At 40.6% G+C, this 121896-nt stretch overlaps 3 protein-coding genes across 11 annotated transcripts; all 3 read left to right on the top strand.

The window, feature by feature from the left end:
• The first annotated feature begins 245 nt into the window (after positions 1–245).
• aktip (akt interacting protein) lies at positions 246–8615 on the top strand. Of its 2 annotated transcripts, none has more exons than XM_054614407.1 (10): positions 246–391; positions 1960–2089; positions 4162–4370; positions 4639–4703; positions 4922–5022; positions 5333–5421; positions 5877–5975; positions 6683–6790; positions 6879–6939; positions 7135–8615. In XM_054614407.1, exons 2-10 carry the CDS (start codon positions 2042–2044, stop codon positions 7240–7242), a joined length of 888 nt encoding a protein of 295 aa, XP_054470382.1. In that variant the 5' UTR covers positions 246–391; positions 1960–2041; the 3' UTR covers positions 7243–8615. The 2 variants fall into 2 exon arrangements, with proteins under 2 accessions (XP_054470382.1, XP_054470373.1); XM_054614398.1 differs by having other exon boundaries at positions 4159–4370.
• Positions 8616–9377: 762 nt separating this feature from the next.
• On the top strand, positions 9378–81183 carry chd9 (chromodomain helicase DNA binding protein 9). Of its 8 annotated transcripts, none has more exons than XM_054614344.1 (39): positions 9378–9673; positions 13868–15542; positions 34238–34644; positions 46601–46706; positions 49090–49236; positions 50110–50178; positions 50366–50421; positions 51107–51224; positions 51550–51636; positions 51920–52057; positions 52938–53059; positions 54953–55196; positions 57690–57866; positions 58094–58237; positions 59703–59958; positions 60142–60352; positions 62334–62529; positions 62846–63028; positions 64172–64360; positions 64542–64652; positions 64845–65044; positions 65364–65563; positions 65700–65859; positions 68792–68881; positions 69476–69579; positions 69987–70104; positions 70236–70293; positions 70465–70513; positions 70744–70999; positions 71136–71341; positions 71825–72691; positions 72961–73130; positions 73388–73618; positions 74501–74678; positions 75077–75213; positions 75423–75653; positions 75933–76082; positions 76400–76504; positions 76818–81183. In XM_054614344.1, exons 2-39 carry the CDS (start codon positions 13971–13973, stop codon positions 77787–77789), a joined length of 9015 nt encoding a protein of 3004 aa, XP_054470319.1. In that variant the 5' UTR covers positions 9378–9673; positions 13868–13970; the 3' UTR covers positions 77790–81183. The 8 variants fall into 8 exon arrangements, with proteins under 8 accessions (XP_054470319.1, XP_054470362.1, XP_054470342.1 ...); XM_054614367.1 differs by lacking the exon at positions 9378–9673 and adding an exon at positions 10358–10594 and having other exon boundaries at positions 73388–73567; positions 74504–74678; XM_054614359.1 differs by lacking the exon at positions 9378–9673 and adding an exon at positions 10358–10594 and having other exon boundaries at positions 73388–73567.
• A 382-nt stretch (positions 81184–81565) lies between these two features.
• On the top strand, positions 81566–93952 carry LOC129102460 (retinoblastoma-like protein 2). The gene is made up of 14 exons (XM_054612626.1): positions 81566–81736; positions 87412–87534; positions 88048–88154; positions 88575–88678; positions 88865–89002; positions 89361–89525; positions 89761–89824; positions 89958–90064; positions 90433–90609; positions 91312–91383; positions 91728–91788; positions 92179–92339; positions 92502–92666; positions 92883–93952. The coding sequence occupies exons 2-14, from the start codon at positions 87461–87463 to the stop codon at positions 93186–93188; spliced, it is 1701 nt and encodes a 566-aa protein (XP_054468601.1). The 5' UTR covers positions 81566–81736; positions 87412–87460; the 3' UTR covers positions 93189–93952.
• Positions 93953–121896: the final 27944 nt, after the last annotated feature.

Raw genomic sequence — 121896 nt, 5'->3', positions numbered from 1 at the left:
ACAAAAATAAAATCCTCGTATTTTTCTGTCTTCTTTCACAAAAGAAAAAAAGAGCAACCGTACTCACGGTTTGATTGACAGCAAACACTGGTTCCATCAGCTGCTTTTCCCCCTGTCACGTGATGCAAGCACCAGCAAATCAAATACGAGCATTCATCCCGGTAGACCAATAAGAACGCGTAGCCACACACCGAAACGCCCCCTCGCTAAAGTTAGAGTGAACTCTGTTTTCTGTGTCTGTCAAATGATTTAGCTAGCCAATGCTAGCTAGTTAGCCGGTATGACACTTAAAGGAATGACGAGCAGCTGAGCAGTTTCAGCGAAAACTACACCGGGACACACGTTAACACCTCTGTTAAAAGGGTCTTTTTACAGCTCTCTGGCAAATACGGTGAGTTGCAATAATGAGCTATGTTTTCTCAAGGGTTAAAATTAAAGGAATAACGTTAGAAAATGTGTAGGCAACGCCAAATGTAGCATTGAAAGCTAATGCGCTAGCACTGTTATGGTGAATGATGCCACAACTCGATATCCTGTCACAAATGCCTCGATATTAATAGCACATGTTGTAGAGATTTAAACACCCTACAGGAAGCATTAGTTCACCAGCCACACAGCTGACTGTTTAGACGTCGATAGCAATACAAATGCTAGCATAACTTCATGAAACCAGCCAAGCTAGCACACAGCTACCATGAAGTGACCATGAAAATATCAAGATGTCAGTGAAATCAACAGTGACCAAACAACAATTAGCCCGTCAAGCTCACACATCACATACGCAGTTTTCAATGATATCAATTGTAGACAATGTTTCCTTGATTTCAGACAGAGGTAGACAAAAGATTTGTTCTAAGTGAAGTTATCTCTATCTTTATTTTGTTGTATAGTATGTGTATTTATTGTCTGTGTAGTTGTATAGTATGTGTATTTATTGTCTGTGTAGTTGTCTGTGTAGTTGTGTAGTATGTGTATTTATTGTCTGTGTAGTTGTATAGTATGTGTATTTATTGTCTGTGTAGTTGTATAGTATGTGTATTTATTGTCTGTGTAGTTGTATAGTATGTGTATTTATTGTCTGTGTCTGTGTAGTTGAGCTGCTGCAACACTTGAATTTCCCCCATGGGGATCAATAAAGGAATATAATAATAATAAGTTGTGTAACCTGAAGAAATGTGGCACCAAGCAGCCAGCTCACTTAAAACATTTTTTTTTTTTAAGTCAACCTCATCAACAAAAACAAAGAAAAAGAAGTGAACACACATCTTATAATCATGGAAATGTTATGACCAAGGAACTGTTAATATCATAATACACAGTACAGCCATACACGCCTCAGGTATTTTCAATAGCTTGCAGTTTCAGCAGCCCCAAGAACTTATGAAATACTTTATAATTGAACATGCAATGTTAAAATGAAGTTATGAGTAAATATGAAACTCTGTCCTGTTATCTGTTGAAATGGATTTAAACAAAATGCAACTAATTGTTAAGTTTCTTTCAAAAAGGATCAAAATGCTACTTAAAATCAGATCAGCATCAGAGACAGGTCTGACAACTGGTATTTATTAAGCAGGTAGTGAGTGAGTGAGCAGAACAGGACCTTAAAAGGTTAAATATATTAAAATATTTTACACAGATTCTTCTAGCTCATCGGATCAATACATCGGGTTTTTTTGTGTTTTAACAGGCTTTATTGATAGTAAAAAAAACTCTCTCCGGCGTTCTGACATAAGTTCAGGTGAATTAACCCAAACAGTTCCTCACTTCCCATCATGTTGTTCTACATGAGCACTTAATGTGAAGACAGTTTGATATGAAGCATTGCTGTAGTGTAATCTATATGACATAAGAGCATCAGATGTGCATGTGTACCAGTTGTTTGTGTGCAGTATACCTGACCTGCAGCACCAGTCTCTTGTTTCAAGTTTCTTCTTCTTTTCTTTTTTTCCATCACAGTGTTGGATGGCCTGGACAGCCCTTGTCGTGGGACCTACATAGAGAGAGAAGAGGGACACCATTCTAAACCTCTGAATGAGGAATGAACTTAAACCCATTCTGGAGCATGTCTGCCAATACAAGCCGTAAGGTAAAGTTAAACACATTGAACTATAATGTGTTACACAATGTTCATATGACAGGCTAGACATTGAACTATAATATGAGCCTTACACTTAGCACTTATTGTATTCGTATTAGTTTGTTGCACTTATTGTATTCGTATTAGTTTGTTGCACTTATTGTATTCGTATTAGTTTGTTGCACTTATTGTATTCGTATTAGTTTGTTTCACTTATTGTATTCGTATTAGTTTGTTGCACTTATTGTATTGGTCTGTTTCACTTATTGTATTCTTATTAGTCTGTTGCACTTATTGTATTCATATTAGTTTGTTTCACTTATTGTATTCGTATTAGTTTGTTGCTCTTATTGTATTAGTTTGTTGCACTTATTGTATTCGTATTAGTTTGTTGCACTTATTGTATTCGTATTAGTTTGTTTCTGCACTGTACTTTTGCTCTGGTTTATGCTATTAGATGCTTGTTTAAAAAAGGAGATTCACTTATGACTTCTGGTGACTAGTAGTTCTCTTGAATACCTAGTAGTTCTCTTGAATACCTATGTTGAATACACTTATTGTAAGTCACTTTGGATAAAAGCATCTGCTAAATGACTGTAATGTAATGGAATATGTTGTACAATGTTCATATGACAGGCTAGACATTGAACTTATTTTCATTTTTAAGAACATGGTAGGTATGATGGTAGAATAATACTTTCACTATGCCAAAAACATTTTTTTTGTATTGATAACAACATGTTGCAAATGCAAACTACAGCATGATCATACATGGGCCTAAGAACAAAAACAATAAATGAGATTCATATACAGTATCTATATTATATACACACATTTGGACATTCTTCACAACTACTGAGAACCCTAAACTGTACAATATGTTAGTGGATCTTTCATGGTCGTAGGGCATCCTATGTAAATTGTATATGGTTGTTGAAAAACCAGGGGAGATTAAACTGACTTGTGTCATGAAGTTGTGACTTTATCTCCCAATTAAGCAGAATACTATCAGCGTCAACAACACTCAGCACATATGAAGATGATGTGTCTGTACTCAGCAGTTGCAGTTATGTTTAACATTTTAGACCACAATCATTTGATATTTGAGAAAGCTGGTTCATTTTCAGTTACTTTTGTTTTAACTAAAAAATGTTTGTTTTTTTAGCAGCCTTTTTATTTGTTCGAGGTCTTTGTCTGCACCTGTTTCAACTTGTTTTTATTTTCCTAGGATTCTCGGTGAACTGGAATTATTAATACTTTAGTTGAGGGTGTGGTCCTACTCATTCTTTGAAAGGAAATTTACTTTTTAAAATGGCTATTTTCTTTAAATCAAATGTAAATTATGACTGAAACTGTGTATTTTGTTGACTAGAACCCACCCTCTCTCAGATTAGGGGTAATCATTTCTAATGTCTGTGGTTAAGTACAGTTAGCTAGTGCTAGACTGAATTTCCGCAAACAAAGTGGACAGGATGTACATTTTGGCATGCTGGTGACACCCGGTAGAGGAATGGAGGAGGCAGACAGTGTACCTTGAGCATGGGTGTGACGTGAGTTAATTTTTTCCTGCTTAGTCAAAGGATCATTTCAAACATCATGTGGTCAAGTCTGGCTTCAGTGTAGTCTAAATCTAATGCATCAGCACACTATCCACTGCAAACATTCCTGGCATACTAGTTGTAATCATCATCATCAGCGTTCGTTGTGGCTTCCTGATGCTGTTTGCTCGATGTGTACCGTGACTGTACTGTAACTACTTGTATCGTTCTGAACAGCATCAGTAAGAAACATTGATAGCTGTACTTGGTAGTGCTTGCTCTCATTTAGACATTGCTTCCTGATAAGCTGCAAACTAGACTAGATGGGCAGTGTAACCTGAAATGTTGGTCACAGCACATGGTTAACTTACTAACCTGAGTCATTGGTCTACTTTTGAGTGTGCATAATGGCTCAAGCTATATCCTCCCTTATTCGGCTCTAAAGACCTTCCTTCTGCCTGCTTTTTCACATAGCTGGGTTTTTTTTCTTCATTACAGCTGATGTGTTGAGATTTCTGTTATATTTCTCCTACAAAACAGCAGAGGACTGACAGCGAGGAACAGAGTGGGCATGGTGAGCAGAGAGCCAGCCCAGCACGGTTGTCCTTTGGCAGAAAGCAGCTTCCACCCATTCCTAAAAATGCAACCCCCATTACCAAGCCTGCATCAACGGGCACCCCAGCCCAGTCAGCCAATGGCACACACGCTTCATATGGTCCCTTTTACTTGGAGTACTCTCTGCTGGCTGAGTTGTAAGTATTGGACCACTGTCCAAATTAAAAGTTCATTGTATTTGTTTTTATTCCCTTGGCTCTTATCACATTATGTTGTTATAATGTTAACATTTGGAGTTCCTTTTTAAAATATGTTGGTAGCACTTGCTTATAAAACACATGGGCATATTCTGTATAAAACTGGGTTAAAAAGATCCGTTCAATTTGCTACTAAAGAAGAAAATACATTCCATGCATGTGTCTCTTGCTTTTGTATTGATCTCATTTCTTGTCATGTGACCTACAGCACACTAGTGATTAAGCAGAAACTCCCTGGAATTTATGTCCAGCCGTCCTACAAATCAGCACTAAGTAAGGACCTCCTTTTTAAAGTTCATGCCTTTTTCATATTTACACTAATAACATGTTGCTTCTCATGGATTCTTTCTTAAATGCTCAACATACCTTGCAAATTATAACTAATTTAAAACTAAATGTTCTGTTTATTGACATTGGTTGATTTTTTGCATGATTCATGACTGTTGATGGAGGTAAAGATTCTGAAATACCCCGTGTCTCCCACTGTTTAGTGTGGTTTGGGGTCATATTCATCAGACACGGCTTGTACCAGGATGGAGTCTTCAAGTTCACCGTGTATATTCCAGATAACTATCCAGATGGAGAGTGTCCTGTAAGTATATTGTTCATATTTTTGTTGTTTACCTTTTTACAGAAAAAAAAATCAGGCATCGAGTCATAAAGCATTTGTGCGAATTTTGAAGATTTTTCCAGGTTGGCAGACGTTTAGAAAAATAAGATGAATCTTTTAAAATATCTAAAACTGTCATTTGGAAATGTGTTCAGTCATATTTAAACTGTTAAACTACATAAAACTAGAACTCTTGACAGACATAACAAATGATGGTTGACCAGTGATCTTGGAAACAACATTTTGTGTTAGAGAACATTCATAACCTTCTCATCCTTATGCTTTGTTTCAGAAATTAGTATTTGACATCCCAGTCTTCCATCCTCTTGTTGACCCTGTGTCTGGAGAGCTTGATGTCAGAAGAGCTTTCACCAAATGGAGGTATGCTCTCTGCTTTTACACATTTTCAATTTACTCTATATTAATTACTCTATTCTTTTTAAAACATGAATATTTAAGTGAAAACTAATTTATTAGTTTTGTGTACTAAATGCCGCCTGCCCCAACTCACCACCTCATCCCCGCTGAGCCAGTCCAGCTTGGTCAGTGCTTCTCTTGGATAGTTTACTCAGCTGAACATTGACTACAAAGTGAACTTTTGGACCAAACGGAATAACTGAAAGGAAAAAAATGTGAAAAATCTTGAAATAGTCCCCTTATCTCAAATTCTAACACAAGGTTATGAGTGTAACTTCAAATCTATGATGGTAGAGTTTACGTTTAGTGGTGGTCAAGTAAAAAGAGCATATCCTTTCTCGCATCATAAGAGGATCATCAAGTGATGTCATTCACTCATATTAATGATGTTGTCAACTCCTTGTATTTTGTTCTTGTAGACGGAATCACAACCACATCTGGCAAGTCTTGATGTACGCACGTACAATTTTCTACAAGATCAATACCACGGAACCACTCAACCCAGAAGCTGCTGTGCTGTGAGTGTCCGAGCCTCCTTTCACTTGTTTTTAGCCTCGTGCTTGTCCTAGCAGGAGGTGAATCAAATCGTATTAATGATTGCTCAGTTCCATCGAGTGTCCTAGTAAGCCATGCCAGTGAGCCAACACGCACAATACAAGGACATTCGTACTAGCTCACCTAAATGATGTCGTTGCTAATGTGCTCAATTTCACCTTTGCTTTTTCTGATGACATGCCAAAATGTCTGCTGTGAAATAAACTAACATACCAGTTTATTAGGTACACCTAGCTTACATGAATGCTGTCTAATACAACAGTCCTACAATAAGTCATACCTTAATGAAGGTTATAATCGTCAATTTTTGTTCAAACTGTTTTAGAGAATTTTTACTTCAACTGTACAGTCATTTTGAATACTATAGTTTGTGATGCTGTTGCATTGGGCAATATTTGTAATTTCTTTTTAACATAGAAAGTAAAAGAATCCAGTTATATCATGAATATTGTGTACAGGCATTTGGCATCAGATCAAAAAAAAATCACTACTCTAATAAATGAGTTACCAGGAGGTCCAGTCTGTGCCGCAGCTTTGTACATGTCGCTCTGTTTTTTCTTGGCTGTCCATATTGCAGAGCCACATGGCAACAAATCTGTTTGGATTTGTTTTAGGCTTAAGTTATAACCGATGTGTCATAAAGCATACTTTTTTTATTACTTTATTTCAGATATGAAAAGGATGTGCAGTTGTTCAAAAGCAAAGTGGTGGATAGTGTGACATTATGCAACAGTCATCTTTTTGACCAGCCCAAGATGGATGATCCGTACGCAATAAGGTTGGTTAAACTGTCCCCATTTTTAACATTCAGCAACAAGACAACAAACCCTGTAAGGCTCACATTGCCACTCTTGTCCATTTGACAGTTTTTCTCCATGGAACCCAGCTGTTCATGAGGAAGCAAAAGATCGAATGTTCACATACAAGGTACGTTATTTTATTTTTTGGAATCCACAAGAGTCAACTGTTTTTTGATTGTATAGGAGCAAGAAAGTGCAGCCTGCTGCAGTTCTGCTCCCAGAATAAAAACCTTAAGGTTTTGGGTTAAGCTGCAGTGTGAGTATTTTGATTGGTTAGAGCTGCTACAGTTGTGTAACTTCTAATTTCCCTCTGTTGCTCTAGAGACGACCTGAGGATCACCACAAGGGAACACAGGTGTCCGGGCTGTCTTGGGTGAAGCCTGGATCAACACAGCCCTTCAGCAAAGATGACACTCCTTCCCAGAGCTGAGCCTGCACTGTCAACGCAGCGGCCACTAGAGGGAGGCCCATGCATCGGATGCATCGGCCTGCCTCGGCTGTTTAAGTGAACTGGATCCTCGAAACAGTTGGGAGAACTTCATGTTAAATCTCCTCATTATTGCTCGGCTTTAAAAGCTTTGTAGGCATCTCCTCGAACAGCTTTAGAATAAGGATACAAAGTTTGTATTATATGTAAATCGACAAATGGATGTCCCAGCAACATCATTTAGGCTGCGATGCAATCAAAGAGCTTTTGTCATTTAGATTTTTCAGAACCATGCACATCTTGGGCTAGGTGATACAACATGCTGTCCCAAAAAGGAGCTGAAAAGTATGAGCAAAGCATTCATACGGTAAGTATAGTGGACTACATGATCTCTACCACTTATTGGAATTGGCTCAGGACTGTTTTATTTGTCAGACTTGGAATGTTGTCAGTCACAGATGTGTGAATGAAACTCCCCTCTCATTAACCAATTAGATTGACATGATATGTTTTATTGTTTCTTATTGGACAATGATTTCTTGTTAAACCCACTGTGTAAGCTATTGTCTTACATAGTTCCTAATAAAAAAAAATATATATATATATAAAGCAGAGCAGGCAAGTATGGTTTTAAAAGATAACTACATACATGTTTTTTATTTTGTCTGGTTTTAATGATTTTGAATGTTTTCTGTACCTTTGGGCTGTTGGTTATTAAAGGTCTGGGTTGTAAATAATGGATGCTGTGCTAAGCTGCTTTGACTTTAAGAGCTGTGTGCTTTGATGCTTGGATTTTCTAATTTGATTTCTTTGGTTTCCTTTGCAAATTTTACACAAGTTAAAGTTGAAGAAATTATGCAGAATTCCCACATAAGTCTGAAGGAAAATCAGAAATGTATTTGGATAAGGTTAAGTTATCAACTAGTTTTCTGAGTACCACAACATTTATTTTTGTCCAGTTACAAGAATACACCTTTTCCATTGTGCCAGATAAATGTTGTGTTGTATGTAATGTCTTCTTCTGTAAAGGGCTCTGGCTTAATTGTTAGTAATAATGCCCAGCCACTTTCAATATGCAAATATTGTAAAACTAAGGGTGTGGGAAGAGGATGGTATTTTTAAAAAATGTGTGGGAACCCCAGAAGGAAATGACTGTATCAGAATAGCAGATATGGTGCTGAAACCCTTTAGATCTATTTATAGCTGCTGTGAAAGGCAAGGACGTGACTTCACACATTGATCTTTGCGATTTTTGACCTCTTACAACTTGTGAGTTTCAATGTGTTGCATACGGACCCATTCCTGCTCCAGTTTGTGAAAGGCATTAATGCATAAATGACATGAGGTTTAAAGGCTTTTCTCTGAAATCAATAAACTGATCAAAAAATTGTAATTCTTTTGTTCTGGAAATTTTTTAGCATGAATGGGTTTTACTTACAGCATTCAACCTGAAATATCTGATGCAGTGCAAACATTACACACTGTTCAGACATTTTGGGATTTGGTAAAGATCATTTTCAAGCTACATTTGTATTTGATCTACACAAGAGTGATGTTTCACCTGTAAACATTTATACAATAGTAGTGGTCACTACTCACACCATGTTCACCAATATCCAATCCCACAGTTAGGCTACCAAAGACTACCGTATTTAGGACTTAGTATTATTGAATGATAGGCATGAGAGAATATTCTGTTCTGCTTCGACATTTTTTTTTTATGAATATATTAATATTTAATTGATATATTGAGGAAGCCTTGCATAATACCTGGGGTCACTGGCAAAATCAGGACATATTTCTATGAAAATGAAAGATGAAAAATGTCAATATGGGCATGCTATTTATTGAAGACAAGTAAAATAGTCCAAAGTGGAAAAGACTAGATTTTAGAGCAGTATGTTGCCCAATCAGCCAGCAGAGGTCAACATGTACCCACAGTGCAGAGCCGCGCACCCACCCATGTCCTCTTTGCATAGTGGAGAGACTCCGGTGCATGTGCGAAAAGTAAAACCTCTCCTGATTGGCTCTGGCTCGTACGCGGCCATCTTATGCACTCTGTCAACGCGGGGTAACTTTACGCACGAAACCGCGATTAAATCATCCGCTTTCCGGAGTTGTCCGGGTGCGACGCTGCACGGGAAGCACACGCGTCCTGGGAACCGGTTTTCAATTCCACGCGTAAAAGGCCAAATTGAGCCAAATTTCTCGGGCGCACCAATCAGGGAGGAGGTCACTAATATGCAAAGGAGGTGTTATCACTCCGTCACGTCAGCAGCAGCAGCAGCAGCAGTAGAGCCGCTGCGCCGCGGTCGCCAGCAGGAGTACAACTAACAACACAGTCACAAGTTCGCCCTTAAAAAAAACAAAAAAAACAACAACAACACTGCGTACACACACGACGTCTGGAGTTTAACTTTGGTGTTCGCCGCAGGTAAGGAATCACACTTTCCTTCGTGTGGTTTATTTGGGGAGATGTTTGGATCTGGAGTGGTAGCGTTTCATTCAGACTAGGAGCTGTCAAATTGCTGACACTCACGGCGAGGCTCGCCTCAGCTGTCTGATGACACACCGCCCCGCTGAGAGAGAGAGAGAGTGTCTATCTATCTATCTGTCTATCTATCTATCTATCTATCTATCTATCTATCTATCTATCTATCTGCCTGTCTATCTATCTATCTTTATTTCTTTCCTTCTTTCCTTCTTTCTTTCTTCCCGGTATGAATAAGAACAGGACTTGCCAAACTTGTTAAAAATAGGAAGCCGCGCGATACTTTGTAGCACTTTGCAAAAGGAAAAAAATGAAATTACGCGTGGATACAAAGTAGCGTCGGGTCCTTTTGGTCATCGGGGGTCCTGAACTGACAGCGACCAGCCGGGGGGCTTAGTCAGCACCGCACTTATATGTGGACCCCGGGAACTGGCAATTTTATTATTAAAAAAAAATAATAAAGAAAAGACTGTCGAGGAGGGGTAACACACTAGTTTTTTTTTTTTTTTTATCACGGACACCATCACTGTCGACCTCTTCATCCTCCTCCTCCTCTTCCTCCCGCTGCGTGTTGAAGCGTCACGACACCCTTTTTTTTTTTTTTTTTTTTTTTTGAATCCTGTGCTTTTCCAAAGTGGAGGTTTAGGAGCACGTGTGACCAACTCAACAGGCCTCGGACACCGGTGTAAAACGAAATGCCCCACGTGTAATTCATTTATGCTTCTCCTTCTTTTTATTTTTATTTGATTTTTTTTGTGCTTTACACATTGTCGCCTCGCTGGCTTATCAAACACCGCGACCACAGGGGCTGAAGCCATTGCTGAGGCTGAGGGTGAAGATGAAGAGGATGCTGGGACTTGAGAGGTGAGGGGTGTCTGTTTAATGAAAGCAACACTTCTTATCAAACTTACCACAGCTTTAAAAAAAAACAAGTGTTTCCTACTGTTAAATGTAAAGTTTTCTATTCTATTCTAGGCTTTTTATTCCTATTTTAAAACCTTTTAACGCGCGTTGAAATGAAACGCACGTTCGGTCACGGTAGACATTTGACGTCAGGCTACTTTGTTCCAAACGCAATTTTCTATTCTTCGGGTAATATTGTTGCGGTTTTTTTTTTTTTGTTTTTTTTTTTTTTTTTTTTTGCAACAAGTTGTTCGACTTGAGGTGCGCAGAAATGGCCATTTGGTTCCACCAGGATTCAATGGCGACGCTCCGGGGTTAAGTTATGAACACGGAGATGTTGTTGATATTAGGCAGGAGTCGCACGTGTATGGAAGGTGCTTACGACGTCATGATTAGGAAGGAAACAGCTGGAAGGTGATTTGGGTATAGGGGATTGGTTTCCCTCTCTTGGGGCGTTGATTGGCTGGCAGGCTCAGTAATATGATGCATGGTACATGAGAAAAGATGACATGAAGTGTATCATATTTTTTTTTTCAAACCCTTTCAGCTCAACATTCAGATTACTGTTGTAAATCCATCTGGAATGGTCTGCTTTCTTTGCCTCAGTTTTCAACTATTTTTTTGTGTCTCAGATTCACTTGTCTGTAAATATTATATTTCAGTTATTGTGTTTTTCTACTGTTTTTATTGCTTATTTATAATACTTGTTTTTTTTATTTTATTTTATTTTATTTTTTTCATTTTTTATTTTTTATCTTGTCTTTCTTTACTATGTCTCTTGTGTGCACTTTAACTCTATGCTGCTGTAAGCCTGCAAATTTCCCCGCTGCGGGACTAATAAAGGATTATCTTATCTTATCTTAACAACATAATAAATAGGCTGTGTAGAAAATCATTTCAAATAACACAAATTCGTTTCAACACATGTTTTTTTTTTGTTGTTGTGCTGATTTAAATGAAAGGACACAAGCACACTTCTACTACACTAAATGACCTTGTGTTTGGCACAGAATGATTAATTCATGTCTTCAATGAGTATCTTTTATCATCAGAAACCCAAGAACACATAGAAAAACCTGTCCATACTTTCAAACCTCTTTTACTAGACCTAGAGATGGAGTAATTATCACTTGAGTATGACTGGGATTTTTCTTTTTTTTATCTCAAACTGCTTAGATGTGGCAATTATAAATATTTTCCTTATTTAGTATTGTCTATATTCTCAGAGAGTGATTTACATGCCTCATGTTTTCCTAGATGACTGAATGTGAGACAATGAGTATGTTGACTATTTTTAAAGGGAAGCATCCAAAAAAAATTAACCAGTGGTAATGTCACATTTCAAGACCATCACAATGTTCCCCAATGAACAGGATAGTAAACCACAGGAGTACAGTTAAAGTTGGAGGCACAACCCTCATTGACAGGAATGGCTTCATGTTTGTGTGAGCAGATTGTTATTGGGACCTGTTGATGGTGGTTGGTGTTGGGGAGAGTGATGATGTACGTGCCTGGTGGTATGAAAGTGAGCCCCGGAAGGAACCTTTTAATATGATACTGGTAGAGCATTTTCCTACCTCTGATTCTTCAGTTTATGATTTAACTTTGGTTTAGGCTTCATGTTTTTAGTCATTTGATTAACGTGTCAGGTTTTACATTACACCTCAACAAAATAACTTTTTAACAACATAAAATAACCTAAATATTTCAATATTGCCAATTAGAATCACATTTAGTGTAAGCTCTCAGACAAGTATGAGAATCCTGACAATATTAGTGTTTTCAAATTATTTGCGCAGACTGTGGAATTACCTTTTTTAATATTGTCTGTTGCCCTGTGATGTGCTTTGGGATTGAAGAAAAGTTTAGCCACTTTTTTATGGATTTGCCACTGCAGGCACGATGTCCAGTGTAATTAAATACTCATTGCTTTCAGAGTGAGTCGCTGGCCTTCGATTACACGTCATGTGTGGTAGTTGAGCCTGTCACAGTTAATTATGTCTTATTAAATGCCCAGTGTATTTAAAATAGTGGTGTTGTGAAAACCGCTACATGTTTAACCACTTCTCAGCCTGTCATTTGATATATATGTTAGCTAATGAAACGATAAGTATCTCCACAAGTTAGACTAAGATACTGGAAAGATGGCTGTGCATGTTTGTGCTTTTGTGTGCCTGCCTGTGTGCATAGCAACTCAGCATATAATGACTGACCTGGGTAAGCTTCTGTCATCTTCCGCTGGTCTGTGGTTGCAGAACACTTACACAAACACACACACGCACACACACGCTCACACGCTTAAAGCACCTCATCTGTCTCTGTCCCTGGCTGTTGAAATTCTATCAGCTGTTTGCACCTCCCACACATTCTGCCGTAGCAGGGCAGGCGGCTTCAGTGGCTGTGGGGGTGGAGGGTTGAGGTGTGTTGGTGTATGCGTGTGTTAAATGGGGGGGGTGTAGGTACAGGAAGATGCACCTGCTGGTGGCTGGCGGTTGGTTTGCACCAGCTGCTTTGTTACACACATGAAAGCCGTCTCCCCCAGACCCCTTTGACCCAGCCATTACCTGAAGTTTGAAAGCTTTTTTTTAATTTTTTACACTGAGTGGGCATTCGTCCTATTCTACTAGCCTACAAGCATTTATTACAGATGATGAAATGGATGATAAACTTAGATCTGGTGGGGAGAAATACTTGATAAATTGTCATGTCATCTCAGCCTGAAAATGATTTGTGTGTGTGGGGAGCTTCTGCTGGATTATTTTAATGAGTAACTTGTAGTTTGTTTGCAAAATGTGATTTGTTTATCTAGACCAGGGGTTTCCAACAAGTAGCTCGTAGCTCGTAACCCGTTTCTGAGTGGCTTGCTAAAAAGTGGCTTTGAAATCACTTTGTACATCTGTTCAAATTTATATCCAATCAAATTCACAGACCCGACCCCTTCTGACACAAATTATTGTTTGCCAATCTGCTGTCAATTAAACAAGTTGCAGTTCTTAGAAGTTTGGCTAAATCAGTGACAACGTATGTTGATGTTAGCATACTAGCAAGTGCTTACCAGACAATTATTGTGAAATAAAAGTATTTTTTTTACAAATGTGAATGACAAATGTCTACAAAAACTTTTTAAGGGACCCCTGATCTAGACTATACCTTACTTAGTAGACACACACACAGTCTTCATCTGCTCATACTAATGTTTTAATTTATATTTTTCTCCCCTCTGTTGTTGAAAAGGGACACAATAGTGTGGACATGCTGTAGCTCACAGTGAGGCTCATTGGGACCAGCTTGGATCCAGTGGAGTTCCAAAGGTTCCAGTTACCCTCTGGGCTCGGCCATGGACTTCTTTAATGACCCCAACCTCTTTGTCGGAGGATTGGATGGGCTGGACGAGGATGGCTTCCCCCCGGCACCATCGCTTGTGGATGAGCTAAACCTCACTGCTGATTTTGAGCCCCTCCAAGTTGAGCCTCTAGACCCAGTGAAGCACCAAGACATGATGCCACCAGTTACTACCCAACGAGCCATGCCTTCTTACAGTCAGCAGATGGGTCACTACATTGGCATTAAGGCACAGACTCCTATGGTGCAGCCATTTTCGGGTCCTGGGGCCGCAGGTGTTGGAGGTGGTGGCATGATTGCAGACCAGCATGGCCAATACCATAATGCCGCCATGAGCCAAGTACCTCAATCCAATGGGCTGTTCTGTAACAGCAGCAGTCCAATGTGGGGCAACCAAGACCAGAATGGGAATATGTACCACCCCTTATCTCAACAACAACAACAGCTTTGTCATCAGCAACAACAGCAGCAACAACTGCACAACCAGCAACTGCATGTCAGACAACAGCAAACACAGCAGCAACAACACCACCACCCGTGTCAACAACAACAACAACAACAACAACAACAGGAGCAGCAGCACAGAATGCAGCAGCAGCTGCAGCAACAGCAAAGACATCAGCAACATCTGTTAAGCCAGCGGCAGCACCAACACATTAACACACAGACTATGCCCCTGCAGCAACAGCAGCATCACAATTTCTCCTTTCACCAGGGAGGGCAATCTCAGAGCCAACAACAAGTTCACCATACTCCGCAGCAGGTTCAGCACCAACTATCTGAACCAAGGTTCCATTCAAGGCCTTTGCCAAGTAAGGCTTATTTGGAAAGTCAAACTGCTACACTGAGTGGGCCTTGCTTGCAGCCTCAGCCGGGTAGCTACCAGTTGTCAAGGGGAGGTCAAGCCTTTCCTGGATCAGGATCCGAAGACCCGAACCTGCCCTTCCCCATGCATTCGTCATCTATGGTTCACTCCCTGCCCACATGCTCAGTCAGTGCTGCCACTGCTTACCAAGCTGCTCAGTACCCTGCCTATCCTGGAGAGCCAGAAATACCCAGTCTCAGTCAGCAGTCCACAGCCTCAGTGTCTATGCCCAACACCACCACTGCACCCCTCACTTCTACTGTGCCCGAGCTCCCAGGGACAGTATGTCAGTTTCCATCAGCAGCAGTTGTGAGGAACCCGTCGAACCAGGCAGATGAATGTGCTTTCCGGGCCCTACGTCGCTCCCGAGAAACCCAGGGAAACAAGTCATCTGAGATGTTTGGGGAGTCAATGAACTGCTTTCCCAGCATGGCCAGCCGGCTGCCCTCTGAGCAGCCCCAGAGCTGCGGGGCGACAAACACTAATGGATACCAAGCCTTGGGTGAGAATATCCTGCCATCAGAGGCTCAGGATGGAGACTTGGAGGGCCTGGAGCCTCCTGAACTACTGCCGGACCTCCTGCCCCAGCTGGAGGCTGCTCTCAGCCAACAGGATGAATCCAACTGTTCCTGGGTCGATTCCAGCCAGGCGAGGGGACATGAGCACAGAAAACCACCACCTGTTGAGTACAAGCAAGAAAAGGTAATACAATGTTACAAACTTAAGTATTTGCTTTTTCTATTTATTTTTTTTATATAAAAAAAGCATTACACATGACAGTATATTTTAGCCATAGTGTAGCAGAGCAACCCTCTGAACACAATATTGTAGTCTAATTTATATCCAAACTGCCTATGTGATCTGTCCTGTACCCATATCTATTGTCAGTATAGATTAATAAATGTGGTATTTGAGCAGGATCGAGGTTGATCATTTAAAATTAAATAGATATTATAATTGCACATATATCTGCTTTACTAATGGAGAACCTTTCATTGCTGACATACAAACAATTTATTCTTCCCAGAGTAGCATGGCACAGATCCAACCACTTATGTAATGTTTAACTAACTATCCCAGTTAGAGCATGTGCCTGTCCAGTAGGAAACCTGCAATCAGAGGTGGAGAGGGGGGAAGGTGGAGCGGCGGTACCTAGGGCCTTCTGAAAGCCTTCTGAAAATGATAATGGTCTGTCCGGCATGGACTGTCTATCGGCCCAGTGCGCCGACAGCAGGTCAGGCCTGATTAGGCTAAGAGTGGCAGGAGTGTCTTCAGGACTTAGCTGTAAGCATACTTAGGGCTATATCAAGATATGGGTCAGGGCAAGCCAGAGGCACTAGCACACTGCCTCCATGGAGTGTGGGGGAGGTTGCACCCTGTTGTGGTGGCTGCCACGGTCTGTGTGTGAGTACATGTGCACATGTGAGAGAGCGAGCGGCAAAGGAAGAAAAAAAAGAAGTGTGGTGGAGGAGAGTGGTTAGCACTTGAGGGAGGGGGAGGGGGTTCAGGAGATGGAGAGAGCACTAGCTCATGGAAAAAGGAGAGCGTAGGAAAGAAAGAAAAAGGAAAGAGACAGAGAGGAAGAGCACAAGAGGGAGAAGAGAAGCAGAGGGGGAGGCTGGGAGAATGCATTAGCTGGCTGTAACAGGCTTCAGGCGGTTCCTGGACCTCAGTTGGCTAGTAACTTAGCAGCATCCCCACTGCCTCTTGGCCAGCGTGTGACACATGACCAGCAGCAAAAGCAACAGATGTTTCATAATGGTGTGTGCACTAAAAAAATGAATTTCAGGACATCCATGTATTCCTAGTGACCATATTTTTGTAGATTTCTGCAGTGTTATTACATAAACAACATCTGGTGCACTAACAATTAAACAGCGTTTGCAGAGTGCAGCAGAAACAGATTGTCTCAAACTAGCACCACGCACATGTGGAAAATTCACACATTTTTCATTGGATCACTTGTGGGGTTTTTTTTTTTTTTTTTCATGGCCCACCCCCGACAGTGCTGAGTCTTTCTCATTGCCACTGAGAACACACACAAAATGTTGTTCGCCATTTATCTTACCAACCCTACCCTTTTCTGTATCTGCTCTTCCTCTCGTGTAGTAAACTCATGAATGAGTACTATTGTACAGGGACAATAGTACTCATTTGAGTGACTCATTTTAAATTTCTCCAAACAGTGTCCTGTTACTGACACAGACCCATTATGCCCCCCCCCCCCCCGAGACTCCTGAAACCAAACCTATGCCCATGAGCCAAAACCCCACCTGTGTGTTGAGTACTGCCTCTGCTATCCCCCAGCAGGCAGCAGGTGACAATAGAACGGGTGGCCTGTGTGAGTAAGCCCTGGTTAGGCCGACCATTTGCCCATCTGCAAAGGTCCTTGATTGAAATGAGGCCATGAACCACAGCCACACGAACGAGCCTCTCCCTGTCTGTGTCAACATTCAGCCCCGTGTTGATGCTTACGGGCTGACTGTGCTATTCATGTGCACCGATGTGTGAAGAGCCCGCTGATAGTGTGTTTGCTGAACAGGCAAGGCATCAGGGGCGAGCTGCCCACTCTTCACTCCCCCGCGGTGAATAGGGGCTAATTAGGATTTTCCAATGGTTGTAATGGTCAGCTGCAGCTGTGATTAGCACCTGGGTTTCAAGATTGAAAAGTTGTCCCTGGATGCCGAATTCTCAAGTTAAATTGAGTTTGGGAAAAAAATGCTTTAGGCCCTGTTGAAATGGATCAAAATTGAAATGAACAGATGTGTGCAGTGTGTCCCATTAATCATTTCAACCACATTCATGGACTGCAAGGGGCTTTGCCTCAGGAGGTACTTCAAGCTTCGCTTATACTTCCAAATAGATTCGTACACGGATAGCTGCGGACACCACAGACGCATAGTAGTTCTGTTTATACTGTTCACTTTGTTGGATGCGTTCCACACATTAACAGTATATCGCTCCACTACCACTTGTAGCGTATTGGTCCCACAATCTTTGTTTGCCCGGTCACAACAAATTAGCAGCATGTGGACATCTGCAGAGAGCCTACACGTACACCCTCTGATTACAAAATTGACTCACATGGACCCTAGCCCACCCTTGCAGATGCAGAAAGTATAATATCTGCTTTACAGGCATCAACACTCTAGTGCGACTCATCTGAGCTGGATGCTGGTTTCTAATGCTTCTGTGTACTCTTGTGAGTCATCAGTCTTTATGCTGTGTGTAGTCAGGAACTCAAGACTGCCGTCTGTGAGCTCTCTGTCTGTGTGTACAACTGTAAAACTAATTGTATAGGTTGAAATAGACCATTGTGGTTAATGTCACAAATCAGTGACTTGGAGTGCTTTGTGGCAGTATTTGATAAACAGGGTTTTCACCTGATCAAGTATCTTGATTAGTCTAGTCACTGGATAGTTATTCAGTTATTAACTTCTGTATGGATTAGTCAAAAAACAATATTTCTTTCTGGTAATTTCTAGCAGCTACAGTCAACAGAAAATAGTCTGGATTTAGTTGTACTAAGAAACCTAGATATTTATATAATTCTGGATTTATACATCCATCCATTCCATCCATCCATTTTCCGTAATAACATTTTTTGGTTGCTATTGTTTTTCTTCATTATTGTCCAGTTTAATGTGCCCAGAGTTTAGGAAAATAACAATGCGGATGCCAAAAGTCTTTGGCGATAAAAGCAGATGACAAAAATGTTATGCCATGTGGGGCTGATTGATTGTTGCCCAACTGAAATTTAATTGACTATTTGCCATGTACTGTACGTAATTCGCAGAAGTTATTATTATTATTTTTTTTTTAAGAAAATATCAACTGTGCTCACTGCGGCCTAAATTTGAAAGCCTGCCTTTTGAAGAAAAACTTGAGATTAAACACCAAAGTTCCCACAAGCCGTTGAATATTGATTATAAACCAAAATGCTGCTGGAGAACCTCTAACTGCTAGCTTGTCATTTTTGCCTCCTGTGTGTGTAATTTCGAGGGAATGGTAGCTGCTCAAGAACAAGATTTCAGTATCTCAAGCATCTTTCTGAGAGGATAACCAAACATGAAAGCAGCAGGACAACGTCGTAGAATTGGGCTTGCTCAGCATAACAAACATATCTAACTCAATTGACAAACAGAGAATTGGGCAGTAAATTATGCTCAGTCAGATTATCACCTGTTTTAAACTGTGCGGCAATTTTTTCTTTTTTTCTGGTTTTGAATCTGGGCAAAGTAGTTTCCCAAAAACACTGATGAGATGATTTAAAAAAAACGCCACTGGTCATTTCATCTCTACAGCAATGTGTTCCAGTTGACACTTGGCCAAGCCCCACCCCCACTGCTACTCCGTCAAGCTGTTAGAGATAACATGGAGCCAACAGTAACTGCACTTCCTACATAAATGTGATAAATAATTTTGGGGAAAAAAGCGATTTCCTAGAGAAACGGACTGCAGGGTCTACAATATGCATTTGAAGGCTATATACAGGATGTCAAACGAATTTAGCAGCGACAGCAGGTTAGAAATATATGGATAAAAGCTAAGGCCTACAGGTCACAGTGTAAAAGTCAACCGCCACAACACCTTGTAGGTTCAATGGAACCTTGGAGGTTCTATTGAACCTACATTATGATGTGTTCGAGGTCCATTGTTACATTATGATGTGTTCGAGGTCCATTGAGTAAATGAGTTTTAGGCAAAGGGTAAATTATAATGTTATTGTGATGTGTTTGAATGTAATATTATAAAATGTAGTTTATGGCTAGAAACTAAAATACAGTTGTTTGAAAGAGATGTTTTTACAGTAGTATAACAGGTATTAGAGAGGGATTCATGACCTGTTTTGTTGTTGGTTTTTATGCACTGGTATCTGATCGATAAAGTGGATACGCAAGTCCAGCTATTGGAAAAGCATCAAAGCCAGCCTGAAATAGAAAAAATCTGAGACATTGCATGAGAATCTTTGGAGCGCACCAGTAGAGTTTTCAGACCCTGGATGGAGCTGGCTGATGCTACGCTATGGTTGACCAGTCTGCGTTTGAGAGGCGGGACTAAGCAAAGGGTCAAATGGAGATACAGATTTAATGTATCCTACTACAGTATTACATATTGCATTTTTCTTTCCATATCACCCTACCCTAACATTAAAGGATACACTGGTAAATTGCACAGCACAGTAGTCTGAAAATTGTTAGAGAGCTTGATCATTGTCTTGATTTGTTGTTTGATTTGGTTCGTGTTAGATGTCTAAATTTGTGCATTTCTGATGGGGATTTTAACTTTGGACAGTCAGTTGTGGTTGAATTTCAAAGAGATATTTGTGTCTTACTTATTTTGTGTTCCTGATCACAATCCAAATGTGTCTTAATTTTTGATTTGATGGAGCTATAAATGGCTACGAATTAAAATAATCCCCAAAGGCAGTAAATAAACTGGTTTTGAAGATTTATGGGGCAACCGTAGCACGTTCAAATCACCCCTTCCAGGCGTACTCAAACTAAAGGGGGGATGTTATCCACCCTGGTATCAGTCACGCTTTTTGGTACCTAAGGAGCCATTGTATTATGTCCAAACTGACATAGGCCACTATGGTTCTTGTGCACACAAGAAGCCGTGTTTCTGGGAGACATAAGTTCGCACAGGAAACCAGATAATGTTTATATGAACTATTACTTTAAAATCAGTGTAATATGCAGCTGGCCTACAGTTAAATTAAATGACTGCCTCCTACAATATTTCTGAAACATTATATTGGCATATTCTAAGTGAATTGATGATTTGATGCTCAATAGATAGATAAATAGAAAAACAGACTAGACCTGGAAAAATCAACAGCATTCAGTTGTTTCCTATGTGATGTTATCACATGCATCTAAATCTGCTCAGGTACATTTTAACCCCTATTCTCTTTTCATGATACATGTTCTCTTAATTATTGACTTTGTAATTTTTTCCCCTGCTATTCCACTCTGCTGTTTTGTCATTTTGAATCAGACCCAAGGCTTCCTATATAGGGGTGCAAAAGACTGCCTTGCTGAATAGAAAATAAACTGAGTGGAGACTGATGGATACTGATGGCCGGGGCTGCTGTAGCCACCACAGGCCCCCGGCAGTGACACTCAGCAGGTGCCTTCTCCCTGCCTGCCTGTATTGCTGATTTAGATTTATTATCTCACTGGTTATCGCTGCTCTACCCCACTCTACCCTGCCTTGGCCCCCTGAGCTGTACCGCGAGTAAGCAGCAACGTAAGATATCTGTGTGTGTGCTCTTTCAAGTAGGGTTAGCACATTTATCTGTGCAACGCTAGCTCTGTTGCTTACTGACCCCTCTGAGGTTTATATAACTCTGAGCCAACCAGGCGACCAGACTGGACGGGCAATGCCATAATCAGCCCTGAGACTTGACACCGTGCGTCACCCCGGCCCTCACCCCACACGCTCCACACAGGAACATTTTGCACACACACACACACACACACACACACACACACACACACACACACACACACACACACACACACACACACACACACACACACACGCCACTGGGAAACTGCTGCTTCTGTGGCCACATGGTGATAGGCTGTGTCATTCACACACTTTCCCTGAAATCCTCCCCCAACATCCATCCATACACATCTCTCTCTCTCTCTCTCTCTCTCTCTCTCTCTCGCTTGCCCCCTCTCACACCAGCATCCGGCCCCATCAGCCTGTCTGTTTGGAGGCCTGCCAGATGAGGGCGGGGGATAAATAAGGGTCAAAGGTAAAGAGGAAGTCAGGCGGTCTTTGCTGCAGGCGGAAGGGGAGGGCTCAGTGGAGGAGGCGGGGGAGGAGCTGGGTGAGGAGAGGGAGGAGGGAGTTGTACTTGGATTGATTGTGTCAGGAGCATGTGGGAACGTTGCCAGTCCAAACTGTCAGTAGGTGTGAATTTAAAGTATGCTCTTTTATTCTGCTTTTTCTATCCTTCCCTCTCTCTTGCCACTTTCCTTTGGGATTAAACGTCTTTGAATATTTTTCTCGGGGTGAAGGGTTGGTGAGCTGTTCCTTGCGGTCAAATGTGAAGTTCTTGTTTTTTTTCACTAGAATGCAAGGCTTTTTTTTGACATGAGCCAACCTCCTTGAACTCCTGTTAACCTTTGACTAGCAGAGAGGGGAAAGATCGCTGGTTGGACTACCACAGTGTCTCTAGGAATCTTTTTAGGTATAAAAAGATTATGACGGCGTGAAAATCACTTGTAATTCAACCTCAGTGTAATGTGCAACAGAGAAAATTTGAAAATGCATGAAGGGTTAATGTTCCCTTTGCCCTTGTGTTTATAACTGACACAGCGGTTGTCGTCTTGTGGTAAGAAGAAGGGATTGTCTGAGGAAATATTGCTATAAAACATCTTAAAAGTAAAATAAAGCTTGAATAAAGCTGGCTTAAGTAGAGACAGTTGAAATCAGTGGGCTTCAATAAGTTTGTCCTGCTGTTCCACTTGATTCGTGGTTTTCATTCAAACAATTTGACTTCCAGAACGTAATGTCGGTCACATAGTCCACGGAGACGTCAGTTGGCTCACTGGTTACTGATTTGTAAGTTAAGCAAACATGTTTGTGTCAGGAAGTAATTTGCTAGTTGCCATGGATGCCTATGTTGCAAGTCCAGTCTTTCGTTTATTGACACACTGAAACACACTGAAAGAAAGTTCACTGCTTAAACTGGTATGTCATAATCTGTCATCACTCACTGTGTTGTGAGTCAAGCTACAGTACCGTCATACAGGCTCTTAAAAAGCTTGAATGGCCTCTAAGAAAATGTTTCCCATTTCATCAAACGTGTTTTTATTAATCTTTCTTCTTGTTTGCTTAATAGCACGTTGCTAAATAATGTTTTTTTTATTTTTTATTGTGAGAAATAAATAAGCACCGTATAGCAGTCATATGAGTGTAGAGCCATTCTTTGTATTCATCATGTTAATGTGCAGGTCTCCTTGTTTAAGTGGAGAAAATGTTGCTATACGTAGCATTAATGTTTCCACTCACCAGCATCTAGTAAAACCAGCGTGTTGCTGCTACCTTAATGCAGCCTTTTATTGAGCAAGCATGTCTGTAGTTCTAATAGCCTTCACTTTGCTAAGTAGGAGGAACACAATTTGTAACTGCCAGAAAAAAATACTTCTACACTTATTTAATGTACAACTAAATCTTTGACATTTCGCTTTATCAAATCAGAGTTTAATTGAAATAAACACTTTTATTGTATTTGTTTGTTGAATCAAAAAATAATTATTTAACCGTTGTGTATTTTTGGCTTGTATTTGGCGACCATGTACTGCATGTGCACCCCTCTGTCTCACAATCTCTTTTTTTTTTTTTTATATTATTATTTTATTTAATTTTTTTTTGACATATTGACTGATGTAATTTTCCTACTTGTTACCTGGCTCTCCTTTTCAAACCTCTACCATTCCAGTGGAGATTCTCTCCATGGACACTGGCCTCACACTGAGCGGGAGGTAGAAATCAGAGCAGGAAAAAAAAATCCAAAAAAAAATCCTTACTTCATCATATCCTGAAGTGTGTGTGTGTGTGTGTGCGTGTGTGTGTGTTCCTTTTTGTGCAGGCAGTGGCCCTGCTCTCCCTTTGCACTGCTTCAATAATGAAGGAGTTGTAAAGGTCTTGGCAGTAAGCCCCTTGCTGGATTCCCCTCCACCTCATCCCTCCCTCTTTCCTCCCCTCGCTCTCGGCCTCTCTGTCTCTCTGTCTCTCTCTTTCGCATCCTAAGGGACCTCCTCTCAGCTCCTCTCCTCAGTTTGCACCGATGTTCCCATTAATGAATGGCATCATCCGGCTTGCTTGTTTTGCACAGTTCAGCTTCCCTTCACTGCCTGGTGTGTCTGACCCGCTGTGCCGTCTCTGATTCAGAGAGCACCGCGTCATTAGTCGGAACAATTACGGTTGAAAAACAGGCTTTAAGAAGACGGTTCTCGGTTGGTGACGCATCATGTAAAGTTCACAAAAACCATGAAGTGTTCAATATGCAAAATACATTGAATTCCTCTGGGGTAGATGAATCATGAAGCATCTGCAAATTAGTCACTACTTTGGAGGGCTGCTTTCAAATCCATGTTATTCGTTATTGGGAGAAGAATGTCATTTCAAAGGAACAATCAAATACTTTTAAATAAGTCATCTTTTCATTATTTTAGATTTCCGATTGAGGAGACCCTATATGTAGTTCAAAGCCTTTTTCCGGTTTCTTACAACATCAATCTTAATTCCATTGGTTTGACTAATGTTTCTATTGTTTTGATAACATTGTTTGCAGCAAAGTCATTTCTGCGATCTGGGAACCAGGCGCCATAAATCAATTAATAGGCCTGATTTCCTGGTTCAACTTTGACCCTCTGTATGTGCTGTAGTTTTGTACTGACAGTTTTCCTTTTACAATGAGGGTCTTTTGCTGACATTAAGGTTGCTGTCTCTTTAGGTTTTACCTTCATATTAGGCGGTTTAGTTAATCAAGCTGAACTGTTGGCTTTTTTACAACCTGACCATCTGACCGATACTGTTTCGTGCTCTTTTTGCCTTCGATGTCGCTCCATTGTGTAAGTTGTAATAAGCTAATTGACTAGGGATGCACCGATCAGACTTCTTCAGTCATGATACCTGGACTTGGTATCGTCTGATACAGAGTATTGATCTGACACCAGTGTTCAAATAATAAACTGAAGGCCTCACTGTGAAAAAGTGACTAGGATCATTATGTTATGTGTAAGGGAATATATCAGGTTTGACTTAAATATTGCTTTGTGAACTTTGTAAAACATAAATATATCAAATGAAGACATGCATATAAATGTACTAAATTGTTAGTTATTAAATAATGGTTTCTGATACCAGAACGGCCCATTGTCACCTACACCTGATCCTGCTATTTGAGTCAGTATTGCACTGGTATCCGTTTTGGTATCGGTGCCTCTCTAGAATTAACATTGTTTGCGAGACCTTTTTCTAAAAGGCGTGAGAGACGGCACTCGGGAGTCTGCTAGCTCGCTGCTCTTGCCACCGTTATTAGATGGTCTGATTAAACAATGTCGGGCTGAAAAAAAATGTGAATGCAGGTTGAAATTCGACTGTCAGGAGATGTAGTCACTAAATCAAGTAGGAATAGAAGAGCTATGTGTAGGGAAAAATCTGCGAGCCGTCTCAGAGATGATGCATGAAAAGCGTATTTTTATAGATCACAACACACTTGTAATGCGCTGCAAAAGAGTTTATCCTTTGTTTTTGTAAAGTTTATATACCGAAATGTGTCGGACAGATACTGGCATATAAAAGTTGCAGATCTTGATATTATTATAGACTGTTGTAGCCTTTTCTTTTTTAAAGCACTTTCTAAATAAAAAGGGGGTTCAGAATTATCTCACTGCTTATATAAATTCTTGAAACAGTAGTCATGTGCAGTATTATAGAAATTGAGGATGCGATGCATTGAGATTCATAAAGTATCATTCGAATCATTGGCCGGAGAATCTTAATCGACACACCTCTAATGTGATGGCTAAACAGGTTACCTCTCCGCAACTTTAACTTCTTCTAAAAAGTGCATTCGGAGTTCATTCATGTTTTATTTAACACAAAAGAGACTTGCATTTAGAGCGGTGTCCTTTTGAACAGGAAAAGATCCACAATTGCACTGCTGGCATTAAAAAAAAAAGCTAGTCAGCTAGTATTTGTGAAGGGCATCCCTCTGTGGATGGGTGACTTCTTGCTTTCACTTTGGCTCATGCTAGGTAGTGTGTGCCCAAAGTGCTCTCCCTTAAAATATCATCCTAAATCTTGCTGAGCGACTGCCCTCTGCTCTTACATTAGGGCAGATACCCTAATTAGAATCACAGCCTGCTCTTCTCAGTCACTGGGCCTGGTAGAACAGAGTCAGGCCTAGGCTATTCTCTGTATCCTGCGTGACCCTCAAACCCAAGTCAAAGCTGTTTTTGACATGAGTTAGTAAGACATTGAGCATCACCATGAAGCTTAACTAAACCAAGACACAAAACCGTGGTCAGGCTACATAGATAATCATATCAAAAACTTGTTTCTTACTTTTCTAACTTCCTTTTTGTATTTTTTCTAATGCAGGAAAAACATTCAGGTATTTTCACTAGACTTATTCAGGTATGACATACACTGAAAGGTGACAGCAGACGTCTTCTCTCTTTGCCGTGCATTACTAGAACATTCTCCCTCCAGTCACCCCCTAGTGTTTAACTCTGTCCTAGCAAGATAATTAGAGAAAAACATGCTGCATTTGTTACACTTCACATGGATCTGTCTGTGATCATAAATGTCTTTATTAGCTATAGGAACAGCTGTCCGTGCTGAAATTGATTTTAAAAAAGGGAGTCAATTAGTGGACTGCTTAATAGCGAGCTAATAGGTCGTCTTTGTTAAAGCCTGCTGGATTGGAGTTGATTGGGAGTGTAGCAGGGCTGTAGCGGTGAGACAAGTCGCTGGAACGGTTGGTTAATTGTATCTAGTGCGCTAATTGCTGTATTTGCACAGTATTAACTTGGTGTAGAGATTATGTGATTGTGTGAGTAAGAGAGTGAATGTGTGTGTGTGAAAGGGAAGGACGAGGAAAGGAAACTGGATGTTGGCATCGCATCTGTTTATCTTGGTACATAATGCTGCCTTTGAAGTGTGTGTGTGTGTGTGTGTGTGTGTGTGTGTGTGTGTGTGTGTGTGTGTGTGTGTGTGTGTGTGTGTGTGTGTGTGTGTGTGTGTGTGTGTGTGTGTGTGTGTGTGTGTGTGTGTGTGTGTGAGATAATATAAACATCTCAGTCAGACACACAATGCTAGCAGTGTTGTATACTCTAAGATTGTTGCAGTTGTCAGACTTGAGCTTTGCTTCCTTCTTCTTTTTACATTGTTGGCTTATTGCATGGTTATGTATGCTGCTGTATGTCTTAAGTTGAAATAGGCTGACAATTCCTATATGAAGTCACTGATATCATGCAACTGTTAGGTGCCAAACGAATCAAGTAACTGATCCAGATAAATACATTTGAAGAAGTATCATAATATGATTTGGTTTTCTTACAATGATATTGCTAGTGAAATTTTAGTTTTGTTAGTTTGTACTTTATTATTTCTCCCTGGGTAGTTCTTCTATCCGGGCTTTCTGGTCACAGTGGAGCAAACCAGACCGTCGTAATGATGCTCTGTTAGACTTTCAGCAGCTTCTCTAGAGGACACATCGCTGGGCCCAGCTACTGTTACTCTTGGCCCTGAATAAAGGGTCATTAATGCACGGTGCTGTATTTAATTGGTTGAGGAAGCATTGCTGTGCATCATGTCTCCTTTCATTTATCAACGCCTGCCGCTGCTTCAACACTTGAGCGTGGCTGCAAACTGGCCTGTAGCCGCATGCCTAATTAGCAGGGCATAATCTTTTTTGCGCCTAGACATAACAGTGCCATCTATTTATTATTAACAAAGCCATAGGTATGAGATCTGGTGACTGGTGAGATGAGGCGAGGCTTTCTAAACAGGCAACAGCACTGAGGAATGTGTTCAAGGAAGGGTGAAAAAGTCAGGCAATCAGGCGTTGTTTGTTTATGTAATTTATGGTATTTAGCCGAGACTTGTGGAAGATGGTGCTGTTGTTTTGTTTGTTTGACATCCAACACCTAAGAGTCTGCTGAAACACAGTGCAGCATTCACTAATTAACAGCTGATTAGCTAAATCTTTTTTTTTTTTTATCTGTAAAACTGTCCATGAATGCTGCATTCTGGGAGCCAAAAATATATACTATAATAAAAAAAAGCACTATAGATACAAAACACACACACACACACACACACACACACACACACACACACACACACACACACACACACACACACACATACATACCTTTCAGGAGTCTGCACTCTTTTGTCTTCAAGACTGATCAAAATGGCGCCCAGAAAGAAGCGTTCATGCGCAATCTTACAGATAAGAAAATATATTTTCTAATCGGTTGTTACTTTGTGAATGCCAAACCACCACAAATCAGTTCTGAACCGGTCAGAAACGCTGGTTGATGTCTGATGAATGTGAGAGAGACAATGGCAAGAGCTGATTTTTATTTCAGTTTTTGATTTATTGATTGATTAATTGGTGGTGGTTTTGATGATCAATTATGAACATTTGGATTTTCATGCATCCTTTTTTATATCATTTTCTTCCTAGACAAAGTCTTGCTCAAGGACACCACGGCAGGATTATTCACCAGTGCATACAGCATTAGGTAGCCCGAACCAAGATGTGTTTCACAAACTCCTTTATGCCAATATTTGAAACTGAAACAAGCACTAACCAGACATGTGAGTTGTCTACAGCAGTATAAGTGCATAATGGATCAAAAGGCCTTTTTCTGTCATTCAATGGCCCATGGGTAATGTTGCTATTACCATTGAGTGACATTACATTCCAGTTGGCGATGGTTTTCATCTCTGTGTATGGGAGGAGCAGCTAGCTGTAGCCTCTGAAGCACCGGTGGGTGCTAGCCATCTTGTCATTTTCAGTTCATTGCTAGCTCTCAGCCCCTCATTTCCCGAATGTGGAGTTCGGTTAGTGGAGACTCTCACGGCGGCACAGGAGAGAAATGTGAGCGGTGGCGCTCTAATACAGGCCCTTTGATGAGGAAGTAATGGAGTGTTCAGAGACAGACACCTGTGCCTCTGCAGCCACCCTCCTCTCTCTCTCTCTCTCTCTCTCTCTCTCTCTCTCTCTCTCTCTCTCTCTCTCTCTCTCTCTCATACACACACACACACACACTTTTTTTTTTTTTTTTTTTCCACTCTCGCTTCCTTTCACCAGCTCCCGCCCTTCCTCTACTCCCCTCCCCTCTGCTTCCCTCCCTCCTCTGTGCTAAAGGAAGCCACTCCCCCTCACACAGAGCTGCCTGCCTTGTTTGCATATTAACTGTTTAGTGGCCAAGGAGCAGTGGCTTCATGCCATGTGACCGTTGAGGCATGTGCTGTTATTTCTCTCTTGTCTTTCTTTGCTTTTCTTTTGACACAATGTTCCCAAGCAAACATTTTCAGTCAATGACAAATTTGTGTCATCACTAACACCAACATATATATATTTTTTTTTTTTTTTAAGTGATCTGTGATTCAGACTCCATGTCCATGTTTAACTCATTAAATAGTCTTGTAGCTGTTGCAGTGATGTGATGTTCATTTAAGCGTAAATCAATTTTCCACCTTTTTATAGTGGAAAAGCCATTCTGCGTTGTGCAATAGGTTGTATAATGACGTAGGCAGATTCAATAATGCTGGACTCAGTTTTGTCGTTTGTTTGTGTCTGTTTAGATATATATATTTTTTTAATTTGTGCTTATCGGTATTTGAGTTAACACTCATTGCACTCTCAGATGTGTTCGTAGTCAAAGCGGACCCCCCAGGTGCTGTACCCTGGTGGGCATTATCTTACAGTGGATTTGTTTGGCCTGGATAGGACACTATGGCTCAGCTTCAGTAAGTGTGCGGTCTGATTTTAAAAAGTCCAAACTCCAAGGCCCGGCATGGCAGCTGGATTTGATGCCTGGTGCTGCTGCTGCTCTGCTGCTGCTGCAAAAACGCTTGGAAATGACACTCGTTGTTACGCACACACGGCAGTCATCTCTGTCTCTGTAGGAGATATAAAGCTGTCAAATGTAAAACACAAACCACAGAGATATAGTAAGATAATTCCACTGCCACGGTTATACCAGTGTGTCATCTCACTCATCTTATAACCTCCCACTCCTCTCTACTTGCACACACATTGACTCACACATTTTGAATAAGGCTTTCCACACCATTCCATTTGGTCAGTCGTATATAACTTTATTTAGGTTATCAGTTCGACATGCGACGTAAAGCCATATTGTGTTGTAGCAATATACACGCGCTCGCCCACATATTTCACACCACACTTGAATAAACTCACAACAATGTAGTGTAGTTTGCTGTGGACTGAGAGGGGTCAGAATGGAACAATATGAACAGTCATAGAAAAATAATACAAAATAATGTTTTTATTGGACAGAAAAAAGAATTCACATATTAGTTCCTACCTGGAAGACATATTTGTGTTTTTGAGATACTGTGGCCCTTTTGAGTCACTAGCCTAGTAACCTTAACCTGTTGGGTGACTTGTAAATGGTGTTTCAAAGATGTGGTGTCAAAAGGCAGATCCCCTTCCTAGCTGCAGGTATGGGGGGGGGGTAGTCCTGGTGGCACTGGGCTGCTCACATGTCAATGCGTGCAGCTGCATGAAAAATGAACAGGGTGTTGGCTTGGAAAGAGGCCTCATCAGCTGACTATGCACAGTAAATAAAGCTATAAAAGCTGACAGGGAATCTGTCATAAACTCAGGCCTGACCCAGTAGTGCTATGTGCACTGTACCTGGGCTTAAGGCCAGACGTGTGTCTTTGCATAATTCCCGATACCATGTGCCTGCCGGTGCACATGGCCCATGCATCAGGCTGTCAGGAGTCCCATGAAAGGCTGGCTTGCTCCTCCCTAGATCTGTTCTGGCGCTCAGGAAGAGCTTGCATGTCTTGGACACATCCCAGTTTCCCCTCTTGGATTTTTTTTTTTATTCCCCCCAAGAGTCATAGCAGGGTGGCCAGGCCTTGACCTCACACGTGCTCGGACTCACCACTGGAGAGTGCAGTTTTAGTCTGCATGTTCCTGGTTTGGCTGGGTGGTATTGGGTCTGCTTTATTCTGTGGCCATTTCCTAATTGGTTCCTTCTGTTTGTTCATCTAGATTTTCTGTATGCTGGTCCATAAATAAATCGGCGTGTCATTGGCAGTAACTTGCATGGGGACAATAAAAAGCGACAATGTTGACAATCTGTGGTGTGGGCGAAATCCAGTACTTTGGGGGTTAAGTTGTGAAAGTTAATGTAATAACTGCTAGCACCATCTGCTGGCCTACTTCCTTACAAAGAGAGAGAGAGAGAGAGAGAGGGGGAGCGTGAGAGTGAGTGAGCGAGAGAAAGAGAGAGAGAGAGAAAGAGAGAGAGAGCAAAAAACGAGTCTGGGTTTTTAACGACATCTCTAATATTCATGCTGATGCATTTCGCTGCTTTGTGCTTTCATTTTCCGCCGCTCTGCCTGACAAGAGTCTCGAGTCCGCCATACGCGCCCCAGCCAGGGAGAGGTGAGGGGCAGCGAGGGAGAACGAGGAAAAAGACAAGTGGAGGGGGGGGAAGAAAGGAGGAAAAAAAAACAACAACCGGCCAAACAAGCAAGCAAGCAAGCTAACACAAAAGCCCTTTTGTGTGTAATAAAAGGAGAAACCTACCTTTTATCCTGGCTGCTGAAGAACACGGGAGGCGCAAAAAGGGAAACGGCAAAGCGGAAAGAGCAAGAGAGTGCGAGAAATAAGAAGGAGAGGGCTCAGAGAGGCATAGAGAGCGCATACGAAAGGCAGGCGGAAAGAGGAATCAATGAGAGGGGAGGAGAGAGGAGCCAGGGGAAGGCAACTCTGACACACACGCACAGAGAGAGAGAGAGAGAGAGAGAGTGTGTGTGAGGGAGACACGGGTGAAGCCGGACGACAGCGAAAGCAGCACGCAGCAGCAGAATGAGAGCTTCCTGGACTGCCACGCACCTCCTCTACCGCCCACAGCGCTGCTCCCTCATCACCCTGTGAAGAGACAAACGAGGGTGACAGAGAGAGAGAGAGAGTGTGTGAGAGAGAGAGAGAGAGAGCTCCCATGCGCTCCTCTTGAGCCCTGCCCGCTGGGGGAGGAGGAGGAGACGGAACAGGTCCGGCGCTCTCGCAACTGCCTGAGGAGAAGAGCTGACCGGGAGGAGGAGGAGGAGGAGGAGGAGGGGAGGCAAGGCAAACCAGAAGAGAGAGAGGGAGGGGAGGAGGAGGAGGAGGAGGAGGGGGGGGGGGACACGCACAGCTCAAGGAAGAGTGAGAGAAAACGACTGTTGAAAGGGGAAGAGTGTGTGTTTTTTGTAAAAGAGAAAAGCGTGAGCGAGCAACGGAGAGAGTAAAAAAACCCGGCGAAAGGGCAAGGCTTTTGTTAGCCGGTTGGAGAGGGGGAGGAAAGAGGAAGAAAAAAACCAACCATGTCTACAGTGAAGAGGCCAAGAGGAAGGGTAAGTGAACTGCTCTCAGAGCTGGGAGGGGAGGAGGGACGGGGGGGGGGGGGGGGGAGGAGGAGGAGGGGGCCGGCAGGAACTGAACAACCTACTCTGCTACTGGCTCATGCTGCACTGCCGCCATCTTGAACTCATTGCTGCTTTATTTTCATCACCCTCCATACTCATTTGCTTTACTGTGCTAGACCTTATCAAGGCACACTACATGTACAGTGTTGTGTGTTCCCCACCCCCACTCTCTATTCATTCCAAACATCTCCCCCCCCCCCCCCCCCTTTCTCCAATCTGCCCGGCGCTGTAGTCTGTGTACAGTGTATGATGATGTGTGTGTGTGTGTGAGTGTGTGTGTGTGTGTCCTCCATGAGTTGAACCTGTCACTCACCAGAGAACACACACTCACTACATGTGGAAATGAGGGAGTGAGAGCGAGGTAGAAAGCTGGCCGGCCCAAATGGAGCTTACTCTACCTTTTTTTCTTTTTCTTTTTTTCTTTTTTTTCTCTTTTCTCTTCATAGGGCTGTAATAGTCCCCACCGATTTCATGGGACTACGTGCTGCTAGAGAGATTGAAATCACTGCAGTGCTGGCAGGCTGTAATTTCAGTTATTTATAGATGTATTACACAGCTGCAGTGCTCCCAGTATTGGTGCATTTTTATCTTTTCTCTCTCTCTCTCTCTCTCTCTCTCCATCTCTCTCTCTCTCCGTCTCTCTGATGGAAGCCCTGTTTTCCTATATTTTCTTCCTCTTGCTGCTTCTTTCATGTGCCCTCATGTTCTTCCGCTCTTGAGCATTACTTTCAACCCCTCCCCCCCTCTTTCTTTTTTCTTTTACCATTAACTTGAATGAGAACATTCCAGCATGATCCAGTAAATGTCTTCCCTAATAGCCTCAGCAGCGTTGCACACGTGAAAATCATAATGCAGCTCTTGTATGTATGTATGTGTGTGTGTGTGTGTGTGTGTGTGTGTGTGTGTGTGTGTGTGTTTCCCCCCCCCTTCTTCCATAAACGAGACGCCAGTTATTCAACTCCCTCCCCCCACTTTGTTGGCGAGGTTCAAGCTAATTCTCTTTATTTAGCTAGCAGTGAGAAAGAAGAAAAAAAAAAAAAAAAAAAAAAAAAAAAAACCGGGCCGCGCCTGGGCCATGTAGACATACGCAACACATTTTTAGATTAGGTCATCCATTTATGGGTTTCCTCTCCGCTGGGCTCAAGGCCTACTACTAGACGCTTGTGTAGGCATAACCGCAGTCACACCATCTATTATTCACATATTATCATGTATCAGCCATGATGGATAATTTATGTCTGAGAGGATCAGTGTAACCTGCAACACACAGACAGTGTTCACTCCACCTTCTTGAATCGCGTACTCCACCCTAAAACTATTTAATTTGTACAGGGCTACAGGACAGTTTTCATGTCACATGTTTTTCCTCCTCCACCTGATTTTGAATGAATTCTTGGGGGGGGGGGGAAGCACGGGCCCATCTCGTGCCGAAGCTGTGCTGGTAGAGTAACATGGGAGGCTGAGAGGTTGAAGTGAGCATCGTGTAGAGCGAGAGCGGTCCAGCCCCCCCCCCCCCCGCTCATGAGATGAGGCCAGCAACAAGCTCTGCTGTCTGAGAAGTTCACACAGACTCCAGAAGGTTGTTTTTTTTTATCAATGAGTGATAGTTGCATTTCCTGTTTGCTTGTATTACTCATCTATTAGCCGAGCTGTACGACTCCATAATGGCCTCATACGTTCATACACATCAGCCATAAATAACAACCTCTTTATTTCTGGCTTCTATTCTAATATCATTGCTGGTTTTATGTCACAAAACATTAAGACGTGTTTACGTTATGAGGCATTTTGTTATTTGTGATATTGGGCTATATACCTTCAAATTGAATTGACTTATTTGTGACCTCTCTATATGTGGAGAAATGCATATTGATTAGGTGGTTGAAGACTTGTACCTGCTCATGTAGCAACTGATTTGGTCTTTTTTTGGGAGAGTGTTTTTACTAAACCTTGTCTTGGTGCAACAGCAGCTTCAGTCACTCTGCCCTGCTTCAAAGGTCAGGTGTCAACTTTATAGGTCTTTGTGTCACTTGGTCCTTCTATAGCACACAGCTCGCCATCTGAGTTTGGGTTTGTGTCATCTGCAAAAGGTGACATCATGCCTGTAATATTTGCCTCGAAGACGATCATAATTCTAAAAACCTTTTTTTTTAATTTTATTTCTCTCCCTCTTTCCTCAGCCTCGAAAGAACGCTAATGGTCCTGGCAGCCAGCAACGGGTCCTCAGTCCCCCAGTGAAGAGCAGCTCGTCGTCGTCCTCCTCGTCCTCGTCGTCCTCATCCTCATCCAGCTCCTCGTCGGAGAAGAGGACGCCACGGAGGACGCATCTTCAGATGGAGTCAGCTACACTGGACAAGCAGGAGAAGGCCAATAGGATAATATCAGAGGCTATCGCTAAGGCCCGGCAGCGCGGGGAGAAGAACATCCCCAGAGTTATGAGTCCGGAGAGTTTCCCCAGCTCGTCCTCGCAGTACAGGCACCGTAAACGCGAGCACAAAGGAAACGGCAAGGCACGGCTCAAAGAGAAGGCCTGCAGGAAGGCCTGCATCGTGCCCTCCTCCAAGCCCAAGCAGAAGGCAAAGATCGGGTACGTAGCCACAGCCGTTGATACGCTGAAATGCACCATCGCTTGTTAGAATATTCGGTAGAGAATAATCTCGTCGGTAGAGATTTAATCAGGTCCTACCCAAAGAATTAGAATTCCCTTTAACACAGCACAAACCACTGCAGCAATCGATGAGCCCGAATGAACAAGTGACAAATTCCACAGCAGCAGTGTGTCAGGGTGTTTACATACCTAATGAGACCTCCTGCATATTTGACCCAGAAGTAGAATGTGCTATTTGTCGTAATCAATGAATGTGTCGAACATTTTCTTCATTTACATTTTCTTTTTCAATATTATGGTTAAATCATCATCGAATGAACAAATGGACAATAAATTCCAGGTATACAATTTACAGTGATGTATTCATATCCTTGTGATATTCGATATTCGTATCAATGTGAACGGATGTAAAAAAAAACAGCTGATTCATTTTCTCACCCTCAAATAATCAATAACGAGTAGAAGTCTGCTTCTCCACTGCAGAACCCTTCCCTTCTGTAAGAAATTCAGATTCTTTCAGATCCTTTAACCCTCGGGCAAACTGATTGTTACGAAGTACAGACAAGAGCAGATATGCAATGTGACACAATGCTGTCACTTGCTCTGATTTAGGGGGGGAAATACTCACAAAACAGAACCTGATTCTAAAAGCCGAAGGGGACATTTGAGATTTTTGGTGACATCAGATGGTATGACGTTTGCGTTTTTAAATGTTTATCTAAAGAGGACACATTTGCTGCTGTTTATTTCTAACTGGCAAGCTGCTGAATCACTAGGCCATCTCTCTCCACATGATCTATTGATAGCACCATAAATCAAATCTGTACTATACTATTAATAGGAAATCAATCTCTTTTAAGAGTACAATGTGGAGTCTGTTGGGTTTGAGCTGAGAATCTAAGCAATGTTACCTAGTAATTAAATGATACTGTCAGGAGGATGCTCATTTTAAACAATGCATACATTTCAATATGTTTGGATTGATCACTAACACCTGCTGCTTGTGCTGTTTTTGCCTAATTTTACTGATTCAACCTGCTTGTGTACCGGCTGATTTTTTTTTTTTTTTGCTGGTACATTGTTTTTACTAGCGTACATTTTCTGCCTTTGGCTGCCAAGATGGAAGCTCAAAGTTCAACAGAATTTACAGCACGCCATAACAATAAACCAGGCTCAGTCATCAGCATAGACATGGGAGGAGCAAACAAAGGCCGCATTTACATGTGAGACAGTGCTGCCGAGTATATTCAGGAACGCAGCGCTGATGTATAGATACCGTGGTCTGCCTCCCATCCCCCTGTTTAACTGCTATAAGCAGTGTGTAGTTATAAGCCACACCCAACACAAGCTATTGGAATATCATCTGGTGCAGATGTGAGGCGAGGCAGGGAGCTGAAGTAAAAAGGGGGAATGTTTGGATACGGCAATGTCAGATTGTGCTGCTGGAAGTGACTGACAATGGTCAACTATGATATCTGGCTGGCAGCTATGTTGATTAATAATCAGATGAGCTAGGCGGAGGGAGTAAAGCTGTTGCAGACAATGGGTTTTGCTTGTCGCGTGTGTGTGTGATAATGACAAAGTTGTGGCAGTGCTGATGCTGAGATGATGGAGGAATCCGTCATAGTGATACGGTTCCACCATCTTTTTCAGCTTCAGTTGGCTGTACATGCCTAATGATGCTGACAGTAACTGGGACCTCTTAGCTGTTTGGTTAACCAAAGGGTTGTTGATCTGGTGGCATCAATGACCACGCTCAGTTTTGATCATAGAATAAAAGCTCAGTTTGATCAAGTAATTAAACTTTGAGACGAAACACTCCAGTTCAGGTAGCTTAACTCTGCACACTCAAATCCTTTTGTCCCTAACTAACCACCTCGCAGTCATGGAGACAAAGCTCAGCTTTTAATCAAATGCAATCCAAGACTTATTAGTCTTGAAGGGCAGCTTACATATGCATACTGTCATTTAAATGCATTACCAATAACGGACGATATTGTTACAAGGTAATAAGCTGTGTAACCCATTTTTATTCAGTCTAACCATACTTGGCCTACATGCATTAAAAGCATCAGATTAGGGTGCATGCAACATAAACTGCTAATGGAGCCAAATATTGTCTGAACCTTTTTTATATAGCCTTCATTACGTCATGTGTTCCAGGCTTTTTTTTTTTACATGGAATCCCTATTCTTCTTATTTCTTTTTCTGCTTATTCAGTCTGGTCAGATGACGGACAAACTTAAAATTGTACAGCTACTTTTAAAACGCATGACCTTTTCTACACGTTTGATAGCTTTGTTTCTGAATTTGAATAGTCTCCCAACACAGCCAAATGTTTTCTGTCAGTGGTGTTAGTATGAATGCTGCTATGTTGCATTCTATTAACCTCTTTTGAGGATAATAACAGCTAAAGGATGCATTTGAACTTTGAACACATTTGTCATTTATGCTGTACTTTCAGTGTGTTTATTATTTACTCACAGTTGTAGATACTCCTCCTTGAAACAATGGAGAATAGGTCTTGCATGTAGAGAAATTGGTTAAGACCACTTTACAAAGGCTTTTAAAGTTACCTCCTATTTTGCCATGGTGACTTATATTTCGTGATCATGAGGTCTCTGCACTATTCTGCAGAAAACAGGGCAGGTATGCACATTATCTTGTCTGAGCCTCAGAACAGTTCTATTAAATACGCTTGAGTTTGACTAAATGAATAAGGACACTGTCGTTTGTCCTGCTTATCCTGTCCTGCTTGTGACTTGATATTCAGTGGTTCCATATGTGTGATGCAGAATCTTCTCTCAGTCCTTTAGGATGCGTCTGCAGTGATCGTTTACGGTTGTAGCACCGACTCTCCGTCTCTCTCTCCCTTTTTGTTTCAATTGAGAAAACTAGTTCAGATGTATGCGTCCTTGGTGCCAATGCGGCACTGACGTATAACTGTATATGAGAAGAGGCTTGTGGGAGTGTGTGAATATTTCGTCCGAGGTGTAAAGATTCATAGCTGGCAAATGCTCGTAGTAGAGCTTTTACTTAAACTAACGAGAAACCGCACAAGAAAGACAAAACAACAGAATGTTCTAAAGAGCTGTGCTTAATGATGAAGCGTGAGGTCTCAATAATCAACATAGGTTTGACTCTTGATGTGGAAAAATTACACTCAACAAAACTGTAATGTTCATTTCCCCTATTACTAGAAATACTTGTATTTTGTTCCTTTTTAAAGTAGGTTTTTCTAAAAAACCAATGTATGGACTCGTACGACAAAAGAATCCCTCTCAATCATCATCTATGAGCCGATAAAAGTGTGCAGCGGTTCATGTATCTGCAGACAGCCTTTCCCCTTCGCCTGCGTTTTCTCTCTTCTTATAAGTTTTGCTATTTGCGACGTTTCTGTGTGCCAGCCTCTATGAAAACGTATCTACCAGGTGCCAGATCGTAAGCACCCATCCAAGATGAACCCCTTCAGAAATCAAGGCCACAGCGCAGACAAATCGCAAACAGAGGAAGGCGAACCACAAAGCTGATGAAGCTTGTTCCAAAACCAGAGTGAATCTTGGGTTGGCTTTCAGCCGCTGGCGAGCACCTCAACCCTCGTTGAGACGGGGAGGAGGTGCCAACTTTGAATGTCGTGTTTACAAACCACAACCCAGAAATCCTACTCATTCTGCCTTTAAAGGACAACGCAAGGAATAACGCACCCAGCAAATCCAGTTTTGCCGAGGCAGGCAGGTCTCCTTGAATCATGAGAAGACGGCGAGTGATCAGTCACAGGCTCATGCCACTGTAATGTAAACAAGAGATCTAAAACATAAATACTTCCATATCGGCCTGAAACGGCAGATGACTTGATTTTTACTTCTTCGTTTTCAACACTAGCTTTTGGACTTTAGTCAAACAAAGTGGGCAGATGTAATGTTTATAACATCAGTAAAATGTGTTGTCGCTTTTTAAATGAATAAAGAGAACAGAAATGAGACACAAGGCAGGAGGGAGCTTGCAAACCTAGCGGGACAAACAATGAAGCCATAATATAACACCAGTTGTAACAGGTGTAACAAGCAACAGTGTTGCGGTAGCTCACTCGCGTCAAAAGGGAAGCTGTACTGTGATTTTTGTAAAGATGTTTATAAAACAATAATTTAATGTCCATACAGATTTGAGCCAATGTTTTAACAAGGCTAAGAGTTTGCTGCAATGTTCTGTGTTTCAAACTCTACCTGGGACTTCACCTTCATGTTCTCTGTACCGGTCAAAGCCCTCTCATCATTAACTTCAGCACTGACGTCTAAGAGTGTGATGGAGTGTTGGCAGTGCACACTCTCTTTTGGGCCTGGCTATATTTAGTTTGAACCCACAAATATAGTGAGTGTATACTGGTGCTTGCTTGTCTTCAGAGGTGAAGTTTGGGTTTGTGTCCATACAGTGACATCGGAGGACTGTTGTGTTGTTACTAATGTGGCGCGATGGAGACAGCTTGCGTGCATGATGTCAACAAGCTCTGAGGAGAGATTCATACTGGAGGAGAGTATGAAACGGCCGGGATCTCCCCATAAAATATGAATGCATCATGGCTGCAGAAGGTACTAACCTCCTGCTAAAGTCACTACTCCGCTCTGTTGAGTGTGCGTGAAGGCCTGTGTTCAGAAAGCTTCAGGTAACAGGTTGTGTGTGTGTGTGTGTGTGTGTGTGTGTGTAGTTGGTGTTCAGTGTACGCTACCTCATCCATTGCATCAGGGAGTGTGGACTGATATAAGACTCTCACCCTCATTGTAAGGGTCTGTTTCTCTTTGACCACTATGCTGTCATTCCTCCCTGACTTTCTGCTAGAATCATCAATACCATTCAAATGCTAATAAGCGCCTTCTGGATTACTTTGCTAGTTTGCCGTACCAGACGCTTGGCAAGCAGGTTGGGGGGGGGGGGGTCATATCATCACATGGAAAAATCTGTCTGACTGATGAGAAACATAAATGAAAGCAGCTGATTGAAAAATATGGATGCACCAGCCGCTACGGCAGGTGGACTAGCAACATGACACGTATCAAAGAAAAAATGTGGCTATTTAAGTTCTTTAATATCAAAAAAGGGCTCCTGATCTGAGGGTGTCTGAGGAAAATATAACCACAAAAGAAAAATCTACATTACTAAAGTTTCAAAGGATAATAAATTAAAGTCAGCTCTTGTGGAATTGAAACTGCTCTAAATTAGATTTTTTTTTTTTTTGTTTTGTTAATAACATTCTTTATCATTAAATCGGCCCTGGACCTTTTCATCAAAGCTTCAACATAGACTATAAGATCAAAAAGCCTAAAAACAAATCAACAAAGACGTCCCTGTTCATTGCTCTCACATGGGGACAAAACCCTTTTTAGAATCACAAATCATGTGGAAGAAACGTTCACTCACAGTATTTGTTTCCGAGTGGCTCGTGCAAGCTTTATATATTCTTTTATACATAAAAGCATACATTTTGCCTTGACATAATTGAAGAAGCACAGGTGTTATGGTGGCTCCTTTTTTATATTCCATCTTAAGAATAAGAGCTAAGTGGGTTTTCCATGTGTCATTTGACTCTCCCGTTTTAAATTGAAAGGTCTCTTTTCATTGAAAGAGAAACTGAAATCCATCATGTTGTGCATGTATCTATGGTACTAAATACATAATACAAATGTCACCCGCAGCTTTTTGTGCCACAGGTCCTGCATCACTGAATCTAATGCATATACTGAGAGGAGATATTCATTTTTTTAGTAGAGATATTGCTGTAATATTTGTATCTGTAGTATTTTAGCATTTCTGAATCTTTTCTTTTTTCTATTAAACAAAGGCACTGGTAGATTTTAGATTTGGACTCTTCTAATAGGTACATGTGTGTATCAAAACCCTTTGCAAAATCTACCCTTGGGTGAGGCAATGGTTATTTAACAGGCCAGGCTTGACTGATCACAGCTCTGTCCCTGCTGGAATTTGCTTTTCTAGGCAACCTACCTGCTGAAAAATAAGCTCCTATAATCATCAGATGAAAGCACTTTGCCGCTCATTCCCTTTTTTTTTTTGTTTCTCCCTCCCCCTCCTCCTTTGCATTTTTTTCCCCTTATATAAATTCAGTTTTTTTCCTTTCTTCCAGCGTGCTCAAAACCGTGCATCCAACGTTTCCTGTGAGCAGGCATGTTCTAAATATGCTGATACAACAAAGCAGCAGGATAGCAGGGAAATATCAAACAAAATGGTGCTTGTGAGATCAATTACATGTTAGAAAATGGAGGTTTAAATCTAGCGTATATGCAGCAGCGTATAGCCGTTCATATTTCAGGGCTTGCCTGCTAGCCGTCTAATCTGTTTTCCCCTCACTTTTTCATTAGGAAGAGCTAGAGCTGTTTTTTCTAATTGAGTGTTTTCCTGGTTAATCCCTTGCATGGTGCATATGTGTGCATGTTCATGTGTGCTTGTGTGTGACATAGAAACATGTTTGTGGGTCTGTGTGGTTAGTCTTTGTGTTGAACGTCATTATAAGTGTACACATTCTTGTTTATAGTGTGTGTGAGCGTTGCGCATTTTTTTAAATGTTTGCTGATTAAAGCAGAAATCCCCTGTGTGGCCATGTGCACTGTGCTGATACAGTATTTGTCTTTGGAGAGGCTTGATGGTGCTTGTTACTACTGTTTCCAGTCATGTGCTGTGCTGCACTGAGATTATAGCCCTCCATTCATAAGAAGGGGGGATTTCCTGTTGAGGACCAGCACTACTGTCTCAATAAGCCCCTCATGGATGAGATACAGACATACACACACACACACACACACACACACACACACACACACACACACACACACACACACACACCTAACAGCAGTTTTAGAGAATTCTCTGTCACACACAATCAGAATTTCTGAGGTAGTCACACTTCCACACGAGGAAGATCTCTGAGACGCTGAAGCACCACATTGCAGTCTCGGTCCACAAAGCACTATCATATCTTGATTCCATTAACATCAAATCCTCACACATACACTCCCAGTGGCGGCACGCCAAGTAGGGCAGGACAACACTGGGGGGACAAGGCATGGAGGTTATTTGGCACAATAGGAGGATGGGAGCAGAGCAAGGCCTCCAACAGCAACTAGACTATCACTCTGAGGAAAAAAAGCTGGTGGTAGCCTATCATCAGGGATCGCGCTGTAATGTCAGATCGGGGGCAGCTGCAGTCTAATTAGAGATGCAAGATTATGTCTGGAGGATGGCCTCTTTAATTCCTGGTGGGGAGGCAAAAAAAAATCCCTTTCCTCTCCCATCAGTAACAAACATTAAGGCCAGCACCACGCAGGTGGAGACGCATGTTAATGAAACAAGGTGGTGTAGAATTGTTAGCAGTTGTGGAATTAGAGAAGAAGGGTCTCTCATGGACTAAATACATCTGGAGGAGTGAGAACTGAATTCTTATATTTTTACATTGAAAATGAATATCAGATTTTGTTTTGGGTCTGTGTCAGGACAGATTTACTGAAAAAAACAATTAAAATGCATGTAAAATATTGTACAGAAAATGAACATACAAAAAGGATTTCAGAGTGAAATGTTTGTTTCATTTTTGGTTTCAAAATGATTAAACATAAATCAAGGGCAGCTTCCCACACATGCTGGAGTGCTGTCACCACCTCCTTGTGTCGCTTACTGTTTTAATTATAGAGGAAAAAAAATAAAAAAATCATTGCTTCCTAAAGTCAGAAAAAAACAAATTAATTATCACAAAAGAAAAACTATGGACAGCCTTGGACATAAAGATTTGCATTTTCAATGTCCAAATACTAAGCAAAGATAATCCAGTTAACTAAACCGTATATGTCATACCTTTACATTTTCTAATGAAGGTTTTTATGCCATGTTTATTCTAACACTGTCTCTGCATTGCTGTGTCTAACCACAAATGCTCGGCTGCTAATCTCAATTCTATTCTTTTTGTATTGTTATTCGTTTACAAATGAAACAAGGCAGTTGTTGCAAAGCTCCCGGCCAAATGCTTCGGCATTTACTAATGTGCCTTGATGTACCGGAACCAGTTTATAAAGCAGGCTTGCATAAAATATCCAGCCTGATGAGAAGTGGAATATACTCCATGATGTTGTGCAGGGCCGACCACACTGGGTCAAATGTTGAGTAACGTTAAAATGAATGTATTTCTTTGTCGAGGTATGCTGCAAATCATTTGAGGCCTTGAATGTGTTAATCCAGATCAGCCTTTGGTTTATACTGTACTCAAATATTTGAACATAGTTTTTAAATTGACTCTGACAGTTACAGTTAGAGTGAGATAGTCCGACATTGAAGATGTGTCCCTTTGGTTGACCACATATCCTGTCTTAACTACATGGTTAGGACAGAGCAGGTTTTCTGCTTCTTTGTCAGAGGTTAGGACTTTAAGAGGAGACACATTATGCAAATACACTTTCACTAAATAAAACAGACCTCTTGAAATCACGCTAAAGCTTGTTTGATTTCATTTCAGTTTGTAAACCTCTTGTAAAGCAAACGGTGGTTATTATGTCAAGCCGTCACTTTTATATCTTGTGCTTGTCAGAGTGTTATCCTTCTAACCTTCACTTGGCAATCCTGCTCTTATAATTCAAGGTCGGCAGATAGGGTTTCTATGGAATTTGAACTGCCTCTGCAAAAGCTCCATAGCCAGTCATTCAAATCAAGGAGACTTGACTCTGACCCTGAGGAATAGAACTGACTGCTTTCAGACCTCTTTTTCTCAGTGAGAGGTTAATGTAAAAGTCTTTCCTGTCATTTGAGAAAATATATTTCACCTCGTGGGGAGGCTATCGAGGCAAAGTGGAGCGTGTGCATTAGCATTGTCGCTAGTAAAACCCTGGGTGGTCCTGTGTATCAGCCACAGCAGGGTTGAACAGGTTATAACCATTACTAAGATGTGACTTATGCTTTGTGTGTTCTGTCTGTCTCTGTGTGTTTTGTGTGGAGTATATACTTCTCGTCACATTAAGCTCTGCCATGCTTACGTTAGAGCTGCAATGATTAATCGATTACTTGTTAAATGTTAAATAATCAGCAACTATTTTGATAATGGATTAATCGTTTTGAGTAAAGTTTCAAGAGAAGTCAAAATTCTCCTTCTCCAGCTCCTTAAATGTGATTATTTTCTTGATTTCTTCACGATTTGAGAGTAAACTGAATATTTTTTAATTGTGGACGAAGAAAGACAAATAATCGTCAGATTAATCTTAAAATGGATCTAAACGATAATTGCAGCCGTCGCTTACATACTATACAGTATATGGCAGCATCCACTAGCCACCTCCCCATCAACATTCTCTGTCTGTACTGGCTCAAACGATGCTTTCACAGCCCTCAAGTATCTCGTTTCACAGTTCAGGTTTTCCATATGGTGATCAGAGAGATGCTTAAGCTCCGTTATATTTGTTTGCCTGCTGAGCTGCTGCCGGGTGATGTGACACTGGTATTCTGCTGGGCCAGTATCCCAGTCTGCTTTTACGGGGCAGAGGGATAACAACGGCCTTTTTTTTTTTCTTCCAATTCTTCAAGGTGGCACAGCTGGTTCTTTTTTCTCATTGTGTCACTCTGACTTGGCACATTTGTTAACCATTCATAGTGTCAGTGGACATGTGCTGGTGTTGTTTTTCACAGGAAGTGACATCACCATGAACATTGCCGCCCACATTGCCAAATGCACTTCCAAGGGCATGTTGCATGGCAACCATAAAGTGTCATTGTCAAGAGGATTTGTGAAATGTAATATTATCTACAGGGGGGCAGGGACGGCTCCTCAGCAGAACGCTGCTGGAACAATCTGCTGTTTTCTACTTCACACATATTGGAATAATGTTTGAGCGTTTGCCTCTGTTCTACTTATTAAAATACTATAGTAGTAAGTATACTACTATACTTAGATCATGCAGTACATAGATTAGGTTTAGATACTGCAAACTTAAACTGCCTTAAAGTCTTCACCTATTAATGGATGGAAGGAGCCAATTGACACAGTGCTGGATTTAAAAAATGACTTTCTTTTTGTTTTGTTTACAGCTCATTGTTCTGTATTACTCAAAATGCAGTTTGTTGTGTTATTGTGGTGATTACTTTGTTGTATTGCCACACAGTATGAAGACATGTCACAGAAAAATACAAAGGAACTAAAAGAACATATTAGTCAAATTTTTTGTTTGACATCTGCAGATGTCAACAGATTGTGCCAGTCTATGATGGAGGTAAACCACGGTGCTACTGCTAGGAGTGCTATCAGAAACAGCATTAGGAAGTCTGCCAGTACAACTAAATACATGAAATGGTTTAAAAACTAGGCAGTGTTTCTTTTAAATGGTTGACTTGTTGAACAAGCTAATATGATGTCTTAACAGGTGGCTTGCTGTTCCTTACAGGACCTCCTCCTGTCTAGTGGACCCACTTGGTGTCTAAAGAACATACTAGCTGTCCAACAGAATGAATGTTTGCTAACAATAGAAGATATTGGCAAGGGTCCCTAATGTAATCTCATATGAACAAGGCCTTCTGGGACGTCCTTCTCACTACAGACATACCTGCTCATGCAACAGATTTAGAGTGTGTGGAGTGGAGAGCATGTTTGCCTTTGCAGGAAGGCTTTGTGGCTTTGTAGTGTTTATGAAAACGCGCTTTGAGAGCGAGAGAGTGAAGATGCCGCAGTGTTTTTATTCCTCCCCCCCCGCATTAACATCACACCAAGCCCGAGTTTTGGCACCTGTGGCTTCCAAGAGATATTACATGTGGAGAAACGCAAGATAGGAAGTGTGTGCATATGTGGTGGGAAAAAAAATGTATGGGGAAAGGTCACAGAAATAATATGTGACTGTGTGTGAAAGAGAGAGTTCAGGCAAGAGCAAAAAAGTAGAAGCTTGAGTCTATTCATTGTGCAATCTGCTGCTATCTGGGCTCTTGATATCATCACATCCCAGCAGTCTGTTTTGGTACTACAATAGTACATTAGGTCAAGGTGAGAATTTCAACACTCACAAACTAGCAATGGTGGCTTACAGTGAAACATATTTGGCTAATTATGATCAAATGATATTGTTCTGAATCAGTAGACATTAATACATGTACGCATTTCCTTCCAAACTTCAGCTGGTCCAGCACATAAGAGAAGTTTTCCTTTCTGCCAGAAATCTTCTTATGTTAATGCAACAAACCTACTTGGCAAGGTTTCGGAAAAGATCATGTTTATGGTTAAAATAAACCCTTTCTCGCAGAAAGCCCTGAAGGCAAAGTTCTCCTTTGTGCGTTTTTCCCGTAGCCGTTATTGTATGTATGTCAGGGTCAGAAATTGCATGCTGACAGCTGAACAGTGAGATATTCTTTAAGAATATAGGCTACTGCTGCATTTGTTGTTTACGGACTGCAGTGCTGCAGATGCAAAACTATGGATTCTTTTCTTTCACTTCATGGTGCATACTGGTGCAAACCTGCAGGGGGTTATGCACGTGCAGCATCAATTTAATGAAAACATTTTTTTTCAATATCAAGAGTGCTGCCTATTAGTTTGTCTCTCATGGTGCAAGTCTCTTTTTTAATATCTGCATGATGATGCTTATTACTCTTATAATCCATTAAAGACAGTCCCTCACCCAAGCAGCTGAAGATTTTTTAAATTATTGTCAGAACACTGCCGCCATTTGCGAGATTCATACACATTGTTTAAATGTACCTAGATTTTGATTATACATGCAAATTGATTTTAATACACAGATCAAATACCTAAAGACTGATAGAGATGATCTCGAGTCACCTCTGGGCACAGTCGAGACATAATACTCCTATGATGCATTTACATTTAACCTGGAACATGTTTGATTACCTCAGCAATCGTCTCAGCAGTCGTATTTATGGTGTGCCTCCTTTTTTTTTTTTCTTCCCACAGGAAAATAGTCATCAAGATCGGGAAGAAGAAGAAGCGAAAGCCGGAGTCTTCAGAGGAGTCCGACGATGACCCTCCCCCTCGACACGCTGCTAAAGATGACGACTCCGTAAGATCCAGCGTTTACACACACTCACAAACTGACATATAAACCTACAAAACAAGTCGCTATTATTGTAACTGGGGCTGTATTGTTTGGGAATACTTTGAGTTTATTTCATCCGACCTAATCATATTAGAAAATGTGTTCTAAACCGTGAGACAACACCCTTCAGTGAATTGCCTTCATTTGACTGCTTTACTTGTAATGTTAGTACATGTGGTGTCACACCTCTGCTAAAAGCAAACCTATGGAAATTCTTCATCTTTTTCCTTTGCCACTCCGGTACAAGACTCTGAGTGAAGCGGTGTCCTCGGTGTGAGTGTTGACACTGCTGCTGAGCCTGGAGGAAGGCTTCAAAGATTTAGCTTGAGCCTTGGTGGTTCACGTGGGGGTCATGGAGTGGGTGGCTATCTCAAGTTCACATGTTTATCTGTCTTGATGATGGAGATATGATAGAGACATCATCAACTCAGCATTATCTAGGTCAAAGCACCCTCAATAGCACCCTCACATGCACACAGTTAAATTGAACAGTTTTTCATTTAAAAAGGAAACGTTAGTTGCCACGGCAGCCAGTGAAATTAAAGTCCTCCAGGGATATCATGTTTGTTTGATAACATATCACTTAGCTAAATTAAGTGATCACAGTTTTTATTTAAAATCCAGATTCTATTTTCCATTAAACAAAAGGTACCGCTGTGGAAAATAAGTAATTGCTCACCTCAGGTTGAGATTTTTCAATGTACAAACAAAGTACCAGGGGGGAGGGGGACCAATACATCCTCATGACATTCTATGATGTACGCTGGATATTTTCTATGTTATCTTATTAATATAGCCATTTAAGTAGGTATTTTATTTTTTTTCATTCATCAATTATCTGTTCAGTGTCAACGGGGCGAAGGCAGGGTTCACCCCGGACGGGTCACAAGACTATCGCAGGGCTGACACATAGAGACAGACAACCATTCATGCTCACATTCACACCTGCGGGGGCAATTTAGAGTCATCAATTAACCTAACGTCTTGGGAGGAAGCTGGAGAACCCAGAGAGAACCCACGCTGCTATAGGGAGAACATGCAAACCCCGCACAGAAGGGCCTCCTAGCCCGGGATCGAACCCCGGCCACTCTTGCTATGAGGCGACAGTGCTTGCCACCATGCAGCTCTGAGTTTATATTTTTTTTAACCTTTAGTCACTGTTAAATCACAAATTACACATCTGCCATGTGAAGATTGACATGTCTGAATGAGTGGGGATGACAACAGGTGACTTTGTATCTCCCCCCCTCCTCCTTCTTTTTTTGCCTCCTATCCGGACTATTGCCTATGGTATAATAACACTCATTAAATGCCGCCCATGGCCTCGATGAATTCAGTCTGTTGATGACTCATTAAGGACGATCCTGTGGAAGAAGTCAAAGTAGCACGGCTGACGGCTAGAAAAAAAAACCATGGCCACCTCGGGGTTCAGCACTATAGCCGTGGCATGTGGCAGGTTTGACTCTGCAGCTTCTGGTCAGCTTGGGTTCGGGGATGTGAGGGTAGATCTCCACGGGGATATTATACTCCACATTTAATTAACTTTGGCTCAGTGGCATTTATTCCTAATTAACTACATATTACCATCAGGAGGGGCTCGTGTATTGATGCAGGAAACAGCAGCCCACGCATATGATAATTATAAAGGCTTGACAGGAAGAATTAAAAGGAGCTGGATTTTAAAGCACTCTTGTTCTGTGTGGGGAGTTCTCAGTGCAAAATGTTTTTCAGAATTTCCTTGTTTTATTGAAATTTAAAATTTGTATAAATATATAGAGTTATCTGTTGAATCAAAATAATAGATTGCATCAACAATGTGACTTAAAATGTGATTTAAAAACGTGTGAGTTAATAACCACAATGTCGGGGCATTGTTGCAAACTCAGAGCCTTGATAATAAATAAGTCATGACTTCTGATTGAGTTAATAGCATACTACTGTGTGGTTTTACAGTGTGGTTTACTGCAGAACACCTCCATGACTTCATTGATGTACACATGTAAAATAGTGATATTGATGCTTTTTCTGATATACAGTAAGACCATACTAGTTAACAAGCACACATGGAGAATATCTGCCCATATACTGTGGCCAGTAGTGTACTGTACATGTGCAAGATGATCATTTGTTCTAGCAGCGTTAACATCTGCTCAGTCTAGATCAAACCTCAAACCTCAGATGTATTAACTAGAGTAATTTAAGACTCGTCAGATTACTGAAAAAAGATACAGTTTTCATTTTTCTTTTGCAGTGGAGATATTGATGTATGAAGTAGATGATCAAGATCAGATGAATATATTGTAAATGTGTTTTGTTTTTTTTCCCACCTTGTCCTTGGCTTTCCTAGAAGAGGCGATCCAATCGCCAGGTGAAGAGAAAGAAATACGCCGAAGAGCTGGAGGCCAAGATATCTGATGATGAGGTCAAGGTTATTGTTAAAGCCAAGAAAGGCAACACTGCAGCATCCAAACAGCCTTCTGTTCAACTCTTTGTAGTAAGTAGTTTTACCTACAACTCTCCGGTTACTATGAAGTTGATGTAGAGTTTAAATGTATTCGTATTTGAGAAAACATGAAAAATGAGAGCAGAGAGAGACACACATTACTTACGGATTGCTGATGAATCATAGAATTATTTAAAGTGTTTGCTGCAAAGAATATGTGTTCGTGGCAATGCTGAACATGAATATTGTTGAAAAGAAAATTGACTTGTATACCGGGGAAAAACTAGAACTCATTTGGTGGAAGAGCAACAGCACAACATGCTCAGTGAAGTGCAGCACAGCTTGTTCTTTTCACCAACACATTGTGACGTACAAACCAGGACCCCTGCAGTATGCCTGTACAAACAGGGAAGACGCATATTTAGTGCCCGTTTAAAAAATGTAGAGAATAACAGAGAAATCAGGATGGGATTAATGTGACGATGGCTCTGCTTAAAAACATTTTTCTACAAATATATTGTCCAAAAGTCTCTCACTGCTTTTCGTCGTCTAAATCAGTCATACTTTTTGAATTGCTCTCCACGGGTGGAGGCAGTGCTGGAGTAGCAAACTCTAGCCCCTTCAGTCAGTTTTATTTATGTGCAAGAAAATCACAAATATGCCAAAGGGCTTCATAATACGTTCAATTTTTGACAGGCTCGAACCATAGTGCCTCTATTCAGATAAGGAACAGAAATAACAGGTGGAAAAAGAGTAGACACCTCAAGAAGAGCACAGCCGTGTTCAGTCTGTGCAGTTTTCTATTTCCATTTTTATTATTGCACACTGTGGTGTGTGTCCTGAGGCTCATGCAAATAATTTCTGCTCGGGGGAACTATGAGGTAAAGCTTGACATTGAATGTTTCGTGTCCGCTGCATTTGTAGGAGAATCCCAGTGAAGAGGATGCTGCTGTCGTTGACAAAATCATGTCTTCTCGTATCGTCAAGAAGGAGGTAGTGATTTCTGATTTTCTCTCTACCTGCTTTTTAGTGATTTTGCTGGATATTGAAATCTGAATTATTGCATTTATATTTTTGTTATCATAATGTAAATTTACGGTTTGATATGGCATAATACAGCTATAAGCCGAGTGAAAGAAGAGCTGGGAGTGAGTAATTGTATATTGTTCTCTTTCCACAGGTCTCTCCAGGGGTGGTGGTCGAAGGAGAGGAGTTTTTTGTAAAATACAAAAACTAGTAAGTTCACTTGCAATTTCTTGAAATATCAACTGTTATTATGATTAACACTATGAACCATAACAGAAATATCTAAATATAATATAGCGCGATTGTTTGTGTGTATTATACCTGTATAATCATCCCTGTATAAGTAAGCGTGTGATCTGTTCATAGATACCATTCCAGATATTACTGATGCATTTCCTAAATTATAACACACATTTTTAAAACTAAACTAAACTGAAGGCTTTGCGAAGGGATGCTGAATAAGAACCTCCTTGGGGCAGCTTTCTGTACTGCAACGTAAATGTTGCAACAATGATTACATTTCTCTTCAGTGACCTCAGAGGCATTATCAAAACGTCTATCGAACATTAGGTTTACCACCACATCCTCAAGTTTTCAGCCAAATGTTCAGCCAAATGATGAAAAGGACTGAAAAATGAATGTCACACGAGAAATTTGATAAACCAAATATAATAGAGGACATCAGCGACTTTCTAAACAGCATGTCAGTAAAAAAAAAACTCTGACCACATCTGCAGTCTGTGATCACACCTGCAGGCCTCAGCGGTTGCCCCAGATGCTGTTTAGAAGGTGTTTTTCAGGGTTTCTCACCTTAGTCTGTGTGTGCGTGTGTGTGTGTTCGTGTGTGTGTGTGTGTGTGTGTGTGTGTGTGCGTGTGTGTGCGTGCGGGTATCAGCTCCTACCTACACTGTGAGTGGGCCACGGAGCAGCAGCTGGTGAAGGACAAGAGGATTCAGCAGAAGATCAAACGTTTCAAGATGAAACAAGCACAGAGGGCACTCTTCTTTGCAGATGTAAGGCTGTGTGGCTGTGTTTTGTCTGAGGACATTCTGGATATTGTGTACTGTCTTTATTCCGTGCACAAGCATATTTTGGCATTTGTTATGAGCAGGCGTGTTTTTTACGATACATGCATATGAATGATGTGTGTGTGGATGTTTCATTTACTTTTTGTGTTTTGTCTGTGTGGGCAGACACATCTGTGTGCATTGATTTGAATCTCTTTGCTCGATCACTCGATGCAGTAGTGATAATTGTCTCAGATTCCAGATGGTGAGTGGGCATTTAGGTTTATTCTCTCCCTTTCTCTCCCTCTTGTCTTTCTTTGTGCCCTCTCAGATGGAAGAGGACCCTTTTAACCCGGACTATGTAGAGGTAGACAGAGTGCTGGAGGTGTCGTATTGTGAGGACAAAGACACTGGAGAGGTAAAGTGAATCCTCTTCTCGTTTGTTAATCATATCTGTGAGTAGCATGTGTGTTTTTATTCGTGTCTACATGGCTTCACACGCTTTACTCTTTTTAGGTTTTGTGGGGTTTTTTTTTTCTTTTGCCTTTCATTATATTCTCCACTCTAGTGATGTCTTTGTATCTCAGAAGGGCCCAAGGCCATCCTAACGGGCTTCCTCGCAGCCTTTGTTAATATTATAAAAGCAGAGCTTGGCCTCGTTCTAGTCTTTTGCAGCGCTAATTCTCCTCCGGCTGCTGCAGGAGGTGGTGTACTACCTGGTGAAGTGGTGCTCTCTGCCTTATGAAGACAGCACCTGGGAGCTGAAGGACGACGTCGATCAGACCAAGATTGAAGAGTTTGAGCAGCTGCAGGCAGTCAAGTCAGACTCGCGCAGGATGGTAAGCTATGTCCCCCGACATTCCTCACACATCACTGTATTTCCCATTTACCTCTATCGCTCTCATACTGTATGAATATATATATTTTTATTGAGTTGCTAGTATTTTAAAGTGCTAATATGGGAATTTTTTAAAATCGATTTCCATTTATTTATTTATTTTTTAATGATGCAGATTTCTTGTAGTGGAATCATTGAGAATGTGTTTCCACTGCACCGACCAAACATATACATTGTGAGATTAATGTGCATCATTAGCCAAAGACCACACTCACACAGAGAGGTAAACAAACTGAGGAGACTCGGAAGCACCTGTTGCCAGTCACCTCAAGAGGAGTGAATTATGTTTCTGCTGTTAAAATAAAAATGACATCTGTTTTCTATCAGAAGATATTCACATGTTAAGATTAGAACTAAAACTTGAAGGGGGAGAAAAAAAAAACAAAGCTGCAAACCATAGATTCTGCTCCATGAATCAAAAAACATGGTTGTATTTATAGAATTGTATTGTAACCAGACTTCCCACAGATTCACCATGGGCTTTGTACTGTCTTGGATAAACTCTAATTCAACAGTCCCTTCAGGATGTTTTTCAGATTATATACTACCTTGTCATAGTCACCTCCTTGTCCACTAGGAAAGGTCACACTGTTTCCAGTATTGATACAAATGCTTGCGGCCATGCACATACAATATGACAGCAGTCACTACCTCTTTGCATTACCTTTAAAACACATCAGCACTCGCTGGGTTGGTCTGCTGCGTCACTTCTCCTAAGATTTTCCCCTCGTCTATCATTGCGATAAGTTGACATCTAAAATATAAATGTGAAATTGATTTCAACACTAATTTTTACTCTCCATTTAAAATGTGTCACTCAGGACCGGCCCCCAGCCAATCTGTGGAAGAAGAGGGATCAGTCGAGGGAATACATGAATGGCAACAGTCTCAGGGACTACCAGCTAGAAGGGGTCAACTGGCTCCTCTTCAACTGGTACAACAGGTCAGCTTCTTGTATATGCATACATGCACACCTACAGCCTGTTAGCACTGCACGGAATTGATGGGAATTAACAGGAATAAAATGGAAATATAGGGTTTATCTGCTCAGGCTGCATTTACAATGTCATATGCAGGTAGAACCCTTTACTATATCGTAAAGAGACATAATCCATTCATTTGGCAGATGATTCCTTTCATTTGTCAAATACATGTCAAATGTGCCGTGTGGTGAGTTATTTAGCTATCACAAAAGGGGAAGGGTACTTTGAAATTCGACCCGACAGCGTGGGCTCTGTGCAAACTTAGAAATTTAAGTGAAAAGCTAAATTATAATAAAAAAAATTACAATAAAGAATGAATGGGGGGAAAAAACTAAATACAACTCCTCAATTAGAGCTCAATCAATGGTAACAGCTAGCTAGCAAAAACTAGCTTAAGTTGTTAACAAGTTATAAACAGTGAACTTTGCTTTCGGCTGCTGGCTGCTGCTTAACTGAAATATCATAAAACAATATATGAAAAATATTCACCTCAGTAATCTAATCAAAACTTCTCTGAAAGCTTGTAGTGCTCTTGTAGTGGGAGAGTACACTGTGCATGCAGAGGGTTGTAATTTTACTGAATTGCTATTTTATGGAATTCCATGCACTGCTGAACAAAGTGCATGGTTACAACTCAGTTAAATATAGTTTTTAACCATAACATACCATTTGACCTGGTATCTCACAAAAGTCCCGAGCTTAACTTCACGTGGAAATTCTTTCGACCCTTTGCAACTCTAGACATGCTGCCACTTTGCATAGTAAGCTAGCTTTAGTAGCTGCCGCACACTTCTCAAAATGGAAAAACAAATAGTGGATTTAGGACAGACCTCACACCTCAAGCAAAATGGCGACTCTTAACATACCTTATTTGCTTGTAAACTTTCAGTAATCCTATACCGAAAGAAAACTACACTATATTTATTGATTGTGAGGTTTTTACAGAGACGTTGTGTATTTCAAGACGAATCCTCTGGGTGCTTTTGCACTGCGGATAATGAATAATGAATCATTTTTCCTGTTGTGTGTCTCTATCATGCTGTGATTTGGCCGTATTCCCATTATTTGGTTGGACCTGCAAGGAGAGTCAGATTTCCTGTCAATATGCACACCGCTGCAACAACAACTGCTTTTCTTCGCCCTAGATCACAAAAGAAATGCTGCACATTACATCTGGAGTATGAAGTGTCCGTGTGCTTGCATTAACCCTGGGAATAGGCTTTATGTGTGAGCATGCAGGAGTTCGTGTATGCCTACGCAGAGAGATTCATCAAAAGTAGAGAGCTGCTTAAGAGGCCAGTGGGAATATCTGCACGTTGCAATTAGCATCAAGACATAATACCCCCACCCACTGGACAGCTGAATAAATGGTTTTCTGGAGTACACCACGCAGCAGAGGCAGTTGCATTTGCCATTATATTGTATCTCATGTTTTCGGGGCTGTTATTACTGCTGATGATGTCGTTTTCTCCTCCATTGTTTGCTGTTTTATTCTTTTTGTATCATGGGATTTTTGCATTTTCCTTGTTTTTCTTCATCTTTGCCACCCACTGTTTATCCCACTACACATTTCTTTTGTTTACTTTGAAACGATACAAGAGTTGCATGCATCAGAAATGCTCACGCTGAATAGACTCTATGGAGTAATAACATCTCATTCAGCGACATGGTCAGACTTTAATAATCCACATCCCCACACAAACTGGATGGTGTACACACCAGGGATATAATATAGTTTTCACGCAGGTGTCATTGATTTGTAAACAGTTCATCATCTTTTGTTACACTACTACCTTCCAATCTTCTGCGGTTTTTATTTTCCTCTTCTAACCCTTGTTATTTCCACCTGTCAGACGGAACTGCATCCTGGCAGACGAGATGGGCCTCGGAAAGACCATCCAGTCCATCACATTCCTAGAGGAGATGTACCGTGTGGGCATTAAAGGGCCATTCCTCATCATTGCTCCGCTTTCCACTATCGCTAACTGGGAGCGGGAGTTCCGTACCTGGACCCATCTCAATGTCATCGTCTACCATGGAAGCATGGTCAGCAGGCAGATGCTCCAGCAATATGAGATGTATTTCAGGGATGCACAGGTAAATGGACAGAGATCTTTTTGCCTTTTATTTTTACAGTTCATTTTTTATGTTTTGGGTGTTAATACTTGTATTACATAAGTAAAACATACAAGTTAGAAATAGATTCAATAAAATACATTGGTGTCATAAATACATTTATTGTGGGCCCACAAAAAACTCTTCCAGGACCTTCAACATATAACACAGCTGTAGTGCATTAGAAACACTATATCTAGAGATCATTCTATTCCTATTCATTATATCAATTTCAAGTAGATGTAAAAAGGTGACAAGATTATAACTCTAAAGCCCTTTTAGAAGACCCACTTCTTATAATGGATTATATATTTCTTGTTGGATGCGATCTTCATATAACACAATATATACATTTTAGGTATGTTTTAAGATTTCCTCCATGTTGCTTGTTTTGTCACCACAGTAATTGTTTTCGTCTTAGAGGAGCCTTGAGGAGCAGGGCAAGAATCAGTCACAGATACACAGCCGGGCATTCGGCTTGCCTCATATACCTAACACAATTGGAATTGTGAGGGTTGAGAGGCCCTTTTAGGTCATCCTGACATACCTGATGGTCCTCCTTTTTAAAAACAGATGAGCAGAAAGCAGCATCGCTGTGCTTACCTTCAGACTGGAAAGCAGTGATTTAGTTTGATTAAAATAATCACAGTGCTGCTTTTCAGAGAACAGCAGCACTGTGTCAGCAATGTGAAGTCCTGAGAGTAATCTAATGATATGTTTGAAAACAGGAAGCCTGATCTGTATACAACGATAGGAGTTGTGCATTTAAAAGACAGGCTGAACGTGATTGCCATGTTTAACACAAAGGCCAGATACACCAAAAGAAGGAAAGGAAAGAGGAAAAAGGAAAGCAGGCAGCAAGAAACGTTAGGGAACATCTCGGGAAAATGTTTCTGTAAGGGAGAAGGCCTGTGTCGAACAAATGGCTGAAATGACATTGTTGATTTTGTCATTCAGTCGTATCAAAATGTTGCAAATCTACAAAATCTCTACACTTAAATAGCGCAACAGATTTGACATAATTTTCATGAAGCCCTTAATTTCTTACAGTGTTGGCTAAAATATATTTTTTATGAACAAGGGGTACAGTTTGACTAACGTAGCATATAACAGGACTCAAAGAAGGGCACGTGCCCAACAGTAAGTAGGCTGCTAGGTAGTTAGTGAGCCTTGGGAAGAGGCTTCCTGTGGTTGGCAGGCCATGTGATGTGTCACAATAGGCAGTTAGAAGCTTTTAGTATTCAGACGAACCGTAGGAGGAAATTAAAGCGAAACAAGAGAAGAACAGAGCGAAGCCGCCACCAGGCTGTCTCCCAGGCAGCCTGTGATGTCATAGCAGCCTCCAAGGGGAGCTTTCTGTCAGTGCTGCTCAGGCATATCAGAGAGAGAGAGAGGCTCCTCTACAGCAGTCTGCTGGCTGGCTGGCTGGCTGTGGGGAGAGTGGGAGAGTGGGGGGAGGGGGGTTATCGGATAACCGAGTATCCCTCGAGGACTGTTGTCAAGGCAATAGATACAAATGGAGGGGCGGGGTGAAGTAAAGCCTCCCCAGACAGAAAAACAAACAAATAAACAAACAGCATAAACACTCACTTGCAGGTGTGCCTATGAGGAAAATCTGCTATTTGCAATAACATTATACAATATTGTAAAGTGCATAAGACTTGCGATAAATAAACAGCTAGCATTATAGCTACACATTTCTTATAACAACCTTGTGAGGATTTAATGTATTGTATGTAACTAGGCTATGATGTTTCTAGAGCAGCAACAGTAATATCTACAGCAAGGTGACAATATAAATGTCTCATTGGAAACAAATCTAAAGTGTCAATGGAATAAATAACATCCCATATTGGAGTTTACAAAGAGTGAAGGACAGACATCAGGCAATATCAGTCATTCCTCCTGTCCTCTGTCCTCCTCCCTTTTGCTTCTTCTAGTAACGCTGGTAGAGGGAGGGTTTATTTTTTTTTCAGTCAGCAGCCAAGTGTACAAGACTTTGGCAGATGTTAAGATGCATGGCAAACTAAGCTAAACAATAAGACAACATAGCGACAGCTTTTGTTTTAGCTTGTGTAGCAGAGGGTTACGTTGCGCCTAAACATTATGAAGGTAATGAAATAAAGACACGGCCCCGAAACATAGGGAAGAGACTTCAGTGTGATGATGAATAAAATGTTTTTCTTATTTATTGTCTTTTGCGATGTGTTTGCTGTCAACAGCATAAGGCTGCAGATTGGTAGTTTTCTAATGTTAACAATTACATACTCATTATATTCTCTCAGGAAACAGCTTTTTTTATTGACGGTACACATGGGCATCATTAACATTCATAGCACAACTCAAATGAAAAAAATGTTTACACACTTTCAAACACAATGTATTGTTTTATAAATGATGAATATTTGTTTTATAAATGCTTCATAAACCAATATGACAGTTTGTCTAACATCTCCTCACCTTCTTTGTCTTCAGGGCCGTGTGATACGAGGTGCCTACAGGTTTCAGGCTCTTATCACCACGTTTGAGATGATCCTGGGAGGCTGTCCCGAACTCAACGCCATCGAGTGGCGCTGTGTTATCATCGATGAGGCCCACCGCCTCAAGAACAAGAACTGCAAGCTGCTAGAGGGCTTCAAGCTCATGAACCTGGTACATAAACCACCAACTTTCAGCGCAATACAAATCTTAAAACTCATTTTAAACGTCTGCATTGTTAAACCTGAATTTTCTAGTTTAAAAACCAATTCCACCTATTTTGATTTAAGTGTAACAACTCAAAACTTTGTGTATATTTCCTGTCATTCTCTACAGCGTGTTGTCTCATGATCAAATGAGACTGAAAAAGTTATCTTGTTGTGCGTGTTGTTCACTTTCAGGAGCACAAGGTCCTGCTGACGGGTACTCCTCTCCAGAACACAGTGGAGGAGCTCTTTAGTCTGCTCCACTTCCTGGAGCCAACTCGCTTCCCTTCAGAACACACCTTCATGCAGGAGTTTGGAGACCTCAAGACGGAGGAGCAGGTGAGAAGGCCGATGCATAGAAAATATGTCCTGATATTTATAGTTTTTTGTGAATTTTCAGAATTAATGGTCAGAAATCCACATGTCACCCAATCAGGTCAGACAATGTTTTCTGAACTTTGGTGCTGTTTTTGTTTTGTTAATGCATAATAACATTAACATTTTCTTTTTTAATTTTACCAAAGAACAACAAAATTACTGTTTTGTTCTTTTCAGAGCTCCACAAAACACATCGTTGCTCAGATACAGTATAAAGATCCTATTGGTACAGATGGAACCCTTGACGTGGGGCTTTTTCTAACTAGGCCACAGTGACATTTTGGATAACACACACACACACAAACAAAAACACAACATATGGTGGATAACGATAACAGATAATGGGGTATTACGCTACTCATCGTTGGACTGTGTATCGACAGTTGCTCACAAGAAAAGGGCTTTTTATCCTTCAGTTTACATATTGCTGGCTGGCATTTCATTTTTAGGCAAAAGCACTGAAGAGATGCTTGAGGAAGGACCATTAAAACATGTTTTGAAAAGTGGTACTCATGCTGAAAGTTAAAATATTGGGAACAGCTAGTACTCAACACAGAGCACTAAATCTAGAAGCTCTTTGTGTCAGTGGGAATGTGATATCCTTTTCATAGTAATAGTTGCTGGTGCTGTTAAGAGGTACATTTTCAACACGTCATAACTGATATCAGACAAAGGGCTTTATGTGTAATAAGAAAAACAAAAAACTGGTCGTTGTAAAAGCTGTATTGCTTTATTGTTGACATAAATTATGGTTTGGGAAATATGTTTCTGCATCATTTGAAAAAGACTAAATTGAAACACTGGTTTTAAAACTTAATATATTAATATAAAATTAACACATTCTACATAACAACACATTCTACATTCTACATAACAACACATTCTACATAACAACAATTAATAATGTACAGAGTATGACATAAAAAATAGTATAGATGGTTTTAGTTTGATGGTTGGTGACTCCTACTTTGATGGACAGCCATATGTAATGTTCAAGTTGATATTGTGTTGTTGAAGTTGGCTCTAAATAGAAATAATAACCGGGAAACTACTGTTAAGTTAAACTTGGTGCTAGCTAACGTTAGTACAGTCATTATCAATGAATTATATTTAATGCTTCTTTGCATCTGCTTCATAAACAATCCATGAAGTGAAAATGAAAATACCAGAGGAAATGTAAATGCTTTGTCTGATGCATTCAAATACATATTATTAAAAACAATAAATTATTCTCAACTTGGGAATAGAAAACTCACTGAAGCATTCAAACATGTTCTGTAGTGATGTGTACGGCTCTGCTGTTTTGGTTTAAATCCCAACCAACACAAACGCAGCATGTGTAACCCCATACATGTGTAGCATACAACATCCCACAGTCACTGGCGGTGATAACCATAACTCTCTTTTCTCATCTTTCGGCCCACAGGTACAGAAGCTCCAGGCTATCCTGAAGCCCATGATGCTGCGTCGGCTGAAGGAGGACGTGGAGAAGAAGTTGGCTCCTAAAGAAGAAACCATCATCGAGGTTGAGCTAACCAACATTCAAAAGAAATACTACCGCGCCATCCTAGAGAGGAACTTCTCTTTCCTGGCTAAAGGAGCTGGCCAGGCAAATATGCCCAACCTGGTCAACACCATGATGGAACTGAGAAAGTGCTGCAACCACCCCTACCTCATCAAAGGTAAGCTGGAGCCTTTTTTAAAGGTTTATTATATAGGTGCTCACTAAAATTTGATACCTCGAATGATTCGTCAGAGATCAAACAAAGAGTGGACATTGCACATTAAGGGAAATGAGATCTGGTTTAAAAAAAAAAAGAAATCATGAAAAACTTGCTGATTAAGCTTTGTCTTTGCCATGTCAGGAGCAGAGGAGAAGATCCTAGAGGACTTCAGGGAGGTGTATAGCCCCACCGCAATGGACTTTCACCTGCAAGCTATGGTGCAGTCCGCCGGGAAGCTGGTGCTTATTGACAAACTGCTGCCCAAGATGAAGGCCGGAGGGCACCGGGTGCTTATCTTCTCCCAGATGGTGCGCTGCCTTGACATCTTGGAAGACTACCTCATTCAGAGAAGGTAATAGTAACAGATGATGATGTGTTTGTTGTCAATTGAAAAAGACTTGTGCATAAGATTCGTCACATACGTTTTTGTCCTTCACCATATGACTCTTTTAATTGTTAACAAAAGTCAATCGTATTCTCTGGCTTTATTAGATCTGTTATGATTCAAAGGAAAGCACCAAATTAGTGGTACAGTTCACTGGGAACACTCATTAGCTGCTACACATGTTGTAAAGGATGATCAGACTCCATATCGCTGCAAATGGTTAGGATCAATATGTCTATAGTGGTGTGTCCTAGCATGCAATACATGACAGTCAATTGCCAGTGAAAGTAGTTTGCAGCAGAGGCATTAGTGATTAGAGAGATGGAGCCTTGTGTTTCATCACATCAAATGAGTCAAAACAACACATCCATCCATTCATCCATTTATTTCTGCATCCATATATCCTTTCTTAGGCCAAAAGGTGCTGTAACATATTATAGCATGCATTAGATAATAGGCAGTGTACCCACATGCAACATGCAAACACACAGGTATGATAGTGTTACAGTCTCCAGTTCACCTAACCTGTTTGTCTAGCCTAACTAGTTGGAATTAGTATCTCTCTGTCTTTCTGTGAAAAATGTATGATGTGTAGGTCTGTAAAGTAGAGTGAAAGAAAAGAGAGAAAAGCAAGTTTCCCCATCGCAGAGAACAGGAGTTACTGATAGAGATGATGGACAATGATATTGACTTATATTACGGCCATAAAGCTTCTAAACACAACCAAGGCTCTGCCAAAGTGCTATGAGAATCACTATGCTTCCCTCTGTGTGTGTCTGGTTCTGTCTGTGTCACCAGCTGTGTTAAGTAATGCCCAAAAGTCCCATAAGAAGAGATGGAGTGATTTGGTCAGGAACCTTTAGCAAGACTTACATGGGGAAAGATTAACAACAAGCCATAAGGGTTTAAATTTAATGGCATTTAGGATTTTGATTCTAACATATAAGAGTTTTCTTTATTTTATTATATTCTCCCAACTTTTACTTTAGGACTTTTTGGGGTTTCCATAGATGCTTTTGTTGCTCTCATGTTTTTTTTTCTCTCTCTCTCTCTCTCTCTCTCTCTCTCTCTCTCAATTTCTTTCTCCCCCACCCACAACACCAGCAGCTGGAGCAAACCTAAACTATTGTAAACATGTGTGGTGCTGTGCAGTACAGACCTACAGACCTCAGACAGGGATCAGCAGCAGGTTATAGAAGCCCTCAGGGCTCCGCTACATTTAGACAAGAAGGGTTTTCAGTGAGGTTTCCCTGACTGGAAGTGGATTACCCTGGGGTGGTCAGGGGGTCGGATGTGGGAGGGGTTGAGATTGGACACAAAGATGAAAGAGCATATAACCACTCCTGGAAGAAACAGTTTTATCGATCGATTTAGGATACCGTTTCCAGGTGAAGAAGAGAAGCAAAATGAAAGTTAGGTTTTGGGTAAATATGAAACCCAGTTCATAAGTACTTTAGTAAAAATGTGTTATTTTAAAGCCATCACTAAATCAAACTCTACAGGAAAACACAAACATGATCAAAATATTGATGTTTGATGTTTGCTTACACTTTCACCTAAAACTCAATTTCACAATCAGAACAGAGTTATTGCCAAGTAGGTTAGTCACATACAAGGAATCTGCCTTGGTGTTTGGTGCATACAAGAAACAATTTAAGAAAATTAAAATACAGGCAAAGTACTGCAGGAGTCCGGAACAAATGTATAAAATAGAAAAATTCCAATAAAATTTTAAAAAGACTACTACTACTATAGTTACTATATGCTATAACAAATATAAACATAACTATTTTGGATTGAGAGAGCTGTACAGTTTTGTGAAGATAATAGTGTAGTGCATGTGCAGAAGTGTGTATGTGCAGAAGGTCAATGTGAAGAAATGCAGAGTAAGCCATGTATTCAATCAGTAATTGCAATATACATCATGGTTCACTTTTTTGTGTTTCAGGTACTTGTATGAGCGAATAGACGGACGTGTTCGTGGAAACCTGCGGCAGGCAGCTATCGACCGCTTCAGTAAGCCGGACTCGGAACGCTTTGTTTTCCTTCTGTGCACAAGAGCTGGTGGGCTGGGAATCAATCTCACAGCCGCAGACACCTGCATCATCTTTGACTCAGACTGGAACCCGCAGAACGACTTGCAGGTACGACACAACCGCACACAGAGACTCACTCAGCAGTAGGTGCAACATAGTGCTGTAGTAGATTAGTCCCATTAATGTGCAGACATTAGAGATTTTTGACACTCTAAAACATCTGTTCATGTAAACACCTACCAACAAGACTCATCACCACAAAAAGTGCCTTATACTGTGTCCAATCAAGACCACATGCAAATTTCCCTCAATAATTTACATTATTTAGGATCAGAAGACATTTATGGCAAACCAAAGATACCAACAGAAAATCTTTATGTGCAGTACATTTTACTCACTTACATTGTTTTTCTTCCCTTCACAGGCCCAGGCGCGCTGCCATCGGATCGGTCAGAACAAGGCAGTGAAGGTGTACCGTTTGATCACCAGGAACTCGTACGAGCGAGAAATGTTTGATCGAGCCAGCCTCAAGCTGGGCCTGGACAAAGCAGTGTTGCAGAGCATGAGTGGCCGAGATAACAGCCTGGGTGGAGGTGCCGGGGGAGGGGTACGTTTTGAGAATCGTCCAAATGGTCTAGAATCAACATGGGGAATTTAATCATTTAGTAATGTAAATTATGTTCAGTTCATTTTCAGAGAGGTGCTTGTTTTCAGACAGTGCTTGTGATGAAAGCCGTTCATTTCACAAGATGATCTTGGCGAGACATTAATTTGATTTCAGTTCAACTATCTCGTCATCAAATTAATACAAAAACGAGCAGGAAACGGAAAAAGTCTGGTGCGGCACTGTGCTAATCATAGAGCTTGTTTGCATATTTTTTTATTGCCATTCTTTTTGTTATCGATGTTATCTACTCAATACCTCTACCATACCCACTAAACTTATGTATCGATATTTTTCATTCATTGTTTGTTTACTATTCCCGGCTTATTCTCCTGCTACTCAGTTTAGTGTCACATTAATTAACTTAATTCTTAAAAAAGTGGGTAGAGCGGGTTATCCTTTAAGTATTTTATTTTCACCAACTCAGACTTTCCTGTAACCATTTGTGTGAGAATAAGTGCTGTTATAGAAATGAAGGACAATTTTCTTTTTCCAATAGTCTCTCCAACAATAACAAAGTCAACAATTTCTGATATCAGTCCTCAATGATATCAGAGGAACACTGTAAGAGATGGCGCACAACAACAAGATGCCAAGCAAAGAAAATAGAACCGTTCACAAACCCCTAAAACTTGGAGCTCACTCTTAAAATGTAGTGAAATTTAGTGAGTGTAACCGATCCTATTAGAGTCTAATCTCGTTGTGAGGGAGTGTGTCAACAGTGTTTGAAGTGTGTAGGTGGATGTTTTGCTACAGTTGGTGTCCTCTGAGAATTAGCAGAAGTATGAGGAGGTTGAGCTATTAGCAGGTCTCCACATCTGGTCTGCCTGAACATATTTGCATAAAAAACATCTGGAGGGGTTAGATATAGGGCTACAGATATTATGATTATAATAATCCAACATGTTTGTTGTCTTTAACCTAATTTTGGGTTTTGCAGGTATTGTGTTCTAGTATATTCCATTCTGTTTCCATTTGCACATCAAGTCCTTTTTATAGTCCGTTTGGCCTTAATCGTTTATTTGTATTTGTTGCATATATGGTTTCTTGACCCTAAATGTCTGTCTCCTTCTCCGTACCTCTCAGGCAGCGCAGCAGCAGCAGCTGTCTAAGAAGGAGATTGAGGATCTGCTGCGTCGTGGTGCTTACGGGGCCATCATGGATGAGGAGGATGAAGGGGCCAAATTCTGTGAGGAAGATATCGATCAGATCCTCCAGCGCAGGACAAAGACCATCACCATCGAGTCTGAGGGACGAGGATCCACTTTTGCTAAGGTGAGTGAAATGGATAATATGGCTGCTCTAACACTAAATTATGTAAATTGAAACTTAATCAATTAGGGACGGCTTCATTTAACATTTTACGGGTCACTGGTTGTTGTTTATTTTGGACCAAGAGCAGCTTTTTTGACATGATATGATTATGTTTTGATATGATATTCACGTCTGCTTTCAGGCCAGTTTTGTGGCGTCCGGAAACCGCACAGACATCTCCCTGGATGACCCAAACTTCTGGGACAAATGGGCCCAAAAGGCTGACATTGATGCGGATATGGCAAACGGCAGAGTATGTACTTCACCACAAATAATCCATTATACAGAGGATGATGTTAATAAGAACTTTTCTCACAAAGATGTGTTGCATCTAGTAAAGACATAATGGCTGGACCTCCAGTGGGGCTGCAGCCTTCCTTTATCTGTCATAAACCTTGAAAGCCCTTTGCTGAAATTTTGTCTCCCCTCCATTCCCTCGCTACAGAACAGCTTGGTGATCGACACTCCTCGTGTCAGAAAGCAGACAAGGCCGTTCAGTGCCACCAAGGACGAGTTGGCAGAGCTTTCAGAGGGCAACAGCGACAGTGACGACACCAAGCCCAAGCTCAGGCGAAACCACGACCGCCTCAACAACTATGGACGCACAGAGTGCTTCAGAGTAGAGAAGAACCTACTTGTTTATGGGTAAGACTATGGAAATTGTTTAAGCCATTTATAGCAACTGTACTGATCTTGTTCATAGATACGACTGAACTGGTGATTTTAAACAGAATTCTGACAATGTGTAATTGAATTATGTTTCCTGTATCAGTCAATTGTTGGATTTCCAAGATGGCTTTACTAATATAGTAATGATATTGAAAATAATCAAATCAATACTATAATAGTAACGCCAATTACATGTTGAATTTCACAATAGTGTCATCAAAGTCTTATAGCTTGTCAAGTGATTTTAATCTGAGCCTGCTTTTCTTAAATTTCGCTTGTCCCTCTCGTTTTCCAGGTGGGGTCGTTGGAAGGATATTCTCAATCATGGGCGTTTTAAGAAGCAGCTGACAGAGAGGGATGTGGAGTCCATATGCAGGGCTCTGCTGTCTTACTGCCTGGTCCATTACCGTGGAGATGACAAAATCAAAAGCTTCATGTGGGACCTGATAGCCCCTACTGAGGACGGACAAACCAAGGAGCTGCAGAATCACCTGGGTGAGTCATCCAACCTACATTTAGCTGGCCTTATCACAACAGACAGCAGCGCATGATATTGGACTGAGTGGGATTTGGGAAACTTGTTTCATAACCTATACTGCATGTATGACTCAACCTCCTCTTGTTCCGATAGGTTTGTCCGCTCCAGTCCCTCGTGGCAGAAAGGGTAAGAAGATGAAAACCCAGTCCAGCTCCTTTGACATCCACAAAGCTGAGTGGCTCAGGAAACACAACCCAGAGCACATGCTTCAGGACGACGGCTACAAGAAACACCTCAAACACCACTGCAACAAGTAGGTGTTCCCTTATTCATCCTTACGTTGTAAATTCAACTTAGAATTAAAATTGCTGTTACTTAAATCCACCTCAGTTTTCATTGAGGGAGACAATAAATTAGATTGTGGTCCGACATCTTAAACTGTTTAAGAAAGCAGCTGTTTATAAGAAAGCAGAAGTAGTAACAGCAATATCATATCAATCATATATTTTTTTGACTATCTAAAATGGTGTCACTAGATGGGAGAGATAGTTGTAATATCGTATAGTCGTGCATTTAACTTGATAACAGTGCACAGGGTGACTAAAAGTCTATGGTTGGTTTATTGTATGTCTTGTGGGTTGAGGGTGTGTGTGTGTTCTTGTGTCCGTGTTTAAACTTTCATGGCAGGTGGTCATTATTCTCTTCTAGCACAGATTGTATCGGATTATTTTTAATGGAATGAATTCAAAGTGTTTGAATATACAGTTTGCACATGGCTCAAATTTTAACTGGGGCACCTCAAAGCCACAGTAATTAGGAGGCACTAAAAAATGTCCGTTGGAGCCGACAGTAGACTGATTCATTAACGGACGTGATCTCATCGAGACCAGCTGACTGATACGATTCTTAATGAGACTTCAGCCCAGCTAATGGCCGTCGTAGATCTCTCTTATTTACAGACAGAGGGGAAAAAAAGATGGCTGCTATCAAAACATGGGCCGCTGCGATATAAAGCCAAAATAGATGGCTGCTCCGTTTTAAAAAGGGGGCTTGTGTCTGTGGGGGCTTTGGACGCAGAGCGCTGCAGCTTCCATAGAAAGTTCTCCATTGTGTCCCGGGTCCAGTTGTGCTGAATCCAGGGATTGTCTGATATGTGACACGCCAGGCAAATGGGGACACGCAGTCAGCAGGGTTTGCTGACTTGTGCGTTTTCCCTTCGAGGACCTGGAATGTGACTGGTGGGGGTGGGGTGGGGTGGGGGGGTTCACTGCCTTCCTGAACAGGACTGTAAATGTAAGAATTTTACGCAGGAATGGAAATTATAAGAAGTAGTGAGAAATGATTCTGACAGTTTTCAAAAGTTTTGATAAGTGTGAAGGATCAACATCTGGTGACCAAGGCTCATCTTGTTGTGAATTTCTTGTTTCTCAAGCATTGTGTGTGCTTGTTACTGTATATTTACTGTAAGAATATAAAAATATTCTTTGCTGCATACTGTAGTAAAGATGTGAAACAGAGTATTAAATCGGCTTTGACATGGAGGACACAGTTTTGAGAAGGCACATCAAAATTTCATGGTTTATGTGTGTTTTGAATCAGAATTGTGTCTGTGACTCAGTATCTTCCCGTCACGCTGGTTTTTGAGGGATTGTTTTCTGTGAACAGACCATGAGGGATTCTTTTCATGCCACTCATGTCATGCATACTTGGCTTATTTGCTTCTGAAAGACTTTGTATGACTGTGCTGAGATCCTCTGCTGCCTCTCTGAGTGAACCACATCACACAAACACACAACCACACTCACAGACTAACAAAGGCTTGGAAGGGGAGTGATGAAGGGCTATGCTGACAGGCAGGGGAAGCAGCAGCTGCTTCTGGGCGCGTCCAGTCACACAGGAGAGTGGAGGGTGGAGGAGGGAAAGGGAGGAAGTTCAAGACTTTGATTTACCAGAGCCACAAGTCCAGACCAGTCACCACAGACATCCATCACTCCGGCAGACGGACAGACCTGGGAGCCCTGCAGTTTTTCCTTGTCCTGTCAGTGCATCAGGGAAGGATTTGTAGCTAATTTATAACAATATTTAGCTGAATTACATCATAAAAAAAGATGGAATGCCTGGCATGCTATATCTCAGAGCAGCAGTCTACAACTCTCACAGTGTTCTTGAAAAAAGTGCAGCGCTGTAGAGAAACCTTGGTAGGAGAAGAGGCCACAGGTTTACAGAATGTGATAGTGATTTTTCTTTTTTTTTGTGGCTGCAAATACAGAGTAGAAGAAAAAAATCTGTTTAAAGGGGTTACTTCACTCTCCATATTCTTAGTCTTATTTATGAAATGTCAGTGTTCAGACACAACAGGTTTAAGGGCTTCTTTCAGAAAAGCTGGATATGCCAATTTCCATTTTTCCCAAATTTCTCTGCTCATTTGGCAATGTCAGTGGAGAATACTGTATCCTCTGAGATGTAACCACTCTGTAAAGAGTAATTATAGGACCGCTAATAACTCCACAATAATAGCGATGCCCCACGGAGAATTTTACCCTCATGCCAGAAATCCACATTTTTCCAACAGCTGAATTTACAAGATGGGATATCAAATAATTTTGTGTTTGGACGAAAGCATTACACAGAATGAGCTTTCTACTTTAAGCAAAAATCTCAAGGCATACTAGACGTTAGAGCCTGGCACACCAGCGCACCACAGCTCCCACCACTTCACTGCGTCTTCACTCAAAGCCCGCTGGCTCTTATGTGTGATCATGCATCACAGAGCTAATGTCTCCCCTGTGAGTCAGCCTCTCGCTACCTTGTCAGCCTCCACTTCCCAGCCTTCATCTACTGCCAGAGCACGACCACATGACGACTGGAGAGAGACGGTTGTCTGTTCATTCAGTCCTCGGGGCTTGGAGCTGCCCATGACTCCCTATGTGGTCAATACACTAATGTCAACTTCAGTGGAACTATAATTCACCAACTTAATTCATAAGGCCGATTTATTTATTGATTAATGGCTGTAAAAAAAATCCTACAATACCGATATATTAAACATAAAGTCAGTAGAGTGTATGCTGTTTGTGTGAAATGATAGGACAAGGGCTATTCAGGGCAATTTTAGGATGAAATTCTCACTCATTTCACTCATTGGCATTGTGTTCAACAAGTTGCAGCGCGTGTGTTGGTTCTGCTCGCTCAGCGTTTGTGCGTGGACAGGGCTTTGTTGTGACCAGTGGGTTTTCTCTATGCAGGGTGCTGCTCAGGGTCAGAATGCTCTACTACCTGAAACAAGAGGTGATAGGAAGCCAGGCCCAGAGCGTGCTAGACGGCGTGGACTCCAGGTGAGCGGACTTTACCTTACCTTACATACTCTTACTCTTGCCTTGTTTTTATCATTGTTTCCTTTTTTTTTTTTTTTTAAAGCTCTTAAAACACAATCACTTTATTTAACCAATGTAAAACAGTAGATGTTACCCAACGCTGCCTAGTGTGGTTGTAGAATTCCAGACCTGCTCAGATAATGGAATAGTTTGAGCAGATGGATTCATGGTCATTAGCATATGGTATCAACCTGTTGAAGGAAGAACTGATCAGCTAAATGAATAAGAAGGTTGCAGAGCTCCACCTGCTGGTGAAAGAGAGGGAGGTTTTATCTTCTGAATGCTTTTAAACAGCGATGTTGAAAATGGTTTATAAAAACAGCTGTTAACAAGAAAATCACCATTAAAAAAAAAAGTTAAAGGAGGCTTTTATTGTTTCACAATTCAGTTTTGTTGTTTCATAATAAAAGCACTTCAGGGGGAGCTATGTGTTGGTGTTCCAACCCCAAATTAATACAGCCAATGGTAGCAGATAAAAAATGTAAATAAATGGTTCTCATCAATAAATATTCTCCATCATGATATCTTTCTCAATGTCCTCCTCCTTCTCTTCAGTGAGATAAAGATCTGGGTGCCAGACCCTGACCATTCGGAGCTGCCAGCCTTGTGGTGGGATGCCATCTGTGACAAGTGTCTGCTGCTGGGTGTCTATAAGCATGGTGAGAAACCGCAGCTCCTACTGTGACTTGTTTTTTTAATAGGGTACTCCAATAAGAAATGTGTGCCCTAGAGTTGAAATTAAACTCAACTAGTCTCGACTATACTCTAAAAGCATTTGTGGTCACTTTACAGAATGGGGGAACGTCAATACCTGCTATTAAACAAGTAACTATATATATATATAACAGTATTTAAGTTTTTCTAAGACCAATTGCTTTAAAAAGGCAAAAAAAGAATTAACTTATCATTTTTGCTTCACTATTTTCAGTGTCTGTAAGTTAACCTTTGATACCAGGTGATTGTGGGAAATGACCCAGGTTGTGTATATTTCCTGGTCCCTATCTAAGAGTTTCCATGCGTTATGCTAACTTTTTTCGTATTTGCTTTACCTCCTGTGCACTCCAAGGTTATGAGAAGTACAACACGCTCCGTGCAGACCCTACCCTGTGCTTCCTAGAGCGTGTGGGGCGACCGGATGAGAAGGCCATCGCTGCAGAACAGAGAGGCAACGATTTCATGGATGGGTCAGTACAAACATTTTGTGACTTTTTTTTTGTTTTAATATGCTTTGCTTAAGTTTAGATATTTCAAAACATTATGTGTCACATAAGTTGTCAACTGTCAAAACTGACACAAACGTCATCTGTGTGTTCAGTGATGTGGATGACCCAGAGTACAAGCCTGCTCCAGCTCTGCTGAAGGACGATATGGAGGTAAGTCCACGTGAACCAATGGTGCATGTTGATCCTGTCATTAAGCACATAAATCTGACTAGTATATGGAATTATCCCCCCTGTGTATTTAAGCTCATTTTGTGATATATAATGAAATAATGAAAGAGTACGTTTTGTCCTGCCATAAACACACACTGTCTTCTCATGCAGGATGACGCCTCTTCTCCTGGAGACTTGGTTGTCACTGACAACGCCGGAGGTGAGGATTAGATGTTTGTAATCCACAGTGGATTATCATTACTATGATGGTTTTAAATACAGGCTTCCCACAGACGGCAGAAATCTGAAAAGTTGAGAATTTTGAAGTTAGGATGAAAATGACCCATGCACGACATGCTTCCTAGAAAAATTTAAAACAAACATAGAAATAATGGCATGCAGATTTGGGGGTTTTGACTGTTCTTTTAACTGTATGTTATTCTGATCCAGACGCAGTTCCAGTGACGGGAGGTGGATCTTCCTACTGGCCCTCACCCTCGGTGCTAACAGCCAGACTGAGGCGACTGATCACAGCCTCTCAGCGCTACACCAAGAGCCGGCAGATTCTCCAGATCCACCAGGTCCACCAGACTCAATCTCAGTCTCCGTCGACCATGATGATAACTGCTCCACTCTGTCCGCTGCCGCCCTCATTTAACGACACCCTCAACCCCAAGATGGTAGCTAAGCTTGAACGGCAACAAAGGTCAGAACATAGAGCGGGTCAACGTTTGGCTAAGAGATAAAAATGCATCTTGGGAGTTTTGATCACTGAGAAGAAATATCAAAGATTACAGTGTATGGAAATTGTTACTTCAAGGTGCATTTCTCACTTTCCCCAGATGGACCAGGCGAGAAGAAGCTGACTTCTACCGCGTGGTCTCCACTTTTGGGGTTGTTTTCGACCCAAACCTCGGCCGGTTCGACTGGACCAAGTTCAGGGCCATGGCTCGGCTGCACAAGAAGACTGACGAGAGCCTGCAGAAATACCTGTGTGCTTTTACCGCCATGTGCCGAAGGGTGTGTCGCCTGCCACCCAAAGAGGGAGGTCAGAAATCTACTTGCTTATTACCACACGTAGACACACACACACACACAAGTCGTTAGCTGTACACCTTACACTAAGTGAGGAAGTGTGGAAACTCAGAAGACCAAATCTCTATGTTGTTTTTGACTCCAAGCAGTCCTATTAAAATGTAATGTGTATTTATATTTCATTGTATAATGCCCTAATGAGACATCTACAAGAGAATGTCAGTAGAAGGGCTTCAGGTTATTGCAGTATGACCTACACTAATTCATGTCTGTAAATAGTTTGATTTTGGAGAGAGGTCAGCAGCACCTTAATAAACAAGCTGGCTCAGCAATGCTGAGGTGGAGAGGCTGATAAGGTTAATCATTTGTAGAAAGACAAACAGTGTGCTGTTTTCACTCCAGACAGGAACAGGCCTTTGGGTTGTTTCTGTAAAAAAACGTTTATTTACTCTTGCGCACTCTCTCTCTCACACCTCCTTCTCTGTCTTTGTCCCAGACTCTGCGGTGGATACGTCTCTGACCATCCAGCCCATCACGGAGGAGCGAGCGTCTCGTACACTGTACAGAGTAGAGTTGCTTCGCCAGGTGAGGGAACAGGTTCTGTGCCATCAGTTATTCTACGAGCGCCTGCCGTTGTGCCAGATGAGCTCTGACTTGCCCGTCTGGTGGGAGACTGGTTCCCATGACCGTGACCTGCTAGTGGGAGCTGCCAAACATGGCGTCAGCCGCACAGATTACCACATTCTGAGAGACCCCGAGCTCAGCTTCATGGCTGCACAACGCAACTACAGCCAAACAAAAACTGCACAGCAGCAATCACGCACACCCACCCCACTCCTACACCCTCAGTGCCAGGCCACCAGCTCAGTGTTGACAGCTTCTCCGCTGCCTCCGCCTGCCCAGAGAGACATGGAGCCCGTTGGGGTTGTACCCAAAGTGGAACCAGCCTCAGAGGGGGAGGAGGGCCGGGAGAAGCAGGGGGAGAGTTGGAGCCCTCCTCCAGCACCTGCTACTCCCACAGGTCTGGAGCCGTTGTCTGAAGCGAATGAAAAAGAGAAGCTGATGGTGGCGGCACGAACCAAACCGCTCACACCCAACTCCTCCGAGAGTAAACCTAAGAAGGCCAGCAAGAGGAGTCGCAGAGAGGCCAGGCACGGCTCAGAGTCCGACTCAGGTGGCTCCTCCTCAAGCTCTTCATCGCGCTCCTCTTCCACCTCATCATCCTCCTCTTCTTCCTCGTCCCATTCCGGGTCCAGCTCCTCCTCCTCTTCATCATCCTGCTCCTCTGGCTCTTCATCATCATCGTCCTCCTCCTCATCTTCTGATGACAGTGAAAGTGAAGGAGAGGAAGGGAAGAAGAAAGGTGAGTACCTCAAACCCAAACTCTTTCTGATAAAATATTTCATATTTTGTTTGACGCAAAGACATATATTTCACTAAATTACTGACCATTTAGATGGTGTAAATAAAATATACAATGTGTATAGTTACATTTTTTGTCTCTGGAGGGGCAATACATCAATATATTACACAATACGTAAAATGGTTCGCAAGAAGTAGCAGACTTCACTTTCTCTCTTTAGGTTTAAGTGTGTCACTAATGTCCGTCTCTGTGTCCTGTGATGTTATCAGATCCTGCAGCAACAAGTGTGAAGGGCTTTGATGAGGACAGTGTGGCGTCTCTGAGCACGACGCAGGACGAAACCCAAGACACGCATGCAGCCGAGAACGGCATCACCAACAACTCCTCACATCCTTTCCATGGAGGAGGATACATGCTCGCTGCATCCTACTGGCCAAAGGTGAACTGCTGGTCATATTTTAAATCCAGTCACTGTCCAGTCCAGTCACTGATACATAACAAGACATCAAATCAAGTATTCAACTAAAGGGGAATATTGAATTAAATATGAAAAGTATTTGTCTCTGATTTTTTTAAATGATCATAAGTCATGAAAAAACCCCAATACAAAAGCCTGGAACATATATGTGGTAATAAGGGAAATCAAACTGATTTCACAGAGTTCCAGTGTGCTGATTGTCTCTGCTGTTCATTTAGGATCGCGTGATCATCAACCGCCTGGACAGCATCTGCCAGGCGGTGCTAAAGGGCAAGTGGCCCGGAACACGTCGGGTCTACGAGCCTGGAGGTGCAGTGGCCTCCTTCTACACCACCAAGCTGCTGGACAACGCCAACAGCCTGTGCGAGGACCCCTCTGCCTCACCACAGGGGTCAAAGGTGACCAAGCATGTTGCAGAAAACAAGGAGTTCTCAGTAAAACTCAACGATGTATGTTGATTTCTCCCCTTCCTCCCCTCCTCCCTCCGCTTCGCCCTAATCGTAGGACCCTGCCACTTCCGCTGCCATGACCGGTGCTAGCTGCCTTGTTCAGCATGTTTCACTGGTTTTTCTTCCTTCTTTCCTTTGGGGATGATTAGTGGTTTTCACTGCCTGGCAGGAGGAGAGATTAATTTAATAGCAGCCTTCCTCTCATTTCCCACACACTCAGTTTGAATTGGGCTTTGAGGCTGTGATTACATGAGCACAAATCACTCAGTCATGAGAATATAATAAGGTTCGGTTTGAAGCCTCTCTAGACTGAAGGGGGCTCGCTTCTAATCTGATTGAAATGGAGACCTTGGCTGTGGGTGTTCTCTAATATGCTTCAAGGCGACGTGGCTATTAACTTGGCAGGCCTTTGGCTTTTCTTCCATTAATTCTTTGCTTTTGTGCTGGATTCTTTCCCAAAACTGTATGGTTTTTACCATCGCAAACCCTCAGACACCTGCTGTTTGTTACCTATTCAATCTTCATATGCTGACAGCATCTCTTTGGCATGGCTTCCCACTTCAGTTCAAACTGTGGATAGACTTCACCCACTGCACTACTGGCCTCTACCCTCTGTGTTTTCATGTGTCCAAATGCTACTAACAAGGAAGTACCCAAAAATATTTGCTTTTATTGTAAGAAATTCTTATAAATGAAATGATCATTTATTACTCAATTGTAAAAAAAAAAAAACATACCCACGAGTATATAGCATTAGATATATGAAAAATCCTTAAAACACTGGATTAGACAAACAGGCAGAGACAACTCTCAAAACAGAAGACGACTGTGACCATAAATCTTCCGAGATGCATCCAACACCTTGTTTTTCTGTGTGTAAAGCAGGAGGGAGGTCTGAAGTTGACCTTCCAGAAACAAGGTGTACCTCTGAAGAGGCCCCTGGAGTCGGAGGAGGGCCCCCAGGCCCAGCAGCAGTACCTGGCGCGGCTTCATGAGCTGCAGAGCGCCTCGGACACAGGCCTGGCTGACATCACCAAGCCTCAGTGCAGCTTCCAGACTGGTGTGTTTATTTGAAATGCAGCAAATACCATAAGACCTGTGCATGCAGAATGTGTTGAGAGAGATGGTCCATCCTGTTTAGCTCTACCACCACTAGATGGCAGCAAAGTATTGTTTTTGTGACTTTGAATACTGCAGAGACACTAGCCGTCTTCTTAAGCCCTACTGGCTTTGATTACACAGACATGTACATAGTAGAAAAATGTACGTGGTCAGTTGGAAATATATCATCTAACCTTTTCATAAAATAACTTACTGTAGTCTTAAAGAGCTAATTTAATCAAAAAGAGAACGTGCCCAATATTTAAGACGTGTGTATCTCAAGGCTTCATCGTTTCACTTTTAGTTAGGCTAAACTTGACACAGTGGTTCACAGCTAACAGGGTGCTTCCTCTGCAGTGCCTCCAGGTCATACTGGTCAGATGAGGCTGAACGGTCAGCCAATGGTGAAGAGGCGGAGGGGAAGGAGGAAGAACGTGGAGGGGATGGACCTGCTCTTCATGAACAGGGGCCGAGTCCCTCCTGTTCCTGATCCGGTAAGCAGTTCTTCTTCATCTTAGGAGCTGGTGTGCCATAATACCAGTTCATGGTACCACAGAGCTTTAAATAGGAAATGATGGTGATTTGTACACATTACAATGCATGAATAATAAGAAAGTAATTGTTTGCCCCAGTGTGCTGTATACAAAGTACTGCAGTGTAAAAAAAAAAAATAAAACACTGTTTTGTGCTCATGTGTCTCCAGGTGCCTCCAGGATGGGGCGGTATTGGCCAGGTGGGCATGGCTGTGGCCCCTGTGGCGGGCTTCAGCCAGAGCTCCAGTCAGGTCCCCTCGGACACCGACAGCAGGGTCCCTGTCATCAACCTCAAAGATGGCACCCGGCTTGCTGGGGATGATGCTCCCAGGAGGAATGATCTTGAACAGTGGCTATTAGAGCACCCTGGCTTTGTGGCGGACACAGGAGCTTTTATCCCTGTGAGTCCATTATTTATTTGTTTTCTATAGCATCCAAGGTTTGTGTGGCGTTACAGGAAAGTTAACCAAAAAATACTTTTTTGTTAATTAAAGATATAGTTATGTTAAAGGTAAATGCCCATGATCGGATGACACGCAGTTGTAGGATATAAAAAGATGTCAAATATGTTCACAGATGGTTGAAATTAAGATTTCATGGAATAAATATGCTGTACTGAACATTGCTGTCAGTTTGACATTTTTCTGTCAACATGACTATTTTTCCATTTTTATGTCCAGGGTGTGAATAAGATGCAAATGCAGTTCCACTTCCAGGACGGGCGGCCCAAGCAGAAGAGGCACCGCTGCAGGAACCCCAACAAGATTGATGTGAACAGTCTGACAGGAGAGGAGAGGGTTCAGATCATCAACAGGAGAAATGCCCGCAAGGTGTGTTTCTGTGGTTATTGTAGAGAACATACTCAAATACACCAAAAATGTGATACGACAATCACAAACTATGTAATTAATGGCCAGCAATGTCACACACAAAAAAAATGGACACGTCTTACTATCGTGAAAATCAGAAACTCCTTTCGCCTTTTAAACTGGGCTGCAAAGGAAAGCGATATTTATTGATTTGTTATTTAGGTTGACAGTCAGAGTGCCATTCCCCATCTTAGATAACAGTATATTTCCTAAATGTAAAATATGTATCCGTCCTGTTGTCCACTTTGGTTTCATGTTGTCTGTAATCTTGCTTGTAGGTTGGTGGCGCCTTTGCTCCTCCTCTGAAGGAACTGTGTCGGTTCCTTCAGGAGAACCCCGAGTACGGAGTCCCACCTGAATGGGCTGACGTGGTCAAACAGTCGGTGAGTCACAAAGTAACACATTCATCAGATCAGAACTTTGACCAGAACTGTTACATCAATAAAGGCCATTTAACAGTGTTGATATACAGCCATTTGCCCGTTTATTAGTTACTCCCAGCCAAAACTCAAACAGCTGCCCAGCAACAAATCCTTTCACGACGGCCATAACCTGTTTTAGGGAGGTGATTTTTATTGAAGGCTGTAGGTTGTGGTGCTGTTGAATTGTTGCAGGGCTGTTTTATTGGACTTCATTAGTGTTAGCTAGGTGTACCTATTAAACTTACCATGCATATATCTTCCATGTCCTCTCCAGGGTTACCTCCCAGAGAGCATGTTTGACAGAATCCTGACGGGACCCATCGTTCCTGAGGAGGTGAGCCGGCGTGGGCGACGACCCAAGAATCCTCTGGCCAAGGCAGCTGCAGCAGCGGCAGCCACAGCAGCGCCCAACCCAGCAGCCTCCACCCTGGGTCTGAACCCCCTGCTGGCCAACGGCCTCCTCTCTGGGATGGACCTGACCAGCCTGCAGGCCTTCCAGCAAAACCTCCAGAGCTTACAGTCCCTGCAGCTCACCGCGGGCTTGATGGGGCTGCCGTCCGACGCCAGCAACCTGGCTGCAAGTAACCTGGCGGCCATGTTTCCCATGATGCTGTCTGGGATGGCTGGATTGCCAAACCTGATTAGCATGAGTAGCTTGCTTGGGAAGCCCCCTCAGGAGGGCGCAGGAAGCTCTGAGGAGAAGACAAAGGGAACCGCCAGCGGTGTAACAGCAGAGCCGTCTGCCTCTAAAGCCCCTCACACCTCAGACACCAAAGGAGAAAGGACAGAGGGGTCGAACACGACTCCTTCCTCCACTTCCAGCTCCTCTTCCTCTGCCACCGCCCCACAAAGTGCTTCAGCTGCCTCTGCAGCCTCCGGTCACCCACTGTCTCTTAACCCCTTGTTACTCTCCAGTATGCTTTACCCAGGGATGCTTCTCACTCCAGGCCTTAACCTTCCTGCGTCTACCACACAGCCGCAGAGCTCAAACAGTGACCCCACCCTTCCTCCCGCTCGTCCTCCTCCGCCTGCAGTCTCCCAGGATTCGGCACAGGAGATAGCGCGGCTAGTGGCAGAGAGGGACGGAGAAGAGGATGACGAGGCATTAGAAGACGAAGAAGACGACGAGGAGGACTCAGCAGAACAAAAGGAGAACAGTGGTCCTGAGGGTTCGGGGAAAGCTGAGTCATCTTCATCAGATACTGGGAGCTCTTCTTCATCAGATGATTCAGACTCTAGTGATTAGGACTGAACCCATGAATATATAATTATAAATTTATTTATGTATCGCCTAGAAATGTATACATATATTCACATATATATGGATTTTCCAGCACTTATGTTACGATTTCTTTACATGTAAATACAAGAACTAACTAAAATGTTGTGTAATAAAGACTACAAAAACCTTACAAAAACAGGAAAAACTGACTTAAAAAGAACTGAAATAAAATTTCAGTGTTTTGTTCACAAGGTACACTCTTGTTTTGAGACATTTTGCATGTCAGACTTTAGTAGATTTCTGAACTCTGTGAACCACAATTATGTACAATTGCAACAAAAAAACGGCATTATTGTAATTATGTCAGGATTTAATTTTATTAAAAAAGTGAAACTACATCAACATGCTCGTTGAGCTGTACTATTAATATATTTTGATTGTCGGGGGCCGGGGGAATGACTCTTGACGGACTCTTTGGTTTCTCTTGTAAATAGTCGGTACTTTTACAGGTTCGTTGACACTTATGCTTTGCAGATCATACGTTGGATATGTCAGCAATAACTTGGGCAGCTAATGAATGTCACTGAAGCTGTAGATTCACTGTCTGCCACGTTCCACGCCAGTGCACAAGTCACGCAGCCTCACTTACCTTCATATCACGTTGGGTTCGTTTCTGCATCAGTTCACGTCGTTTTTGAAAACTGAATTACCCGAAGCTCCTGCTTTATTATCGCTTTGAATTGTGGGAAAATGTGAAAGCATTACTTATTCAATCAAACACACACACTTAACTCTGTCAAAATGGATCATAGTTAATTTCTCTGCTGTTATTTCTTTTCTAAAAGTTTCATTTCTCACATTGATATCTAATTTGAGAATCTCCTCATTTTCACCATCACCTTACAAACATGTCACAACATGTCCAAGGCGCACTTTAGCTACTCTCACTTGGCGTACACGTTCACTTGCACATCTGTTGGTTTGGACTACAGCGTCGGAGTCTAATAAACGCCTCGAGCTGTGGGCAAAGAAAACAACCTTTTACTGTGTGCCAAAAAACTGCCCTTTGACCCTTTGAGGTCGTGACTTAGTTTCGTGGTCTCTATGTGGAAGTAATTCAGGATTGTTGATGACGTGGATATTATTACTACAACCCCGGCATATTAAACTGCATCTTACCTCAGCTATGCTAGATGGATTGGCTTCATTGTGCAGATGTACACGTGCATGGGTGTCTTTTTTTTTTTTTTTTTTTTTTTTGGCTGTCCATGTACATAATGTCCTTGTCTCTGCTGGAATGTGTGTGTCAGAGGCCTTTTTTTTCTTTTTACTGAGAGCTTCCACTGTGGTTTTTCTCTGGTTGGACTCCTCTCACCGGGTATCTCCTGCCTCCATAACATTCCAGTCTGAATGTTGTTTATTTAGGAGGGCGCCTTGCAAACCTGTGACCAGTAGTCAAAAACAACTACTAACACAAGCGTTTTAGACCTTCAAACATCTCATTAGACATTTAGGTGAAATTACAGTTCTTTGGATTCTGTGTCGCATGACCACCTGTCTACCAAAGTTCTCACAACGTACGCAGCACAAGCACAAAAATAGTTCAAAACCTTAGAAGCTAAGATTGTAGTAATTGTCATCGTCGTTCATTGAGTATTACGTTTTACACAGTGCCAGACAGGTTCGCTTCAGGAAGGGCTAAATAATAGCAGCTTGTGTTGCTGGGAGTCTGCAGCTCGGTTGTGTGTGTTTCACTTTGTCCTGACTCCATTCTGCTGATGAATGGAGCTTCAGCTAGATGTAGAAGTGCCCTTATCCTGTACCTCACGCTCTCATTCAACTACTGTGTGTCTGACAGCTCAGATTTGTCCGCAGTGTCCACGCTTGTGCATTTTGTTCATCGTCCCTGCACATGTTCATGTCCAGCTGTAACCAGGATACACACAAACACTGGAGTTCGCTCAAACTGAAGTACCTTTTGTAATTTTCTCTAGCACAACAGTGCTTGCTTTAGGACTGCTGTTACACAGTGGACTGTTAGATACAAGTTTAAAAAAAGAATAGATTTATTTTGTTTGGACTGGGTACAACAGAGATCCCGCTGAATGAACTCAGTCTATTTAGTCCTTAAGTATTGTTGTAGCATTGTTCTGTAGTGGCTGAAACCATGAGCAGCCTCGCAGTCTGAACACAAAGACTGAAGACCCGCATTGATTTCTAATTTTGCTTTAAAGTGATTTCCTTTTATGCCTGTTATATATACATATAGACCTCGTCATGGGTTTTGCTTGCAAATGCATCACATTTTTTTATATATATTATTACTAACGGTACAAGTATTTTTCTATGTCTGAGCATTGAACTTAAACATGCCACTGTCATTTTGTATATCTGCACCTCTGCTGACTTTTAACTCGTAGTGCCCTTATGCAAACACCCAGCCATTGCTACTTCTGCTGTAGGTGATTGATCTGATGACTTTTGCTACTTTTTGTTGCTGTGCAGCGATGGGTTTTAGGGGTTGAAGACCGTGCTGAGCCTATTTATTTAGGACACAAATGGGGGGGGGGGAAGAAAATTGTAGACGTAAGATTGGACTTTTTGCTTTCATTTTGCTTGTCTTTTAATTTTTGTTACTAGGTTGTACTGTACAAAGACTCCCAAAGCTCTGCCAGTGCTAGAGAGACGGTGTTGAATCTGCGTTAAACACAAGTAAACAATGACCAATATGCAAGAGGAATGACAAAACACACTACTGCTGTACAGGGAGGTTTTTTTTTTCCGTGTAATCACTGAGATGACAAAACTAGCATCATTGGTTTTGTATTTTGATTTCAAGCTTGATAATATCCTAATATCCTGGTCAGTTGTTGTCTGTTTTTTTTTTTTCATTGGACAGTTGTAATATTTGAAGTTGTGGTCTGTGTAGTCAAAATAATTCTTTATGTAGTGCAGGAAAATGCGTCTTAAAAGTCATTTGTAATTTATTGGATTACTTTCTATGAAGTTCTATAGAGGAAATTTGAGGTTTAATTATTTTTATTAAACATATTCTTCTGACTATCAATTGAGTGTGCCTTTGCCTGTTGCTTTGTCTGGGGCCTCGTTCAAAAAAATCATCAGTGCCGGGAACTTCATGGCACTTGTGTTATTACTCTTTTGCTCCGATTTGTTTTCCACACTGGCACTCGGAATGGATTCAGTGGCTGTGTTCAGGAAAAGGCACAGAAACACATTTTCTTGTGAGCCTGGATTAAAGCAGTATTTCTAAGCGTACAACTCTCCACTGATAGAAAACAAACTGTACTTGCTTATGTTGATGTAACTAAACACTAATGTAGATTTTTTCTGTCCTACTTCTTGAAGTTGAAATTGATCCTCTTTTAATCAAAGTGTTAGTTACAAATATCGCAAAAAGGAGCCCCATTAGAGTTATATTGGTGCTAAATGTAACTATTGTAATGCAACATTCAGTATACAAGTACTGCATTAAAGTTTAAAAAAAACGGTTGGAGTTTTGCTGATCCCCTGTTCCCAACAGTCTTTGCACATTATATTGTTAGGTTTTATCATTCATAACATACTGCTGTTGAAAGACCGGTGCGTCAAACGTTTTCAAAAATCCTCTTAACCAACACCACATGCTTAAAAATATTTGTTACAGGAAAGGTTTGACAGGTTTTCCACTCCACCTCTTGGTGGCGCTCAGTGCCCTGTGTAGATCCCTTCCACAACAGTCCATTGCTTCTCATAGCAACCAGACCCAGATGACATGTCGGGGCTTGTCTAAGAGAGGCCTATGATCTGAACTTCCTCAATCTGCCTACCAGCAGCAGGTTGACTGCTCTGAGCCATGCTGCACCACTGCTCTGCCAGCATTCGGACATGAGAGACATACAGAGGATCTTTAGATCAGAAGACCCTCAAACTGGCTAAACCGAAACAAAAACTCACAAAAGGGAGAGACACTGGTAAGTGACTTTGACCCTCTTTATGACTTTAGTCAAAAGTTCAACTTAGCTGTCATGTTGCATGAAAAATCAGCTGACAAGCAAAATGTTACACTGTCATCATCCACTCCTGTAAGAGTTATTAGTAAATGCTGCAGCACAGACTGACCATCTACAGTTAGCCCATTAATGACTATTTAAAATGTTTCGACTGCAGCCAGGACTTAATGCACTAACAATAAAGTTGTAATGATAATAATAAAACATTAATTCAGTTCTAGAGTATCATTTAAATGCCTAACACGTGTCTAAAGTGAAAGTATGGCCTATTTCGATGTAGCTTCTATCAGTGAAGAAAACAGGAAATGGGTGTAACCCATAAAATATGGCAACAGATCATGCCTCTCTGAGTGTAGATTGATTTCTAATGTATTACTGAGTTTCCAGAGAAAGAAAAACACCAAACAGCCATTTAGTGTCGATATGATAAGGAAAGCTAATTTCCTTCCTAATGATGCAAGTTGTTCTACTTATTACACTACATATCGTAACTGTGGTTGAAATAAAAGAGTTCCGACAAGGAAATGCTCAAAACAATGTGTGTGTGTGTGTGTGTGGATTATCTTGAGTAACCAGGTTATGATTTCTTGAAAGAGACATTTCTGTTGAGTTTTCAAATGTATATTTTAGGCACTTTGTGCTACACAAGCCGAGTGCCATAAAGTCTTATTATATTGGAGAGAAGGCAACATCTCTAACAATCCAACGCCAAAACAATCTAGATGAATAAATAGCATTACAAGTAAGATGAAACAAGTCTTTTTTTTAGAACAAAAGACAGAATAAGTAAGATAATGAAGTAAGTACAAATAGTTTGTGTGAGTCTTGTCCGAGTTTAAAACTAGCTATTTTATGTGTTTATTTCAGTCCAGTTTATCCCTTTTCTAATTTTCTGTTGACTGATTACGTTTTTTTGGGGGGGGTTTCTGGGACTCATGGAACACATTTGCCCATCTGTTGTCAAAGAAGGATAGCCAAATATTTATTTACAAATCAGGGCATTTTTAATCAGATAGCTAGGCCGGCAGAGTTTCTGTCATGATGCATTAGTCATAATGACAGAAACTCTGCTAGAGATATACGTCTGGTCTTAAACGTGTCGCTGTGTAAAGCAGTCACTACACGTGACCGAGATGACTTGGTATTATATTGTCTACTCTCGTAATTTCAGTATTTGAAGTGAGGTGTTGCGTCTGCAAATAAAGGAAATTAAGTGAAAAAAATATATAATCCATTAATCTGGAGTTCTGTGAAGATTGAATGCTCATTCGGAGGAAAACAAGTTTTAGGCCTCTGCTCCCTCCACACAGAATAACATACACTGCAGGCAGACCGGACACTGGTCCTTTAGGAGGAAAGCAGCTGTTTACCTGGAGATGTAAGCCTGCTGTAAGCCTGCAAATTTCCCCGCTGCGGGACTAATAAAGGATTATCTTATCTTATCTTATCTCTTATCTTATGAATCAGTTACAGATAGGTGATACTTTGGTGAATACATATCTTTTACATAAGTGCCAGTGTTTCTTAGCTCTGTGTCTTCTACTGATTATTAATGTTGTCTCTGTAAATTTACACTCACAGAGACCAACCTGGCCTTGGAACAATGGTAAAAAATACACCCCAGTCAAAAGTTTGGACACACCATCTAAAATATAAAACATATTCTGGTTTGTTGAGCATTTGTTTGTTTACCACATAATTCCATATGTGTTCCTTCATAGTTTGGATGTCTTCAATATTAATCTACAATGTAGAAAAAAAAAAAAAACATTTTTTAAAAATAAAAATAAAGAAAAACCATTGAATGAGAAGGTGTGTCCAAACTTTTGACTGGTACTGTATATAACTTTATTTGCCCCTAAATGAATAAAATACTAAAATAGAATGGAGTGGGAAGATGTAGGGCTTTTTTTTCTCTCTCTGTGGGCCTAATAAGGATAAACCAAGCATGCTCTCTCTCAATATGTGTAACCTAATCAAATGTTCACTACACAACTATGGAACCAATGTTTCACTTTGGATGTCTTACAATATTAATCTGGATGTTCTCTAATATTAATCAATATTAATCTACAATGTAGAAAAAAAATAAAAATAAAGAAAAAACATTGAATGAGAAGGTGTGTCCAAACGTTTGACTGGTACTGTATATAACTTTATTTGCCCCTAAATGAATAAAATACTAAAATAGAATGGAGTGGGAAGATGTAGGGCTTTTTTCTCTCTCTCTGTGGGCCTAATAAGGATATTACTGTGAGGACACCACGAGCCATTACACTGTTACTGTCTCGCTAGAAATATGAACAGCACGTGTCAACTGTTCAAATGCGCGAGCGAGAGGCTTTCCTTGTATATATACTGCAGACTTATTCCAGACACCTTCTTGGCACACTGAACATCTGGACCTGCCAGGGAGCGACAGCCAATGAGAGGGCAAGACACAGGCTGGGTCGCAGGTACCGGTAGGAACTTTTTGTGCGTGTTGAATTTGCAACACGGACCAAAGTTCTCGTTGCACTGAACAACATCAACAAGCGTGGGATCACATAATGCTTGCGCCAAAGCAAAGGAGAACTTACTTCAGCTTTGTCAGGAGCACCAATGCATTTTAAATGTACAATTATCATAATATAGCATGCCATAAACATGCACAACCAACTCTGCTCCCAGCAGACCACATGACAATAATAACATGACAATAAAAACCTGTGCAATACATTACACATTACACTGTGCAATACTAGTTAAAAATAGTTAAAATAGTTTTGTTTTTTTCTCTGTCTGTAAATATAATATTTCAGTTATTGTTTTTTCTACTGTTTTTTTTATTGCTTATTTATAATACTTGTTTTATTTTTATTTTTCATTTTTTTTATTTTTTATCTTGTCTTCTACTATGTCTCTTGTGTGCACTTTACTCTGCGCTGTTGTAAGCCTGCAAATTTCCCCGCTGCGGGACTAATAAAGGATTATCTTATCTTATCTTATCTTATCTTATCTTATCTTATCTTAAAAAGTAATTGTAAAGTATGTCATACAATGTCATAGTATTTAGCATGGCATAACAATGTGGTAAAAATGTCATAGTAAGAAATGTGTTATAAAAAGTCAGAATGGCATGCCATAAAAAAAATTATTATAGTATAGTGTGCCATAAAATGCCATAAAAGGTCATGGTATAGTATGGAATAAAAATGTCACAAAAAAATGCATATGCAAGTATAGTTATGACATAAAAAAAAGTCTTAGTGTAGTAAAATCATGACATTTTATGTCTTAAAAAGTGACATAGTCATGAAAATATCATAGTATATTATCCCACAAAATGTAACAAATATAATGTAGCAACCATAAAAAATGCCATAGTATAGTATGTCTTAAAAATACAGTAAAAAGTATCATAGTATAGTAGGCCATTAAAACGTCACCAAGAGATTGTCATAAAAATATCATAGTGTAGTATGCCATTAAAACTATCTTAACTTAAAACTATCCTGGTATAGTATATGGTATAGACAAAGAGCACATATTCAAAAAATATTTTATTGAAATGATACTTGTGAGGCATCAGAATACTTTCATTAAGTAGAAGAAGAGTTAGATGTGAAGAATATTGGTTGAGAACTCTGCAATCAGCTGGTGGAAAAAAGGAAGGCATAAGAATTTGCATCACATTCACATACTGTACATCTGTTACTACGACTGTTACCACCACATCAAATACAATTACTAAAACAACTACAATACCTACTACTTTCTCAATGACTTTTTCATGCCATACTAGACGATCACTTTTTTATGACTCCTATTCTGACATTGTTATGAAATACTGTACAACGACATTTTTAAAAACATTTTACCACCTAATAATACATTTTATATGTGATTAATTGACTGATTTTTTTAATGACAAACTTTTATTTATTTTTATGGCATACTATACTGCAACCTTTTAAAAAACTTTTTTATGACATAGTATACTATGCCTTTTTAATGATATATTATATTATGACGTTTTTATGACTTTCTATGATATACTAAATTATGACTTGTTTGACTTTTTATGACATTTTGTTTTATGACAATTTAATGTTAATTAGCAAGTATTTGTGCATACTATGGCATTTGTCATGGTATTTTCATGACATACTATACTTTGACATTTTTTTAATTTTAATAATATACTATTACTTTTTTATGACATCCTATAATTAAACATGTTTAATAACATACTATGGTTGGACATTTTCACAAAATGTTCATGGTATACTGTGCAATGACCTTTTTATGACTTTTTAGTACACAATACTATGACATTTTCTGACATTTTTTAGTAGCATTCCATAATATCACTTATAATGATAAACTATACTATATATTTTTTCTTTTGAGATTTTTACGGCATACTGTTCTATGACATTTTTAGAAGTTTTTTATGGCATAGTATCCCATGACTTTTTATGACATAATTAGCTATTTCATTTTTAATACATTTTTATGACCACTAAACTATATATATATTTTTTTTTCATTTGCATGGCATACTATACTATGTTAATTTTTGGTGGCATACTATAATATGACGTCTTTTTGGCATACTATACTACGATCATTTTCATGGCATTTCAATGAAATACTATACTATGACATTTCTAAAAACATATAATAATATTATTTTTTATGACATACTATACTATGGTATTTTAATAACATGCTAGTATGCTAGTATGACTTTTTTTTAGAACATTTTAATGTTATACTATACAATGACATTTTTTAAAACCTTTAATGAACGTAATATGGTAAAGTGGTGGATTGACTGTGCTCGCTTGAAATTAAATGTTGACTTAAAAAATAAAAGCAATTCAACAATACTATTTTTTATGGCTAGATTACTTGAAGACGTTTGACATGTGCCCCCACTCGTTAATTATGCCCTTGTGTATTGCGACATGTTGTCTGCAGACACAGTAAACTTAGGTCTGTCTGACTCATTTGGGAGTGACCCAGACTTATAAACAGCATTTGTGGGAATGATAATAGGACAGAGTCTCGGCTGGACAGAGGAGGGGAACAAACACACACAACTTAACTGATATGGGTGAGGTAAAACGAGGCTCTACCAGAGAAGGAAGGAATATTCAAAGTAAAAGTTGAAGGGTGGTGTTGGAGATGGCACATGGCCTCTAATCACTTTGATACTTTTTTACATCATACAGCCTGGGACAAAATCTCCTTTAATGGAAGCTGACAAAGAACACAATGGTCAGTTAAGCCTAAAATAATCTTGTTTCTAAGCTCTCTTACAGACACAAGTCTGGCATCTAAAATATATATAATTTCACAATAAACTCGTCATCTTACATCAAACTTGCCTGTTGCAAAAATGGAGCAGTAGTCTATGTTTTACTATACGAGATGAACAGTACCCCACCTACCAGCACCACTAAAATGTACTCATTGCAATATTAGTTTATTCATACACAAACAGAAATTTAAAAACCCCAAGATGTTTGTTCATATGTGCCTCGACAGACTTTTGGTCATGTTTATCATTGATTGTACGGCACTGCAAGCTTATGTTTATGTTCCCTGATTATCTCTCTGTGTTTCTAAATCTTATTTTCTTTGTTAAGGTGCCCATTCCTGTTCTGACTCTCATCCTGTGTGAGTGTGAAGGTCACCATGGCAACTGGGCCTCAGGGTAACCACGGACAGCCAAGGTTTGGCCCCAGGGACCATCTGATTGCTATGTTCAGGTTTGCACTACAGTTTCACATCATTACATATACAGTGGTCTAGCTAGTACTAGGATTACAATGTCTATATATCTGTGTCATTTATGTTAGTATAAAGAAAATATTAAACAAACAAACTCTATAAATGATTTGATCTGATCTGAGCTACAATTAACCACACCAGACCTTAAATAATTCATCAGTTTGACAGAGAGAATCTGTGTAATAGTGCTGCAATATCTCTCCACATATCTCTTGCATGCATGTTAAGTTTTAAAAATTACCATGAATATAACAAGGGAATACTTACTGTATTTGACATGTGGTGTATTGGTAAAAAAAACCCACAGGTTTGCATTGAGACAAAGGACTGTTTCACTATGTGTAAACATTATGTTAAGTTGAGGAGGTTTCTGTATACTATTCTGCAGTGAGGAAAACACCTTGGGTGGCCTTTGATTTACTTTACAGATATTTTCCAACAAACAATTCCACGTTCAGTTAACCACTATGTTACTATACTAACTGATTTAGGGCCTGCTCCAGAGATCCAACCGAGGCGATCAAAACAAGACTGAGATGTTTGCTGCACACCTTTCTGCAACACCACAGGGGCAATGCAGACAATGAGAACACCAACGGTACACTAACATCTTTAAGGATCCTAAAATAATTCAACTAGGGAATGTGATAATTTGAATGTTGGGGATAAATTCAAGATGAAGGCTTTAATTTGAATTTAAAGGAACACTGTTACCTTACGTTCAATATTTCTGAAGGACAGATGATTAGGGCCGTTGCAGTGTCACTGGTCTATAGCCTGGAATTTTCTGACTGGCAACGGCAACAGTTCATAAAACAAACAGACCATAATTTGAATATTATTTGGTTTCATCAGAAGCAATGTCTCTTTCAGCAAACCACTGTCTGCTCACACATAGTATTTTAAATCCCTACATGATGAGAGAGCTGGCTGTGTTTAAATGAGAGGTATCATACTTTGGAAGTAAGCTCTTGTTGTTGATCCATGTCACATATAATAAATGTGGTATTGTTAACAGATTTGGCAGCAAAGTGCTGCTGTGAAGCCATGGTCTGGTATTACAGGATCCTGGAGATCCTCATCAGTCAAGAAAGGAATAGGCTGGGAGTCAGCGACATCTCAGTGAGTCTACTGCCCCCTTGTGGCCACAAGTGACACAAATCCTTTTCTGCACACTAGGGCCACAGTGTGAACTGTCAAAGAATTTATTTTGCAAAGTTTATGTCCATGTATTTTTTTACATTTTCTTTTTCAAGTTAAGCACTTGTGTTTGTGATGTGTGAAGTGTTTGTCGTGGTCATCTTGCAGGCCATATTGGAGACGGAGCTTTTGCAGTGCTGTCTGGTGGCCTGTTGTCTGGAGATTACCATATCCTCAAACTGCCTTCCATATGACTTCCCTCTGCTCCTTCAGATCTTGAAAGTGGCACCATACAACTTCCTGAAGGTGTGTTTCCAATGTTCCCCGACAGGATTATGCAAAAAGCTGTTGTCATGGGTTGCATTAGCAATTAGTAGCATTAGTTGCTATACTTCAAGCATTAGTTTGCATTGCATATAGATGTCAAATCAGTATTTGTTACATTAATACAGACGACTCTAAGAATTATTTTATAAGACAGGCTCCACAGCAGAAAATCTGTTTACATCCTTTCCTCATAGGAATCTTAACAGTGGTTTTCATAGGGAATGGAGAAAGACAGTAAATCGCTTCCTAGATACATCTCATCTGGTTTGAAACAAAGAAACATCTCCTCCACCTCTAACAGTGTGGATACATCCGTTTGGTTTTCCTATTCTGTCAGGTGATTGAGGTGGTGTTGCGGGCTGAAGTGGGATTGCCTCGCCCTGTGGTCAGACACCTCGCTCAAGTGGAAGAGAAAGTTCTGGAGAGCTTGGCCTGGACCAGCGACTCACCGTTGTGGGAAGAAATCAGAGCCAACGAGGGCCATCTGCCTACCTGCCAACAGGTTGGTAATAACACACCAAAACACTTTACCTGGCTCCAGGAGTTATCCAGGATTTAATACTAGTGGTTCTACCAAGATGATGCTAGTAACAATTTCTGAGTAGGATTAAATAAAAGACATGATTAAAATGTTTCTTTTTTCTGCTCGAAATGATGGACCTTTATCAAAACATCATAAGCACTACAGTGTTTTTTTACACATACATGGCTTTAATGAGGGCTTTGTGTTATCGCAGGTGATGCTTCCTACACAACTTGAAGATCCCAATAGAACTCACTCTGACAGAAACCAACCACGAGGTATAGTAAATGCAGTGTATTAAAGCTCCCCTTTGATCACATTATTGTATTTCAGTTGCATTTAATGCATTCCTCAATTTAATACACTTCTCAATTGCAATCTTGCTATATTGTTATTATTATCTTTTGTAAGTTTTGCCAGTGGATCTCAGTTTTGGAGCTGAACCGGCAGCCAGCACTAACCAACAGCATGTAAACAGGCCTCGGAGAAGCAACTCCCTCCATCTGTTTGCTCGCGAGGTCAGTTTATCTACCACACCATAACATAATCCAAGTGTGCGATTATAATTGGGGGCCACAATTCCAATCACAAATTTCTAGCAAGAGAAAAAAGGCCAGCTAATCCTTGTATTTAGTATTTTTTTACATTTAAAATGATGAAGTGACATACTACATAATTTCCTCTGCTCTGTTTAGCTCATGTCGACATGATCAAATGGCCAAACTATACTTTTCCAATCTATTATAGCCCATATACTATATTATATTAATCTACAATAACACTGTCACAATGTTATGTGGGAATGTAATCATTTCTCAGGGGAGGTTTTTTGGAATGATTGGAGATGATGATGTTGAGTGTGGTCATGCTTTCTTCTTTGGCTTAGGTTTACAGCTTGATGGCCAGGCGTCTGAGGGAGATGTGTTCCCCACTGGGCATTTCTGATGAGCTGCGGCTGAAGATCTGGACCTGTTTTGAGCACTCTCTGGTCCACTGTACTGTACTCATGGTAGACCGTCACCTGGACCATCAGTTTTTGTGTGCCATCTACATCATGGCTAAGGTGGGCTTTGATGGATCAGAGAGTTGTCTCAGCACTTTTTACAGTCATTTGTTGATTTGGTAAACATGCTGGCCTGGTATATATATATATATATATATATATATATATATATATATGCAAAGAGGTATTTGTCTAGGGGATATTATAACTGTGGGCTGCACGGTGGTGTAGTGGTTAGCACTGTCGCCTCACAGCAAGAGGGGCCCGGGTTCATTTCCTGGGCTGGACAACCTTCTGTGTGGAGTTTGCATGTTCTCCCTGTGTCAGCGTGGGTTCTCTCCGGGTTCTCCGGCTTCCTCCCACAGTCCAAAGACATGCAGCTTAGGTGCATTGAAGACTCTAAAATTGCCCGTAGGTGTGGATGTGAGTGTGAATGGTTGTTTGTCTCTATATGTCAGCCCTGCGACAGACTGGCGACCTGTCCAGGGTGTACCCTGCCTTCGCCCATTGACAGCTGAGATCGGCTCCAGCACCCCTGCGACCCTTAACTGGATAAGCAGGTTACGGAAAATGGATGGATGGATATTATAACTGTAGGTAAAGAACTGAAAAGCACTAAATTAACTTTAAATGAAATTGTTCTGTCTATTGTAGTTTGTTTTTCTGAGCCAGTTAATAAAACCTGCATGTTTATTTTTTTCCAAGAAAGGAGCTTGTTAAAAGTACATAATCAGTTATTAAGTTATGTCATTGCTTTTACAGATTAGTAAGGTGGAAATATCCTTCAAGCGCATTATGGAGTGCTACAAGTCTCAGCCACTTGTCAACAAAAGTGTAAGTTTTTGATTTTTTAGATTATTCCTGCTTGACATATATGAAACATGAACAAAACAGTGTGGTTAATACATGGACCTGAAAAATCCCTGTAAGTGTTATCTCAGGAAGCTGATTTTCAGATGATTCAAATATAAGATGTTTGACCTAACATGTTACGGAACATATTTTGTGTTTTATGTTTATATAAAGAAAGGTCCCCGGGCGCTTCTTAGCAGCCCACTGCTCCTCCGGGATGGGTTAAATGTAGAGAATTGTAAATTTCCCCGCTGTGGGACTAATAAAGGATTCATTATTATGATATAAGTTCAAAAGTTATGAATACAGACATTTTCTGTTCACAGGTCTGCAAAAATGTTCTGATGTCCGAAAGAGACATCGAAGTATTTCCCACTGGAAGCAACAGTAAGAAACTTTTTAATAAGAATATATGTTAGAAAATGTTTTTTAATGTAATTAATAAAATACACTCATCTGCATGCAGAACAAATAGAATGGAGTTAGATCGTCCACTCGATACCCAGAGATAAATGAGTGTGTAAGGTTGATATGGGATGTATGATACATTGTAGTGGACTGTAATACAAGTAGATTTACACAGATTAAGAAATACATCTCAAAAACATTACACATATACATTGTACAATTACTTTATATTGTATAAAAAAATCGAACTAATAAAGTCACTAACATAACTCCCAATACTGTACCTGTAGTAAATCAGTAATGTAAGAGGAGACAATGTACTATAATACCACAACGAGAAGTGACCTTTTATAACATTGTTGATTACAGATAAGGGAGGCCCCAGCGCCATTAACCCGACACCAGACTCCCCATCAACACATTATCCAGGGCCTTCTCAGGAGGAGAGAGGAAATCTAATTGACTTTTACAACAAAATCTACACGTCAAAGATGCAGCACTTTGCCCAGCAGTTTGCCTCAACATGTGGAGTAAGTGAACCATTTCGAGTCTATACATTTTTTTAAACTGAGTAAGAGGGTCACAAAAAACCCAAAAGATTGATGGATACGTTAAACGTTGTATTATATATATGTATCACTTCATCTCTGAAATGGGGATTTTCTAACACATGCTGTGTTTCTATCGTATAGGGGGACACTCCTCCGTTGTCTCCGTACCCCAGACAGTGTAAAGCGTCTCCTCGCAGACAGCGACTGTCCAGCAGCCACAACCTCTACATTTCACAACACGACACAGACACCACTTCCCCAAGTACATCTGGACTCTCCTACTTTTTCAACTCAAGCTCCTCAGAGGTCTGTGGACATGATATTGGAAAGCTTTTTTTAATGATCAAATTACCAATTTTACCAAAATTCAATTTCGGCACAGTGTAGATAGTATTTATTGCTTTACATACATACATTTACATAAAGTAAAGCTTTTTAAAATAACTCATTAATTGAGTTCATCATGATTGAGTGATTAAGTCAGTTAAATATTGCTTCAAATATCCTCTCTGGTTTCCACAGTGTCTGCGTCAGATCAATAACATGATCAGGACGGGCCAGTCTCCCAACAAGCGGTGCCTTGGGGTGTCATTGGAGAGAGGAGAGGAGGACAAGGGAGAAGGGGAGGAGGAGGAAGATGGTCCTTCAGCGAAGAGGATCCGTTTGGATGGCCAGTCAGTCTTGCAGAGGCGACTAAGGAATGTGGTGAATGATCGTGTGACAACGAAGGACCAGGACCAGGACAAGGACAAGCACAAGGACCAGGTCCAGGACCAGGACCAGGACCAGGACCAACCATCTCCAGTTACAAGGCCTAACCTACACTAGAGCAGAGCTGAGCATGGAGTCTCACTCTGCTGCTGTTTCTGAGACTGTAATAACAATGACAGGTGTTATAGTAACACAGAGCAGATTTGTGTTCCTTTTTATAAATCTGTTAACAATTCCTTTAGGCCAAATGCTTTGTCAGCTCAAATTCTTGTCCTTAATTTGTGCTAAAATGATGCCTTTTTGCTTTACAATGTTTCTGACACACACTGTCCTTAAAAAGAGCACTTAACCCTCAGCTAAGTGGCCAATGGTAGAAGATTGAGATCATCCTGAGCAGCTCCCTGGTGGAGGTGTATGATGTTGTATATATTTTGAAATAGGGCATTGCTGAAAAGTGCTCAGTTAATTTTCCTTGGATGAATAAAACTAGACTGAGAACTGCATTTAAACTGTAGGAGAAACTTGCTTGCCCCTGACAGCATCGTGGGGACAAGCTTATGTCAAGCTTCACCAGTGCCCGTGGCCTAATGAATACTTGATTTGATTCTGACTGACTAGATCCTGATTAAGTGAGGGATGGCACTTAGAGTTTAGTGCAAGACACTTTAAAGCAGTTGTATGTGTTTTTCCTGTTTTTATCCTATAACCTTTTTTGACATTTTTTTTTTTTTTAAAGATAAGCTAAATTGAAACTATTGAAGACAGTGTGAAACATGTTTTTTAATTCTTTGCAGCTCCAGCTATTACTGATTGCAACCTTGATATTATGGATGAATCAATAGGATATTGCATTTTATTAAAGCCAGCGTCCACTCAGAAAACGGTTTCACTTATTTTGACATTGATTTAATGTTTGGCCTTCTCTGTGGAAAATGATGTTTGTGCAGCTTGACAGAAGGTTGCTTCACATTCATCTGCTGAGTTTTTCGAAATCATATCTGAGTAGACCTTTGCATACGAGCAGGATCTTGTGACATCTCAACTAGTTTGGCAGCCAATCGTAGCCGAGTATTCAACTAACACAAATATGATGAGGGAACTTGAAATCTCCATTGGACCCAATCGCTGAGAACTCATTTTACAGTGAAGTACAAGACATCTCCTTTACTTAGGTATGCTGTGGTAAATAAAGATACAGGTAACAATAAACACACATTTATTTGACAAAATGTCTAACATTGTTCCTCTTCAAATAAATCATCATCTTTATTCTTTGAAGAAATGAACACAGACGTTACCAGCAGAGACTGTTTGGATTCTGTTGAATTTCCACATTAAAAGGTTTCTCTGGTTTACACTCTGCTGTGCTTCCTCTTTTAAAAAGCTTACGAGAAGCAACCAGGAAAACAGTATTTACTTGGCAGAACAGTTCTACCTAATGACAAAATAGCAAATGGGCCCCTAACATGATTTACAGTATGGTCTGTAATTTTCTGAGTAAATGTAAATGGTATTCAGTTATCTGACTCACACTTTAGCTTCATACAAAGCTGTACATCAACTAAACTAATGATCTACAGTCCAGTTTTAGACTCCTAAGACCCAGTAGACCTGTAAATAAAGATCTGCTCTGACACAAGCTGACTGGTGATAAACAAAATTCATAAATACCTCTGACGGAATTACTTCAGAAACTCCCAGCACATCCATTGTTGGTAACCATGGCTCCCCTGCAAATGACACACAATCCCCTTAAGTGTTTATCAGTAACCATGTTTTGGCATGCTACTGAGTTAATTCTCAACCAATGTTGCTAAGGAGGTAATTACAAAAAGGCAGGGCTGCTTGCAGACAAAGGCTCGTAAAATAAAACCAACACACAGTTAGGTGCCCCAACTCAACAGGAAGTCTGGAGGTTGCCATAGAGAACAAAAGCACCTGAGCCCACAACATTGACACAGGTCTTAAGGTTATGACAGGTGTTTTAACACTCTATACGCATCAGGACTCCTCAGCTGAACAGGTTACTGTAGACTCTTTGATTTCGCTAAAATCATGGGTTGCAACGCAAGCCGGGGAACCACAGTGGTGGACCCTTCTGAAAAGCCAGAGGAGAGGCCGAAGACAGCCACTTCCACAAAGGAGGCTTCTACGGAAGAGACCAATGGAAGAACGGACAAAGACAAAGACAAGGATGAAAAAACGGAGTGTTCCAGCTGAGTGCCATCTTCACAACTCAATCTAACCTCTTCTCAAAGTAAGAAATATGCCAAATTCTCTTTTCCATGGCTTCCTTTTAATAAAATCTCCAATATTATTCATAATATACATTAAAAATTGTTTTCCCATTTACTTATCAGCTGACAATGACCTTTCATTGTTTTTCAATTCTATCAATGGAACAAGATTGTAGTACCTCACCATAAAGCAAGCAATTTATGACCATCGTATTGGGGTCACTTTGATACAATCACCTCTATAACTTGACCGCCATGTCTCTCTGAGGCTATTTGACATGACAAATGGGCTTGTGTGGTGACTGAGATGGGCTTTATGTGTCTGTGACGCTGTGTGTACAGATTGGCCTGTCCGGGGTGAAGGAGGGCCTGTCGGCAGGAGGAGGCGCCGATGCACTACTGCCCATCAACCTCTGTGTCATCTGGGACAGCCACACACACACACACACACACACAAATACACACACTTCAGGAGAAGATCCGGCTCTTCTGTTCATATTGCAGAAACTATTTTGTGATAAACACACTGATTCAAATACTGCGTTGTGTTGTTGTGTACCTGTGTTGCCTTTATATTCTTTTCTAGCCTTGGTTTAGATCTTTTTTAAAGCCCCCTGCGGCGCACTTTGCATCGCCTTTGTTTGTTTTCACAGTCACTATATGTTCATTCTCCTCCTCCTCCTCCTCCTCCTCCTCCTCTAAAGCTCTCACACACCTCTGGTCAGGGCTGATAGTTACAACACACTCTTTCAAACGCTTCCAATTCTGCTGCAGGCTAAAGCAGCCACCCTTTAAGATAGTCTGCTTATGTTTCAGCTGTGGATACCTTGCAGCTCTCCGACTAGATAGTGTGCTCTGCATATCAGAGACGGTGAGGTGCTTTACACCGAAAATAATGAAATGCTGCCAAGAGTTGGGTTAAAGAAATGTTCAAGCACTCTCCAGTCCACCAGGGGGGCATGGACAGACACTGAAGGAGTTCTCTCCGCCGCCACCAGGGAGCAGAAGTGATCTTTCCAGCTCACTATGAGACATCTGAGGCTGGCTCCATTTGCTGAAGACATTTAATCTGAAATATAGGTTGTAAGTTTATTACCAGCTAGTGAATGGAGCTGGAATGGAATAGCCATTTCACAAAGCCATATCAAAAAATACCCATCTCAGAGGCAGCGGGAAATTACATGAAAATATTACCATTATACAAATGGAAAGTATGATTGAATAATGTGCTGGAGAAGATAAATGAAAAGCACTTTGTTGGAAAATGTGGTAATAAATAGGTTTTTAATTTCAGTAGAGGGATAAAAGAAGCACATTTTTACCCCATTTCATTGGCAATTGATTAGTGGTTCCACATCTGCAGATAGAGAGGGGGCCTTATCGTCTCATTATCAGTTAATTAATATGCATGCACACATGCCAATTATCTTTCCTCTGCCATTTAACAGAAACGAGACATTGATGTTTTAATGGTACCGGAATGGATAACTCCTCTGTTCCTTTAAAGACAAGGCAGGCACATTGATTGACATAGCCGGGAAATGTTAAGAGGGACAATTGAATTAAGAGCAACCTGAAACACTTGATTATTATATTAATACTTCTCAGCAGCTTATCAAATTTTTGTCTCTTACCAGGTGCTGTAATCCTGTGAGGTTTTTTTTCTACAAAAAGGTACAAATAGGGCAACACTTATGATATGGTGGTGTGCGCGTGTATTTATATATATATATATATATATATATATATATATATATATATATATATATATATATATATATATATATATATAAATATATGAGAATCCATTATAGAAACATTTTATTTGAAGGACAGCAAGAATAGCAAGCTATTACATTTTTCCACTGTGCCATGACTATTAAAAAGAACCCAAGGCCACACCAAGTGAAGCAAACCCAAAATGAAAGTTATATTAATCATTATTCGGTTTACTGTACTGTGTGCACTGAATTTATGTTCATGAGTCACGGGCCAGTGTTATGTGCCAGTGAAATAAGCAATATTATAGAAGGAAGCACTATTGACATTTTTCATTTCTGCATAAATGCTCATGGTTGCACATTATGCCCAAGGCTGTTTTTTTTCTTCTTTTATCAGTGCTTTGAGTTCAATGCCACTATGGTGTATGTTGTTGGGGTGATTCTTTCGATAAAAAAAGGAGAGGCTCTCCAGGCTTAAAACGAACCTAGTATCCATGATGTTTCCAAACATAAAACATCACAGAGGACAAACTCGTGCCACTGGAGGCAGCTGCTCACAGGGTTGTGCCAAAAAAAGAGGACAAACAGAAAATGAGCAGGGTAACTAAAAAAAACTCTCTTGGGTGTAATCTCCTTACTCAGTAATGGACCATTTATATGATATCTATAATGGGCTGCCACAAATATTCACAAGTAGCGGTTTTATTTTCAGCCAGCCTTCTTTAAAGATGTGTTCTTCACAGGGTATCTTTTGTGAATATATGATCAGAGGCACGACAGCCCCGGTCTTTAATCTTACACTGGCCTTGAAGAATGTCACTGATTCCAACCACCCCACCCTCCTCCTCCTCTGCCACCACCACCCCCACCATCACCACAACTGCAGGCTACAGACACCATACTATTCACACTGCGGTGCAGCAACACATCTCTGGTTGTTTAGAGGGGTGTGGGTTTCTTTATTTTGAGTTAAAAAAAACAAAAACAAAAAAATCAGCTATTCATAAAAACTTGTCACAACCAACTGATCCTGCAGTACCACTAAGGCCTCTGAAGTGCTGGTTCATAAACAGTTGATTGAACACAAATAGCAAAGGCTCTCTCAGTGAGCTACCCACTTTGAAATTTGTTTTGTTGACCTCTCTGGGAGACACTGGGTTTCAAAGTCAGGGCAATTTGTACATAGACATCTTCTCTCTGTTCTAACATGAGTGCTTTTGTTGTGGTAGCAAAATAATATGATCTTGGTTTTTCTTGATGTCTGGATCAGAACAATTTTGCATGACATACCTGTTTACTGGGGTTGACCTTTTTGTTTTTCTGCAGGATTAATTATCCTCTTCAGAACAGTTGTATTGGATTGCATTAGACTGTAAAGGTGTTCCCAAAACATATTTATCCAAAACACACAGTGGACATTCATTTGGTATGATTGGTGCATCCCTACCTAATATGCATAGGTATAGATGCACTGCACCATATGAATAGCTGACTGCAAGTTTCACTATGTATATATCCTAGGGCATTCATGACTGCTGCATTTTAGTTGTCACTACACCCAAAAAGTAGTCAACTAGTCTGTAATTGCAGGAGATATCCCCCCTCCATCTTCAACCATTTGAATTGTGTATTTTGTGATTCACTCACTCAGTGCCTCTCTGCTGAGGAAGAGTAGTCATCATCTAATTTTAAGAGAGACAGTCAAATAAGAAAAACTGGTGATTCATGAGTTTGGTAAGTAGCCCATTAGACTATCTTTTCTAGTGGACAGTAAACAACAGCAACTCCACAAACTTTCCTGAGCAGTTTTTTGATTTGGGGAGCTGCTTAATGGAGCACACATCCAAAAAGGTAATCTTCTTGAACTATGGAAAAAATGATCCCTGGAGCAAAACTGCTCACAATCCATCTACCCATTACTTCCACAAAAAGATTCACTCAAAGTCGACCGCAAATGAATACAGGGACTGAAATATCTTACCATTAAGTTTTTTGTCAAATGTCATAGCAATGAAAATTCTGTAGGACACTGCAAATAGATTATGAACGAGTGGAAAACCCTATAAAGTCCTGAAGGCAAATAAGATTTAGCTGAAGATAAAGGTCAGGGCGCTGGAAGAGAGATATAGGGAGGCATGTGGACAAGGATGACTTGATTATCCTGGAAGGGAGCACAAAGAGACGTGTCCTTTTGCAACAGGGTTAGGAGAAATACCATCCTTTAATAACAGGAGCAAAAGTGCCAGTTGTAAATGGTTGAAAATTCATATAAGTAAAAGGTAATGAATGATGTAAGAGTTCTGATGCTTTGAAGTAAACCACAACTATATGGGAACTTAGTCAACTCAAACAAATGTTTCTTTAAATTATAGATTTACAACTGAGAAGTCAATCCAGTTTGAAATGTTTCTGTATCTAATTTCTATCAAAGCGAAAAGGAGTGACTCAGAGACCCGCCAAGTCATTACTGTTTGTATAACTCATAGCAGTAAAATACCATAGCTTAGTGACTGCTGTAAGCCTTCAGTATGAGTGTGTTAATGTGTACACGTGTGGATGTGTGCATGCCTACATGGTGCGTACATTTAGAGTAACGTGTTTCAAAGAAAATGGGGGGAAAATAGGAAATTGTACTCTAAATGTCATTCATTCAGCTATGAAGTCGGGGTGACCTTCAGCAGAATCAGCTCTTCCTATTGTGAACGTGGACGAGTGGGCTCTATGAAATATCAAATTTGATAAGAAAAAAAAGTCAGTGTGCAAGCAAACGTATGATGTAGCACTGTATGGTCAGTATGGGTCCAGATGTGACTCTATGTTATCGACAGGGAAGGGAACTATTGTGTATTATAGGTGTTGTTGCTTTGTTTTATTCTTTGGATAAGCTTTCTGAAAACAGGGGACAATCCATACACTACATACATTTTTTGGGATTGGGTGACATGTTTCAGCTGTAACGATGGAGCTCACTTAGCTCCAAACCAAGCAACATGAAGCAAAGGAGGGTAATGTATGCTAACATTTAAAAAAATCTTTGCCATCTTGAACTTGCTTGAATCATACATTCCCTAAACCGATATGTTAAATCACATCTTAGCAACTTTAATGGCAGGCCTTTCCTGCTTTGGATTTCTCAACATTATAAAGCAGTGTGGTGAAGGTCCGTAGTAAGAGATACTCTGTAGAAGAGTTTGGAGGCTGGTGTCTTTATTTTATTCCCCCTTGAAAATACCAAAACACAACAGCAAGAGAGTAAGGAATGGATTTAACAGTGTTACCTGCTCTAATGTAAGCTAGCATGCCCTTTACTAGTACTAGTACTTATTACTAGGGCTCGGCTAAATATCTTTATTATAACGACATCGTGATATGAGACTAGATATTGTCTTGGATTTTGGATATCGTAATATGGCATAAGTTTTATAGTTATATTAGTAGTGTGGCATTTTTTGAACTAACTATGCTGATCTAGGTGATATTTTATTTGCCTTTACCGACCTGCAGTCATTATATCCACATCACTGATGATTGTTAATCAAAAAACTAATTGTGTAAATATTTTGTGAAAGCACCACCAGTCAACCCTACAATATTGTCGCAATATTTGTAGTGGTATCTGGCACAAAATGGTGTGATATTTGATTATTTAAAGCCCCACTCAGTACCTATAGTAGTCAACGAGCATTATTTCCAAAGCTAAGCCGCATGTCATTAGCTAACTAAATTGTTTTGTTGTACTATATCATGTTTGGAGTAACTTATGTGACTCTGTTTTAAGGAAGTTGTCATTTCAGCCATGACAGCAAAACTCGATACCCAAGATAGCGTTATGTTTCGATCTATGTTTCTGTGTAAGTATGTGTATGTGCACTCTGTTCAACATTTATAATTTTTAAAAGCCCTCTATAAATAGATTAACTTGATATTACTATGAATTTTGATTGATTTTGCTGCCATTGTTATCATTGCATGTGTATAAGTGAAATAGTAGCTGAGCGCGACGGGCATAACAACAGAAACTAAGGGGGGCAACGCTTAGTGAATGGTCACTTACTTCCTGTTTATTGTTCTGAGGGCACGAAGAACGTCCTTCAACCATAGTCACCATCTACTAAAAAGTTTTTCTGCAGAAAAAACCTCTGTAGGACCTTTGAGGATACATATAGAATAATCTACATTATGTACACCGGACACATACAGTAACATGATGAAAATATGTACATTTCAATGTATGTACTTCTCATTGTGGTTTGTTTTTTGGCTGGGTGTGTTCATCATTTAATCTCACTGGAAACAAACCATTATAATAAGAAAGGCTTATTATCACAACAATTTTCCCCAGCAGTTTGCTGGAGCCTTTGTGTTCACCATGACAACGGGCCTAATACCCATGAACATTACTGAGCCATCTGTAGAAGGGTTGCTTAACGCACATCAAATAACAATAATAGTCTGCTAATGGCATTATTGCCCGCTGTGTCATCATGCCATAGTCATTCATGCCTCGAGGGAAAGGGGAGAAAAATCTGTTCTATTGTCCCAAGTTATAACTCTCTTGGTAAAAATATTAGGAATTTTTAATAAATTATATTTGTTTACCCTACTGTGCTTCTACATTTGTTAGTTTGAATCAGATCATTATGACTAGAGAAAAACACTCTTAGGGCATAAGCTGAATGGATGCCTCTTAGCCAGCATGTTTGTCTGCAGATTGTTGATAACAAGCTCTCCTCAATCCATGATTGGGCCATGAAGAATGTGACCTCATGTCTGGGAAAAATAATTAGGACGGCCATCCAGAGCATACTGAGAATCCCCATTAGTCTGTCCCATGAGTAACGCTGCACAAAGACGGTCCTCTGTTCTTGTTCGATAGCTCCGCCTTAATATTTTTGTCTCGGCTCTGGTTAAATACTCTAAATACGGGTGCTAAATACTGCAGAGCCAAGTTTGTGGCCTGTAAAAGGGCAACTGCAATTAGAGTAAGATTAGTCAGAAGACTGGCAAGTTCCATACTGACTGCAAAGGCTGATTACAGGTTTCATAGAAATAAAAGCAACATGTCAGGTTTGATCTCTTTTCAGCTCATAAAAATGTGTCATTGTTGCAGCAGGCTATTAGTGTCCAATCATAAATAAATACTACCATCTGCTGAACGACACATCATAAAGAATAAAACTAGGGTCAGGAGAACATTTGCTTTGAATCTAAAATATATGATATTCTAAGTAGCTACAAGAGCAAAGACATCCATCATTACACTGCAGATATCATTACCGGATAATAATGAGATTTGTGCCACTGATGTTTTTCATATAGTGCCATTATGTCACATAATTACTGCCTGCGTTGTGCCTCCTTTGGCCTATTTTAGTTATTAAATATTTATATGAAAACAAACCGCATGCCCCTTGAGAACAGGCCATTACTAAAACATCTTTGATGTGCTTGTGCAGTAGAACAATTTGCCTAGCCTGTAAACATAGGAAAAGGTTTCTGTTACGACAAATGATTGGCACACAGAAATGGCATATTTAATGTTGCCAGCTTTCATCTTGCGCCCATTTTTATGATGAGATATATACATCTCTGCCTTTTTTGCATACAAGCCAAATGAATCCTAATGGTCATTTGGAGGCTACGTTAGTCTTTTAATTAGCTGGAAAGCCTTTAGCCAAACTACTCTCATCCTTTACCATCCTTCAATCTCTACATGCGAGCTGTTAGGGGAGCCTGTTGTAAATGGTGTAATTGCCAAGGTCCTCAAAGCTATCCTCTATGAGGCTACGACACTGATAGGCTGTGTGCTTGGAAGAGTACATGTGTGTGTCTGTGCCTGTGTGTGTATAAGCTGTCTATTTGCATGTCTGTGTGTATTTCTTAGTATAGAATAAGTTGTATGTTATTGTCAACATGGTTTTTGTTTCAACAAAAAACCCCATTGATGTGCCCAGTGTGTGCATAAAGTCCCTCTCTGCATGCATGTGTATATGTAGCATCTGTTCGTTGTTGGTTGAATAGTGCAGTGTGTCGGCGCTCAGGTGCAGCTGCTCTTGTCTCCTGTTGCTATGATCTTTGAGCAGAGAAGCATTATTAGCAGCCTGCAGCTCTCGTAGCCTTTTCCACTCTAATTACATAGCCATCATTAAAATGCTAATTCATACTGTTAAAGGGGCAATTAGAAGGGTAATTAAAAAGGCTTTGTTCCACCAGTCTACCTGCGTGAACAGTCTGACCATTGCTGGTCCTCTTTTGATCTTTACTATTTACATAATGCCTGAGGTCTAATCCCCTTATCCAGGTTCAACTGGGTGTCACTGGCTACTGGTGGAGGCAGCTTTAGAGGCTAACAGTTTACAATGTAAAGGGCTCAAAATACAAATCATATGATCCTAATACAGTTAGTGAAATAAAAAAAAGCATTGTCTACCAGCACAAAAATAAAAAGGATCACATTTACATCCTAAATTTTTGCATTTTGTACAGACTGAGAATATATACAATGCAAGTACATCTGAAATGATGGAAAGAACATGCAACTGATTTGATTTTTAATATATTATAATCTAAATCATGTCGAAGTCAATTATTTCAAGCAAGATTTAAAGCAACCTTCCCCATTCTCAAGGATGTCAGTGAATGGATTCAATCTCTTCTTGTTATGATTTGTTCTTTGAATTCATACAGTGTGCTTAGAGGCTTTACAGCCTATTTCAGATTGAAATTAATCACATTTCTAAAACTAAACTAAACCTGCAAAACTTTTTTTTGGATCCTGTTTCAAATACCAACAAATGATTTCTGGGACATGGGCTTATTATAAAACTCAAATGAGTCATCTAGGAAATCATTTTAACCATCTGTACCATTCAGTGCCAGAAATATCTGATTCAAACTGGAGCACAAACATTTTGGACAGAGTTGTTTTTTCTGGCAAGGCAGAGTCTAACTAACTGTGGCCCACACTAATGTAAATAATTATTGCTTCTTTGATTAAAATGAAATCAGACAATGTTAGCTTTAAACCCATAGGGATTTTAACTAATCCTATACACTCTGTATGTTTTCATGTGATATCAAACAATGGGCCCTGGTGAATAAGTGATGCGCGGTTTATCTATTATAAAGCAGTTCAGTGCAGATACAGCCAGTGTTAATGAAAGTTAGCACAGATGGAATCCTCTAAAAATGAGAAATGATGGATTCGCTCCAGCTTGCTGATGCCGCGGGCCCTATTTGGTTTCAGGGCCGGTGAAGTGTCAGTGGTTTAATTTTATAGTGCGTAGTTTTCCCTGATTTCCCCCCGGAACGCAGTGCTGTTGGAGAATGCGGAACATCTGCCGCCACTCAGAAAGCGATATATATAAAAAAACATCATTCCTATCAGTGCTAGTTGCAACCGAGTCATGTAAGAGAGCCAAGCACACATTAGAATAGCTGCCTTTTCCCCCCTATCTCATGTTGGCTCCTGGCTACAGTATCAAACACCATGAAGAAAGCCTCCAAACTCTGTAGCACAATGTTATCATTTCAGATAAAGTAATACTTTGATCTCACATCGATGTTTTCTAGCATTGAAACAGCCCCATATTTTTGTGGGAGCTTGCACATGTTTAAATATAATAAGACAGGGTTAACATAAATTTAACCTCATTCTTAAGATCATAAATAAGGATCAAACAACTTCATTTGCCAAGACTCAATAACACTCTTATCCTCGAGAGAGCTCTAATTAAGTTATATAATATGGTTGTTAAATAGAACATTTTTAAACTTTGAATAGTTCTAAAGCAGTTGAATCCACTTTGGAAAGGCTAACTTTATAACTAACTGTGTAGGGAGAAACTCAGTTAATAAAATTGTTTTTATTAGTAATTGAGTTAGTTGCCCTTGAATATTAAAAGGTCAATCTGACTGATAACTTTAGCAGTAAATGCTGTTCAATAGAAAGGTTCAACATAATTTGTTGGAGATAACATGGCACAGAGCCACTTTTCCTTAATAATGTACAATCCTTGAAAAAAATATACTTTTCCAGTCTTGACAATAATAACTGCTTCTATTTTGATTCCATAAACAACTTAAATCATGTATTTTCTGTTGTTGTGCAGCTTTATTACACCATGATTGTATTTCTTGATAGGTCTGTTTGCTTCTTTATTTGTTATCTATCTGCTGTCTTTCACTGAGGGTCTGTAGCTCTGCTCCGGTGCAGAATTGAAGTCACTTAGTCATGTCTGCTTTCATTTCTGGCAAATCAGACAGAGGTGCCGGCAAGTCGTTGGATGAGAATGAAGCAATAGACTGTGAAATGTAATGTATACAGAGAGAGGAAAGCCATCAATGACCTTCACAATGAAAACGGACTGAAAACGAAGTTTAGCACGACTGTGTGGAACATCTTTTCGGGTAAACACTTATCTATGCCCAGGGATGGATTACCAAAATATCATGTGGTGGTTACTTGCTGCTTTTTTACTCCAGTAAGAGACAAACAATTTGTGAGAGAATATACTATATAAATTTAAGAGGCACTAGGAATGATAATTACAGAAATAGTAATCATCTTTAAGAGTGATATTTCAGTTTAAGTTCTATGTAGAAAACAGGTAAAACCTTTATCAACAGAGCCCAAAAACAGAGCTAAAGGGGGTAAATAGTGGACTTACATCCACCAGATGGCAAGAAACACAACTCCAAATGAACGTTAATGTTGCTCTATGTACGCTGGATTTTTAAATAGGCAACTGTTTGCCATATCAACTTAAATGATAATGAAAAATGTCAAAGCTTTAAGGCTTTCACGAGGACACCTACATGTTCTGTTTGTCTTTTTAACAGCTGCCATCACAAAGAGCAACCACAGACGCATTCGGCTGAGAGTCACCAGTTGACGCGGTCACACAATAAACGGAAACACCGGCGGCGTCTTTGGCTGCAAGCTATTAAACGTGTTGACCACTACTGGAGTAAAAGTATCTGGCCACTAAATATTGGGCAACTTGCTATTGTATTCTGCCCACTCACTTATAGCACACAGATCTGTTTAGGTTGCGATATTCAGTAGTTAATGCCCTTACATAGCTTGACAAGCTATTGCACTCGGCCTTACTTTAGTTGCCAAAATGCATGCGCACACTTCCATGCATCATCATTGTTTACAAACTGTAACAGGATCTAATAACCTAAGTTTGTCCAAATACAATCCAGAGGAGAGAGCTGATTCTATCTAGAACCAGTAGGTACATGTATACTGTAAAAATGACTGGGTGAATTGGTTTACATGGCTAAATAAGAAATTAATTTAACGACAAAAATGTCTTTGTCGTTTTAATAGTCGATTGTATGCAGGTATGTCTTGGTTAATGAAACATAAACTAAATTAAAGCAGTAGAACAGTAAAAGCAGTAAATAAAAGATGTACTTCTTTTTGCCCAGAGAGCAGCTGCCCCTGGGAATGTGTTTGCATAAATAAAACTCAAATCTCTCTCTGCCAGACCCCTCTTATACTCTCTTGTCTTCTTCTGTACTGTCAGTTTGGTTTTTTTGTAACCTTTATATCTCCCTTCAAGCATGCCCATGAGCTTGTCTGTTTGTCTGATCATCAATTTCATGTTTTTTTCAGCAAGGTCTGTTGTTTGGCTCGTTGTACAGCTGGACCTCATGTCTGATTCATACCTAGCCAAACACTGTCCCCTGTGGAATCATGGGATATTTGAGACAAGGTTGCCATACTTGATAGTGCTACCCACCCCTCTCTGGCTCATGGTTCTAGACAAATGTAATCTGGACCAAATCGTCCCCACTTGTTAAAAAAATAGGCTCTATTGGAGGTCCAGAAATGCGTTTGCAAATGTCAAATTGGTCATGGTGCAGAGTGGGAGAGGAAAAGACAAAACAAATAGACAGCTGGTTCCAATTATGGTTTTACTAGGCGCTGATGGACCAGTAATTACAGGATTAGAGACGTGTAACTGCACACAGCTTTGGGTGCTGCTCTCCAAGTTTGGAGAGGCAGAGAGACGGGTGCAGGCCAAAGCCAGAACAGCTCAAACAGTAATGTTTGCACATTACAGCAGCAAAGGCCCTGTACGTCACTCATTGTGTCCATTGGCCAAAGATCTGCTGAGGCTGTGGCTGTGACATTGACATTTAAGGGTTCTCTCTCTGTGAGGCTTGTAATCTTAAGCCTTAAAGTCTTTCCCCTTCATGGCCAATGCAGCCAAAACCTTAAAACTGCTTTCAATTCACCCACATTGTTTTGAAACTGTTTTTAATTGAATGATATCAGATAGTATTATTGGCATCCCAGTGAAAATGTTTTCAATGAATAGTTATCAAGTTGTTCCATGTCGCAAAGACCCCTCCTCCTGTATAACAAAGACTGAAAATAAAGACCATGTCAATGTGGAAAAATAACCAAAGCTTCATTCCATTAAATCCAAGTAAGCCAAATCAGAGCTGTGGTGACAGGGCATCATAATGCAGTCACAGACTGGGAGCTTTAAACCTGTTTTTCCCTGAGGTCCTTATGGATAAGAAGAATGGCTGGAGCTGTGGACAGGCCAGCCCGAGGTGTCTTAATAAATTGTAGACAGAAGGGACTGAGATGTCTGTAGGGCTCTTTTGTTATAATGGGGGCTGCAGGGACGCTGGTCTGTGTGAGCAGTGGTAGCTCTGGAGTCGATTGACCACCCAGTGTCATGTAAAGTTAACAATGGTGGTGCAAGATATGGGTAGGGAGCCCAATTGTCACTGATGATTGTGATACTGTGTAATGTTTCTACTGGTATGAGTGGTTTTCAAAAATAGACTGAACGATGAAAGAGGATGACCCACATGTAATACATTTTGAGCAAAGCCTTAACCAAATCAGCATTTAGTATACCAAAAGAAAAAAAGAAAATCAGCAAATATTTTGATGAGAAGTCATCATTTGTGTGTTTTTTCAAGGAAAAATGGAATTTGCTGGTTTCAACCCATCCAGTGTGAGACTATTTTGTGGTTTTGTTTGACACAGTTGACTGGATACTGAATGTCTTTGGGTTTTGATTACAGGTTGGACCAAAAAAAAATTATTAGAATTTTAGGCTCTGGGAAGCTGTGATGGGAATTTTCTTCTTTTTTTCTGACATGTCAGGGTCATAACAATACATCTTTTCAATGAAACAATCATTTTCAACTAAATCAATAATGGAAATTGTGATTAGTTGCAGCCCCACATAGTAATTGCAAACAAATCTAAAAACTTTGTGTGCAGGTGCAGAACACGTGCATGATGGCTTGTGTATGTGTGGCGGTAAGCATGTGTTAAAATGCATTTATATACTTACATTTGCAGTAATGCTTGTCTTGTGTGTAGGTATACAGGGATAGTTTGTGTATATGCATATGTCAGATTGTGTATGAACCTGCTGAGAATACAAAATTTCCAAGCTGTTGAGCATCAAACATTGTATAGTGTTAAAAAAGTAGTAAAACTGTCCTATTTATATTATGAACCTAGAAAACCTCCATTATGAAAGCATATCCAACTGTCTAAGGTCATTAATATGCAGATAAACTCAATTTTGTCAACCATGTCAGATAGCTCACCATGTGTCCATGTGCATATGGAGGGTGTGTATACATTTCATTATGTGTACTCAGGATTGTATTCGTCCATATGTGCAGTACAGTTTATATGTGTGGTGCAGTCCGTCTCCCTGCTCACACAGGCAGTGAGCAGACAAGATGTTGACAATGAAGACACAAACAGATCTCTAGCCTTCTGAAAGCCCAAGGCAGATCCCTTTGGCCCCTGGGATTATTCTCCATGTTGTCCCCATGTATCACGTCAGGGAAAGCCTTGCTGTGTGCCACAGCTCAGCCTCCCTCCAAACGAAGAGCTGCTGGGGAGCATATGTTGTATGTGACACATGGTCGTGCTGAGACACTTGTGCATGGACATGCATTTATACAAACAGCAACCCCCTACCTCCCTAACCACACACACACACACACACACACACACACACACACACACACACACACACACACACACACACACACACACACACACACACACACACACACACACACACACACATACACAAACAAACACATTCTCTCTAAACCACCTGGAAACAACCACTGACACACATACTTGGATGCATGCACACTATCATTAAATACACTGTTACCCTATACACACCCACATAGACCAGAGACTAGCTCACTCCATTCTAGAGCTCCAGTTTTACAAATCACGATTTCCCCAGCAGCACATATTTTTCCAGCCACCTTCCACTGCAGAGGCAACAATACCATAGCAACCAGCTGGATTACATCCAGCATAATATGTATTAGATTTGATGGAGTCAAAGCGCTGGCCACAATCTAATTAAAGCTAATGTGTTTGTGTTGTGTGCTGCTGATTACAGTCTCGGTGGACTGGAGAAGGGCTAACGCGGACATGATGAGGCCAGCGTTTTGGCTGCTCAGACGTGCCCTGTAATTGAGGGCGATGCTCTGAGTGGGTTGGTTTTTGGTTCTTCTTAAAAAACAGACGTTGTACAAATATAAAGGCCTGTGTCCACCAGGCGTGTTTTGGATATTTGACATGCATAAGTTGGAGCCAACATGGGGTCATTTTGTTCAGCTGCTTTGTGTCCACCAGGCGTGGATGTGGCATGAAAGCAAGACCGGAGCCTCACGGCAATCTCTGCTGTTCTTTGTCCAATTCTGGTTACGTTTTTTTCTTGGTTTTCTTGTCTATTGTGGAATTAAAGTGTTTTGATCTGTGTTACAGTATGTACAGTATATATTGACATGGACCAAAATGTATTTATTAATGGCTTGAGCAAATGGACTGGATTATCGTTCAACAAGATATTGGTTGGCCGCAATAATGGTCCTCACATGTCCGTGATAACAGATCGATATTCAATTATGCAACACCTGTGATTAATAATTTTTTTGCGCTATCCTAACTTCAGTCTCTATGTCTCTTTTGCTATTGCTTTCACTATTTCCTAACTGCATTGTTGTAGCCTATCATAATAAGGAACAACATGCCAGCATATGTCTGATTTTATGTCCTAGTAGTTATACAATTAGAATTTATGGTTCCATCAGATTGCTGCTAGACCATCCTGTTAATACACGTGTGTCCTTAGAGTTAACAGTTCATGACATGACTGCATTGAAAACGTAGTTTTGGGTAGTGAAAGTACTGAAAGGAAGGCCCTACTTTTTTCAATAAAATTCAGTTTGATTGAAACCTATGAGGAGGAAAGGCAGCCTCACTTTGTGCAACTGTGCTATAACCAGTATATTAGAAGAATGAGGAGATGTAGGTGGATGGAACATGCAGACAATGGTCTGTGTATTTTGCAGAAATATGGGTAATATGGGCAAAATCTCAGTCATCTCATATCTTGATGACGATTTATATCACAATATAGCATGTTTTCTGGTAATACAATAAATAAACAGTTTATATAAAATAACCAGAAGTCTTTGTATACTGTTGTGTGAAAAAATACTTGACAAATAAAAATAACTGAATATTTTCTCATTTAATTAGTGAACCAATTCTGGACTAAAATCGTACTGAATTTGTTCAGTGACTGAACGGCTTTAGTCTTCTATGACAGTACTGATATCTAAATATCAACCATCAAATCTGGGAAATTGTGATGGAAATGTTTCTAAAATGTTATTGACTAAAGATGAATCCGTTGAGAAAACAATCTGCATATCATCAGCATTGTCTTTTCTGTAGCCATAAAATAATCCATAAAGAGATCTTATCATTGTATTAGTGCTATGGTGTCTGTCCTGATTGAAGCCAATACTTGAAATCCATCCATCATTTTTATAACAACTTATAAATATTTATATATCATAATTTGTTATGGACCCCTTAAATGCAAAATGTAAATGTGTGTTTGTAGATTGTGGAGACGCCACTGATTTATTTAGCTGTTTGAATGTGTTTTTCAAACCACAATGTATTTCTACTCCAATTCATATATATTTTTAAATGTGCATCACCTTAAGAGAAGGAACAGTATATCATCTCCACAGTGTAAACATGATAACTCATGCTGCGACACTCTGAGATTTTCATATCATGATGAAGCAGAGTCAATCTGCAGCAGACTGCAGTATTGGATTGAGTCACACACAATCCTCTCAGCCTTGTAAAGTACAGAGTGGCTCTTGCAAGGTAACCATCTTTCTTGGCCGTCCGTCTCATTCACTTGTAAAACATAGCTATACTTTATAGGCTTGTTACTGCCACAGGGTTACTTTTTTATTTATTAGCCTGTCCACGGTGAATGGATGTGTTTCTGTCTGTGATGTGAACCTCTTGAAGTGAGCCTGACTCCTGTGTTGCTTCTATCAGGGTTGGACAGGAATGCTAATGCTATCAGACAATCAGTCCCCTGCCTGTGGGTGGATAAGGCCCGTGTGTGTCTGTGTCTGTGTGTGTGTGTGTGTGTGTGTGTGTGTGTGTGTGTGTGTGTGTGTGTGTGTGTGTGTGTGTGTGTGTGTGTGTGTGTGTGTGTGTGTGTGTGTGTGTGTGTGTGTGTGTCTGTGTGTTTGCATCCATGTAGAAGGAATTTGATTAAGACTCCAACTTTGGCATGTAAATTGTTCCCTTATGCATTCTTGCCTGATAAATGGTCACCAAACCGATACAAAAAAGAAGCACAGGTTTTATTCTTGACCTAGAGCCGATTTTCAGTCTTTACACCTAACTGATCAAACTGTTTCTCTGATTGAACTGTGTGAATATTTTAGCTTCATCCTTCCAGAAGGGTTTTGGGGGTTGGGGTCGGGGCATTGCCTGCCACGTATGGTGACTCGATGCATCTTGGATCGCTGAGCCTCACTGCATTGAACTCCGAGATAAACGATAAAAGGGAGCTAATCTTCAATGGCATGCCATCATAGCTCATTTCCATAGCAGCCTCTCTCATTGTACCAGGATCAAATCGGAGCTGGCACAGAACAGTTGTTTCCATTTGATATGCCCCTCTGCCCACTGCACCATAATGGCTGCACTGCAATAAGGATATACTTTTTTGATTGCCAGTGAATATCCTGCAGCGATTCAATGCTTTTCCCCTTTTGAGGGTGAGTGCGGAGCACATTCTCTTCCTTGCAGTTGAGTTCATCTCGATTTGGACAGGGAGGCAGAGGATGGAGAGGAGAAGAAAAGAGAAGAGATTTTAGTGCACTCTCTGTTCTCTGCGATAATGAATGCTTTGTCAGGGAGAATCCATCAACGGTCACTGTGGGGGGAGGAAATGTCAGGGAAAGTTATGGTTTGTTGGCTTTTAACCCACGTGGCCCAGCCCCACAAAGTAATTGAAGTACAGAATATGTCATGTTGTTGCACTTCATCTATTTGTATAGCTGTCTCACAGGATAAATAGAAATATTGCTGTGGCAACACGACGAACAACAAGCGTAGTGTTTGTTTAGAGCAGCAAAGTGTGGGTGGAAGGTTGATGTACCATACAAAACACCACATCGCACATCCCCAATGTTGTAAAAGGAAAATCTATCGATTCTTGTTTTCTACTATTTGTGTGCTTTTTATGCTAGTCTGTTTTCAGAAATAGCTTATTCTTGTTTTGTCAATTTGATACTGCAGAAACCGGAGTGAAAAAATCAGGGCTGGGTGATTGCACCCCTGTTGAAAGCAGTTGGTATCTGTGTGATACGGACAGGAAAGGGATGAGTAGCTCACAAGGCATGAAAGAAGGAAATCTGTGTATGCCGTGAGCACACCCTCTCCAAGGTGTTCCTCTGTGACAAAGGAATGACATGATGCTAAAACAGATAATCTTTCCTGCAGGGCGAGTTACAATTATTGGCACCTCACTCGATCTCAGAAAAATATTTCGTTGCAGGAATTTTATTTTTCCACTGTAAAATGTAACACTGTCTGACTGAACGCAGTATTTAATATTACTACATATAAATAATCAATGTTGTAAAAAATATTACCAAGCATTTAACTCATAGTAAAATAGCTAGAGGATATTCCAAATTAACTACTAATTTAAGATTTGCCAGTTTAAATTTATTCACCTTGATCTTCACCCAACAGTGTACCCATCCATGTCTAACGAAAAGCCAGTAGAAGACGGGGCGGATAGACTGCAGCCAGTTATAATTGGAGAGGGCCTGTCTGTCTCTGTTGTTTAGTGATCCATGGATGGACCCTTTCCTCCAGTTAGAGGTAGCAGGGCTTGAATGACACCTCCACGTTAGTGAAAGCTGCACAACCTCAAACTGATCAGCCTCTTTAACCGTTGAAGCATGGCTTCTTGTGTAGCCTTCCCCACTTCCAGCCTGCCTCATTCCAAATCTAAGGCCAGAAATAACTGTCAGTGCCGGCCCAACTAGGCTCCTGGAATCCATCGTGGAGGGGCCGACATTCTTTATGTGAGTAATGGGAGAATGTGTGTGGCTTTATCTCCCATCTATCCCGGGTATTGTTTGACTACCCTGCCTCAACAATGTAAACGCTCTGAGTCAGAGTTCACTAAGGTCATGTGTTGTATTTATTGACCCAGAGAAAAGAGGAGAAAAACTAGGAGAAATAGATTTTTAGTAGTTTTAAATTGAGGAAAACTGAAACAAACAGTGGTTTGCAAACAACTGCTTTTCTCTAAAAAAGAAAAAGGCCTCTCGTAGGCATCACATGATCACAGTTCTGAGCAGCTGATGTGTTTTTGATTCTGGCACTGATGTTAAGCAGTGCACAATGATTTGATTCAAATGTTATGATTGGAAGGATGGAAAAAAATCTGCAATCTTCAGTAATTGTTCCCCGGAATGAAATTGATTCACACCCACCCGAGCATGAAATAACATTGGCAGATGACACTGCTGTTACTGTGCCTGCAACACAACACGATTCTAATAGGAATAATCAGCACCTTGGTGCAAAGCAGAGATACACACACACACACACACACATCCATACCTTAAGATGATCAGTTGATGCAAACTGTCTAACCAGATGGGGCTGTTAAAATACAAATTAATCCCTAAATGGAGCTTAAAGAAAATTGTATAATTTTAAATCTCTATCCTGAAAAATAAGTCACAGCTCTTCTCACCTACAATAGTGATTAGGACTGTGAGGGCTCATATCACCATATATTGTCGTTATGACACAGCAAGTGTATGAAGATAGCTGTTTTGCATCTGCTCTGCAAATTTCCCCGCTGCGGGACTAATAAAGGAGTATCTTATCTTGTTTTTATTTTGTATTAATTGTTGTCAACGAAATTCCATAGTAAACCCATCTAAGTAAGCAAATGCACAGCAATGTTATTATAATACCTTTGAGTTACAAAAATGGTCACAACGGAGAAGACACAAACATGTTTAAAGGATAAGTTTACAAAAAGTCTGTCTGAAAACAATATTACATACATACCAATATGTATACGGAACAGCGATGGGATGCTGTTGTCATTTCCTACTTTCCATAGTGGCTGTAAAAATATCTCTTCATAATATAATTTCAATGTTAGAGATGATGGAAAAACTCCACAGTCCTTGTATTGAGCAAGTTCTAAGGAGCTACTATTAGGCTTCAGCAAGCAAATCAATTGGGTATCTTATGAAGTTACAGTCTTTTTATTACCCAATTCCCAATGTGTTTTCCTGGACAATGCGTCCTTGCTAAGCTGATAGTAACACAATGAGGGAATTTTGTAATAAAAACTGCAATATTGGAAAATACCCACTCGATTTGGCCAACTCAGACTTTCAAAGACTAGTATTAGCTTTGGCTAAAGTGTAGAATGCATTTTTGCACAGAATGAGGATTTTCTCCCCCATCTCATACGAATCCAGTTAGGGATGGACCTCTTTATGGTCAGCATGGAAAGTAGGAACAACAATGTCTGACTATTGTGTCGATGTACATATGAGTGTGTGTGAGTGTTGGATTAACACTTGTGAACGTATCCTTTAAAACCTTTAAAATTTGATCATGAATTTAAATATTGTATTACGCCGGGCTGACATTGGACACAGAAGTGTCTTGTTTTGTCAAATGTTATGTTCGCAGTAGCCACTTAAAGTGCATTTCCCTGCTCAACAAGCAATTCTACTCCTCTTTTCTTTTCTATAGAGCTAATCTCTATCTCTATCTATCTGTCAGACTGTATGTCTGCTTGTGTGTGTGTGTCTGGAAATATCTCTGAGGATTGCGAGCCTGCCGCAGAGCTCTGTGCCGCCACGTGTCCTATGTGAACTGCCAAATTGGTTTACACAGTATGCACTTCTTCAAAAATCGTCCAGTGTGAATCCGGCATAAGTCTGTGCTCAAAATACAAACCAATACCTTAACAATGTTTGAATTTGTTACAACCAAGGGTAGAAAAAGTACTCATTATGCTTTCATGGCTAACAATTTTCACTAAATATTACACCCAATATTCAGTTTCTGCAGCTTTCCAGTTGTTAATCTCTACCTGGTCCTTGTTTATTTTGTGTCTCTGCTATTTTGCATAGTGTACAGTCAGCATGAGCTTATATACTATCAGTGGCTTGCCTCATTTTATATCATGTCACAGTACAGCAGGGAATGATTTAAGGTCAGTATTACAAGGTAAATGCTAGAATGGATGATCTGGAGGGACAAATGGTTAAAGAAAAGGTGATTTAAAGAAAAAAAATCCATTCGAACATCAAGTATATATTAAAAAGACACTATGTACTTTCTCTATACTTAAGAGTTCAACATGATGCTAAACAGGCTTTGCAGCTACACAGCACATAACTATTTTACCAATTTGTACTGAATAATGTGGACAAGGTGTACAGAAAATTAATGGGTGGATGGGTGGGTAGTAGCCTAAATCCAACACAGTGAAACTAGGAGCACTACTCATACTAATGCACATCATCAATACTTACAGCATTGACACTTTTATCCACGAATGTCAAATTTTCTGACTTATGGCCATTGCATTGAGAAATACGCTGCTGAGGGTGGTGGGTACCTACACTACATGAGCTCTAAACACTGCTGCACAGCGCTGTTAGCCCAATGGCTCTATGGAGGCTCAGGGCCAAGCAGTAAACAGACTGACCTGATTCTGATGCCCTGCCTCCAGCCATTCAGTCCAGAATCATTGAGCACAGCTCCACTCATGTACAGACAGGCACTACATGGACTTTGTATTTAGCTGGCCACTCCCCCTTCATTTTTTCTTCCATTCAACCAACTGCCTCAGCAAAGATAAATGTATTTTGGAACGAGAGACGGCAAGTTGGTGTATATTAAGCAAGCAGAGGTTACTATACCACTTCAGTAAAAATCAATAGCTCCGATTGACTTTGCCTAAGAAGAAAATAAAGGTATGCCAGGCATTAAACTAATAGACCCAGAGATTTTCATTTAACTACATGGTTTTGTTCTGACTAATCGAAAATGGCTGCGACCCTGATGTTAACATTCTCTTTGGAATATTATTTTAATTGCATTAATGCTTTATTCAATTGTAGACTGTGGAGAATGATAGTTAAAAGAGAATTGATGACCTCCAACAAAGATATAAGCTGGATTCCAACAGCAAAAGCACTACTGAAGTGTAACTCAGTGTATATTGCGTATTCACTCAAAATATAGACAGTAATAAAAAGAAGCCAGGACCCATGTCAACACCAAAATCTCATTCTGCACGAGAAACAAAGCAACTCAAAATGTTTGCATTGTAGAAGAGAATTTAAACTGACAAATGAAAAACTCGCAAACACATATCTAGTTCACTTGATATAGTTATATGAATAGAAAAACTGAGTAATTGTTTATACAACAGGAAATCATACGGATACCTTAACAACAAAACAGGCCATTTGTCAGTGTCTCCAAATCAAGCTCCTCTATTAGGACCTTGTGGAATTGTAATCATTTGAATATAAATTCTTCAGTTATGGCCAAAATATGTGTTTTGTGAGGTCATAGTGACTATGATCTTTGACTATCAAAATCTAAGCAGTTCATCCTGGACTTTAACTGGACGTTTATGCCAAATTTGAAGAAATTCTCTCAAGATATTCTGCAAGAATGGACCGAACAAAAGGACGGACAACCTGAAAACATAATAAATAATCGCTGACGGTTCTCTGTACAAAAATTCAGAACGTTTATATAGCAGCATATTATTTGCTATGTAAAGCTCTGTTGTCATCGTTAGCAACTGTTAGCTGCTGGCAGAGTTAGCTTCTAGCCTCCGGCTTAGCCATCGTCATGTTGAGAGCAGTGTGGAGGCAATCACTTCGTCATTGATCTGTTCACAATCTGTATAGAGCACCTTTAAATTAAACGCAGTATCAACACAATTAGGATCAAATGAACAAAGGGGCTTTAAACAGTTTGTCTTTATCTGGCTTCACTTGCTAAAGAACTGCTCCAAATACATTAAAAAAAGCAAAAGTAATTAATTTAGACTATTTAAAGGCTAGCAGTGGGGGTAAACTGTTTTGAGAAAAGACTGGAACACCCCAATGTCAGATAAAACTGGGCTTTTTCCTGTTATCTCCATTCTTCTAACATTCCCTGAATGTAGCATGGTTAACAGAAACCAAAGAGTTTTGGTAGGAGCCAGAACGCAATGCTACAGTTTAAAAAGGTCATGCTACATCCACCAGTGAGAAGTGAGCACTTGCAGTCATGCAACATAAAGAACAAGTTGTTTTCACATTTTTAGCAAACATCGAATGCTGAGATTTTTCTGGTAAGGGCAGTCTCCATATTTACAAAAATTGCAGTAGTAGTTAACTTAGCTAGTGACAGTATATTTGCTCAAGGCCTTAAATCGAGGCATGTCTTGATATAAATGAAACCCCTTACCAGAGTCTTCCTATTAATTTATGCACTCACATTCAGGGAAATTAATCATTTAAAGATCGTCTCCATCTAAATCGTATTGACTTGGTTAATGTGCACACAGTGAGATACACCATATCTCGATCACCCTGTCATCAGGATAGGCTGATTCCTACGAGCAGTCAGTGCACAGTCTCCATTGTCTCTCCTGGAAATTAGTGGGGGATGGAATTAAAGTACAAGGTTAATTAAGAAAGAGCTTAAATCACAGCTGCTAATCACTGCAACTTGCATACCGAGAGCAGTATCTACAGTCCTTTTTTGTTGAGAGCGAGGAATGTAGAAGCGCTTCCACAGAAAAGTGCTGGCAACAATAGGTGAGAGGCTCATTAAACTGCTGACATTACCTTAATTCTCTCTCTATAACCACAAGACACACCGATGAAGTGAGGGAGACGTTTCCCACTCAAAGTTACTCTTCATAGGTCAATTAGAGGTCACGATGTGTGATGATTATGCATCGGCACTGTTGTGTTGAACAGGGTGAGTGCAGACTGACGACGGTACATCAGCACGATTAGGAAGATCTGTTATCGAGATGTGTTTAACGGACTAACCATTCTATGAGTTCATATACGTTGAAAAATTTCACTGTGCATGAATATCTATGTGTGTGCTTTTTTTTTGTTTATCTGCAAACTCCCTGACCTCTTGTTTGAGGCAAATCAATATATAGATTTGATATGACATGTTTACAGTAAGGCAAAATGACCTTTGTAGGCACAAGGAAAGCAAGTCATATGAGATAAAATAATGCATCTCTACTTGTCCTAGTGGTTTAATGCGACCCATAAAATTGGCCCCTTCAAATATATAACACTGACATATTTATGGGAATTATATTATTCTGCTTATGCTACTAGTCCATGTATGCATGTCTACTGGCACTTAGTGTGTTTTTGCGAGACACCTGACTTTCCCTGGGCTGAGCAAATTGCACCTCATCTGGATCTTGTTGTTGCCAGTTTTCAGGAAAAGCCGTCATGCTGCGGCCGTATGCAGGTGGGAAAAGAGGAAAGCTTGGGAACAAAACCCGGTGCTTCATTCCCCTCCGTTCATAGGACTGGTTCGGTTGGGCTGTACCAGCTGCTCGAGAAAACCCCCAGTGTGGGAAATTCTCTCCCCGGCTAATGGAAGACAAACACCTCGGAGAGCGGTAGAGATAGCATGAAAACGATTAAAGCGTGACCCAGATTCTGTTGTGTCTCTGGCCTTTCACTGCAGTTGACATACAGGAGGGGACCTTGCTTATGGAAACACTGAAGAAACACTGGATGCTAATGAAGACAAACAACCTTGTCCCAAGGTGCAGCTGGCACAGGCTTTGACATGATGAGAGAAGGAAAGGGCTCATCAATAGACCCATTATATTAAAACAATGTTGTTTTTACCAAGAAAATGCAGTTCTGAAAATTGCAAATGCTCCAAACTTTTTTGAAATCCTGTAATAAAATGAAATGAACACGCAGTCTCAAAATGCCTTTTTGTATTATGAATGTGAATGAAGGGCAGCATTTGACAACATTATTCAGTTCTCTGGCTATCATGAACTTTCGTGACATTTCAGTGGTTGACATTTACTTTCCACAGAAAAGCTTTAAATCACCTTGTTCTTTTACTCATAACGATGCAATTTCTTTAAAAGGTTTTTATGGCATTTCTATGTATGCATTAGAGTCTTAAAAAAATTCAAAAAGTCGATACGAAAACAAGATTTTATTTTGAGTTATAACCTGTTTGCCACACTGTTATGTTGGCTGAATCTGATCCTATTCATGTCTTCAGCAATTACAGCTCTGTGCTTGCATAGCTCCTTTTGTCTCTGTCAGGATAAATTTGTCGTTGGAGAGAAACATAGCAAAAATACATATTTTTTCTAACTTTAATCTCAAAGCTTTTACTCCAGCTGAGCTCTCAGCAGTTGAAATCTCCTAATTGACTTGTAGTTGAGTACTAATAGACCAATAAGGCAGTGTTTTTTGCATTTTGTGCACCTTGTGCATCTCACTTTTTCACTGTTAAGAGAGGAGAAACGGAGAGAGAGTAAAAACATAAGAAGGGCAAAAGCCCCTTGATGTTTGCTAGTGTTGCAGCAGTGTGTGATGGGACTCTAGGGAGAGATGCTCACATCCCAGCGGGGGAGTCAACCCCCTCCTTTAGTCCCAAACCGGCCCCTGTGCTCTGTTGGGTTAACATCAATGAAAGGCATGAATGATACACGGCTGATCAGGCTTTCTGCTGTATGGACAGTTGAGTCCTAAGCCCTGCTGTTAAAGCGCACAATGTAGCATGTAGCATTTAGCATCAAAACAGAGATAAGGAGTCCTCACTCCTTTATCGCCATCCCCATGCAACCCTCCTCCTCTGGAATATATTCCTCTGGGGACTGCCTCTTTTTTTAAATACTCATCTCTTAAAAGATGTCAGTCCCTCCCCTTTGATTCATATCTCACCCAAAATACAACTTCTATTTGGTTTGATTTTTTAGCCCTTTCTTTATGATCTTTGCATGTTCATGGGAATACTACAAAAGCCCTGTGGCTTTGCAAAAAAAATAATTTGATGTGTGCAAATGCATGTAATGTAAGAGATCTTAGAGATGAATCATGCTGGACTAATTTTAAGTTCATCTAGAAAAATGTGTACTCTAAATACTGATGATGTGGAGGTAAATTGGACTCATTCCTTGTATGTGCACATGGCAGTACACTAGCAGAGGAATCCGAGTCATGAGGGATTCATTTAGCAAATATTCCAGCAGTCCAGCAAAGAATCTAGGATCCAGTACCACTGTGTTTCCAACAGCCCCTTATGCCATAAGTGCCTGGAATGAACAATAGTGTATTTCTGCGGGTGGCCAGTAGGGGGCACTGATATTATACAGGACCCTGCCAATCTGTTATGCCTGGCTGGCCCACAGAGATGTTTGCAGTAATTTAGTTCCACTGCCAATATATAAATAGGAATTCTGCTGTTAGCACAAAAGAGCAGGGGGGAAAAACATACTGCCGAATGAATGTGAATTGCTCCCATGCTCCCATTTCAACATCAAAGTAATCAAGGAAAACAAGCTTTTTTAATCGAAAGTATGCAATTAGAATAAAGCAGAACTGTCCTGGCTGTGCACATTGCCAGAATGAAGAGATTAAATGGGTGAAGAGAGAGGGGAAACAATAATCAGTGTAGCAGCAGCCTTCGGACTGCAGTCAGAACAGATAATGTAACACCTTTCATTTCTGTCCTGTACTGTTACGCCAAAGACCGACTCGATTCTGGAAGATTCAAGGGCAGAGAAAACGCCAATCATTAAACAGAGCAGTGAACACTTAGTAGAAACAGTAACTTCTATAAAGATGCCTTTGTTATACTTAGTTACAACACTAAGACACCTGAGATTTTAAAATACCTTATTCTACTGCCTGCTTACTGAGTTACCACTGCACTTCTACTCAGTCCCCAAGAGGACACAGAAAAAATAACGATGTATGTTACAAGGAATGTCAATGGCAGTATGGTAAATTGTAGTGCAATATAGAACAAATTTGTTTCTGGAGCATTTATGCCTTGTACCCCCCACCAACACACACACAAACACAAACTTGACACCGCTATCTATAGGCACACCCCATGTTGTCCCATCCTATGCAGTGTCAAAACAATGATACACATTTGGCTGCTATAGGAGTGCTCTGGAAACCAGCCAAGCTGAATGGGCTGTTTTGTTTCACTGAACAATAGCTCTGCTAAAAGTACTTAACAGCTGTGCTATGCTCTGGGTTCCCCACAGAACAAAAACAACATAGTAGGAAGTATATCTTTGTGCAGTTGTTCATTTCTTATCCAACTGGGAGCTACAGTGTATTTAATGACTTTCAAAATGTAGTAATCATGTTTTTGAATGAAGAAGAGGAACGACAATTGCCATTTCAAGCCTGTGATGAATTTTTTGAGTC

This window comes from Anoplopoma fimbria, chromosome 2 (genome assembly GCF_027596085.1).
Source record: "Anoplopoma fimbria isolate UVic2021 breed Golden Eagle Sablefish chromosome 2, Afim_UVic_2022, whole genome shotgun sequence".
NCBI classification, from domain to species: Eukaryota; Metazoa; Chordata; class Actinopteri; order Perciformes; family Anoplopomatidae; genus Anoplopoma; species Anoplopoma fimbria.
Note: the sequence above shows the minus strand (reverse complement) of the source record. Positions and strands in the feature narration are given on the sequence as shown.

Coding starts and splice junctions, on each gene's coding strand:
- aktip (XM_054614398.1), top strand. CDS start 2,042: ATGAACTTAAACCCATTCTGGAGCATGTCTGCCAATACAAGCCGTAAG. Junction 2,090..4,158: donor CTGCCAATACAAGCCGTAAG/GTAAAGTTAAAC, acceptor CCTACAAAACAG/CAGAGGACTGACAGCGAGGA. Junction 6,940..7,134: donor ATCGAATGTTCACATACAAG/GTACGTTATTTT, acceptor CTGTTGCTCTAG/AGACGACCTGAGGATCACCA.
- LOC129102460 (XM_054612626.1), top strand. CDS start 87,461: ATGGCAACTGGGCCTCAGGGTAACCACGGACAGCCAAGGTTTGGCCCC. Junction 88,679..88,864: donor TGGGAGTCAGCGACATCTCA/GTGAGTCTACTG, acceptor GTCATCTTGCAG/GCCATATTGGAGACGGAGCT. Junction 91,789..92,178: donor ATTTCCCACTGGAAGCAACA/GTAAGAAACTTT, acceptor TGTTGATTACAG/ATAAGGGAGGCCCCAGCGCC.
- chd9 (XM_054614344.1), top strand. CDS start 13,971: ATGGACTTCTTTAATGACCCCAACCTCTTTGTCGGAGGATTGGATGGG. Junction 51,225..51,549: donor GGGCACTCTTCTTTGCAGAT/GTAAGGCTGTGT, acceptor GTGCCCTCTCAG/ATGGAAGAGGACCCTTTTAA. Junction 62,530..62,845: donor ACCCGCAGAACGACTTGCAG/GTACGACACAAC, acceptor TTCCCTTCACAG/GCCCAGGCGCGCTGCCATCG.